This window comes from Rhinatrema bivittatum, chromosome 3 (assembly GCF_901001135.1).
Source record: "Rhinatrema bivittatum chromosome 3, aRhiBiv1.1, whole genome shotgun sequence".
NCBI lineage: Eukaryota > Metazoa > Chordata > Amphibia > Gymnophiona > Rhinatrematidae > Rhinatrema > Rhinatrema bivittatum.
In genome coordinates, this window is record NC_042617.1 from 287,414,941 (window position 1) to 287,559,119 (window position 144,179).

General features: G+C 45.6%; 1 protein-coding gene across 2 annotated transcripts; it reads right to left on the bottom strand.

Annotated features, from left to right (window-relative positions):
- Window positions 1–16,220: 16,220 nt before the first annotated feature.
- On the bottom strand, window positions 16,221–102,541 carry TSPAN31 (tetraspanin 31). 2 transcript variants are annotated; one of them, XM_029594904.1, is made up of 6 exons: window positions 102,361–102,540; window positions 63,640–63,807; window positions 59,486–59,566; window positions 29,530–29,658; window positions 25,838–25,948; window positions 16,221–18,124 (listed from the first exon to the last, which is right to left on the bottom strand). In XM_029594904.1, exons 1-6 carry the CDS (start codon window positions 102,421–102,423, stop codon window positions 18,050–18,052), a joined length of 627 nt encoding a protein of 208 aa, XP_029450764.1. In that variant the 5' UTR covers window positions 102,424–102,540; the 3' UTR covers window positions 16,221–18,049. The 2 variants fall into 2 exon arrangements, with proteins under 2 accessions (XP_029450764.1, XP_029450765.1); XM_029594905.1 differs by lacking the exons at window positions 59,486–59,566; window positions 63,640–63,807 and having other exon boundaries at window positions 102,361–102,541.
- Between the last annotated feature and the right edge of the window lie 41,638 nt (window positions 102,542–144,179).

Here is a 144,179-nt window from a genome sequence, read left to right on the forward strand (position 1 = left end):
CACAAAACAAATGCACCCGATCTGGGAGGTCCGCTTAGGATGTCCGGGTGCCACGGACAACAAGAACTGAATCTATGTCCCCAACAGGAGACCTAGCAAAACAACAGTCTAACTTTGAGTCCAACATAGTCTTTAGGTGTATAACATGTCGGACACTGGCGCACGCGCTCAATCATCACCATCCCAGGTATACCAGATCATGAAAAACGCTGTAGCCCTCTCCGGTAGGGCCAGCGGCTGATAGTTTGAGAGGCATGTGGCAACGGGATCCCACCGAATCCAACGAGACCAGGGCCCGCACATAGTCTAAGTAATACCTGAGTAGACCAAAGGGAAAAAATAGTAATCCATCATGGGTTTGGTCCCTGCCTGTTTTCCAGAGAGCTCACGAACGTCTTCGCCTCCTCAGGGGTCTTAAAAAGGTGGGTTTTTCCTTCCCACCCAACCCTCAGCGTGGCAGGATAAATGAGGGCAAATTTGATACGCTTCTCAAATAGCTGGGAACACATTGGGGAGAACTTTTTCCGTTGCTGTGAGACTTGCGCCGAATAATCCTGCGTAATCCTTACAGTATGGCTTTTATATTTCGCCTCTGGGTTCCGTCTATATGCCATCCATATTTTTTGTTTTATAGCTGAATTAAGAATTTTGGCGATAGCTATACGAGGGCGCTTGTCTGAGTCTCGGCGTACCCCCAGTCTGTGTGCACGTTCTATTTTCATTGTCCCTTGTAAATCTGGGAGGCCTACCGCCGCTGGCAACCATTCCTCCAAAAAGTCCCCCAAGCCGCGCTCGTCCACCGCCTCCGGGAGCCCCAGGAACCTCAGATTATCCCTGCGAAGGCGATTCTCTAAATCATCCATTTTTTGCAAACAGTCCTGGAGAGACTTATCTTGCACGCCACTTTTCTCTGTTTGGGCCTGTAGCCCCTCCTCCAACCCCACGATCCGGTCTTCCAAGCCCTCGTTACATTTCTTAAAGATATCCAGGTAAGTAGCAAGTTATCCAGCCACACAAGGCCAGATGATTTAAAACTGCTGTATTCAAGCATAACTGGTTAGGTTTTTAAGTTACTGGGTTACATGTAGCCTAATACTTAAAGGCAGGTATATTCAGCAGCATGTTTATCCTGCTGCATGTACAGGACAAGATATCTAGCTAACTTGAGCTGGATGATTTATCTACTAACTGACTTACTGAATATTACCCTCATAATGACCAAGATGTACCCACTACAGCTGGCAGCAGTAGAACAATTCTTTAAGGTAGATGCGCTAGTAGCAGTAGTACCAATGAAAACAATCATTCAGGTAGAAGGAGGATAAGTCCTCAAAGATTCTCAAGAGCATAAGTTTGTATCAAAAGAAGCCCTTTTCTTCCTCTATGCAGGGGTTGCTGATCCTGCAACTTTAGTGCACATGAGCTTAGGTTCTTCTGCATCGTGGAATGGTTTCTCTACGTCTATTTCCAGAGCAGCAGCCCAGTGCTTCAGCTTGAGTGACGATTATACTGGCTTTTGAAATCTGGGTTTAGCTAATGTCTTGAGTTCCAGTTTCTCCTTCCTCTCTGCTGGAGTTTTCTAACTTACACTCCTCAAGAAGCATTTCAGTGCTGATAAACCTCACCACGTCCTCTCTCAGTTCTATCTTCCAGTTTCTCAGGGAGTTGACCTCCAGGCATCTTTCACACTGAACTGGCTCCTCTGTGTGGATCAGGATGACCACTGGGTCCTAGGCAGAAGTAATGACTGGGGTGGCAACCATCCTTCTGCTCAACTTAAAACCTTTATATTTGTAGAAGAATGAGACCTACTAAAGTCCTTACCTTTTCCTCAGCTGACCTGCAAGTATAATTAGCTGGCTTCCTTTCTGTGAAATCTAACACCTACACATCAATTCCCTTGGTGGGGCCCTGTTTGCTTGCTCTGTGTAACTGAGGTAGGGAGTAATGTATCTTATCTTTTAGTTTATACAATGGGGTGGGTTTTGGTTTTTTTTTTATCTATCTCACATGTAGTCTAAAGAATCTTGGTACCTTGGCTACAAGAGATCAGACTAACAAAAAATAAATTACCTGAAGATCTATCATACTGTTACCAATTAAGCTCCTTCTGACTTAAGTGCTCTGTTTTCAAAAATGATTAACAAGTAATCTAAATTATTTCCTTTTGTTTCTCTGTCAACTAATGTCATAAGAACATAAGAAGTATCATGCTGAGTCAGACAAAGGTCCCTCCAAGCCCAGCATTCTGTCTCTAACAGCAGCCAGTCCAGATCAAAAGAATCTCATTCCTAGATATAAAATGCTGACTTTCCCCACATCCACCTGGCTAATAACTCTTTATGGACTTTACTTCAGGAACTTATTCAATCCTCTTTTGAACCCCCACTATTGTTAGTGGCTTGACCACATCCTCCAGCAAGATTCCATAGCTTGAGTATGTGCTGAGTGAAAAAATACTTCCTACAATTTGTTTTAAATCTGCTGGTTGTTAGTTTCATGGAGGGCCTCCTAAGCTTGGTGTTGTTGGAAAGGGTAATTAACTGTTCCCTATTTACCTGTCCCACCTTACGCATGATTTTAAAAACTTCAATCATAGCCCATCTGTCATCTCTTTTCCAAGCTAAAGAGCCCTAATCTGTTTAGCCTAGCTCCTTTATTATTTTTGTTGCCTTTCTCTGTACTTTTTTCTACATCCACTATGGGTTTTTTGGGGGTTTTTTTTTAGATGGGGTGACCAGAGCTGCACACAATACAGAAGGTGCAGTCACACCATGGATCTATACAAGGGTATTATGATATTCTTGGTTTTTGTTTTCTGTTCCTTTTGCAAATAATTCCCAAGATTCCATTACCCTTTTTTACACTAGCATTAACAGTGAGCCAAAAGATTTCAAAAATAGTAAAAAAAAAAAAAAAAAAAAAATGAACTAAGGAAAAACATTTTTTAGTCTTAAAAGAAGCAGAAACTAAAGAAAACAAGCTATGAGAAAAATGGAAAAATCCAAAAGCCTGAACAATGACAGCTAGAGTCAAAATCTGACTGTATGCTGCAGTAGATGAAACAGACCTAGGAGATTCATGCAGTAACGGCAGCGCAGGAACACCCCCATGCATGCTCAGAAAGTCTTCGGAGTAGTGTTTCCTGCAAGATAAATTAGCAATGGGTTAAACTTTCTATTTTCCTCGTGAGAGGTCCATAACACCAGAGTCTAGATGGCTAAGTTTGGCACCCTCCTTTATAATTATTGGAGACTGGTAGCAAAACCCCATCCAAGGATGGTGAAATACTGTGAAGTTCATTAAGTGAACCCTGTGCAATCAAATTAAAAAAGAAACTAAAAACACTTCTGTTCAACCTTGCCTACACAGAATAGCTTTCCCTCCTAGTCCGTAGCCTGCCCCCCCCCCCACCTCCAGGTGACCGCCCTCTCCTTATATTAAGGAGATACTCAATGTAAATTGTAAATTGTTTTTCTCTGGTTATGACTTACTTGTTTTTCTATCCTTCATACTGCCTATTGGTTACCCCTTCGCCCAGTTACTCTCCCTGTTGAAATGTACTTTCCAAGCTTGCAGTTATTATGTGAACCGGTATGATGTCCCCACAAATACCGGTATATAAAAGTTTCTAAATAAATAAATAAATAAATAAATAAATAAATAAATAAATGCATGCACAATCGAGATGTGGGGTGGTATAGAGAGTGCAGGCTGAGCTCAGGTATACTGGGGCAGAACTGGAGTGTACATCCAGAAAGAGGGGAGGAGCTCAATTTCCATATGTTGTAGGAGACAGTGGATTGGACAATACCGAGAGAGAAAGGGGCACAAGGTGGGGGGAGCTGGAGAATACAGGGAGAGAGAGGAACAGAGCTCAATTTGTATACCACCTCTGAAGGGGTGGGGCAACTTTCCTTTTTATTATAGATAGAGATGGTTGATTATCCTTTATTTTACTGGTATCTTATATCCTACCCCATTACAGTAGACTTGGCTTCTGCTTGTTTGATGTGGAATGGCTACGATTGTTGATCTAAATAAATATATTACCTGTGTTTCCCCTTTATACTTGAAGCTTACTTGAGTCACAGTCACTTGTGATTTGCTGTGAAAATAGCCTTTTCCATCATGGCACCTTCAGATGATGTCACACACTTGGGTGAGGGTATTTGTACCTGCTTGTCCATGGAGAAGGTGATGAAGACTTTGCTTTCAGAACTTCTACGATAGTCAAGACTTGCACAAATTGTCAAAGATGGAGTATAGGAGGACGTGAATGAAAAGCGGGTGGCTCACGGGAACGACGGCTACTACCTGGAGATAATACCCTTATTCAATAAACATACACACGATTAATGCGACTCCAACATTGCTCCAAGCTTCAATGGCAAGAGGAAATGTGGAAAAAGATTTGACTTCACAAAAAGCGGGGAGTAGCTTGCTTGTTACAGCGGTTACTACCCCAAACCAAATAAGCCTGATACTTCACTTTCAATGCATAACTAGCATAGCTCTCTGCTTCAACGGCAGGGGAGACAGTCTGATACTTCGTGCAAATCCAGCATAGCTCTCTGCTTCAACGGCAGGGGGAATGAAGAAAAGTGGATCTATATACAGACAACAACCAACAGCGACTGAGTCGCATAGTCTGGGTAGACAAATGGGCAAGGGTGTAGCTTGCTTATTGTGGCGGTTACTACCCCTAACTAATTAAGCTAGATATTACACTTAGATGCAGCTCCAACACTGCTCTTTGCATTAATGGTGGGGGTGGAAGGGAAATAGAACCAAAGAGTTACTAAGAGCCAAGAGTAACAGATAAGTATGAGAGGAGGAAGGAAAAAAAAAAAAAAAAAAAAGAGTGCAAAGCTTGCTGGGCAGACTGGATGGGCCATTTGGTCGTCTTCTGCCATCATATCTATGTTTCTATGAGGCGGGTGAATGCACGGGTTCACAAATGTCATGAAAGGGTGCTTCACAAGGGTTTTCTATGAAGCCAGACTAGGTTGTTGGAAGTGAAGAAAGAGAAAGATAATAGCATAATCAAATTGTACTGATTAGACTTGTAGAACTAGTCAAGGCTGTTGCAATGCTAAAGTAGGGTAGAGGGTAACCAGTATGTTTAAGGTCAGCACTGAGTTTTGCTTCTGCCTTCTGGGTTCAATTTACAAGAAAATATGACTTACAAGAATCCAGACTTATTAGCATATATGAGAATTATGCCAACAAGTTGGAAAATGTTATGCAAATAAACAAAGAAACCCATTGAATTATTTGACTGGAACAGCTTGGGAACGCAACATTGGTCTTTATTCTACATTACTGGGTAAGCACTAATTCTTATAAGATGTCTTAAAAAGATTTTTCTCTTATTTGCTGTTGGTATTATTTTATGTACTAGCACATGCTACAGGTTTGGGTGCCTCACCTGAGGTGGCTGTGGAAGAACGGTCCATTTGGTTGGTAAGTAAGGGAACTTCCTCTCTCCTACCTAAGGAACTTACATGACTTAAGGATTTACAGTATACCAACAGCAGAGATGCAAAATTTGACTTGTACAGTTTAGGCATTTTAAGTTTACCTTAGCTACATAGGACATACCTCTGCAATACTGGGCAGACTGCAGTGGTAGTTGTGAGGCAAATATATAACTGTGTGAGCCTAGGCATAGCCCAGGCATATGGAGCAGCTGGATCCCCAAGCAGGACTTGGCCTAGGGAAAAGTTTAGCTCCATGCTGCTTGGAAGCTCATTAGCAATAGTGATGTGAACCTCAGCGTTAAAGCCCTGGGGAAGATTCTCCTGTTTGAAAAAGGAGGGATATAAAGATTTTCAGACTAACAACTGTGTTTGATGATGTTCAGTACAAATGTATGCTTGAGGCTGATGAGTGATGGCATGTTTGTTTTGACAGTGTGCATAATACCTTTAAATCTTGGATAATGCATGAGCGAGCTAATTTTGTGTTTGTCTTTTAGAATCCTGGTTTTTCCTTGCATAAGCTCAAAAGCAGCTTAGTACTGCGTGAGCAGGAACCATGGCTGCTGTGATAAGGAATTATTATAGGTTGATGTCTGTCATTGCTGGCTTGGTCCAATGCTACCTCCTTGTCTCTCACTCCTCCCTTTCTTCTTCTTCATGAAACAGCACCAATAAAATCTGTGTGTGCAGCACCTGCATTGCTTAATAGGAAAAGAGTGGTGTGATTGGAGTCACTGTAAGGATTAATGTGATGATGGACTTTAATAGTGATGCTCTACAACCGTAACTTTCACACAGCCATGGAGGCATACATGGTGGGTCAGATCCAGCAATGGGGCAATTTTATTACATAAGCACCTATAGACATAAGATATAAAATTGGCTGGATGCATAGACATGTGCACCCAATTTTACATGGACGCATATGCGTGCAAATGCTGATTCTATCACATAAGCAGGGGGGATTTTATTAGATACAGGCTCCCATGCACTAGCCCTTTTGCCCAGTTCACCACATTAACAGATCAGATTTTCTAATACCCCCCCATTTATCCTCCCTTTTACCACTGACTCTTAAAACCCCATTGACTCACCTAGTTTTTTTTTTTAATTTAATATTTATATGCCATCCCTAGAAGAAGTAAAGTTAAGCAGTAGGGGACACCAGCATGCCCTTGTGCACAAATTTCAAAGGAACAGGCCGATTCAGTAAAAGTCACGGGCCACTCTCCTGTGCGTGCGATTCAGTATTTAAATGAAGGCCCACAGTAAAAGAGGCACTAGGGTCACTAGCGTGCTTATGGCACATGCTTTTTAAAATCTGCACACCCTGCAACCTGTATAGCTCCTGGCTTTAGTACATGAATGTTTTCAAAATCAAACTTCAAGTATGTATTTAAAAAATACAGTAGTGTATTTTTGCAGGGTGATATGTTTTAACATGCTTAAATTATCATTTGGATTATAAAATATTCTAACATTTTGTCCTTTTCTAGGTTTAGCAAGCCAGAAAACAACCCCTGTCTAGGTTTTGACCTGTTTCTCTTATTGCTATTAATAATTTGTAAACTAGCATTAGAATCATTTGTAATACCTGAAGATTAGAAAGAGGCCAAGGTAACACCAATTTTTAAAAAGGATTCAAGGAGTGATGTAGGAAACAGAGGAGTAAACCTGCCCTCAATGCTAGATATCAGTAAGAACAAAATTACAGAACATGTCCACAAATTGAACATGAATTTAGGCAAGGAAAGTCTTGCTTCACCCCTCTACTATTTTTTTTGAAAGTATAAACAGACATGGATAAAAATAAGTCAGTTGCTATAGCGTACCTGGCTTTCCAGAAAACATCTGACAAAGTACCTCAGGGGAGACTTTGGAGGAAATTAAAAAGTTATAGGACTGTGGCCTGGAAGCTGGTTAAAAAATGGTTAAAAAAAAGTAAGCCTAATTTTATTTATTTAATAAATAATTGATCAATTTTCAGAATGAAGACATGTGAAGGGTACCAGGACCGCTGCTTTAACATTTATACATGACGTGGAAATGAGAACAGATGAGGTGATCAAAGCTGCAGCTAACAAAATTATTCAAAGTTGTTAAAGCCCAAGAAGATAGAAACTATAAGAGGACCTTGCAAGGCTAGGGGACAGGGCTTGCAAATAGCAGATGACATTTAAATGTGGACAAGTGCAAAATGAGGCACTTGAAGAACAATCTAAATTAGGCTTCACCACTCAGTAAAAGGATTAGGCATCATCATGGATAAAATATTGAAATCTTCTGTTCAGTGTACAGTACACAGACAAGAAAAATAGAATGGGAGGAATTATTACAAAAGGAATGGAGAATAAAACAGATCACCACAATGTCTCCATTGCCCTATAGTGAGGACTGTGTGCAATTCTGATCACCCTACCTCAAAAAAGATACAGCAGAATTTGGGAGAGAAGGGCAACCAAAATGATAAAAGGGATGGAACGATTGCCCTATGAGGAAAGGCTAAAGAGGTTAGGGCTTTTCAGCTTAGGGAACAGATGGCTGGACCAATGGTGGTAATGTCTTACTGATGAAGTAACTGCTCAGTGTTAGGAGGGTCCCATCATATAAATGCAACACCTTTGCCTCAGAATTTTAAATTTATTATCCAAATATATTTTAGCCAGCCATAGAAACAAAGATTTAAAACAGCCTTTGATACAGATCAGGCTGCTAAAGATCTATTAAAATGAAATCATATGCTTAGAATAATTCCCATTGAAGTTGTCTCTCTCTCCCGAGAAGAAAAATGGTGAAGAGAGAAAATTTGCCGTTTCTAGTCCATGCAATATTTTACATATCAGTATGTTTTGCTTTGTTTCTCAGGTGCACTAATGATTTTTTTACTTTAGTAATAAAAAAAATGTCTAATTTTGTTCTCTGTAATGCACTGTATAAGAACATTTAATTTATAGAGAAAGCATGTGAGAAAATTAATATTTTGATACAAGCAGCCACTTCTGGGATGCAGTTGCATTTTGGTAGTTGATTTTGGGATTTTTTTTTCTAAATTGTTTTTGTTAGTGCTGCTAGTTAAAATAAGGTATACACATATATATACAGCTCTAGTTTGAGCTTGATAGGCATAATATTAAGTAATGCAGATGACTGCATCAGTGGATGTGTATATATACTTGCTTGTGCATTGGTCTTATAAAATTATCCATTTGTTAATTTTGCTTTTGAGCCACTGGTGATGTACTTTACTTTTTCCTACTGTTTATCTCCTTCTTCACTTACTCTTGAATTAGACATTAAGATTTTTCCTGCTTTATCCAAGATCCCACTCCAAAGTCCAGTTCTTATTTCACTTGTTGAAAGCTGTCTATTCAGTGTACTCTCCCTTCCCCTGTCACTTGTCAGATCTCTCCCTCGTGAATTTACAATATGCTAAAACACTTGTGTTTTCCTTCCCAGTCTGCTTCTATTGAGAACTATACTTGGTGTATCAATTGGAACTGATCTAATAATTAAAGGTTTTAAAGCTTAAATTACAACTGTGCTCTAAAACATTCTTTGAAATATTTTTTAAAAAAATACTTTAAGCATATAGGGATTATGCACTGGAACAGGATTATAATTAAAAAACAGACAATCACATCTGAATGTCTGACCTTAACAATACATTATAACAGCATTATATATAAAACTATGAAAGAAGCTCCATTGTACAATACATGCCCATATGTATTTTATAATGATAAAGCAGAATAAGACAAGAACATGCACCTGTCCAAGGAATTTTGAAGAGACACAGGTAGGAAATCATATTTGGCTATCCCTAGATTGTTATACGTTAACATGCACTGTCCTATTGGTGAAGAGTGCACCTAATCTTTCAACTTGCATTCAATCTGCTAATTTTTGGTACCACATTGTGTGGGGCTCTGAGGATGAATCCAACTGTAAAGTATGCAGGCTTTCGCCAACAAAACCACAATTCGAATATATTTAGTTTGATGCTTAGCAGCATTAAACCACTTTGAGCCCAAATTCTCCACAAAAAGGTGGTTTGTGATTAATAACTTTTTCAATCACTTTTAATACTGCATCCCAAAATGGAAATATGTTGGACAAAGAACAAAATTGTGAATAAATGTACCTCTATGGATGTGACATTTAAACAAATATTCAGATCTAAAATTTTAGATGCTTTAATCATATCTATATAAAACCAATACAATAGTTGGATGCTAAAAAGTTACAGTTCAGACATTTTATATGGTATATGAAAAATAATCCAATTTTTCTTCTCTATAATGTTCCCAAAAGCTACTGTCCAGGTTTTCACCAGTGAAGTGAACATAGATGAAGCCTCTGTATAGAATCACAAATTGTACCAAAAAGATAATACATCATTTAAGTTGTTTGATTATTACAAAAAATGATTCTTGTGCAAACAGTTTAGGCACTTGTGATTGAACATTAGAAAAATGTCAGGCTTATAAGTTTATGTAAAATTGACATGGAGGGAAATCAAACTAGATAATATTGAATATTTTTATTGGAAAACTTAGTAAACCTTTGCCTCCATATTTTAAAGATTGAGTTCCGCAAGCCTCAAAGAAAGTCAAGATTTCCCACTAATTCTATCAATTCTGTGGCAAGAATCTCCACACCAATATCACAGCTCTAATATTGTGTGGAAGTGAGATATCTTGTGTAAATCATTAATCACCAAAGGAAAAGAAATACCATTGATTAAATGAGGAACCCAACAATATCTAAACTGGGATGCCAGGTCATAAAAATGAAAATGGGGAAATCTCAGACCCCAAATTTTATGGATCTCATGAGTATGGAATAATTAAGTTTTACTACTTTTCCATGCCAGATAATGGGAAACATCCTTTGTTAGCCAGATAGAAGCATTTAATTTATACAGCAATTTGGACAAGAGTCATTTTGAATAAAGCACATCCAAACAGTTTAGAAATGTTTAAATCATATAGCTTGGATAAAGTGGGGTTTCAAAGAAATAGAAGCATATCATCCACCAATAAGCAAATCTTTTATTCCTTTGATCCCAAATAAAGAGCTTTGAATCTCCAAAGTCATTCTTATCTTATGAGAGATTCAACAAAGTATATAAGGCAGCAGCAATAAAGGGCAACCTTGATATGTACCTCCAATTAATAAGATCTTGGATAGCACTCCATTCATTAATATGCTGGCTTTGGGTAAAGTCATAACCAATTAATAAAGGAGACAGGGATTCTGTATTTCTGTAATAGCCAGAATACATAGGGCCATTGTACATTGTCAAAGGCTTTTTCTGCATCCAAACTAATGATTAAACCTTGTGGATTACATGATTCTCCAGATTCAAAAGCTTCAAGTAGCTTGCTAATATTAATCACCCCATATCTATCTTTAATGAAACCTGTTTGGTCATCCACTACTACAGCAGGTAAAATGAGATTAAGATGCTTCGCCAATACTGATGCTAAAATTGAGGTCTACAATTAAAGATATTTGCCAGTACAAGCTGGTGCCGTTTGTAGCTTTTCCAAAACCTGGGAAAGATCTATCTGGGCATTGTTCATATCAGATGGAAAACCATAATTTAAAATGATAGTGTACACTTGGAGCAGATAATCTACAACATCCTCTTTCAAAATTCAGCACTAAAGCCATCTAAGCCTGGAGAAAATCTCTGAAGTAGAGATTGGGTTTATCTAAAAGTTTGCTTGTGTAAAGTACAGGGTGGCCCATGGAAAAGCAGCCTTCCTCCAATGCACTGGTATTGGAGATGGGCTACCCTGTAGAAATCTGCAGAAGACTAAAATCAGTGAAGAATTTCTCATTTTTCTTCATCATAGTTCCCCCGAGTACAATGTTTGGTAATAGTTCAGCATAGTCTTGGTGATACCCTCAATGAATTATGCAAGGTACCTGTCCTATCAGTTAAATATGTTATATGTTTGGGTTTTATATATATTTTTACCATGTGTGCTAATTTACCCACTTTATTCCTCGTCAGCATGATACTCATTTTATTACATGCTGTGCCTCCCTTTGATATAATAAGTGATTCAAGGATTTCCTAACCACCTTTATATGTTGTAGGATATCAGAATGTAAGGTTTGGAGATGTTGCTTCTTCAAAAGTTTGAACTGTTCATGGAATTGCAATATCTCCCTATCTATTTTTGTGTATGCTATAATAGGGCCACAAAGCACCACTTTCCCTGCATTCCAGATCTCACCTGAAATAGTCACAGTTATTGAATTCCATACATTCTTTCCATTTTTACTTTAGGAATTCACTAAAATCTTTATCATAGTACAAAGCTGGATGTAAATGTCCTTGATAAGATGAAGGTTTGGAAGAGCAAATAGATAATTCTAACATGATAGGAGCATGGTCAGATAAAGTCAATGGGTTTATTGATGCCGAGTACAACTTGAGAAATAAGGTTGAAGAGATTAGAAAGTAATCAATCAATTCTTGAGTAAGAATTATGGACCTTCGAATAAAAAGTGAAAACTAACCATGGGATGCAAGCAGCACAAAGGGTAAGACCCCCTTAGGCTTCTTTGCTATCTGTGCCATAGATAAATGCCCACAAGCAGCACACTCCCAAAGGCATCCGACAATTGTGCGCCCAACCGTGCATCTGCACAAGAGAGCCTGGATAGGGCGCCCCAAAACAAGTTCTATCCAATAAGCGCACACTACGGACACCAACATTTAGGCTCCCAATACATGGTCCAGGTAGGCACCCACCTGGGCTTGCAAACACAAACCAGACACTGTTTTGCCAGCAGACTTGCATGTAGAACTTAACAAAATTTCAGACGTATTACTAATAATTTGTAACCTAGGATTAAAATCGTCCGTTGTAGCTGGAGACTGGCCAATGTAATACTAATATTTTAAAAGGGCTCTAGGGGTGATCTGGGAAACTATAGGCCAATGAGGCTGACTTTAGTTTCTGTGACTTTTCCTGGCACTGCTCTATAGAACCAAAGTCATAGAACATATAGAAAAACATGGTTTAATGGGCCAGAGCTATAATAGATTTACCCAAGGGAAGTCTTGCCTCACAAATCTGCTACTTTTTTTTTTTTTTTTTTTTTTTTTTTAAGTATTTAACAAACATGTGGATAAAAGGTGAACTGGTAGATGTGTATTTGGATTTTCAGAAGGCCTTTGACAAAGTGCCTCATGAGAGGCTTCTAAAAAAAACCAAAAAAAACCTAAAAAGCTGTGGGATAGGAGGAGATATTCCTTTCATGGATTGCAAACTGGTTAAAAGACAAGAATCAGTAGGATTAAATGGTCAGTTCTCAGTGGAGTGCCTCAGGGACCTGTACTTGTCAATCTACCTTATAAATGGGCTCTGACCGACGGCCCGCAAATGCGCAGTAGAGAGCAGCTCTACCGCGCATGTGTGGGCGAGCACGTTGGTCAGAGCCGTGCGTGCCCGAAAAAAAAAAAAATGGCGGTGGGGCCGCAGGAGCGGCGGCGAAGGTGAAAAGCTGGAGCGGTGGCAGCCGCGAAGCAGGAGGAGCAGGAGCGGGAGGAGAAGCAGCGGCGCCGCGCGCGCGGAAGTGACAGCCCCCCCCCCCCGATATCTGCCGGCAGGAGCGGGAGGAGAAGTAGCGGCGCCGCGCGCGGGAGGGACACCCCCCCCGAGATCTGCCGGTTGTGGATGATCAGAGAGGGGAGGGGATTGAGAGAGGGGGAGTGACTGAGGAGAGGGAGGGAAGGTGAGAGGGGGAGGGGTGAGAAGGGGGAGAGGGAGGGGGGGAGGGAGAGAGAGGGGGAGGGAGGGTGAGAGAGAGGGGGAGGGGGGTGTGAGAGGGGAGGGAGAGGGGGAGAGGGTGAGAGAGGGGGGAGGTGTGGAGAGGGGGTAGGGGGTGAGAGGGAGGGAGGGGGAAGGTGAGAGGGAGGGAGGTGGGAGGGAAGGGGAGAGGGAGGGAGGTGAGAGGGAGGAGGAAGGTGAGAGAGAGGGAGGGGGGAGAGAGTGAAGGAGGAGGGAGAATGAGGGGGAGGGAGTGGGAAGGAAACGGACCGAGCCCGTTGTTACGGGCTTAACGGCTAGTATATTTATAAATGATCTGGAAAGGAATATGATGAGTGAGGTAATTACATTTGCAGATGATACAAAATTATTCAGAGTAGTTAAATCACAAGTGGATTGTGATAAATTGCAGAAGGGCCTTGTGAGATTGGAAGATTGGGTGCCCAAATGGTAGAAGAAATTTAATGTGGACAAGTGCAAAGTGATGCATATAGGGAAAAATAACCCTTGCTGTAGTTACACAATGTTAGGTTCCATATTTGGAGTTACCACCCAGGAAAAAGATCTAGACATCATGATGGTTAATACATTGAAATAGTCAGCTCAATGTGCTGCAGCAGTCAAAAAAGCAATGTTAGGAAATATTAGGAAGGGCACGGTGAATAAAACGGAAAATGTCATAATGTCTCTATTGCCCAATGGCAAAACCACACCTTGAATATTCTGATTGGTGCATAGCAAAAATGATACAGTTGCACTGGAGAAGGTACAAAAAAGGGTGTCCAAAATGATAAAGGGGATGAAATGACTCCATGAGGAAAGGCTAGAGGTTAGGGCTGCTCAGCTTGGAGAAGACGGCTGAGGGGGAATATATAGAGGTCAATAAAAACATAAAAACTTGAAATGGGTAAATGTGAATCTGTTATTTACTCTTTCAGATAATACAAGGACTAGGGGGCATTCCATGAAGTTAGCAAGTAGCACATTTAAAAACAAAATCAGATAATTCTCTCACTCAATGCACAATTAAGCTCTGGAATTTGTTGCCAGAGGATGTGGTTAAGGCAGTTAGTGTAGATGGGTTTAAAAAAGTTTTGGAGAAATTCCTGGAGAAATTCATAAACTATTAATCATGTTGACTCAGGGAAAACCAGCATCAGTAGCATGGGATCTTAACTTGCCAGGTACTTGTAAGCTGGATTGGCCACTGTTGGAAACAGGATGCTGGTCTTGATGGACCCTTGGTTTGACAACATAAATTGCCTTACGTTAAGTAAAAATGGATTAAATTAGCACAGGTTTGAAACTTGTGAACAGCAGCAATCATTAAGGCTTAAACCCTGACCTTTATTGGTACTTCTGCTCAAACGTTTCAGACTTGTGCTAATTCAACCCCTTGGCGGAGGGCATGGCATTTGAGGGCCAGAGACTGGGAATGATATGTTCTAAGAATGTTAGGCATAAGGGGGGGGGGGGGGGGGGGGGAAGCTAGGAATGGAGGACCAGGATCATCAGGGCAGAGAGTAGACAGAAAAGGGCCCCATTCTCTACCCTCTTCCTCATCCTAGTCATGCTCAATCTCCGGTTGTCCTTTGCTGCTTGAGCACAAGGTAAACAAAGGATGTTTGGAAATAGCGCACCAGTGGGGGTTGAGACTACAGCATTTTTAGGAGGAGGAAGTGTGTATTTATGAGAAAAAGTGTGTGTAAGTTTACACCCAACCTTTGCCCTGATCCCCCTTCTCTGCCCAAAACTAAATTTACAATTAAGACACCAGCATGTAACAAAAAATACACCTACAACAATACTTGTCACTGAAAGATTTATTTAAAGACCTATACAATGGAAGGTATGTTGAGACAGTCTACCACATGCCATCGGTAACACACACTACACTGAATACACATTCAAGTTTCATAGCAATGCATGGGCAGATCCCCAGAATTTGCATAGCATAACATACCAAGTTGTATCCAGAGTTCATGCACTCATTGTGATGACAGCTTCCCACGTCAATTAAAAAATACAAAAAAACCCCCAACACACTAAGCACATTATTAAATATTTCTTGAAGCATGTTGACCAGTGTCTGGAAAACCATTTTATAGATGCTGAAGGCAGTTGCTCTTCCTGATCCCCAAACCATACAATGGATTAGATAATCCCTCTTCCCACTCCACTCAATTCCAAGATGCTTCAGCTCTGCCAGAGCAACTCAATCCTGACCTAGAGCACCCCTTGTGGCAGAAACACGTCTGGCTGGGTCATGGTTTTCTGAGATCAGCCAAGGGTCCAGTAGGGACAGAGCTGAAACCTTCCAAACTCACTTGAGAGAACTTGAATCCAGGACTTCCAGAGTTTAAGGCCATAGCCCCACCCTTCACAGGAAGCTCTTACTTCACATCTTGTAAGATTTCTTCCTTTTCTGTTTAGCTTTAAGAGTAACAGTGAGAATTATTAATACTGCTCTGGTTAGCATACTATCCATTTTTAATGAAATGAAAAAGCCCGTAGCCAAATATATGTTTCCACCTCTATCAGTTTTATTTGGTTTCTAAGCCTCTATAAATAAAACCAAAGCAGTCTTCGCCACACTTTAGTGCTGGTAGTCAGAAACACATGCTGCCGCAATGCAAGTAAGCCAGCTACTCTCTTAATGCAGTCTAGGACACAAACGATGGACATAAGCTTTCAACAGAAATAGGAGGACAAAAGGTTTCAACACATCTTTGGATACTTTTCCCCCCCTCAAAATTGGACCAATAAAGAATCAAAACCCAAGAATCCAGCTTAGAGAATGCTGGCATTCTAACCCAAACTGATCAAGCCTTGCTATTGTGCTATTGAGTTTATATCCAAGATTGCACCATAAGGCAGGGATGCAGGGTAGGTGTTCTGACTGTATACCATCCAGCCTCTAAGACAAAAATGTAACATATCTGCATCCAGTCATGCTGTGGCATTTTAAGTCTGGATGGGGGTCAGGGAGCAAAGTGGATTTTTTTTTTTTTAGAGAGATGTTTCCAGGAGATAAAAGTTCAAGATTCAAACTTATTTAAAAGGAAGCTGAAGAAACTGTACAGGATACTGTATTTCATAAAATGGAACAAATTAATTTTAATTTGGTTCACTTCCCTTACCCCAACACCCCATTTTGTCCAGGAGTCTACTCCATCCAACTCAGCTGGAACCCTTTCTGCTAAGCACAGATAAAGTTAAAGGAAACCCAGATTGCAGTAACTTTCATATTTTTAATTAGAGTAGTTTTAAAAATTCAGGATCTCTTTTTGCAGGTCTAGGCAGCTCCATGTTGGGTCTCAGCTGATTACTCAATTCTGACATCACATTATCCCCCAGGATTCCCAACTGCTCACTAACCAAAAAAAAAGTTACACAAGCTAAATTTGATTGACCTTATTTTTACTACTATTAAAAATGACTGTTTCAAAGTTTGTTAAAATTAAAAATAAAAAAGGCATCTTTCACTTAGGTTAAAAATTACCCTTACTGCATTTTGAAAAACAAAACAGTGATTCATTTCTGCTATCAATCTGCTCCCCCTTTCCCGCCAAGTTTCAAATGTCCAAGATCAGTGATGTGGCATTATTACCAGACTCAAATCCTAGAGGAAGGCAACTCATTTTAGAACTAAAAAAAAAAAAGGGGGAAAAAAAAAAAAAAAAAAAGAGCGACAAAAGAAGCTGGGCCTCAACAATTCGAGTCGAGACTGGTGCTATTCTTCATTTACTGACTGTATGGGATACTGAACATTGCTCTAGCCAAGGACAAGGTAGCTGGAGCCCACATTCCCTGGAGTTAGAGCTGATTAAAAGCTGGTGCTTTAAGGATGAATCTCATTCCTAGAGAGACACTTTTTTTTTTTTTTTTTTTTTAATTCCTATCCCACTAAATTGTTAATTTGTAGTCTATGTTCCTGCCAGTTGCAATCAGCCCTGCAAGCACCAGAACCCAAAGGGATGGCAAGAAATCGGGATTGGTCTAAAGTCACCCGGATCACATTAAACTCTTCCACCTGTTTTAGGGAAGTAATCTTGCAAATAGGCTAGCCCATGGTGTTACAACAGGATCACAGCATTTCCTGGCACCATATATTTAAAACAGCAACTTTAAACATGTGCACACATGAAAACAGTGTCCATACCCAATACTTATATATATATATATATATATATATATATATCCATAGTGGGCTTATAATCAAAGACCTATTACACTACACAACTAAAACAAAAACCATGCTTTGCCACCCACCTTTCCAACAGTAGTAACCAAATTCTTGTTAAAACAGGTATGTGTGCCTGGGAGGAAAGCAATGGGACAATCCCTGATGCCACCTCCCCTCTCACCTTCTCCTAATAAGTGTACTATAAACTGAACAGGAATGTGCCATGAGTGCATCCAAGCACCATTTGGGGCCCTGGATCAGTTGCTGTACGTTTTCATTTTTTTTGACAGATGCCAAACGGCATCATATTAAGAAACAGCACTACATAGTCTCACAAGTTATTCCATGACCTCTTTAGGCTCACAGCAAATAGGCCTCCTATCCTCTCCCCAACACACATCATACACTAATGAAATGACATCTCTACCCCTCCCCCCCCCTCCAATGAGCAATCTGATCTGCTTTTCCCACCTCTTTTATAAAGGCCAACAAATGAAAGCCAGACTCCCTAGGGAAAGATATTAACAGCTAAATGGAAGGGGCTGGGGAGGGAGGGTCACTGTGTATGTGGTGGAGGGGATGCTGCAGTTCTATAAGAAGGCACTGGGGTTTGCTCTGGGGTCTTTCTGGTTCCTGTATCGTACAGCCAGCCATACACCAAGAATCTAGGAAAGGAAAAGAAATAATGAAGAGAAGGTTAGTGATGGACTGAAGATTTGTATCATTGCAGACCATACAACGAGCAGCTCGGATGAGTTCTGCGGAGGCAGTGCCACAAGCATCCAGAGGGAGTCCCAGTCACCACTCAATAGAAGGGCACATCCAAAAATATCCAGGTTCTATTCCAAGCACCTTCATTCACAATCCCCAACCTTTAAACAAAAAACCCCACCTTCTACAGCAAAGCCTTTTTTTGTATCGTTACAAGAAAAAAAAATATACTGAATTGCAAAGCCATGGACCAAGCCTGGATCATACATAACTCCCACCAAGATGTCACAGCAGTGAGCATAAAGGACACGGCAAGTTTCGTGAATAAAACATTGAAAAGGCTATTATAACAGTGACACAGTAATGACAGCAGATAAAGTCCAAATGGTCCATCTAGTCTGCCATTCCATGCAGGTTACCCCCATGCAGAAGTGTTACACCAGCCCTTTAAGCCGTTCGGGAACCGCAGTGTTTGTTCCTTGCCCTTTTGAATTAGTTAACTGCTCTTGATTCCACCACCTCTTCTGGGAAGGTATTCCAAGCACCCACCACCCTCTCCATAAAGAAAAGTTCCCTGATATTGAATCTAAGTCATCCCTCCTAGTTCACAATCAAACTCCAGGGGGCATCTGGAGGGAGTTGGGTGAGATGATTACATTTTTGCCCTGAACACTACTGAAGTGACACCTTTCCCTCCCTAGACACCTCAACCAGATCTGGGTTTCTGGGTAACCAAAAATATACAGACTAGCTAGCTGTTAAGACCAAATGTATTCCAACATGGCTCAAATCATTATGGGTAACCTGAAAACCAGATCCAGCTGAGGGTCTTGAAAACAATTCAGGAACCACTGCACCAAGGCGACTGAAGTAAATTAACTGTTCAAATGGATTTAAAATTTGATGGTTTCCATTTTTTTGGCCCAATAGTTTCTTCCTACTCTTTGAGCTCCAGCTTAGTCGGAACCAGCCTCCACTGGGCTATGGCACCATGAGTCTTCATTTGCAGTTACATGGATATATTTTCCCTTAATTTATAGTAGCTTGCAAAAGTATTCGACCCACTACAAAATCAGCAAATTTATGTGGATTACAAAATGACACTCAGATCGTTCCAGACAACATTTATTGCAAACCAGTAGGCTCTTAGAGTAGATTTTCAAAGTCACAATTCATTATTTCGCTGCATTTTTTCTAAAATAAAATTTAAAACTACAAAATGCTGCATGCATAAGTATTCAACCCCTTCAGACTTACTTGGTAGAACTACTTTTTGCTGCAACAGCTTTAAGCCTGTTGGGGTAAGTTTCTGCCAGCTTCGCACACTGTTTGGGAGTAAATTTTGCCCATTCTTCCTGGCAGATTTGCTCCAAATTGTTTAGGTTGATTGGATGGCGCTTATGGACTGCAATTTTCAAATAATGCCACAGATTCCTGATTGGATTGAGATCTGGACCTTTTTGTAGATTTGTGCTTGGGATTATCCTCCAAGTTTTAGTTTTTCAGCAGACTGAAGCAGGTTGTCTTGCAGTATCTCCCTGGATGTTGCACCATCTGTACTTCAATTTTAACAAGATGCCCAGTCCCCACTGAGGAAAAGCATGTTTGCTGAGGAATGGGCAGTGTTAGGTTTGCACCACACATAGCACTTTGGATTTTGGCCAAAAAGCTCCATTTTTGTCTCATCTGACCACAATACTTATCCCTCTTTGATGCTTTCTGGCAAACTCCGGACATGCTTTGATGTGTTTATTCTTCAGTAATGGCTTCTTTCTAGCCACCCTCCCATGCAGGCCAGTTGTATGCAGAGTTCTTGATATGGTTGACTGGAGGTGCACCTCAGATCCAGTCCCAGCCATTGAACTCTGTAGCTTCTTCAAAGTAATTGTTGGCCTCCGTGGCTTCCTTCAAGTCCCCTTCTTGCTCCAATGCTGAGTTTTGAGGGATGACCTTGTCTAGGCAGTGTCTGGGTGGTAAGATGCAGCTTCCATTTCCTCACAATTGATCCAACAGTGCTCACTGGGATATCCAAGCACTTGTACAAGATAGGAAGAGGCTACAAAATAATATCCATGTCTATATCTTTAATTCCCTTAGAATGCTCTCTGGTCTTCATTTTCACAGCTTTCCTTCAGATTCAGTCTGACCAATGGTACTGGAATTAGGGAGTCTTATCCAGAAAAGCCAACTTTTATGATTTGCAGGAGGCAGCCAGTTGTAAGCCAATTGTTAGTGCAATATTTTTCATCTGTGCAAACTTGAAACTTCTACAGGACAGGGGCTGAACAGTTATGCAAGCAGCATTTTTCAGTGTATTAGTGTTAGTATTTTTTTCTAAGACAAAAATCATCATATATTTAAGATTTGCTGCATATAGTTGTGTCACTGTGAGGCAGTTCTTGCTTTGTGCTTAGGAGTCTCCTCTAGTCTTCATTCGACTCCATTACTATGCACCAAGCAGGCCCATAACTAGTAGGGAGTACTGCATAGGAAAAGATCACAAGCTTGTGGGCTTTTAGTAACCCCCTGCTCTCTCCCCTGCTAGAAGCTGCTTGGTACATTTTACTGCCTACACATTGCCTTCCCTTTCTCCAAGGGTCACAGATAGATGCTGGGCACAGAATGGAAACCATTAAAAGTACAAGAATGCCATTTGTTTAGAGCTAGCCAAATGACAGGAGTTAAAAGGTTGTGTGTCCAAGCTTCATTAGTGCTGTGCTTATACCTGGCATATACCCAGATTAGTTTCAGTAAAACATTTTACTGAAAAAATATATATTATAGATTGTCATACAAGATTTACAGGTTCATTTATAGCAATTTACTAGTAATGTTTCTATCTGAATTATACAATTGCTTTCATTTATACTAATACAGATATTCTAGATATGTTGATTGAAGAATATTTTAGATAGCAATCACAAACCTACGAGAAAAAGGGAACCTGCGCAAAACAAAAGAATTTTACCATTTATGAGTGGTCCTGAGACATATGCAGTAAAGTTTCCTTATCTGTAATTTAGCAGTATATAAAAAAAATTAAAGACCACACAAAGAATTGTTCTGCGCATGTGCAAGGTAAGGATATAGTATATAGATGCAAGGTGGTATGGTAGAGAGACTGCTGACTCACCAGAACTGAACAGAGATTCAGTGTCTCCGGTATTGTACATTTGTTTGTTTTATTTGTCATGGGTATTCTAAGCACCTGTTGTGTACATTTGTTATACAAATGATCTAGCTTGTCATTGTTTCAAAGACATAGTGCGAGCTATAGGCCACAGGGCAAATACAAATACCTCGCCCTGAAAAATCCCACAACATTCCGTTTAAGTTTTACAAAAGATGCTGAGAAATAATGAATTGTGACTAAAGATTTACTTTAAAAGCATACTAGTTTGCAATAAATATGTTGTCTGGAGCAATCTGTTTAAGTGTTTTGTAGTCCACACAAATCTGACTTTTTAGGGGATCGAAAACCTTTGCAAGCCACTATATCTCCATCCAGTTCTACCCAGCCACTGCAATGGAGAAATTACTTACCTGATAATTTTGTTTTCCTTAGTGTAGACAGATGGACTCAGGACCAATGGGTATAGTGTGAGCCTGATAGCAGTTGGGAGACTGAGTCAGATTTCAATCTGACGTCGGCCTACATACACCTATGCAGGAAGCTTAGCTCTTCAGTATTCTCTTCGAAAAGCAATTGTGGATGTGTTTTAATAACTTGATTAACTTGGCTAACTTGATTAACTAGGACCGGTTAAACTGATTTCCAAATGGAGACTGCCAGTGCACTCAACCGAAAAACACCGACACCTGGTAACTAGGGTGTCGAACTAGGGGTAACACCTGGCTTACCCGTGCTTGTCTTGTTATTGGGGATTGTCACCTGAGGTTTCCAGATTCCAGGGCAGCTGTGGGCAGGATGCTGAGTCCATCTGTCTACACTAAGGAAAACAAAATTATCAGGTAAGTAATTTCTCCATTTCCTAGCATGTAGCAGATGGACTCAGGACCAATGGGATGTACAAAAGCTACTCCCGAACCGGGTGGGAGGCTGCCCATGGCCCACTTAGTACTGCCCTGGCAAATGCTGTGTCCTCCCGGGCCGGGATATCCAGGTAGTAGAACCTTGGGAAGGTATGTATGGAGGACCACGTCTCCACCTGACAGATCTCTGCTGGTGACAGCATCTTGGTTTCTGCCCAGGACACTGCCTGGGCCCTTGTAGAATGGGCCTTGACCTGTAGAGGTGGAGGCTTCCCTGCCTCTATGTAGGCCACCTTTATAACTTCTTTGATCCAGTGGGCTATGGTTGCCCGTGAGGCCGATTCCCCCTGTTTCTTCCCGCTGTGAAGGACGAACAGGTGGTCAGTCTTTTGTACAGATTCCGATCTTTCTAGGTATCGGACTAGAAGTCTGCAGACATTCAGATGACAAAGAAGGCATGAGTCTTCAGAGTCCTTATGTTAGTCTGGGGATGGCAGCGAGATGGTTTGGTTTAGATGGAAATGAGATACCACCTTCAGAAGGAAGGAGGAGACAGTGCAAAGATGGATGGAGCCTGGTGCGAACCTGAGGAATGGTTCCCAAAAGGATAACGCTTGAAGCTAGGAGATGTGACGGGCTGAACATATTGCCACTAGGAATGCAGTTTTCAAGGTCAGGAGCCACAGTGACAGACCGTGTGTAGGTCTGAAGAAGCGCCCGCTTGGAAGTCTAGTACTAGATTGAGATTCATAGGGGCACCGGCCACTTTAGTGGTGGTCTGATTTGCTTGACCCCTCTCAGGAAGCGGGAGACATCTGGATGGGACGATAGACTGATGCCGTCCACTTTGGCTCTGAAGCAGGCCAGAGTGGCCACCTGAACTTTGAGGTAGTTGAGAGACAACCCCTTCAAGCAGTCCTGAAGAAATTCCAGGATTATGGGAATTTTGACTGTCCACGGAAGGATGTCACGGTCTTCACACCAGGCTTCGAATATTCTCCATATTCGTATGCAAGTCAGAGACGTGGAAAATGTGTATGCTCGGAGCAAGGTGTCGATCACTGCCTTAAAATATCTGCTCTTCGTCAGGCAAGTCCTTTCAATGGCCAGACCGTAAGCGAGAACAGAGTTGGATCTTCGTGGAGGATTGGTCCCTGCCGAAGAAGATCCATGTGTGGAGGAAGGCACAGAGGATTCCCGCAAGAAGTCTTCGCATGTCTGTGTACCATGGCCTTCTTGGCCAGTCTGGGGCCACTAGAAGTACTAGCCCCCTGTGATGTTCTATCTTGTGGATGATCCCACCCATTAGTGGCCATGGAGGAAAAGTGTACAGCAGGTCTTCCTATGGCCAGGTCTGGATGAGGGAGTCTAATCCCTAGGATTACAGTTCTAGTCTGTGGCTGAAGAACTTCGGCGTTGGACCGGGGTACCAGAAGATCCATGGCTGGGGTTCCCCTGTGGTTTACTATAAACTGGAAGGCTGTGGTCGACAGCGTCCACTCGTGAGTCCAGACTCTCTGCTGAGGTAGTCCGCAGTGATGTCGTCTTTTCCCGTGATGTGAGCAGCTGAGCTCCCTTGCAGGTTTGTTTCTGCCCACGCCATTAGGGGGTCTATTTCCAGGGAGACCTGTTGGCTTCTGGTTCCTCCCTGGCGGTTGATGTAGGCAACTGTTGTGGCATTGTCAGACATGACTGACAGTCTCCTCAGAGTCTGTGGCTGAACTGTAGGCAGGCTAGTCTGACCGCTCGGGCTTCCAGCCGGTTTATGTTCCAACCTGATTATTCCTTGTCCCATTGCCCCTGGGCTGTCAGTTCCTGGTAGTGGGCTCCCCACCCTCGCAGGCTCGCATCCTTGGTGAGCAGGATCCAGATCAGAGGTGGTAGTCTTACTCCCTTGCTCAGATGTTCTTCCTGTTGCCACCATTGGAGCTGGGTCCAGACCTCAACCGGAAGCTGTAGGCGGAGTAGTTCTGGGACATCTGGTTCCATCATGACAGTAAGGAACGTTGTAGTGGGCGCATGTGGGCCCTTGCCCATGGGATGACTTCTAGGGTCAATGTCATGAGACAGAGGACTTGGAGGTAGTCCCATACCTTGGGGCGAGCATAGCTCAACAGTTTTCGCAACTGGTCCATCAATTTCCTTCACTTTGTAGAGGGAAGGACAACCTTGTCCTGTTTGGTGTCAAACCGGACTCCCCGGTACTCTAGTGATTGGGAGGGCTGCAGACAACTCTTGGTTGTGTTGACGACCCACCTGAGATTTTGTAGTAGATTCTTGACCTCTGGACTGACTGATCAGAGCAAAGTCTCCAGAGGAAAGTTACCAGGCAACCACCAGATACGGATGTACAAGGATTCCTTCTTTCTTCAGTGTCGCCGCCACTACCACCATGATCTTTGTGAACGTCCGAGGGGGCCATTCCTAGACGATAAAATAGATGAAATAGTGACCAGTATTTTGATGTCTCGGCACTTCCCGGTCTCGTGCCGGGCAGTCTCCGGCTGCGGGGGGGGGGGGGGGGGGGGAAAGAATACCTTCACTGCTGCGCTCTGTATTGCACCCGCTGCCTCTAAGCCACACTGGGGGCTAAGTCCACGCCGGGAACTGGCTACCGGACAGAGGCTCACCTCTGAGGGATCTCTGAAATCACCTCAGGAATTCGACTGGGGGAGGAACCCTTAAGTATTCACTGCAGGAGAAACAGGGCTAGTCTCGTAGAGGTAAGATTTTCTCTTTGATTTGGATTTTCCAACGTTGTGCAAGCGTGTGTAGTGAACCTATCTGCTTAGGAGACTGAGAAATAGTGAAGAGCTAAGCTTCCTGCATGGGTAAATGTAGGCTGACTTCAGATTGAAATCTGACTCGGTCTCCTAATTGTTATCAGGAGAAACATTGGTCCTGAGTCCATCTGCTACACACAAGGAAATGAGTTCTTGGTCAAGGACTACAATTACTGGCTTTATCTGGAACCCAGATAACATATACCCTAAATGTGTTCACTATGGCTGGAACTCCCTCTACCAGCTATGACCACCATGTAAACAAGATTTTCAGTAAGTGCATGACACTTACAACCAAGACCTCAGGCCAATCCTTCATTGTTTATTTCTGATAAAGCATCATAAAAGACATCTTAACCCTTTGAACCCTAGGTTCCTATGGCGAAAAACCTGTCAACCCTAATTTCCTCAGGAAAACCAATCATTTTTGTCAATGTGCTATTTTTAATATTAGTATTGGTTATTCAGTATGTGATTATATCGGTTTACCGGGATGAGTGTTGATATTAGGCCGTCCCTGAATTCAGGGACAATGGGTTCAAAGGGTTAAGGGATAAAGTTTCTTCATGCTGGATGGGGCAAACCGAGCTTGGCTTTACTTCACAGCTTCCAAATCTTGTCTAAAGTCAATTCAAGGTGGTCTACAGACATAAAAGCTCCAAAAGGACTTCCTAACTTAGAAATCGGGTCTGTTTTTCAAAGCAACCAAAATATGCACATTAACTTGTCCTTGGAAAAACTGTATGCAAATCTACCTTCTGCCTAATCATTGTGAACATCCTAAAAATCAGAGCTATTTGCAGCTCTCAAGGACCAGAGCCATAAGGTCCTGCTTAAGAGCATAGATACAGTTTAAAGACAATTACAGCAATATATAACAGCTGTAGTTACCTCTGTGAAACTAAAGAAGAGTCCTACTCCACCCAAGATCTTCAGGGCTTCACCTGCATGTTTTAGCATCAAGTCCCCGCAAATTTGACACTTCTTTTCACCTATACAAGGCTGCCGGACAACAAAAAAGGCATTTTATAATAAGCAGGCGAAAAAAAGAGTCAATACCACTGTACTGCTAGACGCCTCTTTTCAACTCTGAAGGGGGAAGAAGCACAACCAAGCCCAGAGCTCATGATTCTGCCCATGGACAAATGGTATTAAGACACAGATTTCCTCAACATTCTCCTCTCCAAAAAAAAAAAAAAAAAAAAAAAAAGTAGAAATAATTCATAATTTATATTATCTGGGTGGCAGACATAGCATTTAGAAAATAAAGTCACCATCCTTTTAAGGTGGCTCTTAGGGCACAAAATATTATGCCAATAAGATTTGAGTATTAGTATGAAATGTGCATTTGCATAGCATCTCTGCAAAGCTCAGTGATAGCATGGTTTAATATGCATGCGTCAAAGGGGCAGAGGTTTTCCTCATCTTAAGTAGGGTTAGGAAGCAGTTTCAGAAGGTGCAAACTCACTGCTGGGATTATACCATGGCAGGGATTATTTGTGCCTAGGGTCCTTCGTTTTCAGTTTAAACTGATTTTCATCCTAATTTTAGGATGATTAAAAAGTTGCTTCAGAGCTGCAGATAGTGTTTCAAGGTCTCCGGTCATTACTGGAAGACAGTGTGGGCCACAGTGCATGCTGGGTTTCAAGTCCTACCCCCCACCAGTGAAAACGCTTGCTCTCCAGTGCAGCCCCCCATGCCATGTTTCATGGCTCGTCTCCTCCCCCCCCCCCCCCGTATCCAAAGCGCCTGCTATCTGGTGCCATGAATGCATTTGAAGCAGGTTCTGTCCATCAGAAGCAATTCCCAGCAGGCTCCCTGGCTCCCTGCACAAAAGCAGAAGTGCAATGCTGCAGAGCGTGGGATCCTCCGTAATCATGCTGCTAAAGGAGACAGGAGAAGACAGTAAGGATGAATGCTGTTGCAGTGCGGGGCAGGGGGAAGAGGGACATGCTAGGCAGGGGATGAAAGAAGAAAGCACTTCCCTTAGAATGGCTGTAGGCTCTGTCTGTCCTGCAGAGCGAGTGATCTGGGCCCCCCGGGTTTCAGTCCTGACCGGCAAGAAAAGGGAGCAAGCTGTATAAGGGTCCCCGACCCCCTGTTCGTCCGCCTCAAGCACCGGGGGGGGGGGGGGGGGGGGTGGCCCCTCCAGGACCTAGCAACCCCCGGGAGGCCAGCACTGCTGAAAGTTACTGTTCTGTATCTTCTCTTTTTTTGTAAGAGAGACTGCAGACTTTGCACCTCCATCTGCTGGAGACAGAAATACTGAACCTCATGTTAAGTGTCAGTAAAACTGTCTCCATCTGCTAGAGGGGAGGCAAAACCCATGAGTCTGAACTGATCTGGGTATGTACAGGGAAAGTCATTTTTTTCCAAGTTTTTTCTCTTGTTTTTTTTTGTCATAAGCCCTGAAAAATTCCCAGGAAAACAAAAATTGAAAATGAAGGTCCCTATTCATGCCCACAGAATAGACCAGACATAGGTTATTTCACATGAAAACAGCACTTATGCAATGGCAATTCAATAGGAGCTCTCATGAAGACAGTCCTCCTAGCACAATCCTCAGATATTGCTCAGTACTTGCTTAGAGCAGAGTGTTCTCTTGCTTCCTGATTCATCCTGCGTTCCTTAGAGATACCAGCCATGTCAATTCCCTATTAGCACCCAACATCTCAAAGGACCACCGTAGTCTGCAAAAACTAGCCACATTTCTGGGGCTAGTGTTAGTCTACAGTGTTATGCCAGCTTGGCCCCAGACCTGGGGCTCTCAGGCACAGTGGACCATCCTAGATCCAAGAAACCCAATCCACACTTGGGAACCCCCAAGTCTAGGATCACACTGGCACAGTGCCATAGGCTAAAAATAGCAGTTCCCAACCTTTTTGGTTGTGTGGATCCTAAAAGCCCCAAAATATTCAGGTATCTCAGTCCAGCCCACTCTCCTACCCTCCTCCAGCCTGTCCCAAATTTTCCTGTCTCCCCCCCCCCCCCCCCAAGCCCATTCCCACCAGCCCCCTCTCACCCTTCCTCAGCCTGTCAATTAGTCCTCCCCACTAGTTTTCTCCTCTTGCTCTCTCCAGTCTTATGAATCCCTCTTCCCCAATCCATTCCCACCCAGCATCAGGGAAGTATTTTGTCTGCTGCCACCTCTAGGTGCTGCTTCAATGCCATGGTATACAATACTCTCACCCCAGCAAGCATCTGAGCTGTGTGCCCATCCCCCAGTTATCTTCATAGGTCAGTGAGCACACCGACTAAGCCTGTACTCACAAAACAAAAGGGAACCTGTAAGTGTAAGCTTAGACCAGCACTCACTGATCTATGAGGACTGCCACTTTATTTAATTTATTTATTTATTTGTTTTTATATACTGACATTCGATCGAGATATCACATCGGTTTACATATAACAAACAAATAAGACATGAACTGCTTATTTTACATTATAACATGGTAACTATTTGTTACATGATAACAGGACGAAAGAACAGATGACTATAATTGATTTTTGATAAAAACGGACAATTTACTGACCATATGGCTAACAAAGTAGCAGGATCAACCTATTTACAAGATAAAAGGTAGTAGTTAATGAGGGGGAAGGGATATTTAGAGGGGAATATTTATTCACTTTATAAATACCATTATATTATAAAGTGAATACTTTATTCACGCCCTCTAGACTTGATGGATCCACAGTGTTTATCCCATGCCCCTTTGAAGTCGTTCACAGTTTTAGACTTTACCACTTCCGGAGGAAGTGGTAAAGTCTAAAACTCCACTTCAGCTGGAGGTGCCTTCAGAATTCTGGAACTGATTACTGGGCAGTGGAGGAAAGGGGGGAGAGAAAGTGATAGAAACAGGAAATTAGCTGCCCCCCTCCAAATTTTGCTACCTTAGTAGGCTTGTGTGTAAATCCAGACCTGACCACCATAAGTCTCTTAACCCCTGGCCCGTTCCCACCAGTACTCATCTATCCCCCACTTTGCCTTTCCCAGCCCCACTACACTCCTAATCCTCCACCGCTCCATAGTCTCTCAGCCCTCATCTATTATAGAAACATAGAAATGACATAGAAACATAGAAACATATTACTGCTGCAATTGCTGTTCCCACTCCCACGGGTTGCCACTAGTGTTTCTAGAGCTGCCCCTGATTCCCACTCCCAATGGCTCCAGCTGCATTTGGCCTGTGCAGTCATGCTGATCCAATCCCCAGCGCTGCAGCAGCTTCTGACCCAATTGTCCACATTGATCTCACCCTCGGGGCTTCAGCTGTTTCCAACCACAGTCATCCCACCACCACCATGGCTACCGCTAATCCATGCTGCTACTGCTAACCCCATCTTCATGCTGCTTCCAACTGGCAAGGATCAGCCTTATAAAGAACTGCAGGTTTCCCCCCTCTTCTACATCCTGCAAACCCCCCCTGTGATGGGAACCACTAGCCATGTTATGAAACAATCACAGCCTGGTCAAGAGAAGCAAGGACAAGTTCACAAGCAGGAATCTGTGCAGAGGCCTTGGAGCCTAGAGAAATAAGGTGATTTACAAAATTGTACGTTTGGTGAAGTTTTCCACTCACCGCTTTACACTCAGCATAATCCTTCTGTATGTTTGTGTCATTCAACAGCCCACAACAGTTCAGCTGGTATTCCAGCTCCTTCCTTGTCTTGTTTGTCATACTTGCCCAAGTGGCATTGAGTAACTGTTCCTATCAACAAAAAAGGCAATTAGGAGGTACCCCACAATACAAAAACTATATATTAAGACAAGCCTAGCAGATACATGATGGTAAACTGGAAAGTATCTAAATTATTTTCTTCAAAGCAGAATGACCCAGACCTGGTTTTATCCCCAGTTAGGTCTTGAACTACCAATTTTTCACTGTGTGACTGATTATGCAATCATGTGTCCACTTGCCAACAGTAACTATAAAAGGCAAGTTGCAATATCCACTAAATGTAGACTGAAGCCTACCTGATGCAGCTTCAGCTAGGAATGAAGCAGTCTTGGATGCCCTGCAAGAGTCAATCCTTAGCAACTAGCTGAAGAGCCCACTCAAGAGGAGGTTATGTTGGATCTGGTACTAATACCAGAAAGCCAGTGATACTGTCTCCATGTAAGGAAAAGCTTAGGGTCTAAGGATCATTATCACAGTGTGGATCAATATTTAACTCCAACCTGAACAGAACCCATACCAAGACAAGGATCTAAGACTTCAAAAAGTAGAGGTTAACAGTAATTTGCGCATTTGGCTCTAGCTCAAATCCAAGTGCCTTCTGATTATAGGCCTTTAAAGTATAGCTCTCAGTACAGTGAACATAACTAACTTTCAGATAAATAGGTCAATTTACATTACAAATCAGTCCACCAAGAGAAAAATGAAGCATAACCAACCACCAGATTTATAGGCATTCTGGGGGAAAGCTGACAATTGCTGAGTATATGGTCTGTAACAAGGTACCTCCAAAGGATACAGTTAAAGCAGGGGAAAAAAAAAAAAAGCACATCCTGATAGAATGTGGATTAAGCTTAGATGAATATACACAGAGCAGAAAAACTATTCCAAATTACCTGATCAACTGCCTAACATTAAAATTTAAACAAAAAGAACAGTTAAGAGTCTTATACAAAAGTGCCAGAAGTCCAGAAAACAAGTTTAAAGAATCACACTAAATGAAGAGGTATCTTTAAGAGCCATAGAGACCTGATGAAAAAGGAAACAAATGGGATACTAATACCAGGGTAGAAAATATCAAAAATAAAACGGAGCTGGTGTGAGGGTTGCACTACATGTTAATGATGGAGAGTCGAGTAGAATAGAAGTATTGTAGGAAACAGACTGCACTCTGGAATTTCTATGGATATACTTTCCTGTCACACATGAAATTTCTAGCAGTGGGGGTATTCTACCGTCCACCTGACCAGCAGGCCGATACAGTAAAGCGTGGCCGCAGTTACCCCGTTTCTAACCCGCTGTGTACTCACAATTTCGCCGCGTAAGTCTAACCCACGATTCACTATCTGTTTTTACCGATACTTACCGCTTCTTTAACTCGACGCGTATCCCTTTCCGCCCGCAGCATGTATATGTATAAACGATCCAATTAGTTATTCCCTCCCATACAGTTAAGTGCGCCCCCGACTATCGCCTTTTTAACCTGCTATCTTGCCACGTCTTTAACCTACTAATTTACCGCCTACCATGACTCTTGCATTAGTGTGGTTCACTGGTTGCTCAGCACATTCAATTTAAAGCTTTAACCTTGGTATTTAAGGTTCAGCATGATCCCATACATTCCATTGCACTGTCTGTATTCACAAGAACGTAATTATCTGATTCTACCACCAAAAGCTGCCCAGTCCCAAACCAAACCAACCCAACCCAATCTAATCCAAGCCCAAGCAGAGAGAGACAAAATTTCACAGTCCCAAACTTTCCCCCAGTCCCCGCTCACCTGCCCTGGCCGCGGCCATGCAAGCCCCCAGCAGCAGCAGTAGAAGTAGAAGGGTGGCGAGAGAGAGCGGCTTCAGCAGCCCCACCGGCGAAGATGAATACGTGCACGCCTGTAGGTCCAATATGGGCGCTCAAGGCGCCGATGCTCCTCCTCCTTCCTGCCTGTGCAGCCCCGGAAGTAAACGTTGCCGGAGCCGCGTGGGCAGGAAGGAGGAGCATCAGCGCGTGCAGAAGAGGAGCAGCGGCCCGACAACAGGAAGAGGCCCGGTAGCAGGGCCGCTGCAGAGCCCATCCTGCGGCGACCCGAGAAGAGGAGGCACAGAGGTGAGAGAGAGGCTGAGGGTCTGTAGAGGGTGTGTGCGTGTATGAGATGAGTTGAGAAATTGTGTGTGGGAGTGAGGATCTGAATGTTTGCAGAGACAGCATGTGAGCGTGAGAGCCTGTGTGTATGAATGATTGTATAAGAGAGAGCATGTGACAATGAATGATTATATAAGAGAGCATGTGACGGTGAGAGCCTGTGCTTGAGCAAGACAGCATGTGGGTGTGAGAGAGAGCCTGGGTGTGTGAGAGTCAGACAGCATGTGAGTGTGAGAGCCTGTGTGTATGAATGATTGTATGAGAGAGAGCATGTGAGAGAGAGCCTGTGTGTGAGAGTCAGACAGCATGTGAGTGTGAGAGCCTGTGTGTATGAATGATTGTATGAGAGACAGCATGTGACAGTGAGAGGCTGTGTGTGTGAGAGAGAGTGAGTGTGTGTGAGAGAGAGAGAAAGCATGTGAGAATGAGAACCTGAGTGTGTGTTTGAGGGAAGATGGAGAGAAAAGAAAAAAAGACAATATAAAAGGAATTGGCAAAAAAATAAGAAAGGGAAGGTGGAAAAAAAAAAGCCTATGACCAACCAATTAGAAAACTAAGATCAACCAGCAAAGGTAAAAAAAAAAAAAAATTACTTTTTAGTGATTGGTACATGTAATCTTTGGGAATGTGCAAGAATAGCACTTTCTCTCTATGCGGATCTCACAATGTACGAGATCAGCATGAAGAAAAGTGGAAGCCCGCGGGCCTGCACAGAGGAGGCAGCAGAATGGGCTTCAGTGTCAGCAGCAGCAATCGGCACCTCCCCAATAGCCATGCAGCAGCAGAGGAATGAGAGAAGTTCTGAGGTTGTTGGCAAAAGAAAGAGGGGGTCTGCCTTTAGTGTGTGCATGTGTATGAATGGGACTCTGCCTGGGTGTGTGTGTGTAAATGCATAGGTGCCTGCCTGGGGGACTGTGTGTGAGAATGAATGTGTGCATGCCTGGGGGATGGGGAGGGAGTGGTATGAAAATGAATGGGAGTCTGCCTGGGGGTCAGTGTGTGTGTGTATGTATATGTGAGTGTGAGAGCATGAGTGTATATGAGAAAATCCAAGGGAGTAAGAGTTTGTGTATGTGTGTGTGGGGGGGGGGGGGGGGGGGGGAGTGTCTTAGAGCCTGAGAGTGTGTCAGCGTCTGTGAGAGCGAGATGTTATGGTGGGTATAAGAGCATGAATGTGTATGTATGGGACAGTGTATGTGTGAGAGAGCATGGATAAGTGAGTTTGTGAGAGAGAGGATAACCTCCTAATCCTGGACAATATCAGGGTGACTGGAAATAAAGAGCTCCCACAGAAGGGGACAGCAGGGGCTTTTTAAAATCCTTATTAGTTTTAATTATTGAATGTTATTTGATATATGTGCTGTTTTGAAATATTTTATTAGTGTTTGGGACATTGTAAAAAATGTATATGATTTTAATTAATAGAAATTCTATTTATCAGTAGTTTTAAAATATTCTTTTATTATGGTTTTACTATTATAACTGATGCTATATGTTTCTTGATTTTATTTGTTTTATGAGGAATGGTGATTCTGTTTTTCTATTGTTAATACACAGAGTCTGCCTTCTTGGAGTTTCCATTTCAGTTTTTGTCATTTGTGCTCCTTCATTTTGTATTCTGTATTTGGTGAGAGTTTGTGTTCTACATGCAAAGACTGAGATGAAGCACTCTTTTAGCTTGTGGTTTTTCTCTGTAGGGATCTGTAGTAGCTTGGCCTGTTCTGTTTTCCTGACAGGAGGTGTATTGATATTTTAGATTCTGGTGTAATATTTGTGGTATTCTTTTTCATAGGTGGAGTTGTTATTCTTTGAGTGTTGGCGATTAGTACTGTGTTGATATGGGAGGACCATACCAAAATAGAGGGGTGTGTACATATATATGTAAATTATATTGTATATGTAATTGGGTACCCACGGGCCAGTATAGAGAAAAATCCCCCGGGCCACTATTTTCCCACAATCCGCCCCTGATTCCATTTGATGGCGGTAGGCCACAATGGTGCCAAGATGAACCTTGACTGAAGAGGTGCTAAGGCCAGAGAATGATAGGTAAAAGATACTAAAGCAAGTCCCTCAGGCTGCAGGAGAAGGGATCCACCCTGTTGAAAACCTCTTCTACAGTTTCAAGTGGAATCTTCTGACAAAGTCTAGCTGAAGTTAGCACATCCTCAACCTCACAAGAAAGGAGCAAGGAGGAGAGACTACTTTACACATCATCCATGTAGTGAGTGCTAGCAAAGGCAGGTTTGTATGGAGAGCCTGCCTTCCTTCAAGCATGGCAAAGGTCTGGGAAGTTCCCAAATGGAACTGGAGACTGAACTGGCAGACCGACAAGATAGAGATACCACACTTGGCTTGGACAGGCTGGTGCTATGGATTATCCTCACTTTGTCCCAAAGGACCTTCTGAGCAGTCCCTAGCAATTAAGAGGAATAAGTGGGTATATGAATAGACATATTCCAGTCTAGCACAAACGCATCTAACAGCACTGACTTTTCTCTTGTCTGAGATAAACAGATCAATCATCGGCCTTCCAAATCTAGTTTTCAGTCTTCCGCGATACCTTGATCCAAACACCATTCAGGCTGAGGCAGTGCGTCCATGTATTCTGGATTCCTGAATGTAACTCACAGGGAGATGGGCATTGTGATGTCCTGCCCATGACCAGATTTGAATGGCCTCCTGGCAGAGGGTGTAACATGGTACCCCCTTGTTTGTTTATGCAGAGCATGGCTTCTTGATTGCTCTTCAAACACAGCAGATTCAGTGTGTTGTGGTCTGCAAGAGAACACTAAATACCAACAGCTAGAAGAAAAAACCTTTTTATTCAGAACAGCAAATAAGATATCTTATTGACAAATAGCTATGTTACTATGCAGTGAAACAGCAACAGTAATCAATTACTGATACAATGGGTTAAATACATCACCACTTCCAATCTATGCACCAATGATCTAGCTACTTAGCAAAAAAAACATTTAAGTGGTTGCTACATTAAATGCAAATTCCCTTAATATGAAAATCCTTTCAAAATGTAAAATGAGCCTGAAGCTAAGCTGGAATGCAAGTACTGAACTCACACTTTGAATATCCAAGTACTTTTTTCCCCAGTGAAGTCGCAATACTAGTCTTCCAGAATATTCTTTTCTATACTGCTGTTTCACAGATACATTTTTGCTTAGTATTGAATGCAGCAATATAATACTTAAGAATAAAATACTCTCACAAAATCCCTGGAGCCCAAGATGATGCTGAAAGGATGTGTAGGGAGGTTGCTCTTGCACAGTCTTTTCCTTCTTCTGTTTTGCCTATGGTGAAACAGAATGGTAGGCTGTGGGACGTTCCCCCTACTCCCCACAGAGCTCCTCCATGAGGCAATCAATGCTGCTGGAGCACTTCATCTCCCTCTTCGCTGGTATCAGTTTTCAATGCCGCAGCTGATAGGAGCATTACCGTGCCTTGAAACCAGCATGAACATCTTGCTGAGTCCAGATAATAGAACCCTTCCCTCCCCCACGTGCCTGAGGCTGGCATCACCATCTGATGCATGCAGGGCCTGGTTGCTGACAGGAAGGGACCAGCGGTGACCACAAATGGAGCACTGAGTGCCATCAGGGGCAGTCATGCAGGACTTTTGCTGTCAACCATAGGAGACCAGGAGGTCCTGGGTGAGACAGGATCATTGCTTGGTGGCACAGATAATTCAACAGTGGCTGCTCTTCCTGGAGTCTCTTCGGGTAAGTCTGCAATGGTCCCTGCCACAGTAGGTCACTGCGATCTCAGCCTAGGCACCAGGCAAAGTCCTGACTTAGGACTCATCTGATGATCCTCCTGGACTGGGTAAGTGGGGGCTGGGGAGGATCTTGGCCCTGGCATTTTCTCAGGTGGGAGGCTTTTTTTTCCCCCCTTCATTTTTTAAACTAAAGAAATGAAACATTAAACAAATGTTTGTGGGGAAAAGGCCCCCAAAAATGGAAAAAACAAAAAATCCCACACCTTTCCCCCTTCCCACCTCTATGACCCCCCATGGGAGAAGAACGTGCCTCTCTGAGAGCTGACCATTTCTAGCTAGTCACCCAGGCATGGGGAGTACTGGATATGCCATCACCACAGAGGTAGACCAATGGGCTGTGTCAGTGAAAGGAATCTAGCAGGAATACCAGTGGGAAGAGCAGATGAGAATATGTGCATAAGCATCCCCTATATGCATATCAGTTTTCCTTTCTGGATGAGAATGGTATATTGTATTTATTTATTTTTTTTAAGTATCTACTCCGAGATAGCTTGTTAAACTAGTTAAAACCTATGGGGCAGATTTTAAAAGCCCTATATTCAAAAGTCCAGAGGCCTCCATACCAGCAGTCAGCCAGCAGGTATAACTTGTAAGATAAAGGCATGGTTTGTTTGGTTTTTTTCCAGGCGGGGGGGGGGGGGGGGGGCAGGAAAGTTCTCTCCGAGGCTGCTCTGATTTCAGAGCAGCCTCGGAGGGAACAGGGAAAGCCAGCTGGTCCCTTGCGTGCTCCAATCCCCGATTTTATAACATGCGCGCACTGCTGCGCGCGCATGTTATAAAATCGGACATACCTTTTAAAATCTACCCCTATGAGGGCAAGGCCTCTGACATTCTTTGGGATCAGAAAGCATTGGCTATAGACCCCTTGCCCAACCGTGTGGAAGGGCAGATCCAGAAAGAGTAGTGGAGAAATCTTCTCTCTAGGTGGAGGTGTACTAAGTGAGATGGATTTGGATTGAAGGCTGAACAACTAGGGAATAGTTGTAGTTATGAGTAATGCAAATAGTATACAGATACCAGCTTGAGAGGACAGCAATCTTGATTATATTGCCACTTTCTACAGGCAGAACAGAATTCTCCTCTGAATGGAACTGTATATCCAGCACCCATGTGGATGTTGGAGTTGTCTGGAAGACAGCGTGCTAGCTACTGAACAAGCAGGAAAGTTGCTGTCAGATGGTTTTGCGAAAGTATAGTAGGGAGTGTTGTGCTGGTTTGGTTTTTTTTTTTCAGAATAGTATTTTTATTGGTAACATCAAGCATGTAGCAACCAAATCGCTCATTAAACAACCTGAGCGAGATTGACATTAAACAAATAAACTCAAGGAAAAAGGTTGAACAATAGTTACATCAGGTTTGCCACCTCCTGACCCTTTCAGCTTAATTTCCAACATGTACCCCTTATCCCATCCTCCCCTCCCACCCCCATGCCAAACATCCACTCCACACACCACTTTAAATGCCCCCCCCCCCCCCCCTTAAACAGCCCAATCAGACGTGTACCCATTCGCCTGGAGATCGTCCTGCAATTTTTTAGACATTGTCAACACATAGGCATCCCAACAAGCACAATAAACCTTATCCGGACTCCGGCGGCCCAAGATAAAGTCCATTCGTTCTAGTTGTACCACTTCAGCCATACGCCGAGCCCAGGCTTTAAACATAGGTGTGATAGCCGGAGCCAGCCAGTCACTCAGTATAGTGCGGCACACCTGCATGATTACCACCCTCTCAAATTTAACCTTGGAATGTCTGTCCAACAAGGAGGGTGGCAAAGAACTGCGCAGAAGCACCAGCCCTGTGAAGCGAACGGTCACTCCCAGACAAGTACTCAGTACGTTCTCTATGGCAGCCCAGAAAACTCTGAGCGTTTGACAATCAAATAATCTATGGGCCAAGGTCCCAGGCCACAAGCCACATTTAATGCACAGCGACGTGGGGGCCAGTCGCATCTGAGATCTCCGAATATCACAGTAAAGCCAGTGCAAAATTTTGAACTGTATTTCCTGCAGGCCAATGTCCGGGAGGGTTTTCTGCAAGCGTGCGAATGCAGTAAGGATATGTGCAGTTGTAACCTGAAAGTTGAGGACCTCAGTCCAGCGGCCCGCCAAATACGATGCCCTGTCCAGACTGCGAAGTTTCTGTCCCAGAGTCTTCCATCCACTAATGGTATTGGTAAGATAAGCAGTATCAAAGGTTTCATTAGCGAATTTAAGTTCCGCCGCTATGTCTGTTGCAGTCCATGCGCAGGAACGAATGTAGTGACGGGCCTGAAGAAAAGCATAAAACTGCTTGGCTGGAATATGGTATGTACTTTGTATAGCTACAAAATCCAATATGTGGCCTGTCACCTCATCCAACATGTGGTACAGGAACAACCACCCCTGAGTGGCCCAAAACTGAAATATTGCCCCGCTTTCCCGCCCCGGCAGAAATTCCATGTTATGAACCAGGGGAAGCAGGAGAGACCGAACCCCCGATCGTACATTCAACCATCTCCACCATTTCCAGGCTTGAATACAGGGAGAGCGCAAAACAGCAGGATACGGGACTGTGCAACGTGCCGTGGCCCGGGACTGAATAATGCTCACTGGAGAGTTAGGTGCAGACATACGCATAAGCATTCCAGCCGCACACAATTTGTAGGTGCCCGTGAGCCATTCCCCCACAAACCTCAACTGACAGGCCATGTTGTACAAGCGAAAATCAGGCATATTAAGCCCTCCACGTTCTCCTGGCAACTCCAAAGCGGAGTAAGGGAGTCTTGCCTTCTTCCCCTGCCACAAAAACCGCTGTATACTAGAGCGCAAGCGCCTGATATCCACCCCTCGTAACCAACAGGGTAGCATGTGTAGTAGGTAGAGGAGTTTGGGCACCAGAACCATCTTAACTGGAGCACACCTTCCAAAGCAGGAAAGCAGGAGAGAGGTCCATGTTACTAAGTGGGCTTGTAGTTTGTCAATGCAGGGAGTAATATTTAAAGCATATAATTTCTTTAGATCTCTGGGTACCCAGATACCCAAGTATTTAAGCCGAGACGGGGCCCAATGAAAGGGAAAAGTCGTTCCCCACCTGTCCGGCAGGTGCTCGCTGAGAGCTAGAGCCTCTGATTTTGCATAATTAATGCGTAGACCTGCCACTATGGTAAATTGGTTAAACAGCTGCACAATTACCGGCACACTAGTGCGCGGCCGCCCCACAAATAACAAAATATCATCGGCAAAGAGTGCAAGTTTCATAGGGTGGCCACTTACGCTAAGGCCATAAAAGGCTCTGTCCCCGCACAGGTGACTAGCCAGGGGCTCCAGTGCCAGGACAAATAATAAGGGGGACAATGGGCAACCCTGTCGAACTCCGCATCTTATGGGAAAATGGGAGGTGGGTCTCCCATTTAGTAAAATGGTAGCGCTAGGATTACTATACAGGGCAGACAACCATCCTAAACACGAACCCGAGAAGCCATACTTTTCCAAAACCCAAAACAAGTACTCCCACGAGATAGAGTCGAAGGCTTTTTCAGTATCCAGACTCAGTATAAGGGCCTCCTCTGGTGACTGGTAACTAAGTGCAGCTATGAGATGGCGGATATTTCTCACTCCCTGATGCCCCCGCACAAACCCCGTTTGGTCCTCATGTATCAAAGCGGGGAGTATTTCCTGCAGTCTGGCAGCCAGGACAGATGATAGTATCTTAAGATCCACATTAATCAGTGAGATGGGCCTATAGGAGCCTACCTCTAGGGGGTCCTTCCCAGGTTTAGGAAGGACCACTATGACTGACCTATTCACAGCATCCGAGAGCAGCGGACCCTCCAATTAGCTAGTGTAATAACCCTGTAAGGGGGCTAAAATGGGGTATCCCAAAAGTTTGTAATACTCTGACCCAAACCCATCTTGTCCCGCTGCTTTACCAAGTTTGAGGCCTTGAATTACAGAGTAGATTTCTTGAGTAGAGATGGGACAATTTAACGCTAAGAGATCCTCCGGTTTTACACTGGGCCAGCATTGCCCCTGAAAGAAGGCCCCCGCCCCGGACATAGGTTTAGCGCCATAGAGCTGTGTAAAGTACTCCAGAAATCTAGTCTCAATCTCAGTAGGTCTCGTACGATGTATCCCCTGGCCATCTCGGATCCCCGGGATAGACAATCTGTCCCCTTTTGGTCGTGTCAAGTGAGACATGAGTCGACTAGGATGGTTACCATATTTATATAATTGGTAACTATAGTACCTAAGGGATTTAGATGCACGAATATGCAACAGATTATTTAGGGCAACTCGGGCCAGGTCCAGGGAAACCTTATCCTCAGGCCGCATAGTATCCTTATGTAAGAGCTGCACAGCCTGAAGTCGTGCTGTTAGCCGGAGAATTTCAGCATTTCTTTGTTTATTTTGTTTGGCCACATAAGCAATGATTGCCCCCCGCATCACCGCTTTCCCTGCCTCCCACAGAATCCCGGGGCCAACATGATACAGATAGTCTGCCCAGCAATCCTGTAAGTATTTTTTAAATGCACCATCAAAATATAAGTCCGGTCGCATGCGCCAGGAGAACGGCGGATGGGAACTACATCCCCAACTCAAAGTAAGGCTGATCGGAGCATGGTCCGTCAATACAATCGGGTCAATAGTAGCCTCCACTAACTGGGGGAAACATCGCTCAGAGAGCAGCAAGTAGTCCAATCGGGAGTACGTCTTATAGGGGTGAGAATAAAAAGTAAAATCACTTTCCTGGGGATGAAGCACCCTCCATGCATCTAAAAGCTGCAGTTCTTGACATAAAAGGTTAACATCCTTATCCGCATCCGCTTTTGAAGACAGTTTGGGAGGTTTAGTATCCACACTTTTATTTGCCACCATGTTAAAATCCCCCCCCCCCATCAAACTATGATCAGAGTAGTCCACGAGCAGTCGTAGCAAAGTGGCAAAGTACCCAGGCGCATATACATTGGGGGCGTAAATGTTACAAAAAACTACTTTCTGTTGATATAGCGTTCCCGCCACCAAAACATAACGCCCTTCAGCGTCCTGACTTAAGCAGGTGAGTTGAAATGGCAAGTTCTTATGCACTAGGATGGCCACCCCCCTCTGGTGTCTGTTATAAGAAGAGTAATAACATTGGCCTACCCAGTCACGCTTCAACTTAGCGTGTTCCACATGCCCCAGATGGGTTTCCTGCAGAAACGCTACTTGCGCCTTCATGCATTTAAACTGCGCATTAAGCTTAGTACGTTTAATTGGGGAGTGGATTCCGTCCACATTGAGGGACACTATTTTAACCTGCGCCATAATGAGGCAGAAAAATCTTAACAAAAGTCAGGGGCCCCGTAGGGCTCCAAACGACCTTTCCCAAAGGTGTCCCATGGCCTCCCAGCCTGGACCACAGGGACAATAACCATCGTAAGCTGACATAAGACCATATCCGGTAAACCGCACACACCACCCTGGGCCATTCAGTATCCCCCCCAAAACCCCCTTTCCCCACTAACACAGTCACACCCATTCATACTTCCCGATTCACCCTCCCCCTTATAACACCTCTCCACGACTCCCAGGAGTAGGGGTCCTGACCTTCTGTCGCCTACATCCGGGGCCCCCTGCTCCCAGCCCCACCCTCCCCCTCGACAACCGCTAGTTCCATACCCACGGAGTCAGCCATGGCTAAGGAAATATCTAATTAGGCATACGTTCTCTGTAAGTCCTCGATGCTGGGGCCAAAAGAAACACTTTGCTGGGCTTAAAGTCAAGCATTCCTCACAGGATCAATCAGTCCAGCAAACCAGTGTTAGTAAGTGAACAGAGGTAATAAAAAGTGCTGTGGCATGAGGTGCTGGGCAGCATTGCTCAAAAGCATCAACCAGGGTTTCTAGGATAAGAAACATAACTCGAACTGCAGAAGGCACACTCAGTAGCTCCAAAGCTACCCTTTCAATCCGCTGGAGGCAGGGAGGCAATGAATCCATCAGCTTCAGCCTTGGAGATGAAGAGATGAGTCTGATTGTTATAATGCACTCTTAATTTCGTCGGATAGAGTAAGGCAAATCTTAGTCCTCGTTGGTGCAGTATCGTGCAGGCAGGGGCCAGGAGCTCTCTTTGTGCCACTGTGCTTGTAGAGAAGTCATTAAACAGCAGCAGTCTGCTGCCTGAGTGCTCCAGCTTCTCCTTCTCCCAATAAGCCCGCAACAGTTGCGTTTTATGGCTCCAATTAAGGATCCGGGCCAGAACGGGTCTTGGCCGGCCTTGCCCCTCTCGCACCGGGCCTACACGGTGTACCCTTTCGCATTGAAGACTGCCCTCTGGCTCCCCAGGCAGGTGGGCCTGGAGCTGACTGTGTTCCACCAGTGAGCGAAGCTCATCTTCCCTCACAGCTTCCGGCAGCCCAATAATTTTTAAATTTCGCCGTCCGTGGTCTTCCTGCTCCTCCAGTTTGGCTAACAACTCTCTGCCTGTTTTGCAATTCCGCCATGTGGCGTTCAGAAGTAGCCAATCTATCCCCCACATCCGAAAGTGTTTTCCGCCACTTCCAGCCGCTTCGAGTGCCCTTCCACAGCGGTTTTAATATCTTCTATGGAGGTTTGTAATTTAATCAACCTACTGTCCAATGCCGCCGTAACACTGTGTGATATTTTTTCCAGGGCAGCGTACGAGATCGCGGTCACAATGGGTTCAAGTAGGGCCTGCTGCCTCCGCCATTTTTGCTCCACGCGGTTTATGGGGCCGACGCTCCGTTTTGCCTCTAGTGCCCGTCCTGCGCATCCCACGCCCGTCGGGCTGAGCGTAATCAGCGGCGGCACTGCTCACAGCTGCCGGGAGGGATTCGGGCGAAAAAACGAGCAGCTAATTTATGGTAAGTTCTATTTAATGAAGAGCGGGGCCGCGGAGCTCTATCCCCCTGCTTCCGTCATCGCCGTAAGTCGATCGTGTTGTGCTGTTTTATTTTGTTTTTAAATTTGAAAAAACTGTCAGAATGTTTCTCAACGGAGATGCTCTTCAAGACTAGGCACATCTGGTAATCTATCATGAACATAATAAAAATCATCAGCTGATGAGATTGCAAGCTTCAGTGGAAGTAATTAAGATACATACTATAGTGACAAGAGAGTTGTAGGTAGATCAAAGATGGCAGAAGCACCGCTCTGCAACTAGAAGTGGTTGCACATGCATCATCCTCTGGGACTGAATAAAAACTTCAGCACTATGTAAAGATTGAACTATGCTGCGTTGATAGGTAGATATGCATGTATTAAACATGCTTGAAAACTATATTACTGCCATATGGGACAGAATTTATACCTCAATGCCCCCTAACCTCTTTTTTTTTTTTTTTTTTTTTTAAACTAAGCCAACATTCTGGGACGTTCTGAACTTCAAATACAAGATTGAACTCCTCTGCAACTGAGATCTAGCATTTAGCCTAAAGATCCATGCAATAGGATCATCCTATAGTCCAGTTCATAATCCATGCAGGACGTATGAACTAGAATAACTGACTCATCCTAGAAATTGGAGGCATATGAAACATGTTTACTCTAGGAACTTTGTCTTCCAGAAGTCCTAATGTCATCCCCTCATGTCCAAAAATTGACACTGGAATGGTTTTTGCTAGAGGTGCAAGATAGACAGAACACCATCAGTGGGTCATGCACCCCTACCAGCAGATGGAGATAGAGCAGAGCTGACATGTTATATATGCCCCTGCACTGACATCAACCCACCATATTAACCCAAAAGCCAACTGTAGCCAAACTATCAAAACTTGATTAACAGACAACCACTCCAAGCTCAGCTAACAGGAAAGCACTGAGCACAGACAAGGAGTGTAACAGCACTAGTCTAGGGACTAGATTGACACCAATAACCCCCAATACATGCAGTGATGCAGGAGGACAATATCACAACCCTCTGGCAGCCAAGGACGAGAAGGTGGATCCACTTAATTTCCTTTTATTTTTAATGAAGACATCAGGTAAGTAGTAATTTCACTTAGCATTCAGATAGGTGGACCTACACCAGTAGGATGTACCAAACCTACTCCTGAAGAGGGCAGGAGGCTGCCTGTAGTCCGATCAATACTGCGCATGTGAAGGTTGCATCCTCAAGCCTGCACATCCAGGTGGTAATGACGAAGAGATTCATAAGGATGTCTCAGCTCAGCCAATAGACTGGAGGGCTTGCACCCATGGCACAACTTCCAGTGTGGATGCCATCAGCCCGAGGACTTGCAGGTAATCCCATGCTGTGGGACGAGGATCATTCAGCAAGGTTTGCAGCCGGTTCCACAATTTTGATTACCTTGTGGGGGTCAGGCTGACCTTGTCCTCTTTGCTGTTGAATCGGACTCTTAGCTATTCCAGCGACTGTGAGGGCTGTAGGGAGCTTTTGTGTGTTGACCACCCATCCTAGGCTCTCCAGTAGAGTTATGACTCTGCTGGTTGCTTGGTGGCTTTCCTCTGGTGACTTTGCCCTGATCAGCCAATCGTCCAGGTAAGGGTTAACTAGGATTCCTTCCTCAGTGTTGCCGCCGCCACCACCACTATTACCTTGGTGAACATCCTGGGTGCTGTGGCTAACTCAAAGGGTAGTGCCCAGAACTGGTAGTGACTGTTCAGGACTTTGAAGTGTAGGTAGCGCTGGTGTTCCTGATGAATTGGGATGTGCAGGTAAGCCTCTGAAAGATCCAGGGATGTGAGAAACTCTGCTGGTTGTATCGCCCTTATAACGGATTGTAGGGTTTCCATGCAGAAGCGGGGAACCCCGAGGTGGCTGTTGACTGACTTGAGGTCCAGGATGGGCCTGAATGTTCCCTCTTTCTTGGACGATAAAATAAATGGAATAACGTCCAGTATTTATTTCCTGTGGAGGCACTGGAGTTATGGCCTCGAGGGCCAGTAGTCTGGATCGTGTAGCTTCCACTGCCACCTTCTTGACGGGGTCGTGGCAGGGGGACTCCACGAACTTGTCCAGAGGGGTTCATAGGAAATCTAGGTAGTACCCCTCCTGAATGATGGCTAGAACCCACTTGTCAGAGGTTCTCAACCCATCTGTGGTAGAATAGGGCTAGTCTGCCCCCTATGGCTTCTTCCCTTGGATGGGTCGGCTGAATCTCACTGTGGGGTGTGGCTGGGGCCTGCACCCGAGCTGGTTCCCCTCTTGTTGTGCTTGGTCCGAAAGGACTGGTTCCTGCTCGTAGGGTGGGGGTTTGATAGTTGCTTCTGTAAGGATTGAAGCGTTGTGAACCTCTGCCCCTAGAGGACCTGGGAAGGGCCGCTGGTTTCTCTTCATCTTATCATCCGGCAGGCGCAGCAATGGGGATTTGCCCCATTTGTCACCCAGTTTCTCTAGTTCGCTGCTGAACAGGAGGGATCCTTTGAAGGGCATCTTGTGAGGTGCGTTTTGGAAGATGCTTAGGCCGACCAGCTTCGGAGCCAGAGTTGCCTCCTGGCCGCCACCGCAGATGACACTCCTCTGGCCGCTATGCGCACTAGGTCGGAAGCAGCGTCTGCAAGGAATGATACTGCTGGTTCCATCTCCCGGGGTGTTCCTTGTTTGTGATAAGCAGGTACGTGTCACCACGGTGCAGCAGGCTGCAATTTGTAGAGACATAGCGGCTACGTCAAAAGACTGATGGACTCCAGACGCCATCATGTGCATCCTTGAGCGCAGCTCCTCCCTCCACTGGGATAGTGGTGCGTTTAGAGACCGCGCAGACCATGGCATCCACTCTTGGGCATGCAAGAAGATCTTTGGTTGCCGGGTCCAGGGGGTACAGGGCTGCCAAGGCTCATCCCCCTTTGAATGTGGACTCTGGTGCACTCCATTCCAGGTCAATCAGCTGTTGTGCTGCTTGTAACAGAGAGAAATGGCGAGAAGTCTGTCAGAGACCCTCCAGCAGGGGGTTCAGTTTAGGTTCCCCTAAAGTCCCTGGCCCAGGGATAGCGAGCTCCATCAGGCATTGGTTGACCAGGTCCGGGAGCTCGTCCTTTGTGAAGCAGCGTCTCATGGTTTGGTGAGGCTGTCCCCGGTGGGGGAGCTCCCCCTCTTCTAGGGGTTCGGCTTCCTCTTCAGAGATGTCAGAGTCCCCATAGGTGGGGCTTCTGGGTAGTGGAAGCCTTTGCCTAGGTCTTGAAGGGCCTGGGGCATGAGAGTCCTCCGGTGGAGCATGGGGCTGGACAGCCAGAGGTTCAGTTTGCATTTGAACAAAGGTGTGAATCCCCTTGAACTCCACCCATGAGATCAACGCTGGGTCAAAGCTGAGGGGTGCTGGTTCCTTGGGGATCCCTGTCTGTGGGGAGGTCCCCTGGCTAGGTCTGGGGTACCCCCTGAGGAGCTAGAATTCAGCCCTGGGTGGGACTGGCCCTGAGCTGGTTCTCCCAGGGCCTCTTCGCTTTGTGTGGCTCTGATGTGGCATGCTGGGCAGAGGCCTTAAGCTTTTACCTGTTTCTGGAGGTGCCATGGCTGTCTGCGCGTAAAACGTATGTGCACCAGTGCGCTTAAGGTAAGCGTGTAGTTCTGCGCGTAGCTGTGCACCCAGCCATAGATATGCACCCGCTTCGTGTGTAACTTATGCACGCAAGACCTGATATGCGTGTAAGACTATGCGCACAAGTGCTTTGTGCGCCTAGGTCGGAGTTGTGCGCTCTGGGCGAACGGCATGTCAAATAAAGCCAAGATAGAGACGGCGAGCAATATGGCGACCCCCTCTGAGTCTCCCCATGTGGGTAGACCCTTGGAAATAACCGGGGCCTGGCCCTGTTAGGGCAGATCAACCTGGTGGCACTGGACCCGGCCAGCGACCAATCCTCAGAGACCAGATTCAAGCAGAAGATTTCTACCTTATCTTGTCTTCAGCACTTCCTGGTTTCATCCCAGGCAGTCTCCGGCTGTGGGGGGAGAGGGCAAATACCTTCACCGCTGTGCCCGAGGGTGCACCCGCTGCCTCTCAGCCGTGACCGAAGGATCGGGGGCTAGGTCCTCGCCGCGATTCGCCTGCCGGACCGAGGCTCACCTCTGAGGGACCACGGAAATCACCTCTGGAATCTCAACTGGGGGAGGGACCAGAGGGTATCACCGCAGGAGAGCGGGGCTCATCTTCAGGTAGGTTTTCTTTAAATTTGATGTAATGCTTGAGAGTGTGCAGATAGCAGTTAGGGACTATGGAGACTGAAAATACTGAAGAGCTGCACTTCCTGCAGGGGTATATGTACTAGGGGCTGACGTCAGATTGAAATCTGATCAGTCTCCAACTGCTAGCAGGAGTACACTATACCCATTGGTCCTGAATCCCATCTGCTACATGTTAGGAAATGACATTTTCCATTTTAACAACCATTCCTTCCTAATAATGCCTAACATGATTTGCTTTTTTTGACTGCTGCAGTACACTGAGCTGATGATTTCAAAGTATTATCCACTATGATGCCAAGATCTTTTTCCTGGGTGGTAGTTCCTAATATGGAACCTAAGATTGTAACAGCAAGGGTTATTTTTCCCTATATGCAACACCTTGCACTTGTCCACATTTAATTTAATCTACCATTTGGATGCCCAATCTTCCAGTCTCACAAGGTCCTTGTGTAATGTGCTCCCCTGCCAGCAGACAGAGCCAGATACCAACCTGGGTACATATACCCCCACACTGACCTCACCTCCCCAGTATCCTCCTTGAATACACACCACACACACACAGGTACCACACCCATTCCCCATTTAGAGTATATTATTGAACTATGTATCCGTATAATAATGGCATCCTATGGATAATTGAGAAACCACATTTGTGCCTAACTAAACAGTTGTGATGGTGCACTACTAAACGACGGTATAGAAAAGTTTTAAATAAATATATCATAACTTGGTTATACTTATTAAACTTTGTTAACTGATTCAAAAAACTGGAGACCACCAGTACACTCAAGTCAACACAGACACCAGATTAACTATGGGTGTCTAAACAAATATGGGTAAGCCGTTGGCTACCCTTAATTCAAGTCTCTAGGTTTGCTTTCCCAGGTCCTCCTTCTCTGGGGGCAGCCATGGGCAGGATGAGTCCATTTGTCTACACTAAGGAAAACAAAATTATCAGGTAAGTAATTTCTCCATTTCCTAGCATGTAGCCAGATGGACTCAAAGCAGTGGGTTTATGTGCTCCCCTGCCAGCAGAATATGTACATGGCTAACTTATGCACACAACTCTATGGAATACGCATAAGTTATGCGCATCAGCCGGATTACCCTGTGCGTACCGCCGAGGGGAAGGGAAGATAACAGACGATCCCCGTGTGTAAGATGGCACCCCCCTAAGGGTCTCCACGTCTGTGGACCCTTGCACCAGAGTGGGGCCTAGCCTAATCAAGGCTGCTCAACCCGATCGGTGTTCCTTTTTTTTCTTTTGCTTGCCGGGAGCAGAGTCAATACAGAGATCTGAATTAAGTTTCCTTCTTACCTGGTCTTGGCACTTTCCACAGCTGGAGACCATCCGATGCACAAGCGGTGAGAGAGGGTTTTACCTTCACCACCACACTGATGTGCACCCACTGCCTTTCAGCCACTCTGGGGGCCAAGTCCACACCAGGACCAAGGCATGCCTCAGGGATATCAGAGTTCACCTCAGGAATTCTCAGCTCGGGGAGGGACCCTTAGGTATCACTGCAGAAGAGCGGGGATCGATCTTAAGGTAAATTTATCTTCTTGTTGCAATTTTCCTAACACTGCGCTAGTGTCCACATCTGCTAGGAGACAGAGTGATACTGAGGAAGTGAGGACAGTGCAGGGGTATATGTATCCAGGATGAAGTCAGCTTGAAACCTGACTCCATCTCCCATCTGCTAGCAGAGGTGCGCATAACCCACTGGTCTGAATCCATCTGGCTACATGCTAGGAAATCTGCCATTTGGATGCCCATTCTTCCAGTCTTGCAAGGTCCTCATGTAATGTTATCACAATCTGCTTGTGATTTAACTACTCTGAACAATTTTGTATCTGCAAATTTGATAACTTCACTCATATTCCTTTCCAGATCATTTATATATATATTGAAAAGCACCGGTCCAAGTACAGATCCCTGAGGTACTCCACTATTTACCCTTTTCCACTGAGAAAACTGAACATTTAATCTTTCTCCGTTTCCTGTCTTAACCAGTTTGTAATCCATGAAACGACATCGCATCCTATCCCATGATGTTTTAGTTTTCTTAGAAGCCTCTCGAGGGACTTTGTCAAATGCCTTATGAAAATCAAAATACACTACATCTACCAGTTCACCTTTATCCACATGTTTATTAACCCCTTCAAAAAAATGAAGCAGATTTGTTAGGCAAGACTTCCCTTGGGTAAATCCATGTTGACTGTTCCATTAAACCATGTCTTTCTATATGCTCTTGGATTTTGATCTTTAGAATAGTTTCCACTATTTTTCCCAGCACTGAAGTCAGGCTCACTGGTCTATAGTTTCCCGGATCGCCCTGGAGCCTTTAAATATTGGGGTTTCATTGGCCACCCTCCAGTCTTTAGGTACAATGGCTGATTTTAATGATAGGTTACAAATTTTTAATTAATAGTTCAGATATTTCATTTTTGACTTCCTTCGTTTGACAAAGTCCTTCATGAGAGGCTTCTAGGAAAAAGTAAAACGTCATGGGATAGGTGGCAGTGTCATTTCATGGATTACAAACTGGTTAAGACAGGAAACAGTAGAATTAAATGGACAATTTTCTCAGTGGAAGACTGGGCAGTGGAGTGCCTCAGGGATCTGTATTGGACCCATACTTTAATATATTTATAAATGATCTGGAAAGAAATAAGACAACTGAGGTAATCAAATTTGCAGATACAAATTTGTTCAGAGTAGTTAAATCACAAGCAGACTGATAAATTGCAGGAAGACCTGAGTCTGGAAAATTGGGCATACAAATGACAGATGAAATTTAATGTGAATAAGTGCAAGGTGATGCATATAGGGAAAAATAACCCATGCTATAGTTACACAATGTTAGGTTCCATATTAAGTGCTACTACCCAAGAAAGATCTAGGCGTCATAGTGGTTAACACATTGAAATCAGTTCAGTGTGCTGCAGCAGTCAAAAAAGTAAACAATGTTGGGAATTATTAGAAAGGGAATGGTGATCACTCCATGGTGAGACCACACCTTGAATGCTGTGTACAATTCTGGTCGCTGCATCTCAAAAAAGCTATAGTTGCTATGGAGAAGGGCAACCAAAATGATAAAGGGAATGGAACAGCTCCCCTATTAGGGAAGACTAAAGAGGTTAGGACATTTCAGCTGGAGAAGAGACTGATGAGGGGGATATGATAAGGTGTTTAAAATCATGAGAGGTCTAGAACGGGTTTTTTGTTTTTTTTACAAAGTTATAATTAGTCTTATATTCATACAGTTATGTTATATTGTAAAGCTCTTTGCTGAATTAATGTTTGAATGTAAACCGAGGTGATGTTTCTTACGGACCCCGGTATATAAAAATCCTTAAATAAATAAATAAATACGAATTTACTCTCAGATAATAGAAAGACTAGGGGCACTCCATGAAGTTAGCATGGGGCACATTTAAAACTAATCTGAGAAAGTTCTTTCACTCAACGCACAATTAACCTCTGGAATTTATTGCCAGAGGATGTGGTTAGTGCAGTTAGTGTAGCTGTGTTTAAAAAAAGGATTGGATAAGTTCTTAGAGGAGAAGTCCATTACCTACTATTGATTAAGATGACTTAGAGAATAGCCACTGGTATTACTAGCAACAGTAGCATGGAATAGACTTCGTTTTTGGGTACTTACCAGGTTCTTATGGCCTGGATTGGCCACTGTTGGAAACAGGATGCTGGGCTCGATGGACCCTTGGTCTGACCCAGTATGTTATATTCTTTTGGATTAGAAACTGCCACAACCACCACTATAACCTTGGGAAAAGGTTCTAGGTACGGTGGCTAGCCCAAAAGGCAGTACTCAAAACTGTTGTCGCCCAAAACAGTGAAATGCAAAAACAGTTTATGATCCAGCTGCAAATATGCCTGAAACCCAGAGACATCAGAAACTCCAATTGCTTCTTTGCCACAACGAAATAGAATATCAGCCCATATTTTCTTGCGACATGGGCATTGGAACTACAGCCCACAGCCTGAGGAGCCTTGATAACATATACTTAACTGCTTGTCTCTTCTGCAGAGAGTTGCAAGGAGACACCATTAAAATGTCCCAAGGGTCTGAGAAACTCCAGAGCATAGCCATCTATCACCTCTAGAACCCACTAGTCTGTTGTGATCTTGACCTACCTTTGATAAACCCCACCCCCCCCAGGTGGGTTGGCACACCTTCACTGAGGGGCTTGGGGGAGAGGGGGGCAGTGCACCACTACACAAGCCTGCACCCCTTCTGAGCTGCCTGGGACGAAGAGACTGAGACCTATCCAAAGGCCAAGTCCTCTGAGAAGCTGCTTCTCTGTAGGGTTGAAAGCACCTGAAACCCCTAGCATGACTTCTCGTGCTGAAGGTGCACAACAGCTGCTTCTTATCCTCTGTCAGAGGAACCTGGGACTCACCCCACTTGTCTGCCATTTCTTACAGGTCACTTCCAAACAAGAGTAATCCTTTAAAGGGCAATTTAGTAAGATTAGACTTCGAAATCATATCAGCCGACCAATTCCTGAGCCATAGCTTGACGCCTGGCCACTATTACCAAAGCCATCCCCTTTAGCCGAAAGAAACGGAACATAGTTCTATATGGCTCCAGCCCAGGAGGAATTCCCCCATCCTCCAGGGAGTAAGGATAGGCTTCATCATCCGAGGCCCTATCAGTGTGGCCCGCATGTCTAGACGAACTCTGATGCTGACCCACAGCACCAGGCTGTGGATTCCTACGTACCTATGATCCTGATCTGTTAAGATTGGCTGGCGCTGTCAACTGGACCTGACGAAAGGACTATAGCCCTTGAAAAAATTCCACCCAAGAAAAGGCAGAGGGTCCATGCCAAAACTAGGGGGTGTCTGCCCAGTGCCCACTGAACTACCTTCCCCCACTGATGAAACAGTTAGGAGAGCCCCAACTTCAGGTACAACCTCTGGCAGCTCTTTTCATTCCCACATGCTGGGAAGGACTGGGCTTAGCAAAATCAGAGGGAGACTATTCTCCCTGAGCCTCCAAATAGTGGTGACTCAAGTTAGAGGGACACCAGGCTGAGATGTCCAAATATGGCAAGCAGCAAAAAAAAAAAAAAAAGTAAGGCACAAAAGTCTTTTTTGCTATTGGCATGACAGTTGTCAGTACATTTCAACAGGTGTCTGAGAACTGTGTACCCAACTGTGACACACACACAAGTGCAGAGGAAGTGAATTTTAATGAAGTCCATGAAAAAAGGCTTTGAGAAGGAGAACAAAAACCCACTACTATAGTTTTTTTGGGAGAAGGAAAATCTTTCCTCTTAGCACAGCACCAATGAACATTTCCAATGAATAAATAGGAAAGAGAATGGCTGAAGAGACTAGAGGTACACACCCATACTGGTGGGCAAACAAAAAAAAACTGAGGAGACACTAGGCAACACTCAGGTGGGTAACTCCCACACATGCTCAGTAGAGCAAAAACTGTACTAGCCAAGAGGTCCTTTCATCACCATATGGAATAGCCAATTCAGTTTATCAACAGAAAAAAATCTGGTCCTGTGGCAGAAGGAAAAAGGGAGGTATAGATCACTAGCAAGACCCCACCTTTAGCTGAACAGTGCTTCTTTAACCTTTATAGATAAAAAGGTTTGCCCCTCTTGTATACTGTGGACTGAGGAAATTGATTTAAAATCATGCTCTGCTCTGTTCTACAGGCATTGAACCTCAGAGAAGCAATTTGCTCAGCCTTTACATTCTTTCCTTTGCTCTATTTGCTGTAATCATTTAACAGGAAAAGCTACCCTCCTCCATTATTGTAACCAGCATTTAAAACTTGCCTTTCACATTTTACTTTGAAGTGGCAATCTAGCCAAGTTGAAAAATATAAAACTAAATGTAAAAATGTGTATTGATTCTTCCCTTATCATGAAGCCATTTTGATTAGTTTGAAAAGGAAAATTGGTTTTTACCTGTTAGTTTTTGTTCCTGTAGTACCACAGATAAGTCCAGACTCCTGGGTTTTGCCTTCCTTCCAGCAGATGAAGACAAATTCTCAGGTACTGCCTCAATCCTGTGTGCCACCTGCATCTCTTCAGTATTTATCAATACCCAAGCAGAAAGACTAAAAACCTTAACACTAAATACTTCCCCCAGAATGAGCAGAGGACAAGGAAAGTTTGTAATTAAATTCAAAGAACTCCCAAAAAGGATTAGTGAGTAGTCAGAGTCATTCTTCAGAAGAAATCGGAAAACAGATAGAGCAGACTCTCCAGAAACAAAATTCCTACTTACCAGAGGGAGGATTCTGGACTGATCCTGTGGTACGTATCCATATCAGTCTAGACTCCTGGGATGTACCCAAGCTTCCCTAACCTGGGTAGGTCTTGAGTCCCAAAGAACACTTCCACCAAAATTGTCGATGTCCACAGCGTGGACAGTCCAAGGGGTAGTGTCTAGCAAAGTTATGCAACAGCTTCCAAGTAGCTGCCCTGCAAATCTCTTGCGGCGAAACCAGTTAGCACCCAGCCCAGGAGGCCACCTGGGAATAAGGATGAACCTTTAAACCCATCTGGGACAGGACGGCCGTTACAGATATGCAGAACCAATAGCCTTTTTCAACTAATGTGCTATCGTAGCCTTTGATACCTTCTGACCCTTTTTTGCACCACTCCAAAGGACAAAAAGATGATCCAACAATCAGAAACTGTTAGTGACCTCCAAATACTGTAACAAGGCCCTTCTAACATCCAGGTGCCTCAACTAATTTGCATGAGGCACATCTTTAAATCTGTAAAGGCCAGAAGCTCCACTGACTAACATAAGTGGAATGCCAAAACTACCTTTGGCAGAAAGGGACGGAACAGTCCTCCGATTCCTGAATCGGAAATGCACAAAAATGGCTCCCTGCATGACAGTTCAGACACCCTCCTGGCTGAACAAGTTGCAACCAAAAAAAGCCACCTGCAAGTCAGATCTTTTATGGTGGCCCTCTTAAAAGGCTCAAAATGGAGCTTTACACATGCTCTTGAAGATCAAGTTAAGACTCCAATAAGGACACACTTGATGCACAGGGGGATGCAAGTGCTTTGCCCCTCTGAGGAAGCTGCTCGAGCATCCAGATGTGTGGCCAAAGAAACCATGAGTCTTGCCCTGCAAGCAACTCAAGGCTGACACCTGCACCCTCAGGGAACTAAAGGTCAAACCTTTTGTGAGACCTCTGCAAAAAAGGCCAAAACCTGTGCCACAGATGCTTGGAGAGGATCAAGCCCCTGCTCCATACACCAAGACTCAAACGCTCCAAACCCAAATATACACCAAGCAGAGGTTTACAGGCCCACAGAAGAGTAGAAATGACATCCTCCGATAGCCTCTCTTCCTTAATTGCCTTTCAAAAGCCAAGCCACTAAACGAAAGCAATCCATAGAAAATATAGGGCCCTAATGTAGATTTGGTAGATGACTGAACCTCAGAGGCTAGATTACTGCTAGATTGGCCTTGGTTTGCGGATCTGGTCAGTGTGGCCACTCCAAAGCCATGAGAATCACTTCTCCCAGATGAACCTCTATCCTGACAACCTTGCCCACTAGAGACAATATAGAGCAGAATGTTGTGGCCAAGGCAGTATCAGACATCAACCCCTTCTGCTCCATGCTCACTTCTGCAACTGAAAAAAAACATGCTTTGGCATTCTTCCGAGTTACCATCAGATCCATGAGGTGTGCCCCATCTGCGAGAGATAAGGCTCATGGCAGTGTCTGACAGTTCCCATTCCCCAGGATCCAAATGCTACTGGCTGAGAAAGTCTGCTTGCACAGTGTTGGAGTCAGCCATGTGTGACATTGCTAATGCCGCCAAATGCTGCTCTTCCCAGGCCAACAACTTGTGTTTCCAAAGCTATGGGTAGACTCTTGGTTCCTCTGACAGAGGATGTATGCAACCAATGTGGCACTGTCTGGTAAGACTGACCACCAGATTGCACAGAAGGGGGAAGAAACCTTCAGAGCCAACCAACCACCCTCATCTCTAGGTGACTTATCGACCAAGTTTCTTCCTCCGCCGACCACAGGCCCTGCATAGACTGGGTCTGGCACACAGCCACCCCAGCTGGAGAGACTGGCAAAAGTAATCACTACTCATTGAGGCACTTTGAGGTCCATGCCATGCTCCAGATGGTCCTGCCAAGCTATCAAAAACTGGACCTGGAGGCTTCTATAAGGGGCAGCAAAAGATGAAACTATTCCAAACAGCAGGTTCCAGCAGGATAGCAATGCCTTATGTAGAGGTCACATATGCGCAAACGCCCTCGGGACGAGCTCTATGGTCGACGCCATGTAACCAAGTACATGCAAGTAATCCCAGACCCTGGACACTCAGGTGTCCAGATTTTGAGCTTGTTTGTAGCTTGACAATCTGCTCTTCCATGAGGGGGGGAACCTCACTTTGCCCACCTGGGTATCAAAGCACGCACCTATGAATTCTAGAACCTAAGAGGGAGAAAGGTGGCTCTTGGCCAGGTTCACAATCCAGCCCAGTGATCTCAGACTAACACCACCTGCACTGCTTGCCTACAAATGTCTTCTGACTTTGCTCAAATGAGCCAGTCATCCAGGTATGGGTGAACCAACACTCCCCCCTCCTTCGAGGGGTGCTGCTACCACCACCATATCTTGGTGAACGTTCTTGGGGCGGTGGCTAGACTAAACTGAAGAGTACAAAAATGAAAAATGTTGACAGATGATCATGATTCCCTACATGGAGATAAGCTTCTGTTAAGTCCAGTGAAGCCAAGAACTCCTCCCTTCACACTGCCACTATAACAGACCTGAGAGTCTCCATCTGAAAAATGGGGGACCTGAGCACCACATTCACTTTTTAAATCCAGTATCTGACAAAAGGTTCCTTCCTTTTTTGGAACCACAAAATAAATGGAATAATGGCCCGTCCCCTGCTCTTCCCAGGGGATGGGAACAATAGCTCCCAGCATCCTCAGCTCCTAGATGGTCTGCTGAACGATGAGCTTCTTTGCTGGGGAAACGCAAGGAGATACCAGAAACAGGTTTCTTAGCAGCCAAGCAAATTCTAACACGTAGCCTTGTTCTATCATGCTTAGAACCCACTGGTCCAACGTGATCTTGACCCATTCCTCGTAAAAGTCAACCAACTCCCGATGACAGGAACAGAGGAGTGGGCCGGCTGTTCCTCACTGTGTGGATTTGACTCCACTAGGCCCTTGGCTGGAGCCATCCCTGCTTGCTGTGTGACCATGAAAGGATTGGGGCCAAGACTGAGACCTCCCCCAAGGCCTACCTCTGGCCTGCACCCAGAGCTCTGCTCTGACAAATGCCTTTGGCACGAAACCAAGCATGCACTGGTAGAAATCCAGTAGGCCCTTTCGGCTTGCCTTTGGGAAGCGCTGGATTTCGCATTGCTATTACCTGTTGAAGGTGAGAGGGGTGAGGGGGTCTCCTGGCCCCCAAAGCCACAGCGACCAAATGCCTAAAACACAGACATCATCCAGGGGCGACAGGCTGGATCTTTAAAAGCCAGCCCCCTGCAGTGCTTTGACGCTGCCGGCACGTTGCCGAAGCCATGTGCGGCTTTGTTGGAGATATCCCTAAAAGTTACCTTGGATTAAGACTAGACCTCTCAATGTGAGTAAAATTTGTTTTATTTCTTTGCTTCCTCGATTTGAAACCTCCACCCCTAGTCTCTATTACAGATTGCTGTGAGAAGAGTGCTTTGGACCTGAAGATTCTTTTTTCAATCGGAAAACGATGCCCTACACTAAAAGGAAGGCAAAAGTTAGGGAGGTGATTACATCATCTCCTTTATCAGAGCCTTCCCAGCTTCAGACAGCTGCCTTTTTTACACCTACACCTGGTAATAAACCAGAGGAAAGGGCCATTGAAGAATCTGGCATAGAGCGGATGCCAGTTCTTCCAGCTGAAATATCTTTAAGCCCTGGAGCCCAGCGCACTCCTCCACCTCAGTTAATTCCCTCAGATTTTCTTAAATTACAAGTTGATAAAGAGGAGGAGACCAGGTTAAAGAGAGAAAATGGGAACCAAGATTTGAAAGCAATATTTCTCTACAATCTGGAAGACCAGAGACTGTTAGATTCCCTCTGGTCTGCTGTTAAATCCCTAGACACACTGATAATCTAACAAAAGTTACAATGGGCTCAAATCAGCACTTCATTGATATTGAGACCTCTATTTCAAAATCTGACAGAAAGGGAATGGATGGAAATGAGAATGGTCAACTTGGAAAGTTGCCAAAGACTTACAAAAACTTACTGTGTGATAAAAGGCTTGAAGCTATTGAAAATCCATTAAACTACTTAAATCTTAGGGTATTGAATTTTCCTAAACACTTGATAAATATGCCTTAAACATATCGTGTTGTGTTAAGTCAAATCTTAAAGATGCCACAACAAGCAATGCCAGCTATCTCTAAGATTTATTATACATCAAAAGGACCTATACTATCAGAGGACAAACCTGGGGAAACCTCACTGAATCTGACAGCAATTGTTGAAGCTATTTCAGAAACTATTGCTTCTAGATCTACATTATATGTCTTTCGCTTCTGATAGAGATGCAGTGTTTCACCTCTACATGTGAAATCAAATGGAATCTTTCCATGGAGATAAAATATGGATCTACCCCAATTTCTCAAGAATAATGCAGGAGAGAAGGAAATTTCTAGCATTAAAATCAGAATTAGAAAGTAAGGGGGTAAAATACTAAAATGGTGTCAAAATCAGAAATATGCATTTTATGAAATATCACAATTGTGAACCTCTCTTGATTCCCATACCCGAGACTTTAGCTTTAGAAGAGGCAAAGTAAAGATAAACCAGGTGTAATCTCTTGTTTCAGTCTTTAGTGGGGGGGGGGGGGGGGGTTGCCCTCCTTAGTTTACCTTTAACCACTTTTAGATGTATCTTCCTTCCTGGGGATTACTTGTTATATACAGATAAGAATGATATGTATTTAACATTACACTGATAGGATTACAAAATAGGTTTTCCTTAATTTACCTTTGTATTTTAAAATGCATAAATAAAAGAACAAACAAAAACCTGCTGCACACTGCTGCCCAGATGCCAAGGGCAGAAACTTCAAAAGTCTTAAGGTGCACTTCAAGCTTCCTATCCTGGCCGCTGCTACTGAAATGGTGGTCCTTTTGGTAATCGATTCAAACACATCCACCTTAGGTAGTCTTAAAAGCTCCAGAGTTTCTTCAGGCAAGGGATAAAGCTAGTCAATGGCTCTGACTGAGCCCTGTTTTAGGAGTATCCCACTCCCTGACCATCAGCTACTTAACCATGCTATGGAAGGGGAAACTCCTGGCAGGGCCCCACAAACCTGCCATGACCGGGTCCACCATATCCTGGTTCAGCTCTTCTTGCAGATCTGTTATCCTAATTCTGCTAGGACATGAGGGATCAAAGGAACCAGCTCTTCCTACTGGAATAAGCGCACCACCTTCAGATCATCTCCTTCCATGGAAGAAATCTTTCTAGACTCTTCCTCCAGATCTGGGCTACCTCTAGGAGGGGGGGGAGGGGGACAGCTTACAGATCATCAATCGCCGATATTCCCTGGTCAGAGTCAGAGATATGCCATATCACTGGACCTTGAACTTTTCAGACCCTCATAGCCCCCCGGCATCTCCGAGCACCTAGGCACTTTTAGGTGGCCCATCAAAAAGCATTATTTGGAAGGGGCCCCTCTGTGCTAACTGGCCAGGGGATCTGGCTCCTCCCCAACCGATCTCCCAGGCTTCCTCTGGGCTCAAATCAGCCTGTGACAGTGGCAGGGGGATCCCCTCCCCCTGTCTCTGCAGCCACCTTAAATGTCTTCAAAATGGCCACTGTTCCCATGCTTAACAGGAATGGATTGGCCTCCTACGGAGCAGTCTGCACCTGACTGAGGCCACTGCTTCACAGATGCTGCCACAGCCTCCCACAACTAGCTCTCTCCACCAGGGAGACGGGGGGGGGGGGGGGGGGGGGGGGGGAGGGGGAGAACAGCAATCAGTCTTTGATAGTCAAGGAAATCTCTCTCCACAGGCATGGCATGTCCTGATGCAGACCGCATGGCAGGCGCCACAAGCAGCAGGGCACCGAAGAAAAAGCTAAAATTAGCCTCAAATCACTGCCTTCTGCCTTACCTAGAGATCCAACGAGCAGCCCCAACAATAGTGTGCCTCAGCTGCCAACCACCTTTTTTTTTAATTTATTCCACGGAAATAAGATGAAACCAATATTTTCCTGAAGGGGTGGCAGAGGCTGCTCAGAAATCCTCACTGGAGGGGAGGGAGCTGGACCACCAGCTATCATCCTCTGTGCCCAGGAGCAAATCTGGAGTTCCCAACCCCTGCTAGTCCCTCTACCTACTACCAGGGGGATGGTCCCACCAGAACCTGACGATCCCCTAGGAGGATAAACAAATCTCTCCCTCCCCCGCCTTGGGTTCAGAACTGCAGGTTTTGCACCTCCATCTGCTGGAGACAAATACTGAAGAGATGCAGGTGGTACACCAGGTTATGAGGCAGTGCCTGTGAACATTTCTGACTCCACCTACTGGAAGGGAGGCAAAAAGCCAGGAGTATGGACTGATCTGGGTATATACAGGCAACTGAGTTATAAAATGTGTAAAAAGAAAAAATTAAAGAGATTCCATTCTTCAGACAGCTAAACAAAAAATAAAAGGCAGCAATGTGGCCTCTGATAGTGAGACATTAAGGCGGCCAGGACTAACAAGTCAAGTCACTACCAGAATGTGACCCTGAACTACTTTACCTTGCCAGACTCACCTGCTGACTTGCATTCAGTGCCAAGCATGAACAGGAGACTCCAAATTGGAAAAGAAATATAAGAAATAAAATGACCATATACTGATAAATGGGTTAAGGAAACAGAAGATTTTCCATAGACATTTCTTGGCAAACTCTGGCTCAGCTGTTGCTTATCAGATGCAGAGAATCTCTCCTGCCAACATTATGAAAAAGACTGAAATAGTTCATAAAGCGTAGCCCAATTTTTCTGTCTGCATAGAGAACATGCAGTTTTTTTCTCCTAATCTGATTGTAAATGGATACCCTCTAACCCAGGGGTGGGCAATTCCGGTCCTCGAGGACTGCAAACCAGTCGGGTTTTCAGGATATCCTTAATGAATATGCATAAGAGAGACCTGCATACACACTGCCTCAGTTGTATGCAAATCTATTTCATGCATATTCATTAGGGGTATCCTGAAAACCCGACTGGTTTGCAGCCCTCGAGGACCGGACTTGCCCACCCCTGCTCTAACCCCATCATGAAACAGATCAGGCAGACAGCCAAGTTTTGATTTGAATTGTTCACCATTTTAAGATATGCTTTCACTATTTAATAGCCTGGGCTTTATGTTTTTTTTGGCTCGTTAGTCACCATGACCATGTCAGCCCAATGAGATCCAAAAGAGGCAGACAAAAGCCATGTTTTTGGTTTAAAAAAAAATTGGGGGAGGGGAAGCAAAACAAGATGTTGATAAAAATCTTAGTTTCATAATCTGCTAAATATATTCCTCACCTTCTGAGAATGGAAATCCAGGTCCATATGCAGTCACTGAGCAGCCTGGCTAGTGACCGGAAACACTTACCTGGCTAACTTAGCCTATATAGTCAGTGGTGTGGCTGCACTGCTGAATGTATCAGAATCTCTTTATGTTAGCTGGATAAGTTTATTGGGCTAACTTTAATGCCGTAAGCCTACAGACCTGTCCTAGTGGATAACTTATCCAGTGAAATTCTAACCAGATAACTTATCCTACTAGAAATTAGTCCAAGAGCCCAAATCTTCATTTAGCCTGATAATTCTAAAGGTAAATGCTTTTGAATATGACTTCCCAGAAAAGATGGGCACTTTCAGGGAAACATCTTGATGCCTGTAATTTTCTCACTCTGCTACAGGGCTGAGGATCTTTGTATCAAAAAAATGCCCTCCTGAAAGACAAGAAAATGCAAAATAGTTGTCATTAAAGCCATCCCCCCATGCAATAGTATGTTTCAATATAGTTGGCCATTTTACTGAATTAAGTTAAAAGTGAAACCGCATTCTTGCTGTTCCATCGTTCCATTATAGATTACAGGAACCCATTCCAGAGCTCTTTAATTGGTTGGACTGTGGTCTTGGAATTCCTTACCTAATGCCATTAGAGATGGATTATTAAAATAAAAAATGCAGAGGACTTTTCTTGCACAGACATAAGGGTATGCATTTGATTTTAATACTAGTTACTGTAATTTTTTTTTTTTAAACTGTGCTTGAAGCAGTGTTTTACATTTCTTGTATTCCAGTTTCCAAGTCAGTTGATCAATAACAAACTGACATGTCACGCCAAAAAGTGAAGACAGAGCTATGTGTCCTTTCCACGCACATGTTCTATGCAGTAAACAATTTAAAATCATAAAAAAAGTTGAACTGACAAAAGGTAAACCATAAAAAAAATGGAATTCTGTCCATTCAGAAGTTTTGGATAAAACTAGATAGATGGTAAATATTTTGGTGATGGGGTTACCTACAAAAGATGCACAGCATATACTGCATATGATGAAGGAACTGCATCAAAACATCAAGGGAAATCTATCAACATGATCTTTATTACCGTGAAGAAACTAAAATGCATACTATAAAGCAAATGATTTAAAAAAGTATAACAGTGTTTGAATTTCAGCTCCAGTCATTGCTAACACAAGATCATATGTGCAGATTTCACATATATAATAATCACAATAGAAACTAGCTATGTTAGATAACATGCTGCTTCCCTTTCCATAATATTTCTAAAGTTCTCCTCCCTTTACTGTTCAGTCCTGCCCTCCCTAATGGCCTTAAGATTTTGACTATTTGTATAGAATGGCAGACAGAATAAGGTCCTCATTTATCTGTTTTGCTTTGAGAGAATGGGGGAAAGGTGGAAATAAATTTTCTAAAGCAAACTGAAGCAAATCAAGTTTAAAAAAGCAAGAAAACTGCAGAGAACTGAGAATGCCGAAGTCTTTAGGGGAACTGCTGGATTTGTAGGTGCATTCTGTAGTGTACTGAAGCAGCAAGTGCAGTGGCAATTTCATCAGCGTGCACAATTTGTTGACACAGCACTTGCTAATTTGACACTATGCCACTTCTTCCTTCCTCCTTTCACTCAGGCAGCCGAGATGTCACCCTTTTCACAAAATCTCTCCTCCTCCCAAGTCTCCAGCAAATCCCTGCTATCCATCAGCAGCAGCCCTTAGCAACAAGGCGGCTATATTTAGCTGCAGCATGACACATTCACATTAGCCCAAATGTATTCACAGCCTGCTGCATTTGCATGTGTCATCACTTGAGGGACGGTAAAAATGGAAGGGGCAGGGAGTCAAAAAGGGGATCAATGGGAGGAACCAGGATACCCCTGCAAAGGGAGACCCGACTCACTCTTCAATTGGGCATAGCCAGTATCTCCACATGGTTAGGAGTAGATACGGGAATTGGCAGGTTGCATTATGAGCATGTTATACTTTTGTTTTTGAGAAACAAAGCCAGTGCTAGAAGGCCATTTCAAAAATGGCCTTAAGTAGGACCAATGGATATATTAAACACAAATAAGTTGGCTTATTTTATTTTTAAAGAATACATGCTAGGTTTGTCCATTTTGTATTAAAGTCCTACAGTATAACACAGCCAGCAGAGCAGCTTATAAAGGTTTGCTGTCCTTGACTTTGCCCTCATCTCAACTTTCAGATTGATGAGATACTTCCAGTAGAACACAAGCCCAGCCCTGGAGGAGGTATGGTCAATCTCATGCTCCCTCACCTCCTGTGCCACTGCAATAGTCAATTCCGCCATGGGCAGAACTGCTACTACACCCAAGGATGGGTAGGGAAGATTTGTTCAGCTCTGTAAGTGTTTCCTCACTACACTTAGTCATTAGTCTTGAGTGTCTAAAATTATACACACTATGGCATATGCTTTTTTTTTTTTTTTTTTGCAAAGAGTACCCACACCATCTAGCAGAGCTATCTTAGCTCAATTTCTTGCCTTAGAGTGAGCTACTTAAGCAGAGGATTTCCAAGTCCACAGTGGCAGGGAACACTTACTGAGAAGTATAACCTTCTTTGGAGAAAAGGGATCCCTCCCATTCTACACAACAGCATGCATCTTGTCTAAAAGGATCTCAGCATAGCCAATATTCAGGCTTATGATTCACTAGGACAAAAATATCTCGTTAAATAAAAAGGTTTAGCTTTCTAGACACAAAGTACATTACCATGCAGGAAATCTGAATTCTGCATTCAGTCAAGGATCAGCTACAGGATCTTCTAAGAAAAGATATCCAACACAAACTTAAGGTTTCAAAAATATACAAATTAAAATAGTTGTGGTGATGGTAAGTATCATGCCCGTTTTTCAGATTTTGGCACACGCTCTACCATGCGATAAGATTCTGCAGTGGTTTGCCACAGCACTTTTGGTTTTCCCCAGTGGTCTCCCATCCAGGTACTAGCTAGGCCTAACCCTGCTTTGTATTCAAGATAACACCATATTGGGCTCATTCAGAGTTGCTGGGAATTAATATACACAAAACAAATAGCATCACCTTATGTTATTAGAAATGTATTGATGTATTTTAAATACTACTACATTAGAGCAATGTAATATTTTATTTGAAAAATATTTATATATTGTCAAGTGTATGCACATTTCACTTATGACATTTAGAATGAGGTTTATATGTTCATCACGTCATGATTACTATGGAGCAGCAAGCCATAAGTTTAAGTAAATAAATATGACTTGAAGTCACTGCATTAAGACAAAATTATGACAACAGGGGCCCAATCAAGGGCTTTGTGTCACCACAAAGTTTTTAAAAAATATCCCTTGAGAAATCCAGTGATCTATTCAAGCACAAGAATTCCAGAGCCACAGCATTAATAGGAAAGGATACCAAGAAAAGCATCACTTGGTGATGGTTGGCTGCACCAATAAGGCCCACAATTGAGATAAGAAGCAAGAAGACACCAATGGCGATCACTCCTCCAATGATGGTGATGCTGGAGACAATTCCAAATTCTTTACCCCATGCTGCCACACCAATAAGCAGCAAACCCACCAGCTGAAAAAAAAAAAAAAAAGAATTTGAATGTTTCCACTTTGCTATATCTTATTTTTATCTTCTAGGAAGGACCATGAAGGATGTATAAGACTGATGAGTGGCTTCCTCATAGCTCTAAGTTACTCTTTACCCTCCTTCATGCATTTTCACACTTGTTTTGAAAGATGGGGGCTTTTTACTATGAATACACTTTTTTGAACCAGCAGCTTCTCCCTGCTCTTTTGGATTTTCAGTTTAACTGGAATCTGCCTTAACTTGAACTCTAGATCCATAAATTTTTGTTCTTAGCTATGCAATGGTGGGGTTATGGAGGAAGATGAGGGATCAAACATGAACCCTCATCCTTGGTAAGAGACCAAAGACTATCTTCCTTTGGAACCCATGTACATGCACACAGAATACCACTTGCAGGTTTTGCTGTTGTAAGATGGTAGAAATTCCCTCCCACTCCCCTGGGGACTGCTTACACAGCTTCTGCTTGCCCAGTGAGATGGGCAGGTCTCCCACACACCAGTATGCAGAATTGTCACTAAGCCTTTTCTAAAATCTAAAGTACACTGTCTCTATGAAGTATGCATGATTTGTATCAGCATGACATCTCTACATGGGGATCAGAAGAGTACCCCGCTTTGCTTAGATTATAGTGGGAGCAGCTAAATGAGCAAGTTTGCTCATTGTAAATGGGGTTTTTTCTGTATATTGCAGGATGAATTAGACATGATCTGTGGGTGACATCAGGAAGGATGGGACAAAAATTTCCAAGTTAGAGCTTTAAACCCTACTGAGCATGTGTGGGAGATCCTGCTCTGACATTGCTTCTAGAATCTCCTCAGTTTGTATCCAAACTCAGTAGGATTGTCTGATGTCCAGGGAGGAGGGCAGGCATGGTCTAATTCAACCTTACAGTAAATGATGTTTTCTGGCTAGCATATTTCTGAATGAGATGCGCAGTACTGCTTTCCCCACTGCACTGCCTGCAGAGGCCAGACAGTAATGTGAAGTTGTGCACCAGTGACCAGGTAGCTGCTTTATATATGTCCTCAACTGGAACATCTGAGTTGTGCCATGGCAGAAGCAGCTGCTTGTACCTGGTAAGCCTTCACTGACAGGCCGATACATTGCAATGTGCTCCAGCAGAGTGCACTGTTAACCCGCGATTGGACGTGCTAGTGTTACCCCTTATTCAGTAAGGGGTCGAAAATGCACGTCCAACCCCCCCCCCCCCCCCCCCGAACCTAATAGCGCCCACAACATGCAAATGCATGTTGATGACCCTATTAGGTATTCCCGCACGATTCAGAAAAGGAAAAATGTGCAGCCAAGCTGCACATTTTACTTTCAGAAATTAGCACCTACCCAAAGGTAGGTGCTAATTTCTCAGGGCACCGGGAAAGTGCACAGAAAAGCAATAAAAACTGCTTTTCTGTGCACCCTTCGACTTAATATCATGGCGATATTAAGTTTGAGGTCTTGAAAGTTACAAAAAGTTTTAAAAAATTTGAAGTCTGCCCATGGCTCGAAAACTGGATGCTCAATTTTGCCGGCGTCCGGTTTCCGAACCCGTGGCTGTCAGTGGGTTTGAGAACCGACGCTGGCAAAATTGAGCGTCTGCTGTCAAACCCGCTGACAGCCGCCGCTCCTGTCCAAAAAGAGGCACTAGCACCTCTTTTTATCAACGACCCTAATTTGAATACTTAATCACGTGCACAGGAGTGGCCTGTGCGCGCGCCGGGAGAGCAGGCGTTCGCCTGCTCTCCCGCGGACTTTACTGTATCGGCCCGTGAGTTAGTAAGATCAAAGACTAGTGGTAGAATAGCAATGCTGAATATAGCTTGTAATCCAGGTGGAAAGAGCTGTTATTGCTCACTCCCAGATTGCTGGGATTGTATAAAATCAAGAGTTGGGCTGTCTTGCTGAGAGGTTGGGTACAACATTTATAATATGCCAATGCTCTTATAGTCCAATGTGTGAAGTGTCATTTCTCCCTCATGTGCATGAAGTTCTGGGTAAGTAATAGGGAGCAGATTGACTAGTTTAAATGGAACGGACAAATCACTTTCGGTAGGAATTTTGGATGCTTTTATATCCGATCTTCTTGCATTGGATACAAATCAAACCAGTTTACAGTGAACAGAAAAACTTGCCTGTGGGCTTTACATAGAACAAGAAACAACTAAGCTTTCCCCCTTGAGAATGTGACAAAAAGCCTGTAACATGTAGAATTACACTGAGCTCCAATTGAGTTAACCTTTCTTGTCCAAAAGACCTTATCCTGAAAAGTCCCAACCCAGCATGGAGGCATTGATAAGGACTATCAGGTGCAATGTCAGATGGAGGAAAGCATATTCCTGCATTCTGGAAAGGTGGAGCCAGTGTATTTCTCTTGTGGTGATGGAGATTTCTGATAGTGGTTGCAGGAACTGGTTCCACTGTGATCTGAGACCCCACTGGAGGTGTCTCATGCAGGGGAGGGGGGTAGAGGAACTACATGAATGGCTGCAGCTAGTTGGCCCAGAAGGACTAGTACTTGTCAGTCTGTAGAAGTGTACATTCTTAGTAAAGTCACAGTCTATAATCTCTCTGATGAACTGAAGCCTTTGAGTGGGCTGTGACAGGCTTTATTACATTCAGTATGAGCCCCAAGGACTGCAGTGTTTGGATAGAAAGAGAAAAGAGTATATTCGTGGTAGGGGCTACAAGTAACCAGTTGTCCAGGTAGGGAAATATTCACATGTTCTGACTGCACGTCATGAAAACTCGTTGGGCTGAAGAGAGTCCAAATAGAACTTTTACTGGTAGTGATGAGTTCCCACTTTGAAACATCAGTAATACCAGAAAGAAGGAAGGAAGGATGAATGGGAATGTGAGTTTATGCAACTTTTAGGTCTAAGAAGCACATCCAATCTATTACAATTTACCTAAGAATAAAAACTAGGAGATATACAAAAACTGCATTCATAATAAATCAAAGCTATAAAAGTATCAGTAATTAAAATAAAGAAAATACAAAAAAAACAAAACTATAAAACAGACCATAAAAAACCACAATAAACCTGCTAGAGTCTTCTGGATTAAAAAAGTGTTAAATTTAAAATCTTAAAAGCAGCAGTAAGAACTTCTCTAAGCAAACTGAGTATAGATTTAAAGGATTTTAAACACTCCAATTGCCTTAGAGTGTTACAAAGCAAAGCATCGGCACATCAATAAAGGTTAATGTTGTCCATGTTATTAGTTCTTGTTTACCTCCACCATGGAGCAGAAACAATTGATCAGATTTCCTGACATGTTTAGTAGCCTCCAAACATCTCATATGCCTCTCAGCCAACGTACACAAACACTCATTTCTATTCCTGCCCAGCATGGGCAGGAGAAATAGACCAATTCAAATGAAAATTTAAAATTTTCAGTAACAGAAGGAACAGTCTAGAAGTGCATCACCCCTGGAGTCGCACAGAAAAGTCTGCCCTTAAGTAGCTTGAAAGAAAGGCTACATAGTGGTCAAAAGGCAGGAGCTGCGAAGAACCCTTGACCAGATTAAGGTTCAACAAGGGCACTGGTAGCCACCAAGGAGGACAAAATTACTTAAGCCCTTCAAAAAAGAGGAAGACCAAGGCCTTCTATAGACTTGACCCCCTAGACAAAGCTACAGCTGCCATGTGAAACTTCCAAAAATTAATAGAATTTCCACTTTGAGAGGCTGAGAACCTTGCACTTCACACGAGGCTTTGAACACACTCCAAATGCAAACATAAGCCAGAGACATAGAAACAAGTGTCCCTGTCCAGCACAAGGTGGAATCATTACAGAATATCCATGCTTCAATAACTGAAAGACAATCAACCTGGATAGTCATGCAGAATGGGTCCTTGTGCAATAGATCCAGCCAGCACAGCCACTTGAAGCCTGCCAACCAGTAGCCTCCACAGATCAGCCTATCACATCCTCTGGGCCAAGCCAGAGCCATCAGAAACATGAGATTAGATCTGACTTGCAATCTCTCACTTGACCCTGCCTAATAGTGGCCATGGCACGAAGGGATTTAGCTCCACACCCCCTCTGGAACAAGAGCATTGATATGCACAGTTTCAGATCCTGCATGTGACAGGTACCTTTGAACCTTGTGCTGCCTGAAGTTGCAAGCAAAGGCAGAAGGGTGACCTCTGTCCACCACCAAGAGCAGAAAAGCCTCAGCCAGTGCCCATATCATAAGCACATCCATTTGCTCTGACACTTGAGGGCTCTTGGCGGTTTGAGGAAAGTACACCACCATAGGCACACTGCCAGACATTTTCCCAACCATCCGAGCCTCTAGAAGCTTGTCAAATCACAAGCACACCAGCTGGATTGCACCCATTTCCAATCAAATGAAGCTCCTCTGTGCCTCCAAGTAAACGCCCTTTTTGAGAAGATCTGCTGGCAACCTGCACTGCAAGTGGATGCTCCCCTCCAAGAGAAGCATCACCATATAGTCCTGAGACCTCACTGGGAATTTGTGCTGAAGAGGTTGCGTGTATGCCTTCGCCCAGGGGATACCAACATGCTGCCATCAACACCAGGACCTGTAGATAAAGTGACACTTTCAGATGAATAGACCTTCCCAGGGCCTGAACTGGAGCAATCAACATTTGAAATTGACTGCCAGGCTGAAAACACTCAACCCTGCTAGGAAATGACAAGTATGCCAAGATACTCCAGCACCTCAGGCAGCTATACGGAGCTCCTGGCCAAGTTCACTCAGCCTAGCTCTGGTCATGTGAGAAGCCAGGTGACTCTTCCAATGCAGATACAGGGAACCAAAGACACCACCCCATGGAAGGAAGCTATCACCACATGAAAAGAAGGTCAAGGCCCGAAAGTGATTAGGACATCCCAGAACAGTACACTGCAGGAACCCTTGATGTTCACGATGACTGGGAATATGTAGAAAGTTTCCATCCAATCTAGAGATGGGAGAATTCCTCTGATTTCACTGCCATTGTTACAGTGCATAGAGTTTCCATACGGAAATGAGTCACCTGCAAATGTCACTTTGGAACAGCGTCCCTTATTTTCTTGTGATCCACAAACACGAGTTACAGCTTTCAAGTCCAACAGCATCCTTAAGGAAGTCTATGCTGCCTCCCTCTTCTGTAGGGAATCAAGGCAAGACCTACAGGCAACTGCAGGGATGCAAAGAAAACTCCAGAGCATAGCCTTCTCTTAACACTTCCAGCTCTAAAAGCAGCAAGTCAGATGAAGTGCTCCGCTCCTGGAGCCTGCCTTCTTCAGAGGCTTACCAAGAGGACAAGAACTCCGAATAGTTGCTCCTCTATAGGGCCAAGAGCTGCAGCCTCTAGCACAGCCTCTTGCCCCCAAAGGTCATGATACTTATTTCTTATCCTCTGGCAATCGAGGGGCCTGTTCAACTCACATCCAAAGAATGAACCCTTAAAGGGTAACATTGTGAGACTGGACTTAGAAATTGTATCTGCCAACCAATTTTGCAACCACTGCCAACATCTAGCAGCTCTCAAGTCACAGCCTGCATCAACTAAAATGGCACTGGTTGCAACACTCCACTATCGACCCTGCTCCCTCAGACTCTTAAGAGGCACAGACTCACCCAAGCCATCAGGGAGCAACAAGAGACCATTTGAAAATTCACTGCCAAGGTCTCAAAGCCTGCTTAAGGATAGCTTCAGTTCTCCTATCCTCAGCATCTTTTAGAGCTGCCCCTTCTACTAGAAGGGAAGTTTGCTTAGACACACCACACCAGCACGACCAGCTCCAGAAATCATAACTGCTCCAAGGGGTACCATCTGACCAAGTATGCCCCCCCTTAAGGTTTACTTCTGGAGGGTCCCATATAAAGGGGCATCAGCTCTTGAATTGCATCCAGGAGAGGAAAGAACCAAGATGCTTGTGTAGGGAGAACAAAAAGGTATCAGTCTTTTGCACACCAGAGTCACCCCCAGTCACACCAAGCAGTTTCAGAGTCTGAAAGATGCGGTAACTCATCAGCATAAAATAAACTGAGCAGAGTTTTGTGGTTCCAAATCTAGAGGGACTCCCCCCTTCAAGCAGAGGGGAGAAACCCACATCTTCACCTGAAATCTCTATCCACATCCTCCTGCAAACCAGGGACTCGTGTACTGCGGTACCTGCATGCAGTTACAACCACTGGGTATGCAACTCAGGAAAGGGATGGTGGTCTATACTAGGTCCTATAGGCCTCTGACACCCTTGGATAGACCATCTCCTGAAGATGTTTCCATCCTAGGGTTAATTGAAGGGGATGCTTGCAATGGGTTGCTTTTAGCTCCAGTCCAATGACTGAGGGGATGGCCCAACAGTCAGGCAGTGCTGGCATAAACTCAGAAATCCTTGGCTGTATTGTCCCTATATGGTAAGTAGGGCAGATGGATAGGCACTTACTCATTTGTCACCAGCACCCTATTGCCTAGCTTCACTTATACACCCAAATAAATATTCAAGTACAGTCACAGCACATTCACGCTCAAGTAGGCACCCAGTATGTGAAGTCTGCTCTGTATGCACTCATGTAGGCATTCAGTACACAGTCACTTGCTGTAGGAAATGTTACTGAGGTGATCGGAGGTTTGGGTTGAGAGCTCCTCCGTCAAGCAGGCTGATCTCAGATATTGTGTGCATCCAGTAGCGAATTTGAATGGTTTTGCTCCCGAAGTGTTACCCTGTGTGACTGCTTTTTCGGTCAAGCAAAAATCTGTTGATTTTTGCAAATTTTCCTATGTTAAACTGAGCAAGGACTCTAAGGCTGACTCAGAACATGGCGGATACGGTCTGTGTAGAAACAGAAGCAGGCCCCGATGCGGAACTGCACGCTAAAGGTGTTGATCTCCCGATGAGAGAGGAGTTTCGGGGATAGTTTAGAGACTTACGACAAGATATAAATACCTACAAACAAGAAATTACTTCTTTAATATCAGAGATGCGAGAGGAAACCTCAGAGTTGGGATGCAGGGCCAATGAGACTGACCTCCGTGTAGACATATAGAAGACCTCAAACGCCTACAGACGAATTATGCACCTAGCAGATCTGAGTGGGGTCTTCGAGCTGAGAAGATGGAAGATCTAGAAAATCAGACTGAGATGCAATTTAAGGTTTAGAGGCATCCCAGAAACACCTAAGTACTCAGACTGCTTTGAGGTGGTATCTAAACTCTGCCAAAGCTTATAGCTTCTGGAAGGTAATTCTGCCCTTGCTCAGGCTTCTCATGTTGAAGCAAGCCCACTGTTAACTGGAGCCCAAGCTGGCTAATAAGTCACAAGACACAGCCTGCTTTCATTCTTATGCTCTTAAGGAGAAAATCCATAATAGTTCTTGGAAGCAACAATATTGGCTCTGTGAAGGTCATGAGATCTGTTTTTGCCGATATATTGCCTGTTACACTGAAGCAGTACCAGGAGCTTCATGAGGCTACCAGCATCTTGCATAAAGAGAATGTGCAATATCTATGGCTTCACCCTTTGGGATTATGGTTCGCTATCAGTGGTGTGTCTCAAAGTGAAAACCCTGGACGAAGCAATGACTATTCCGCAGGATGCTGGCTATTCTATTCCTGCAAGCCGGTCTGTGCTGAAAGCACAGAGTCAGCCTTGGGATGACCCTCCACACTGGCAGCAGGTAGAGTAAGGGGGTAGGCGCTTGCAGCACAACTCCGATAGACTTCCTCTAAAGAGGCTACCTGAAGCTTGAAGATAGAAAAAAAAGCTTTCTGAATTCGCATTCAGACTCCTAGCCAGCATAAGACCTAAGTATTTTGGAGTAAGTGGGATGCATATTTTGAGACCCCTTAGTGCTCATAATCATTTTTATTTCCTTTCCTTAGAGGCCCTGGGGGTTTCTTTGTAATGACATTTATCCTCAGCCATCACTTGCTAATTTAGCTTGCTGAGTTTGATAAAGAGCTGTTTTGTTTTCTGGCCTGCTCGGTGGGGAAGCTAGTGATGCCACATGACAGTTCCTCCCATGGTAACTAGATTTGCAGCTAAACAGCAGCAAATCGGCAGGTGGGGTTTTTCCCTGGGTTTTGGCTGATCTGGATAGTTGCAAAGGCTAACACCAATGCGGTGGTATAGAGAAACTAATAAACTATATAAACTATTTTTTTTATTTAGTTTTTGGCACTACTCTGGCACTGCTTTTTGGAAGGAAAAGGGAAGATGGCTATGGGAGGGGGCCTGGGGTGAAGTTATGTTGAAGTCATGGGGAGTATTAATATATACTTGCTGTTTTGATGGGTTATATGATTGAGGGGAGGCGATACTCGTTTCCATTTTAGCAAAATAGCTTCTTTTAAGGCAGTATCACTGAATGTTAAAGGCCTTAATATTTATAGAAAGTGTCACCTCCTTTATAAAGAATAAATAGGATCCTATGGAGAAATTACTTACCTGATAATTTTGTTTTCCTTAGTGTAGACAGATGGACTCAGGACCAGTGGGTATAGTGTGCTCCTGATAGCAGCTGGAGATGGATCAGATTTCAGATGTCAACCCTAGTACATATACCCCTGCAGGAAGTGCAGCTCTTCAATATTCTCCTCGAAAAGCATTGTGGATATATGTATGACTGAATAATTTGAATAACTTGATTAACTTTATAAAAAAACTTAGTTAACTTGATTAATTTGAACTGGTTGAATTGGTTATAGCTGGAGACCACCAGTGCCCTCAACTGAGAAACATTGACACCCGGTAGGATGGGTGTTCTAGTTAGAGGAAAGCGTGGCTTACCCGTGAATCACTCGCTGTTGATGTCCCCCGAGAACTCCATGAGTAACAGCAGCCGTGGGTGGGATGCTGAGTCCGTCTACACTAAGGAAAATGAAATTATAAGGCAAGTAATTTCTCCATTTCCTAGCGTGTAGCAGATGGACTCAGGACCAATGGGATGTATAAAAGCTGCTGCCCGTGACCCACTTAGTACTGCCCTTGCAAATGCTGTGTCCTCCCGAGCCTGAACATCCAGGCAGTAAAACCTGGAGAAGGTGTGGATGGAGGACCATGTCACCGCCCTGCAGATCTTGGCGGGCAACAGCATCTTGGTTTCCGCCCAGGACACTGCCTGGGCTCTAGTAGAATGGGCCTAGACTTGTAAAGGCAGTGGCTTGCCTGCTTCCATGTAGGCAGCCTTGATGACTTGATCCAGTGGGTATGGTTGTTCACGAGGCCGCTTCCCCCGCTTCTTCCGGCTGTGAAGGACAAATAGATGGCTGTCTTTCGTACGGATTCCGACCTTTGCAGGTATCTGTCTAGGTGTCTGCTGACGTTGAGGTGGCATAGACTTCGAGCCTCTTCCGAATTCTTATGCTCATCTGGCGATGGTAGCGAGATGGTTTGGTTGAGAGAAGTGAGACACCACTTTGGGGAGGAACAACAGAACTGTGCATAACTGGATGGTTCCTGGGGTGAATCTGAGGAATGGCTCTCGGCAGGACAGTGTTTGTAGCTCGGATATGACAGGCTGAACAGACTGCCAGCAGGAAGGCTGTCTTCAATGTTAATAGTTGGAGAGACAGGCCACGGAGAGGTCTGAATGAGGTCCCTGCTAGGAAATCTAGGACCAGGTTAAGGTTCCAAAGAGGCACTGGCCACTTTAGGGGTGGCTGGATGTGCTTGACTCCTTTCAACAAGCGGGATTGATCCGGGTGAGAGGCTATACTGCCGCTCTCGCTCTTGGTTCTGTAGCATGACAAGGCAGCCCCCTGGTACTTTGATGGAGTTGAAAGACAATCCCTTCTGTAGCCCATTCTGTAGGAATTCCAAAATTGCAGGAATTTTGACAGAGCGTGGTATGATGTCGTGGTCCTTCCACCAGGATTCGAATACTCTCCAAATCCTTGTTAGGGATGTGGAGAACTTGTGTGCTCGGAGTAGGGTGTCAATTACTGCCCCCCCCCCCCCGAGTATCCTCTCTTTAGGTGAGCCCTCTCAATGGCCAGACCATAAGAGAATCTAGCTGGATCCTCGTGGAGGATCAGGTCTGTGTGGAGGTAGCAGCAGGGGATTCCCTGCCAGTCTTCACATGTCTGCGTACCATGGTCTTCTTGGCCAGTCTGGGGCCATTAGAAGTACTGGCCCCCTGTGGTGTTCTCTTGTGGATGATCGCACCCAATAGGGAGCATGGCTGAAGAAACTGGGTACCTGGGTGTTTTGATCGGTTTGCCAGGAGGTCCATGGTTGGTGTTCCCCAATGGTTTACTATCAATTGGAATGCTGTGGTTGACAGTTTCCATTCTCCTGGATCTAGACTTTCTCTGCTGAGGTAGTCCACTGCAACACTGTCTTTGCCGGCACTGTGGAAGGCCGAGATCTCTTGAAGATTCACTTCCGCCCATGACATTAGGAGGTCTATTTTCAGAGACACCTGTTGGCTTCTGGTTCCTCCCTGACAGTTTATGTAGGCCACTGTTGTGGTGTTGTCAGACATTACTCTGACCGCTTTGCCTCAGTCTCTGACCAAACCTTAGGTAGGCTAGTCTGACCGCCTGGGCTTCTAGGCGATTGATGTTCCATCCCGACTTCTTCGTTCCAATGCCCTTGGGCTGTTACTCCTGGCAGTGTGCTCCCCACCCTCGTAGGCTGGCATCTGTAGTGAGTAGGATTGTCTTGTTCCCTGGCTCAGGTGGGCTTCTTGTAGCCACCATTATAGTTGGGCCTGAACTCTGTCCAGGAGCTGAAGCCGTAGTTCTGAGACAGTGGATTCCATTGTGATAGTAGTGAGTGTTGTAGGGGTCTCATGTGAGCTTGTGCACATGGGACTACTTCCAGTATGGATGCCATGAGGCCAAGAACTTGTAGGTAATCCCATGCTGTGGGGTGAAGTTTGCTCAACAGGGTCATCAGTTTTGATCTCTTTGTGTCAGGATGACCTTGTCTTGTTTGGTGTCGAACCGGAATCCCAATTATTCTAGAGATTGCGAAGGCTGCAGGCAGCTCTCGTTTGTGTTGACCACCCACCCGAGGCTCTCCAGTAGAGTTTTGACTGTTTGTTGCCTGGTGGCTTTCCTCTGGGGATTTCACTCTGATCAGCCAATTGTCTAGATAAGGGTGCATGCGGATTCCTTCCTTCGTGTTGCTGCCACCACCACTATGATCTTGGTGAATGTCCTGGGTGCAGTGGCTAACCCAAAAGGTAGTGCCCGGAACTGGTAGTGATGGTCCAGGATCGAGAAGCATAGAAAATGCTGATGCTCTTGGATTTGTCTTCTGGCTGCCACAGCGGATGAGACTCCTCTAGCTGCTGTGCGTACCAGATATGAAGTGGCGTCCATGAGGAATGATACAGCTGGTTCCAGGGCTTCCCCAGGAGTGTTCCTGATCTGTGCTAAGCAGATGCGTGTCACCACGGCAAAGCAGGATGCAATCTGTAAAGACAGTGGAGTCAAAGGACTGTTTGAGGATATATTCCTGACGTCTGTCTTGAGCATCCATGAGTGCTGCTCCTCCCTCCACTGGGATAGTAGTGCGCTTTGAGACCACGGCATCCACTTTCGGACATGCCAGGAGACCTTTGGCGGCTAAGTCCAGAGGGTACATGGCTGCCAGAGCCCGGCCCCCTTTCAACATGGTTTTGGGGCATCCCATTCCAGGTCAATTAGTTGCTGAACGGCTTGTAATAGTGGGAAATGGCGGGAGGTCTGATGAAGTCCCTCCAAAAGTGGGTTAGTCTTAGGTTCCCCCAAGGCACTTGTGCCCAGGATGGCAAGCTCTTTTAAGCTGTGTGTGACCAGGTCTGGAAGCTAGACCTTGAAGAAGCATCTCATGGTTTGGTGGTGTTCTGTCCCTGGGAGTTCCCCTTCCTGCAGGGGTTCTGACTCCTCATCTGAGATGTCCTTGTCCCTCAAGGTGGGGCTTCCGGGCAGTGGGATCACTTCCCTGGGCATAGAGGGGGTCCTGGCATGTTGAGGTCCTCTGGTGGGGCTGTGACTGCATTGTAGGAGGCCCCGGTTGCATGTGGATGAAGGTATGCAGACCTTTGAAGAATTCCACCCAGGAGATAGAAGCTGGGTCTAGACTAGGGGGTGCCGTGTCCCTGGGGAGCCCTGCTGTGTGATGCTAGGTCCAGTGTACTGCCTGAGAGGCTGGGGTGGGCCATGAGTTGGGTCCCCTAGGGCCTCTCTGCACTATAAACAGGCCTGTGGCCTCCTCATGCTGTGCAGCTCTAATGTGGCATGCTGGGCAAAGGCCCTGGGCTTTGAGCTTATTTTCAGGTGGTTCCATGGCTTGTGCGCATACAATGCAGTTGTGCGCTCCAGTGTATGTGTAGGTTGGTGCGCGTGCGCAGAGAGATGTGTGCGCTGTTGTGCACAGGGGTCGAAATTATGTGCCCGGCACTGAGCGCGGAGCTTTGCGCTTCACTTGTGCGCGTGAGACAGCGGACAGGGTGGTGTTCGAACAGGACCAAAATGGTGACGGCGACCACCTCTGAGGGTTTCCACGTGGGAGGACCCTCAGATCTGACCGGGGTCTAGCCCTGCTTGGGCAGATCAACCCGGTGGCACTGGTCCCGGCTGGCAACCTGTGCGTCTCCGAGCTTCGGAGACCTGAGACTTAAATAGATTTCTACCTTACCTTGTCCCAGCGCTTCCCAGTTTCGTTCCGGGCGGTCTCCGGCTGCAGGGGGAGAGGGAAAATACCTTCACCGCCGCGCTCGAGGTTACACCTGCTGCCTCAGCCTCACCCGACATTGGGGGCTAGGTCCCTGCCGAGGGTCGGCTGCCAGAGGCTTCTCAGAGGGATTGCAGAAATCACCTCGGGAAGCTCGACGGGGGGAGGGACCCAATGGGTATCACCACAGGAGAGTGGGGCTTGTCTGTAGAAGTAAGATTTCTTTGGTAAAATTTACTCTAATGCTGTGCTAGTGTGCATAGAGTCCCTAACTGCTATGGAGACTGAAATACTGAAGAGCTGCACTTCCTGCAGGGGTATATGTACTAGGGGCTGACGTCAGATTGAAATCTGATCTGTCTCCAACTGCTAGCAGGAACACACTATACCCATTGGTCTGAGTCCATCTGCTACACGCTAGGAAAGCTGCCTTTTTTTTTTTAACATACAGGAGACTCATCTTAAAATGAATCCCTGATGCAGTCTGATCACTTTCCTAGTCAGTATTGAGTGGCTAGTTATTGCCTAAGTATGGAGGGGTTAATATTTTGATTAGTAAAAATATTTGAGTTTAAATCATGTATTCCTAATTCTGGGGGGGGAGATTTATTGTTCTTATATTGAAAAAAGAGGCAGCTGTATGCATTAGTGAATGTATATGCTCCTAATTCCCATCAAGGAGATTTTTTATTCTCTCAGTATTACATGAATAAGTAGAAGGCATGGTTATAGGAGGAGATTTTAATACCACTCTGAATCCAATTTGATAATTCATTGAACATTGAGAATCTCTGGTAGAAATGTTCTAAAATTACTGTCTCAGGGGAATTCATGTGAGGCCCTCATGAGAGGCTTCTACGAAAACTAAAAAAAGTCATGAGATAGGAGGCAATGGCCTATCGTGGATTTCAAACTGGTTAAACGACAGGAAACAGTAGGATTAAATGGTCAGTTCTCAGTGGAAAAGGGTAAACAGTGGAGTGCCTCAGGGATCTGTACTTGGACCGGTGCTTTTCAATATATTTATAAATGATCTGGAAAGGAATACAAGTGAAGTTATCAAATTTGCGGAAGATACAAAATTATTCAGAGTAGTTAATCACAAGCAGATTGTGATACATTACAGGAGGACCTTGGGCATCCAAATGGCAGATGAAATTTAATGTGGACAAGTGCCAGGTGTTGCATATAGGGAAAAATAACCCTTGCTGTAGTTACACGATGTTAGGTTCCATATTAGGAGCTACCACCCAGGAAAAAGATCTAGGCATCATAGTGGATAATACTTTAAAATAGTTGGCTCAGTGTGCTGCAGCAGTCAAAAAACCAAACAGAATGTTAGGAATTAGGAAGGGAATGGTTAAACAGAAAAATGTCATAATGCCTCTATAATCACTCCATGGTGAGACTGCACCTTGAATACTGTGTACAATTCTGGTCACTGCATCTCAAAAAGATATAGTTGTGACAGGGAAGGTACAGAGAAGGGCAAGCAAAATGATAAAGGGGATGGAACAGCTCCCCTATGAGGAAAGGCTGAAGAGGTTAGGGCTGTTCAGCTTGGAGAAGAGATGGCTGAGAGGGGATATGATAAGAGGTCTTGAATGAGTAGATGAGACTTATTTACACTGTCGAATAATAGAAGGACTAGGGGGCATTCCATGAAGTTAGCAAGTTGCACATTTAAGACTAATCGGAGAAAATTCTTACTCAATGCATAAAGCCAGAGGATGTGGTTAGAACAGTTAGTGTAGCTGGTTTCAAAAAAGGTTTGGATAAGTTCTTGGAAAAGTCCATTAACAGCTATAAATCAAGTTTACTTAGGGAATAGCCACTGTTATTAATTGCATCAGTAGCATGGGATTTTAGTGTTTGGGTAATTGCCAGGTTCTTGTGGCCTGGTTTGGCCTCTGTTGGAAACAGGATGCTGGGCTTGATGGACCCTTTGTCTGACCCAGCATGGCAATTTCTTTTGTTCTTAATTTACTAGATGTGTAGTGCTCTAGGTACCCTAAATCTAGAAATTTCTCATGGCCACATCAGTCCTACTCTCCTGTTTAGACTTTTTTTGGTCGATAAGGGGATGGTAAACAGGGTGCTAGATGCAGGCATAGAATCTATAATTTGGTCTGATCATGCCCCTGTTTGGTTGACAATTTCATTTTTCAACTATGATAGAGGCCAGAGATACTGGTGGCTGATGAATCACTGGAGGATTCTGATTTTGTGAATCAGCTAGAAAAGGATATACAGGATTATATATCTTTAATTAAGGGAGGCATCACCCCAATAGTTTTGGCATTGCTTAAAAGCAGTGGTAAGAGGCAAATTTCACAAGCTGCTTATGTAAAGAAATCATGAGAAGCTAAGCAACAGGCACTTCTGGCTCAGATTCAGCACTTGGAGTCTGTACATAAAAGGTCCTTCTCCTCCCAGGATTACAAGCACTTGGCCTCTTGAAGGTCCCAATTAATGAGTTTAGATGCTGCAATTCATTCATTCGATATCACTCAATTTTCTTTGAAGGTGGCAGTAAGGCAGGGAAATTGCTTGCCAATAAATTGAAAAGATGCTTAATACAAAATAATGTGGTGAAACAGATATGGAGGGGAATATTTTAATGGAGAACAGATATTCGCAAGCGATTTCTTCAGTTTTATACTGAGTTATATAGCCCCAACAATACTGTTTCACCAGAGGAAATTTATCATTTCTTGGAGGGTGAATTGTTTCCCCGTGTTGTCTGATCCGCAAAGGGGGATATTAGATAAAGAAATATCTGAGCTTAACTTGTAAACCCCTTTTTTTATTCTTCAGACACTAAGGAGAGAAGAGCTCCACGTGCATTCTTGCTCATGAAGACAGACTGAGAAGGCGTGCTGAGCGGGAACATGTGCAGCTGCACAGAGCCCAAGCTCTAACAGCTTGGACAAGCTCCTCCTCACAATATCAGAGGACAGTCCCATGACAGCACGGCTAGTTTAGCCCTGCTATAGACAAAAAAAAAAAAAAGCTAATGAAAGGCTGCTATGGCCTATCAGTTAAAAGAAAAAAAGTCAAGCCTGGAAGCAGAGCTAGCCAGAGGCTGCTCAACCCACTGTGCCTGCAGTGGGTTGCAGAGAAGTAAGGAGGAAGACCCAGAAAGAAATAGGGAAATATGTCCTCCCTCCTTTCTGCTTACGTACTTTTACCTTTTTTGACCCTAGCTCAGCCGTCCTGGCTAAGAGTACAACCAGGACTTCAGCTACAGAGGAAGAGGGTGAAAGCCTTCAAGCCTCCCTGATCCAACAACTGCTTTGCTTATGCATGTCCACCATCTGCTGGAGACAGAATACTGGCAGGCTGATTTTGGAGCAGAGCTGTATATCCATGACATCAACTTTTACTCTGTCGCCATCTGCTGGTAGAGATGCATAACCCATTTGTGGGGATTGGACTGAGTGCAAAGGAACCTGGAATTTAAAAAACCAGAGTGAATTAGCGATTTAATATGAGGATGAAAGGATAGCTGGAAGTCCATCCAATCTCCTAAGTTCTTTATACATGAATGCAGGGGAAAAACCATCCCATCGAAAGTTATAGAATGGTTGGAAGTTTTAGTAGGAATTTGTTTTATTGCCTGAGGGGGGGGAGAGGACAGTTGCCAGAGATGTCATCTTTAACTTCTTTATGGAGATGGTAGTTGATATTTTAAAGGTTCAAGTTCAAATCCCCTGTTTTCTTTGGAATTAAGAGTATGGGAAATAGAATCCCTGCTTTTGAAGGGCAGGTGTTTTTTCCTGAATCATGCTGAGAGTTCGGTCACCTTTTATATTTGTGGTGGGGGGAGCCTTGAAGTACAAGCAGTAGCCCCTTTGAATTACTTGCAATACCAAGGGTCTCAGATTATCTGTATCCATTGTGGAAAAGATTGTTGGATTTTTGCTCCTACCTGAGTCATGGAGCAAGTATTGGATTGTAATGAAAACTTTGACCTGGTTTGTTTGACAATTTTCTCTGAGGTGTCCTGTAGAGGATGCTTCTGGAGTTGGTTATGTCTGTGGTTAAAGGGAAGGGAGACTATTGATGGTAGGGCCTGTAAGATCTTCTTTGATAAAAAGGCCTTTTGGGTGGTAGGTGCGGATCTGCTGAGGTGGATAAAGACTGCACCGCAAGATTGTGTCTTTACCTGGGTAACCATCTCAACTTTTCACCAAGTTCTCCCCCAAACAGGGAAGATCGGACAGTCTTCCACACACATCTCTTGTTGAGCTCGCTTTAAGCCAGGCTATACATCTAGCCCCACTGGAAGCAGCTGAAGTTCTTGCCATTGTGCCAAAAGATTTGTATATTTGTTCTGAGCAGATAACGAACTGCTTCTTCTAGATTGTAGAGTGGGGCAGAGAATATTGTTAGTCATCTACTCTTAAAGGGTTTTAGTTTTTATATACATTCATAAATGCATTGAATATAGAATTGGTGCTAGGAGATCCTTGCAGTGAGCATAGTACCATGAAAGACCTTTTTCCAAAATAGTCTAAGTTGTTGGTCTTGCCCTGGTTTAGCATTCAAATGGAGTCTTGTTTTTTTTTTTTTGCCTTCTTCAAAAGAATTTCTACCACAACCAAACTGAGGCAGCTGAACTGTGCCATATCCAGGCAACTTCTCAATTCTGAACTTAATGGGCTATCATAGGATATGGAGGAGGGAGACCCCCCCACATCTTTCAGTAAAGCATCTAATATTTGATGTGGTAGTGCTGATGGTTCCACCAGAATTTCTAATTTTCAAAATGCCCTTTTGCTCTAGGGTTTTGTTTGGGGTTTTTTGTTTGTTTTTTTTAACTTGTATGTTTTAGAACTGCTCCCACCCCATAAGAGTGTCAAATCTTTAGGTGGCAAGATATAGTCCAGTGACCCCGGAAGCAGACTGGTTAGGATGTCCATGGAGCAACTGGTGGACACCCCTTGTTAGCTGAGACTAATAACACTAAGCCGTATAGAGTTACATTGGTAGTGCTGCTTTTAATATTTGTCTTGTCAGAAAGACGACAATGTGTGATGATAAATGGAACTTACTCTGAAGAGAGAGCGCTGGTAAGCGGAGTGCTGCAAGGATCGGTGTTGGGACTGGTCCTGTTCAATATCTATGTGAGCGACATAGCAGATGAGATAGAAGGTAAGGTTTGTCTGTTTGCAGATGACACTAAGATCTGCAACAGAGTGGACATGCCGGAAGGTGTGGAGAGAATGAGATGGGATTTAAGAAAGCTGGAAGAGTGGTTGAAGATATGGCAGCTGAGATTCAATGCCAAGAAGTGCAGAGTTATGCATATGGAGTGTGGAAATCTGAAAGAACAGTATTCGATGAGGGGTGAAGGGCTGATGTGCACGGAGCAGGAGAGAGACCTTGGGGTGATTGTGTAACGATCTGAAGTCTGCGAAATAATGTGACAAGGTGATAGCTAACGCCAGAAGAATGCTGGGCTGCATAGAGGAATATTGAGTAAGAAAAGGGAAGTGTTTATCCCCTTGTACAGTCCAGGTGAGGCCTTGGTAAGGCCTCACCTGGAGTACTGTGCTCAGTTCTGGAGACTATGCAGATTGCAAACGTCACTGCACCCAATGCAATGCATACATCTGATACATGGGACCTTGACGCAATGCAAGGGATGCCTGATGCAGACTGCTTGCATCGATGCATCATAGGCTTGTTTCCAGATGGTGCTTTTTGGAGGCATCAGGCAGTGTGTTTTTTCAGTGCAAGTTTGTCCATATGCTTTACACGTTGATTGATGAATCCGTGTCCTTTTTCCGAGGCTGCAACAAGCTTTTTTTTTTTTTTTTTTTTTTTTTTTAAAAGAGGGTACTGCCTCTGTGTACATCTATGGATCTAGAGGTTTCGACTTGGATGGTACTTCTGGGTTTTGTTTTTTGTTTGTTTTGTTTTTTTTTGAGTCAGACGATTAAGGTTGCTGTAGACTATCAAGCTTTACGATTCAAACACTATGGGTTTCTGTACCCGAGGATCCTGGTCCTGAGTTAAAGCTTTGGCATGAGGAGGAGTGGTGAAACTGACTAGAGACCTACTTTTCTAAGATTTCAAGATGTTATCTTTGTTGCTCTTGCTCTCTGGTAATGAGACATCCGGCCACAGGATGCACAGTTTTGTTGGTCATGATCTGGACCTAGACAATGATAGAGGTTGTGACCATCTGTTTTAGACATGAGGTGCCTGCAAGGGCAGGTCTTCAAACCCACTGGTTATTTTATTTTTATTTTCCATAGTACTGAAAATTACTGCTTGGGGCTTGCTATAAGTAGCAAGGAGAGGTTTACCTTTTTTTTTTCCAAACACACTAACAGATTGTTCAGCCCTCTATACAAGAGCACAGACAAAAACGAACTGAGGAGATTCTAGAAGCAACTCCTGCACATGCTCAGTAGAGCTCAAAGCTCTACTAGCTTTGATACAGTTCCATCCAGTGCCACCTGATGTCACCCACAGATCATGCCTAATTCAGACCTACTTATCAAATGGTAAAAGGAGCTTTCAAGGGCTTTAACACTGAAATTGGTAAGATTTTAACAAAGTGTTTGCTTTCCTTTGTCATTAGTAAGTTACAATTGATTAGTATATCACACTGGAAAACCTTGAATTTCATCCCCAGCTTGGCCCAGGATGCTACTGGAGCAGTTACAGGAGAGTTCTTACAGTAACATCTAGAAGACACTAATAGCAGTACTGAACTGTAACTCCAGAGAGTGCCACCCTGCTCACTTAAGAGTACATGGAGAAAGTGATGTGGATAAACCAGGGAGTCCAAGAGCCAGAAGGGAAGGCGCTTAAGAAGGCTAACTTTGCTTAAGCAAAGCCAAAGCTATTTTATTCCAGAGTGTTCCCCAAAATAAAATAGTATTTTTATTCTCTAATTTTGATAAGACAGTCTGGGGCTTAAGCAGTTTGTTTCTACTTCTGTTTTTCAATCTTGACTGTGCTTAAAAAAAGCAAAGTAAATTGCAAGCTACTAAAATCACAGCTCAAGCACAAACAATCAGCTAAAGAAATCAAGAGGGGGGAGTCAGGAGGGTGGGGTGGTTTGTTAGATGTTTAGTTTTTTTTTATATTCGCTCCATAAGACGCACACACATTTTCCCCCCACTTTTGGGGGAAAAAGTGCATCTTATGGAGCAAAAAATATGGTACTACTTATCTGATAATTTCCTTTTCTTTAGGACAGTCAGATGAATCCAGAACAAGTGGTCATGCACCTCTACCTGCAGATGGAGACAGAGCAAGTTGACATCACAGTATATATACCCCTGCAGTGACATCAGCCTGCCAGTATTCTCTTCAAAAGCAACTGTGGATAGACTAGCAAAACTTGATTAAAAACAGATAACCATTTCAACACTCAGCTCAGACAAGAATATATTACACTAGTCTAGGGACTCTACTAACACCAGTAATCCCTGTAACATGGCCATGCAGGAGGACCACAATACAATCATTCAGCAGCCAAGGGAGGGAAGCTGGATTCTTCTGACTGTCCTAAAGAAAAGGATCAGGAAAGTAGTAATTTCTCATTTCTTAGCACCCAGTCAGATGAATCCAGAACAAGTGGGATTGTAACCAAGCTGCTCCTGAATAGGGTGGGAGGCTGCCCACGGTCCAGTCAGAACTGCATGTGCAAAGGTTGCATCCTCCTGGCTTGCACATCCAGATATCTGGAAAGAGTATGTAAAGAGGACCATATTGCAGCAGGCCACAATTTCACTTTCGCCCATGACCCTGCCTGAGCCCTAGTGGAATGAGCCCTGACCAGGCAATGGCTTCCCAGCATCAACATTTGCAGCTGTGGCTACTTCCTTAATCCAGTGAGTTATTGTAGCCCAGGAGGCTGGCTCTCCCTGCCTAGTACCGCTGTGAAGGACAAACTATCTTCCATAAAGGTTTAGTAACCTCCAGATACCTGACAATATGTCTCTTCACATCCAAGGGTCGCAACAGACTATATTCCTCTACATCTTTCTCTTCCCAGAGACAACAGATTGACTTTCGCTTGAATCAGTCCATGACCACCTTCAGTAAAAAGAAGGAACAGTACACAGCTGTAACACCCCCCGGAGTCACCTGGAGGAATGGCTCCTGGCAAGACAAGGCCTGCAGCTCAAACTATGTGCAGAACAGATTGCCACAAGAAACTTTAAGGTCAGTAACCACAAGGACAGGTTACACTGTCCTAAACGGAAGGGCCACTAAAAATTCCAACACCAAATTAAGATTCCATAAGGGTACCGGAAACCACAAAGGACAATGAAAATGTTTACTCCTTTTGAGAAACGGCCCACATCAAGATGAGCTGACAAGGAACCACCATTCACTTGACCCCTGAAACAGGCAAGAGCTGCTGCCTCTACCTTTAAGGAAAGGAGGGCCAAGCCTTTTTTCAAGCCATCCTGCAAAAATTCCCAACTGAATGAAATATTGACTAAACAAGGAAGAGTACCTCGATCTTCACACCAGGCCTCCACCACTCAAACCCACACATGGGCCAAGGAAGTGGAGCTCTTTCTAGATCTTAGTAAGGTGTTTGGGTGTTCTAGATCTTCTTAGTGTTTGGGTAATTGCCAGGTTCTTGTGGCCTGGTTTTGGCCTCTGTTGGAAACAGGATGCTGGGCTTGATGGACCCTTGGTCTGACCCAGCATGGCAATTTCTTATGTTCTTAGGTGGAAATCACTGCTGCCGAGTATCCATGCTTTATGAAGTGAGCCCTTTCAAGGGCCATATTGTAAGACAAAGAGTCAGATCTTCAAGAAGATGACTGCCACAACAGATACCTGTGCACCAGAAGTTGAAGAGGCAATTCCACCAGGAGCCACTGCAGATCTGCATACCATGGGCTCATCTGGAGCAACCAAGAGCACCATTCTTCTGTGGCATTCAATCCTTCGGATTAATCTGCCCAACATGGGCCATGGAGGGAAAGCATATAGCAACTTGTGTTCCAGTCACTCCTGCACCAAGGCATCGATCCAATGACTTAAGATCTCTCCTGCAACTGAAGAATAGCAGAACTTTCACATTGCAAAAAGTTGACAGCAGGTATAGGAACGGGAGACCCCAATGATCCAGAATCAGCTGAAATGCCTTGGACAACACCCTTCTCCTGGGTCCAGACTCTCCGTGCTGAGAAAATCTCTTAAATTGTCTTTTCCTGCTATGTGCGGCTGAGATCATCTGGAGATGCACTTTTGCCCATTCCATAAGTTGATTTCCTGACACTTGTTAGCTCTTGGTTCCTCCCTGCCAATTGATGTAAGCCACAGTTGTTGCATTGTCTGACACTATCTGGACCATCAACCCTGCAGCCTGTTGCTGAACTGCAAACATGCCAGACTGCCCTGGCTTCCAATCGATTGATGTTTCAGAGAGGCTTCTAAATTCCAGCACCCTTGTGCTGTCAGCTCCTGACAGTGAACTCCCCAACCAATGTAAAGAAAAAAAGCCACTTAATGAACATTTTTCCAGAAATATTACTTCTTAGCACAGCAAATATTTGACTAAAACCTATTCCAAACTGAAACAGTAAACAGATTAACTTTGAATGTTTTGATTCAAAGGGATTAAAATAGATACAGTCACTTTAAATAAGAACCGGCTAATATATTATAAAATGTAATTGAATGCAATTTATGTGAACAGTTGTGATCTTCTGTTGGAGCTGTATATAAAAAGCATAAATAAAATCTGTTGTCAATACTAGCCAGTCCAGTGGTGCTAGGGAAACTCCCTTCCTTAGATGATCCGTCTGTAGCCACCAATGCATTTAAGGAGGAGACTTCCATTGGTAGGTGAAGCCAAATCAAATAGTCCTGAGACTGTGGGTTCCACTGAGACAGCTGGGAGCATTGAAGAGTCCAAATGTGCCCTCACCCATGGTACCACTTCCAGAGTCTCCGCCATTAAGCCGAGTACTTGCAGGTAGGACCACAGAGTCAGACACAAAGTGTTCAACAGGTGGAGCTGTGCCAGCAGCTTCTGAATTTGAACTTCTGGCAGGAAAACCTTGCCCTGCTTCATGTTGACCTGAACCCTGAGGTATTCCAATGACTGAACAGGCTGAAGGCCACTCTTGGCCAGGTTCACCACCCAGTCAAGCTTGGAAATCTCTCAGCAAGTCAGACAGCTCTTCCAGTGACTTGGCTTGAATCAGCCAGTCATCCAAATATGGGTGTACTACGATCCCATCCTCAACTCTGCCGCAATTACTACCATTAATTTGGAAGAGGTCCTGGGAGCAGTGGCCAGAGGGGAGTGCCCGAAACTGAACATGGTGACAGAACTGCAAACCGCAGAAAGCGTTCGTGTTCTAGTCTGATGGCATTGTGAAGATAGGCCTTGGACAGATCCAGAGAGGTCAGAAATTCCCCCGACTTCATGGCCATTATCACAGAGTGCAATGTTTCCATGCGAAAATGCTTCATTTGCAGATGGGCGACACCCCTGAAATCCAGTATGGGACGAAAGGAGCTGTTTTTTTCTTGATGTGGGTACTGGAACCACAGCCCTCAGACTGAGGAGCCTGCCAATGTACTTTCCACTGCAAAACCCCATCACATATCCTATCTCCAGGATCCATTGATCCGATGTGATTTCAACCCACTTCAGAGGCATCCCCCTATCTCCTGTTCCCAAGGGGTGGATCAACAAACCTTCATTGGTAGGATCGGGAGGTTCCACTACACGATCCTGTGCCTCTTCTAGGTTGTCTTACTGAAGGGGTCAAGTCCTCTGAAAGGTCAAAAACACTTGCATCCTCTAGCATGACTTCCTCATGTTAGAGTGCAGCATCTGCTTATCCTCTGGAAACAAGGAACTGGTGACTCGCCCAATTTCTCCAACTCACTCCCAAATAAGAGTGAACCTTTAAAGGGCAATTTGGTGATGTTAGCCTTGGAGGTCACATTGGCCAACTAATTTCTCAGCCATAACTGACACCTGGTTGCTACTATCAAAGCCACCCCTCTGACTGAAGTGAAGACCAAATTACAGCCTGCATCTGCCAAGAAGGCAGCAGCTAGTTCTATAACTGCCTGGAGTTCACCCCAGAGTAAGACCTCCTAGGAGAGAAGCAAATGAGGAGCCACCAAGGAACAAGAAGCGATCTGCAAGGTTATTGACATGGCTTCAAATGCTTAAGGATAGTCTCAATCCTATCATGACCATCCTTCAAGGCTGCTCTTCCTTTTACAGAAATAGTGACCCAATTGGAGACTGCACACAAGGGCATCTACTTTTGGAAAATGTAAATTCTTACCACTGGATCCAGAAGGTAAAGGCCTTCCAAAACCTGACCCCCTTTAAAACTAACATAACATGCCATACGGGTCAGACCAAGGGTCCATCAAGCCCAGCATCCTGTTTCCAACAGTGGCCAATCCAGGCCATAAGAACCTGGCAAGTACCCAAAAACTAAGTCTATTCCATGTTACCATTGCTAGTAATAGCAGTGGCTATTTTCTAAGTCAACTTAATTAATAGCAGGTAATAGACTTCTCCTCCAAGAACTTATCCAATCCTTTTTTAAAGCCATCTATACTAACTGCACTAACCACATCCTCTGGCAACAAATTCCAGAGTTTAACTGTGCGCTGAGTGAAAAAGAATTCTCTGATTAGTTTTAAATGTGCCACATGCTAACTTCATGGAGTGCCCCCTAGTCTATTATCCAAAAGAGTAAATAACTGATTCACATCTACCCGTTCTAGACCTCTCATGATTTTAAACACCTCTATCATATCCCCCCTCAGCCGTCTCTTCTCCAAGCTGAAAAGTCCTAACCTCTTTAGTCTTTCCTCATAGGGGGAGCTGTTCCACTCCCCTTATTTTGGTAGCCCTTCTCTGTACCTTCATCGCAATTATGTTTGAGATGCAGCGACCTGAATTGTACACAGTATTCAAGGTGCAGTCTCACCATGGAGACAGAGGCATTATGACATTTTCCATTTTATTCACCATTCCCTTTCTAATAATTCCCAACATTCAGGCTGATACAGTAAGGACGCGGTAGAAAGTACGGTAGTGCCAGGTGCACCCTCGTTTCCTGCGCGCACAGTTCAGATCACATACTGCTTGATACAGTATTTAAATGGCATGCAAATGCAAGCCACGTCCAAAGCGCGTCCAAGAAGCACAATCCATTTTACTGTATAGAGCGCTATACAGCTCCTATACAGTAAAATGGGTGCGCTGGTACCTGTCATTTCAAATGACATTTGAAATGACAGGTACCAGGAAGTGGATGGTTCTCCTATGCTCGGGCATTGCCAGTCCTCTCCCCCCCCCTCCCGAAGCAAGGCGCAGGGCGAAAAGAGACTAGACATGTTAAGAAAATAGAAATTGTAACTAAAGTAAACTTACTGCATGCTTCCAGCAGCCCCAGTCCTCTCCCCTCCTCCCGAGGCACCCACCGCGGCTCCCCTGCCTCCCGGGGCAGCCGGCGGCGAAAGCGGCTTCCAGACTCGCCGGCGAAGGTGCATGAATGGATGTCCAATTTGGGCACTCAAGGCACCTTCACTGGCTTGAGTGCCAAAAAAATTTCACTGGCAGGCAACTGGAAGAATGCCAGAGTGGTGGAGCCAGGGCCGGGGGGTGTGCACGGGGTGGCGGCTCCCCTACCTTTCCTGCATGCAGGGCAGCTCCGGCTCGCCTGCCTGCCTCCCTCCGTTCTGCCGCTCACTGCCTCCCCAGCGCCATCTTGCAGCTTGTGACGTCACCCCTGACCCTTGAGCGCCCAAACGCCGGCGAAGGTGCATGAACGCACGTCCAATTTGGGCGCTCAAGCAGCGAAGGCGCATAAGCGAACGCCGTGACCTTGGAGGTCCATCCAGGCGCTTCTGCATTCTCCTCAGATAGGGATGATATATTGAGGTCTTTTTTCCGTAGTAAGCTAAATACTTCCTATGTTCAAAACGTATGGATCTTTCCTGATCTCACTAAATCTACTCAAATTCGTAGGAAAAACTTTTTGCAATATAGGAAGGCAGTATTAGATAAGGGGGGATGTTTCAACTTAAAATACCCATGTAAGTGTATTAAGTTGGAAGGTAAGAACTATTCATTTTTAGACCCAGCTGGTTTGAAAGATCTACTCGCAGAAAATGACTGGCTAATAAAGATAGGTCTTAGATAATGTATATTCTTCAGGTTTAAATGTTTTACCCTTGTATGCCATTCAGTTTAGAGAAGATTTCACTAATATTTTCCTTTTGAATTATGATTGACAAAGGGTTGATAAAGGAAATGTATATGACTAAATTGTAATATGGTTAGATGTTTATTCAACTCAGTCATTATGTTTCAATGTTATATTTTGTTTATTGTAATGAAATGAAAAGCAATAATTAAAAAAGCGGTAAGGATGGTTTAAAAAGGGATGGGTTAAAAGAGATAGTGAATCGCGGGTTGGACATACGCGGCCAAATTGCGGGTACAAAGTGGGTTAGAAACAGGGTAATCGCGGCTGCGCTTTACTGTATCGGCCTGTTAGTTTGCTTTTTTGACTGCCGCAGCACACTGAACCAACGATTTCAATGTGTTATCCACTATGACGCCTAGATCTTTCTTGGGTGGTAGCACCTAATATGGAACCCAACATTGTGTAACTATAGCATGGGTTATTATTCCCTATATGCATCACCTTGCACTTATCCACATTAAATTTCATTTGCCATTTTGATGCCCAATTTTCCAGTCTCCCAAGGTCTTCCTGCAATTTATCACAATCTGCTTGTGATTTGACTACTCAGAACAATTTTGTATCTGCAAATTTGATTCTCACTCGTATTTCTTTCCAGATCATTTATAAATATATTGAAAAGTAAGGATCCCAATACAGATCCCTGAGGCACTCCAGTGTCCACTCCCTTCCACTGAGAAAATTGCCCATTTAATCCTACTCTATTTCCTGTCTTTTAGCCAGATTGCAATTCACAAAAGGACATCACCACCTATCCCATGACTTTTTACTTTTCCTAGAAGTCTCTGGGGTGCCCCACTCAAGATCAATCAATTCTTGAATGGCCTCCCATCACAGGGAAAAAAGCTTTATGCAAGGAAACCAAAATTGGATTTCTTTGGCTCAGACAGAATCTGCCCCAGGAACCACAAGCATTTTCAAGGTCTGGGAAGTGAGCTGGCAGTTCATCTCTATGAAGGAACTGTAACATAGTCCTATACGGTTCTAGTCAAGAAGGAATTTCACCATCCTCAAAAGAGTCAATATCAGCATCCGTGCCATCTGGATCTCTATCAGGCAGTCCCACTGCCACTCTAGGAGTTCTCTAGTGCTTAACAGCAGGTCCAGGCAAGGTTCCTACTTGCAACTCTGCCCTGGGAGCATTGGACAGGGCTGGCAGAATACTGTGCCTGAAGAAGAGATTGCAATCCCAGGAAAGCTTCTACCCATGAAAATGTAGAAGTATCCATTCCAGGAGGTATCTGAGGCATGCTCACTGAGCCACTGTCCTCTGACAAACCAGTTAGGGGAGTTCCAAAATCAGGCACCCCCCTGAATAGTATGTACCCAGACCTACATCCAAGCTGGGAATAAACAGGCTTAGCGAAATCAGAGGAAGAATTCTCCCTGAGCCTCCAAACAGTGCTGGCACAAGTTAGCAAGCATTCCTTGTTGAGATGTCTAAATGACAGGCAGTGCAAAGAGAAAGGTGCTTAGATTTCTTAGGTATAGGTGCCACTAGGCAACAGTGCACTGAGCAGCAACTGTGTGCTTCTAGCTTTTTTTTTTTTCTTTAAACATCCCAAAAAAAAAATCTAGGCATCCCAACACCTAGGCAATCCAAGGATAGAAGACATAAAAAGCTTAAGCACACAGTAATGCTCAACTTGTGCGCACAGGTAAGTGTGCGCCCACTAAAGATGCCACTTAACTTGGATGCACAGACCACTAGCCCCAACTAAGCACCTAAAAATTGGGCACACAACCTGGATGCACAGCTAGGTGCACAAACCGAACAGACAAGCCAATAAAGGGCAGCTTATAGAAAGCACACAAAATGCTCTTGAGGTCTACTACTCCATGGATAGTGTCAAAGTCCCAGAGCGGGACCTAGCCTACAAAGGCTGCCCAGGTCCCTTGACCTCACACGAAGCAGGACAAACATCAGAATGGCACACCAATCAGGAGACTGGGAGAAGGAGGAAGCCTTACACCAAAAACCCCTTTTTTTTTTATTTTTTTTTTAAATCTTACCTGAGCTCAGCCTTACCTGGCTGAGTACAGAGACTGTCCTCCTGCTACGGGGGGGGGGGGGGGGGGGTGGAGAAGATGACATGTGCCATCACTGCCATGCTTGGCTTCCTGCACCCGCTGCCTTTCAGCTGTTTAAACAGTTAAGTGCATGCCAGCTGAAAACCATCTACCGGACCAAAGTACACCTCTGAGGACCACAGAAATCACCTCAGGAATTCTCAACTGGGGAGGGACAATTTGACATCACCACAGGAGAATGGGGCAAATTAAAATTTTCCTTATTTCTCCTTTTCAAGGAAAAGCAAATCCCAGTGGGGAGAGGCACATCCTTCCTGCTGGAGATGGAGAATACTGGCAGGCTGTCACTGCAGGGGTATATATACTGTGATGTCAGTTTGCTCCACCTCCATATAGAGGTGCATAACCACTTGTTCTGGATTCATCTGACTGGACACCAAGAAACAGTTTTTCTCCAATGGAGTAAGAATGCTAGAGATGCACTGGATTTAAGTACGCAGTTTTAAACAGACTAAAAATTGTTTTAACTCCCGATGCAGCAAGCTAATGATATGCTACTGTATCATAATTAAAAAGCAAGTAGACTTTGTTAAAATGTGCATTTTAATCCTGAGTGGGAAGGGAAACCTGGGAAGAAAGACTGCTGAAAATTTAAAAAAAAGCTAGATAAATCATACTTATCTGGCTACGGCTAACTGCCATTCAGCCAGATAAGTCAGTACTTATTAGCAGGCAGATACAGTAAAACCTGCAGGAGAGCCGGTGCTCAGAGGCAAGAGCCCGCTCTCCCAGGCGTGCGATCAAGTATTTAAATGAGGGCCCGCGGTAAAAGGAGGCAGTAGGGACACTAGCGCTCCTTTTTGACAGAAGCGGCGGCTATCAGCAGGTTTGACAGCTGATGCTCAATTTTTTCCAGCGTTGGTTCGAGCCCACTGACAGCCACTGGTTCGGAAAACGGACGTCGGCATAATTGAGCATCCGTCTTCCGACCTGCAGGCACAGTTTTTTTTTCCTTCCACTTTTGGGGCCTCCGACTTAATATCGATATGATATTAAGTCGGAGGGTGTACTGAAAAGCAGAAAACTACTTTTCTGTACACTTCCCTGGTGCCGGCCGAAATTAATGCCTACCTTTGGCAGGAGTTAATTTTTGAGTGTAAAATGTGCGGCTTGGCTGCACATTTTGCTTTCTGTATCGCGCGGCAATGTCTAATAGGCTCATCAACATGCATTTGCATGTTGCGGGCGCTATTAGTTTCGGGGGGGGGGTTTGCCACACGTTTGACGCGCTATTACCCCTTGCTGAATAAAGGGTAAAGCTAGCACGTCAAACGCGCGTCCAAACCCAGGCTACAGTGCGTGCCACCGGAGTGCACTTTACTGTTTTGGCCCGTAGGTTATCTGGCCACAGTTAGCTGCCACTACTTAGCCAAATATTGACTCATCCAATTAAGTAACAGCAGCTCACTGTGGCCAGATAGCCAGGTAAGTCCATACTTCTACAGTTAAGTGACAGCGCAATGGTAAAGACTTTCAAGGTTTTTTGTGTTTGCATAGCAGCACTGAAAACTTAACTCCACTTCTGACCTAGGAGTTAGTTTACCCAGGTTGGGCCAGAGCACTTCTCTGCAACAGGGAATACTGCTTAATGCCCCCATTTGAATGAGACTTCCATGCAAGAGAGCTAAGTAGTACTCATTTTAGAATGCACATTTTGTGACTATAAAACTCCTTGCTACATTGGTAGTAAGGTTTGTACTCATGAGTTTCAAATGCAGATAAAGCTGTGCATTGGGCTGAACACATCTTTCTGTATCGGCCTGCCAGTTTGCACAAGACAAGTTGCAAAGCAGTTTATTTAAACATACTAATAGGGGTGGGAGAGAAAAAGCTTTGAAACAAAAATCTACCCAGGCTAAATATCACTCTCTGCCTGCAAGGTGACATCAGAAAAAGTCCCAGCAGGATGTGGGGAGGGACAGACATCCTCTGACCAAAATTTGCAATAACTGTCATTTCAGTATCACCTCAGGTCCTAAATCAGTGTTACCTCAAGGGTCTGGAATTTTCCATTACTACTGCAATGAACCCTGGAACCTCATATCATGTGAGAAATCTAACTTGTTTATTAGGGTACTGCAATATTGTCTCACATCTAAGGAAGCTTATGCCAGCAATACTATCAAGACATTTCTGTTATTGCAATAGCAAGTAAAAATTATTTTAAACAGTAATATGTTTATATTAAAGCATTTATGAGATGCCCATACTGAGGCCCTGGGTGACAAGTGTACAATGATAATAAAATACATATAAAACATGACTGCAAACATCTAAAAACCAAAAACAGATAAAATAGTAAAATAAAATACAACTACAATGTAAAAACTCTAGAAACTGCAGCATCCCAATGCTAGGCATTGCTTTTCAAACAAGCTTTTGAATAAGGCAAAGTCTTCAGCATGGTTTTAAATGACTTGGTACAAGTCATCACATGAAGACTCTCGGGCAGAGAGCTCCATAACCTAGGGTTGCAACAAAGGTGGCTCTCTTGCATTTCAGCAAGACACGCTTGCCTCACTGTTGGCATATCCAGCACAACCACATTGAGAGGAGCACAGCAACCTTGTGGTTTTATAGTCTTTCAGCATCGCATTTGCCCATGGGCAGGACTGAAGAGAACAGTTTGTGTACAAGGGTAATTTTAAATTTCACACACCACTGCACAGGTAGCCAATACAAATCATCTAAAAGAGGGCTAATGTGGTCTCATCTTTCTTGCAGTAATCAACTGCACTGCAGCATTTTGCAGTAACTGAAAAGCTCCAAGTGCATAGGCTGGTAGGCCCATAAAAAAATCAAACTACAATAATCTATAATGGGAAGGATCAGGGCTTGTACAACCGATCTGAAATCAGAGGATTCCAGAAGAGCTTTTAACCCACAAAACTCAAAGTCAGTTTGGACTAATGATTTAATATATGAGATTGAAAAGCAAGACCTGAGGCCACTAGAACCCCTAGACTATGAGCTTCATTAGAAAATGAAATGATTGTATCATTAGCCTTACAAAAAATTGGAGCTGGGGTTTGATCAATACTAGGCTGGCTTAGAATGACTGTTTTGGAAAGACTGAGTAGATGTTTGTGGGTTAACCATTTTCCGATGGCAGACAAACACATAGGTATCATTTCAGAATTTTCAGGCTATGAAGAACATGTGGGCATGAGAAACTGAATATCATCTGCATATATCCAGTATTCAGCACAGTGGCCAGCAAGCAGTTTACATATGGTGCCATATAGATTCTGAACAGCACTGCAGGAAATGCTGACACCTGGGGGATACCAGCTACAATTGGAGACCAGGCTGAACATGTTACCAGTCTGAACACCTTTAAACTGATTAGAAAGGAATGATGCAAACTATAGGAATGCCAGCCCGGAGATGCTACATTCCTTCAGGCAGTAGGGAATAATTTGGTTGTCAAGAGTGTCAAACATGGCAGATATATCAAGAACAAGATTTTGCAGGCTGCTGGAACCCCTTTTAACCCCGTCAAATGTTGAAAGAAGCATCATCTCAATGCTCAGGCCCTTACTAAAGCCAAACTGGTATTGATTGAGAATTTGGTTATCTTCAACAAAATCTGGCACCAAACTAAGACTAATTAGAAATGGTAATGATGAAAATGGACAAAAATCTGATGAAGCCTGAACTCTGATTTAACAGTGTTCTGATGGTTGCTCTCTTCAGCAGAGAAGGCAGGCTAGCACTGAAGGAAAGATTTACAAGATGCCTTAAGAATGAATGTGCACTCATCTTTTATAGCTTTCAGAAGAGCAACACACAAGGATTCAAAAGACAAAGTAGGGTTCAGTGAGATGGGTCTGCACCACCTCAATTGCGAAGACCTCATTAAATGAGACCACAATGTAACACTTTCAAGGATAATAGAGGACCACAATGGGACAGCAGAGAATAGGCCTGTAATTTTAGATAAGTTGGTGGAAAAATAAGAACTAAAGTCCTTACAGTTAGGCAAGTAGCATTAGACTTTGCACTGTAACGACTATCTGGGGGTTTTATCAAGCTTTTCATTATTCTGAAGAGTTTGAGAGAGTTCCTACCACTGGCCTGTATCTAAGCACCATAAAAAAAACCGTTTTGCTGCATCTAAAGATGACTTATAAAAAGACAATGGGTTTTTGTACTCTTGCAGACGAGGTGATATTCTGGTGCCAACAATGTTCAGATTTCCAGAGCAACTCATGCAATGATTGCACAAAGAGACCCAACAGTCCATTCAGTCTGGTCAGCAAGCCTTTTTTTTTTATGGATAGTAACTGCCGCTCCATGATGGTTAAACACAGTTCCCCTGTGACTTCTGAAAAGTTAGTAGCTGCTGCTCCCTGCAAGTTACCCCAGTAAGCCCCCTTTCTTCATTTTCAGTAGTGCAAAAAATAAAAAGCATGAGCGTGTCTCCTGAACTAATGCGGAGTAGAATGGAGTACACAGGCACTTCCCCCGAGGACAACTGCTCACAGAACATGTTATGGCAAACTTGTATGTCCCACACACTTACAGCTTGGGTGATACTTTTACAGTTATACCTGGGAATGCTGCAGATTAGACTCAGGATCGTCAGGTCATGGTAGGTTAGTGTCCACTATCAGTGCTACTCTCCGGGACTCTTTCTGGTCTGCTGCCACCAGAGCAGAGAGCAGACAGGTAGACAGTACTTCTGTTCTGCTTCCCCATACAGGAATGCTCTGACAGGTCATGGAAAGACATAGGAGCAGCAGTAGTATAGCAGACCTGCTCTTTTCCACTTACATCCCATGCACTCATGTTCTTCCACCACTACTATACTACACCAACTTTGACTTGCAGAAGAAAAAAGGAAAGGGGCAAGACAACCAAAGAAAGGCTGAACAGGGAACAGAGAGCAAAAAAGGGGGGGGGAAGGGCACAAAGTGGGAAGAGGTATCTGATAACACCACTGAGCACAGGAACCACAGTGCCATATCAGTACAGGGATATAAAACAGCATTACTGCAAGACAGAGAATCCACATACAGAGAGGAAGAACCATTAAAGTACACAAATAGATCTAAGGCAGGACAGAGAAGCAAGACAGGGGATGGAGAAGGGCTTGGTAAAAATCTAGTAACAAGAGAAATGGAATGTTCCCAGTTTCTGGTTCATGATAGTATTATGTAACAGTGTATACTATTACATCTTCCTGCAAGGATGTGCCATTAGAGTGGCTCTCTTACAGGCCAATGCCATAACCTGTGCATTAAAATTGGGAGCCAAGTTCAGCACAGTTTAACACAAGTTAAAAAAAACTCAACTCCCAATGCAGCAATCTAATAAAGCTAATACTATGCTAATGTGCCAGGAGTTTAAAAAGGGCACAGACTGGAAAATATACATCCAGCTCAGGCCAAATACATTTTAAACGAGTATCACATCAGAGGATTGGTTTTAGCCACAGAGGGCATGTGCAGCCTCTAGAAGCCAGCTGAATTCATCGGAGCACTCAATCACCCCTTTGGACTACCATCCTGCATCTGATCAGCCCTGATCCTGCCCGGCTTTGGTGAATTTTTAAAACTGTTTCCCTCCCTTGTAAAATTTCACAAGCCCCCTTCCTCCCCACCCAAGATCATGAAGGACTGAAGAAGCAGAAAGTGGTAGTTTTGTTGTGCGCTGAAAACTGAGCTCAGACTAGGAGTTTTCAGCACTAAGAAAACTTGGGTTAGGGTCAGCACACCCCTGCATTAGTACTATTTAATGTCCTCATTTGCATGGGATTTCAATGCTAGGGCACTAAAAAGGCCAGTTTTTACATGCATGTTTTGTGCACATAAAACTGTTGCATCAGCAGTAAAATTCAGGTACACAAAAGGCACGCACAAATGAGTAACTGTGCATTCGACTGAACACACCTTATTACATCTGCCTAATGTTTTTCTACTTCCTTCCAGGCCGAGGCAACAATTTGTGCATTAATCTGAGTGGTGAATTTCCATGCACAATTTTAATGCACATTTTAATATATGTTTTAAACTCCTGATGTAGCAAGCTAAAGCTATGCCAACGCAATGGAAGCCTGAGGTGGCAGCAGCCCATCAAATCACTATAATTAAGCTGGCTATGAAGCTCATGCTCCCAGCTCAGTTTGGGGAGCAAGGAAACCAAATGTGCATGTGCCCCTATACCGTCTCATGTTTACAGATGAAAGATGCACAGCAAAGAGACTTACTCTGGCTGCAAATTGTGCCTCCTGGCTGGCTGCACACTAGCTCTTCACAGTTCCCTCCCTCCACCACACTGCCACAAGTAGAGCAACAGCAGAAGACTTGCCCTCTTCTTCTCCCTCCCCGCTCTGTGCTGCTTTGCTCAAGACCACACAGGTAGTGGCTGGAGCCAAACAATCTGGCAGGTAAGTGCAGGGCCAGAGGTATCTGCATTTATACTCCTGTACTAGTTCCTGGAACCAGCCCAGCCACTAATGGAAACTTTATTCCATCTCTGACCAGCATTAAAGTTGGGTTAGGCCACTGTACCTCTCTGCAACAGGGAGTAATGGTTAATACCCTTCTTAGCATTGAATTACCATGCAAGGGTGCTAGCTGACTGCAAATTTTTTAGTGCATATTTTGTAGGGTAAAACTTTCCTGCATAGGAAGTAGGGCTTATGCTCACTTACAAGCTGATGCAATAATCTCTGCATTAAGGAACTGTGCGCTGAATTTCAGCACAGTAAAATTTAACTCAATGCAGCAGGCTAATGCAATGCAAATGCACGGAGAGTTTAAAAAAGGTCATTGACTGAAAAATGTGTACACAGCTCAGGTCAAACAACTCATGAAGGGGGAAGTCCTTATTGAACAGACAAACCCCTGATATGCAGGACAATTCTAACTAGGAGGAACCACAGAAAAGCAGTACTTTGGGCTTTTTTGTGGGGGCATTTTCAGAAGGCTTGGAGTGCATAAAGACTTAACACCAGCCCTGGAGCTGGCATTAAGTTTTGTGTTAAAACGTGCACACTGGGCACAATGAGATTTTTTGCATTGGGGTAATAGCTAATAGCCTAATCTACATGCATTTTTACATGTGATGAGCACTATTAGCTACACACTGGTTTAACACACTAATCCCCTTATTGCACTGGATGTTAACCTAGCGCATCTAAAATGCACATCCAAGAGCCGGTTAGCCTGTATGCTAGGCTCAGTGCACGATATAGCATTGGCCTGAAAATGTGCATTAAAAAATGTGAATAGTACTTAGCGCCTTCAAATTGAAATTTCATGCAAATGAGGGCATTAAGTAATACTCTACGATGGCGAGAGGTGCTAGCCTAACGTGCATTTCCATAGCAGTGGAAACGTAACTTCACTCGCACTAAAAACCATTAAAAACAGCAAAAAAGGGACCAAGATGGCCACCGAGCTGTATGGTGTGAAGGCTGTCTCTGGCTGTCATTGAAATTTTTCTGAGCTTCCTTATTTTGATATTATCTTTTGGAAATAGGATCATGCCACACACTAAAAGGAAAGCGCAAATACGAGATATTACCTCAACCCCGGAACAGTCGACAGCCGAGGATTGATGTAGCTTTCACCAAAACGCTGACAGTTAACCCGGATGCTGAAGTTGCTGGAGCCGGTAAGGAGCAGCTTCCGAGCTCCTTTACCTTGGAAATATCGCTCAGTCCGGGTGCACCAATACCGGATCCACCCCGAGGGCAACCCGGGGAATCACCTTGCTTGGAGCAGCCGTGTGAACTGCGGGAAAACCTTACAGATAACTCTTCAATGGCAGTTGGCGTCCAGAGAAGGGAGGAGAGATACTCCAACTAGTCTGTGAACCACGGGAGACTGGGTTCCAGGAGCCATGAGGATCAGGATAAAACAGCAAAGCCCAGAACAGGGAAAAGTGGTGAAGGCCGGAACTATGAGTAATAATATCACCCTACACAGCGTTACTCCAGCTCTCAGGCCTTCCTTTGAAGAAATAAGGAATATTTTGATTTCTATGCAGAAGTCTATTAACACATTAACTGTTCCAGTCCAAGAAGCTATTACCAAAGTGCATGTAGGAAAAGAAAAAGTGGTAACTGGAGAAACAACTAGAAGTAATGGGAGAGAAAGATCAAAAAAGTCCAATTTAATCTGATAAAATGTTTGAAAATAAGATGGAAAATTTTGAAAATCTGTCTAAGAGAGCACATTTGAGGATTCTAAGTTTTCCCAAGACAAAATCATCATCCCCAATGGAATTTAAAAGTTTTCTTTTAAATATATTGAAATATTCAGATGCATTACCTGCAATATCAACTATGTATTATCTGCCAATGAGAACCATTGTGTGAAAGTGTACTACAACAGGAAAGTCAAGAAGAATTAAATTTGAGTTTAACTGATTTCCTTGAAAAATCTTTTGAGGCGGACAAAGTCAAGAGCAACATTACTTGTGCAGTTCTCCTTTCTAACTGAAAGGGATAATGTATTGAGACTATTTCAGGTTTCAAAAGTTAAAATTCTATGGGCAAACAATCAAAATCTTCCCAGACATTTCGAAGACAACACAGTTAAAGAAGAGAAAATTAATTGCAATGAGGGGAGAGGAGATCGATAGAGGAGTAAAATTTGTTATGTTTTTCATGCCGATGTATATTGCTTTGTGGCGATACTAAATATATTTTTAACGATCCAGAACAGCTCAGTTCCTATTTGGATACTAGTCCATGTTCCAGAGATCATCCCTAAGGTGTCAGTAAGAGGAAAGTTTGGTGAGGCCTTACAGTTGTGAGCATGTTAGGAAAATACTCATTTCTTTAGCAATCTGCTATAATTTCTTTTTCTTGGTCTCCATTGTTTTAGTAGATTCAATGTGTGTCATATTTAGATTATGATAATTGGAATTGTTAAGATTTTATATATTGCTGGAAAGTTATTTTCTGAACCTGTTTTGTGTATAACACATTGTTAAGATTCCTGTATAAACGCAAAAAATGCAATAAAGTATAAATTTAAAAAACCCACAGGATTTGTCAAGCTAACCACTTAGCTGGAAAAGTACTGACTTATGACCACAGTTTTGCTGCCTCCACCTGACCAGGTAAGTCAGTATTTACCTGGCTTACTCCTGATGCAGTAAGCTAATGCTATGCAAATGCATTGGGAGTTTAAAAAAAAAACCACATTCAGGCCGATGCAGTATCAGCTCACATACGAGTGCTCATGATTGAACACCCGCTCTCCTAATGCACACCCAGCCACCTCTCCTGAGCACCTGATGCATTTAAAAAGGAAGCACTAGGGATAAAACTGTGCATCCCTAGCACATCCATGGCATCGGGCACCCAGAAGAAGTGACTGTGCACCCATTAGGAAAACAGATGCTCAATTAATGAGCATTTTTCCTAACTGATCACAGTCACGGGTGAGGAAAACAGACTGAATTAATGGGCCTTCGTTTCCCTAATCTGACCATCGTGCATTTTTTTTCTTTCATGCTGCTTCCTCCTTAGTATCAGGATGAACCACAGAAAAGCAGTATTTTGGGCTTTTTTTAGGCTTGGGGGGGTTCAGATGGCTCTTGAGCAGGTTAAGTTTTTCATGTTAAAACATGCACATCAGGCACACTTTTTTTGCAGAGTAATAGCTAATAGCCTCCTCTACATGCATTTACATGTGATGAGTGCTGGTAGCTACATGCTGGTTTGGACTAACCCCCTTATTGCATTAGGTGCTAGCCTAGTATGTCCAAAACGTGCATCCAAGAGCATGTTAGCCTGTGCACTAGGCTCAGCATATGATATGGCAACAGCCTGAATATGCTGAATAATATTTCCTACCCAAAGAGCTCAACACTGAAGATTTATACCCCTACCTGATCACCAAGATCCTCCAAAGTCTCGACATGCAAAGCTTGCCCATCTTGATAAAGTTAGAGGCAGCTTTCTCAACTACTGCCCCCACCCTCTGGAACTCCCTCCCTTCAGAACTGAAGCCTGAAAGATACCAAGTCCTCTAGAAGACGTTATTGTCAGACTGGCGTATGACTTCATTTAGCCAGAATGTTTTTCCCCTATATTGTCTATGGTTTGTAACTACCATATGTTAAAATAGATGTTTGATTTTATAATTTTTTCTGTTACGTTATATTGCTCCCCACCCTGAACCATGAAAGGGTAGGTAAAAATATTTCAAATAAATAATCAGGTACTGTTTGTACAAAGACAAACAATTATGGCATTCACCGTAGAACTCCCGAAGTAGCACCCGCGTAGATACCAGAATTACTCCTCCTCCCTTATAATGCCTGAAAAACCACAAACACCTCATTTATGGGAACCGTGCAGGCTACATGAGAGCAAAATAAAAATAAACTCTAAATTTAAAATAAAAGTGTAACCTTTCCAGAGTTTGGGATGAGTCACTGGGCCAGCCCTTTCCAGAGCCTCTACAAACACCAAACTGCAGAACCAGCTCCCGTGCCAGGCCCAGCGCATCCCGTGGAGGGATCGGCATTGAGGAAGCCAGGCCAAGGCCCGGGACCAGACTTCAGGGGGGGGTGACGGGAGAAGAGGTGGCCTGGCTCTGGGCCCGCGGCGCCAGTAACTCACCATGTACACCACGTTCAGGGCACAGAGAGCGTTTTTCAAGCAAGTGAAGCCGCCGCAACCCATGCTGGAAGCACTGCCCAGCCCCCCACCCCTAGCGAAAACCCCTCCAGCCGCTTTCGCTTACAAAACCGGTGCAAACATAAAAACCACCGGCTGCACCCCCAGCTACCGCTTTAAATTCTACCAGACTGCTTCCGGCCCGCCCGTGCTTTAACGTCATCGCGCTTCCTCCGTTCTGGACGCTCATTGGACAAACAAGTCTGTTAGGACCGCCTTTCTCTTAAATCGCATACGCATTGGCCCTTCACGGTCTCCTCTATTACTGCTCTCGTCTCCCAATTGCCCAGCGTCCGGTCCTTGATTGTGTGCTGGTTGGTGATGTCATTAAGGAGACTGTCTAGCCGCTCTTCTTCCGAGGAAGAGAATTCTGGGATAGTGTAGAATCTTTTCTTTTTTTTTTTTTTTTTTAAGTCCCCACAGTCTGGCTCACCCAAGTTGTTTTTTTTTACGCCATGGGAAAGTAAGACTTCTCCATATGTAGCTCAGTAGTTCTCTTTCTTAGGGGAGAATATTAAAAAAAATACCCAGGACTAGGGAGATGTGGGGCCCAGGATCCTGGCAGCATGAGCCTTCATTATGCTGCCAGGATCCAAACTTTTGTTAGAAACATAGAAACATAGAAACATAGAAATGACGGCAGAAGAAGACCAACCGGTCCATCCAGTCTGCCCAGCAAGCTTCACACATTTGTTCTCATACTTAACTGTTTCTCTTGGCTCTTAGTAACCTTATGTTCTAATTCCCTTTTCACCCCCACCATTAATGTAGAGAGCAGTGCTGGAGCTGCTTCCAAGTGAAATATTAAGTTTGATTAGTTGGGTAAGCGGCAGCATAGCTCTCTGCCATGAAGCAGAGGGCAATGCTGGAAATGTGTGAAGTATCAGTTTTTCTTTTCCCCTGTCATTGAAGCAAGGAGTCATGCCGGACATGCACCGAAAGTGAAGAATGCCTTGAAAGTCACATTAACTATCATCAAATATTGAAAAGCCTAATAATTGGTAATACCTATAAGCCCATGAACCCATCCCTGTTTTTTTTTCTTTTTTTTCTTTTCTTTTTTTAATTGGGAGATGGATGCCCTTCATCCTTCTACTCTGTGAAGGTGGACACCTACCACCGGCCACTGGCATCCCGCTCCGTGAATGCCTCTGTGGCTACTGCCGCTCCGTGCAGTATTTTACTACCTGCTCTTTATATGCGTCCTCTAGAACTGATGGATCCCATCCCTGGGTTTTTTTATTATTTATTTAATTGGGAGATGACAGCCCTCCATCCTTCCGCTCCGTGAAGGTGGACACCTACCACTGGCCACTGGCATCCCGCTCCGTGAATGCCTCTGTGGCTACTGCCGCTCTGTGCAGTATTTTACTACCTGCTCTTTATATGGACACCTGATCTGGAAGAGAAAGGAGGAACTACTGAGCCAAATAAAAGAAAATATATTTTAGGTTTGAAAGCATGCCTGAACTTCCTCAAAGCTGCAGTCACTAAAGTTGAAGAAAGTCATATTTATGTCATCAGGTTGATTGTTTATTACAAACCCTGATAATGTGTGAAAACTTCCTCATTTACACAATGTAAGATATCTCTATTTTATGATGTTTAAACAAACAACCTATGAGCCTTACATTCTTCTTCTTTTTTTTTTTTTTTTTTAAATAAGGGGGTAACTACAGATGAAAATCAGCTCCTTTGTATTTCTAGTAACATAGTAAATGGCAGCAGAAAAAACCACAAATGTTCCTTTCAGTGTGCCATGCAAGGTGATCAGGGTTGTAACTACCACTCTGTGCAGGTTACCCCAGTGTTCCATTACCATCCTAGGGATACTGTGTTTATTCCTCACCTTTCTGAATTCCAGTACCATTTTTGTCTCCACCACCTTCTTTTAGAGTGCATTCCATTCATCCACCACTCTCTCCATGAAAAAATATTTCCTAACTGACAGGCCGATACAGTAAAGCGCGGCCGCGGTTACCCTGTTTCTAACCCGCTTTGTACGCACAATTTGGATGCGTATGTCTAACCCGCGATTCAGTATCCGGTTTTACGCGTCCTTACCACTTCTTGAAATCGACGTGTATATGATATGTTAATGTTCAGATTAGCTATTCCCTCCGATACAGTAATGTGCGCCCAGATTATCGCCTTTTTAACCTGCAAATTTACCGCCTACCCTGACCCTGGCGTTAGTGTGGTGAACTTAGCTGCTCAGTCCCAAACCAACCCAATCCACAGAAAAAAATGCTTCTCGCACAAGGGGGAAAAATTATTACAAAAAATAAAGCGAGGCGCAGGGCGAAAATCATTTCTGTATTACGCTCGGGCATTGCCAGCTTGACAAGCGTCAGGCAAGCCCCAGCAGCCGGCGATCGGCGGCAGGGAGGGCAACAAAGCACCTGTGCGCGCAACTCCGATTTGCCACCTCCTTCGGACGGGCAAGAGAGAGACGAAATTTCACGGGCAAACTTTCCCCCAGCCCCCAATCATCTGCCCTGGTGCCGGAGGATTCGGGACCGCTCCCAGAGCACCCCCGAACCGCCGCCACGCCCCCGGCCACACCCCCGGCCCAACCATTTTTTAAAGCCCCGGGACATACGCGCGTCCTGGGACTTGTGCGCGCCGCCGAACCTATGCAAAATAGGCTTGGCGCGCGCAGGGGCAAATTTTCTTGGGTTACGCGCATAGCCTTTGAAAATCTGCCCCTATATCTACTGGTACACCTTTATCCACATGTTTATTAACCCCTTCAAAAAAATGAAGATTTGTGAGGCAAGACTTCCCTTGGATAAATCCATGCTGACTGGCTTCCATTAAACCATGTCTTTCTATATGCTCTGTGATTTTGATCTTTAGAATAGTTTCCACTATTTTTCCCGGCACTGAATTCAGGCTCACTAGTCTATCGTTTCCTGGATCGCCACTTGAGCCCTTTTTAAATATTGGGGTTACATTGGCCACCCTCCAGTCTTTAGGTACAATGGATGATTTTAATGATAGATTACACATTTTAATTAATAGAGCTGAAATTTCATTTTTTAGTTCCTTCAGAATCCTGGCATGCATACCATCCAGTCCAGGTGATTTGCTACTTTTTAGTTTGTCAATCTGGCCTACTATATCTTCCAGGTTCACAGTGATTTGGTTCAGTTCATCTGACTCATCATCCTTGAAAACCATCTCCGGAACTGGTATCTCCCCAACATCCTCATTAGTAAACACAGAAGCAAATAATTCATTTAGTCTTTCTGCAATGGCCTTATCTTCCCTAAGAGTCCCTTTAACCCCTCAGTCATCTAACGGTCCAACTGACTCCCTCACAGGTTTCGTGCTTCTGATATATTTAAAAAATGTTTTTTGCCTCTACGGCCAACTTCTTAGACTTCTGGCATTGGCATATAGACATTTCAAAGTGCATTTTTTTGTTTGTATTAACAACCTGTTTTTCAGTTGATTAGGATAATTTGGAATTCTTTAACTCAGGTTATTCTTTACTTATAGGCACATGGACTCCTTTTGCTTATATTGGAACCTCTCTGTTGGGATGCCCTAACTCTTCTGTTTCATTAGTATCCTTCAAAGATACATTCCTCCGAAACATGCACTGCAGAGTTTCTGTCAGCTTTCCCCCTTGTTCTAGTTTAAAAGCTTCTCTATCTCTTTTTTTAAAGTTAGCACCAGCAGCCTGGTTCCACTCTGGTTAAGATGGAGCCTGTCCTTTCAGAAAGTTCTCCCCCTTCCCTCCTTACAAAGCTGAATCCCTCTTCCCTGCACCGTTTCATCCATGCATTGAATCTCTGGAGCTCTGCCTGCCTCTGGGGACCTGCGTATGGAACAGGGAGCATTTCAGAGAATGCCACCCTGAAGGTTCTTGATTTCAGTTTTCTACCTAAAATCCTAAATTTGGCTTCCAGAACCTCCCTCCCACATTTTCCTATATCGTTGGTGCCCACATGTACCACGATAGCCAGCTCTTCCCCAGCACTGTCTATAAACCTATCTAGGTGAGGTCTGCCACCTTCACACCAGGCAGTTCTCATGTCCACCAGCCATCCAGCTATCTACATTTCTAATAATTGGATCACCAAGTATGATGGCCACCTTAACCCTTCCCTCCTGGGCAGTAGCCCTGGGAGACTTATCCTCAGTGCGAGGACAACACATCACCTGTAGAGCAGGCCCTTGCTACAGGATCATTTCCTGCTACACCAGGGTGATGCTCTCTAACCAGGGCTGTCAGACTGGATTTGGGACTTGGCTACTATGTCCCTGAAGGTCTCATCAATGTACCTTTCTGTTTGCCTCAGCTCCTTCAGGTCTGCCACTCTAGCCTCCAGAGATCGGACTCGTTCTCTGAGATCCAGGAGCTCTTTGCACTGAGTGCACACATATGATCTCTCACCGGCAGGTAAAAAAATCATATGTGATACTCGATGCAAAAGTGTGGAAAGCCCACCTCTTTTTGCTGGACTGCTACTTTCATCTTAATTTTGTTGAGTTTCTGAGTAAGCATAGGTTGCTAAGGGAGTTGGACTTAGAGTACTTTAAATTTATAGGTGTATTCACTACTTAATCTGCTAGTGACCTACAAGGGGATGATTAAACTCTCAATAAGGGCTGGTGCAATAGTATGATTTAGTTAAGACGCTGATTGATTTTTTAATGTGAGTGTCTCCTGCCTAAAAATCAAGGGTTGAACTAGGGGTGGGTGGGAGGGTAAGACAGACACTAGAATTAACTCCCTCTGGCTTGCTTATTATCTCAGACACACACAAACCCTAAAGAATATATCCCACTATTTCATCTCTCTCCAAACTTTTTCTAAGTCCTAAGATTTCCCAAAGTTATACTTACCAATCATCTTTAACCACCATTAAGTTGATCTTCACTTAAAGGATTGAGAGGTTTGAGATTCGCATGCCTAACAGCACACACTTCTGGTCCTTTTTTACTGCAAAGGACCGGAAGCTGGGGCTGTGGGATTCGAAGCCTAGATCGCTTGCTGTGACCTCTGGAGTCCTCTCCTGGAAGATGCTGGGAACAGTATTTATTTATTTATTTATTTATTTATTTATTTATTTATTTTAACATTTTTATATACCGATAGCTGTTTGCACATCGTACTGGTTTACAAAAAACAGGCGGAAGGCCAGAGGAGAAAGGCACAACCGTTACATGGAACGCATAAGAGTAACATTTGAACGCCATTAAGGAACGTCGGAAAAATATTTGATAAAATATGAGAACATTACAAATGATAAAATATGAGAACATAACAAATGAGAGTATTTAACTTAGACCTGTATTACAAGCAGGTGGCGCCACCCTCAGGCAGGCGTAACTTCAGAAACAAAAGGTAGGGGGGGATTTAGTTAGGGCTGAGGGGTGGGCTAGATAGGGGAAGGGAGGGGAAGGTGGGGGGATCGCAAAAAACATTCCCTCCAAGGCCGCTCCGATTTTGGAGCGGCCTTGGAGGGAACGGGGAAAGCCATCAGGGTTCCCCTTGGGCTCGGCGCGCGCAAGGTGCACAAGTGTGCACCCTCTTGAGCGCACTGACCCCGGATTTTAAAACATGTTATAAAATTGGGCGTAGATTTGTTCGCGTCGGGTTGCGCGGACAAATCTACGCCCGCGCTTATTTTTTTAAGATCTGGCCCATAGTGTATTTGGATTTTCAGAAGGCGTTTGACAAGGTCCCTCATGAGAGGCTTCTAAGAAAAGTGAAGTTATGGGATAGGAGTCAATGTCTTTTCATGGATTACAAACTAGTTAAAAGACAGGAAACAGAGAGTAGGATTAAATGGTCAATTTTCTCAGTGGAAAACGGTAAACAGTGTGTTATGCTCGGGCTTGTGAACCCTTGGACCGATGGGAGGATGGTATACCTGAGGAGGTGAATCCGAAGGTTCTCCCATCAGGTGGCGAGGCAGAGCAGAAGATGCGACCTGCTGACCCTTGGCACTGGAGACTGAGGCGACAATGGAAGCAGACGAAGAGTCGTGATGTCAAGGAGAGGAACGGAGTCTTCGCCACTGGAAGCCCGCAGTCCCCCCGGGAGAAGCCCGTAGAGACCCGGGCCGCTGGGACTTAGGTGGACCTTTAAGAGGTCAAGGAGTCGAGGTCGGTGCAAGGGCTAACTGGAGCTTCACCCCTGGAAGCCCGCGGTCGCCCCGGGAGGAGCCCGTAGGGACCCGGGCTGCTAGGGCTTAGGTGGGCCCTTGGAGACGATGGTCCAGAGGAAGTCTGAGGTCAAGTGCCAGAGGGTCATCGCTTACCAGTCCGAGGTCTTACACCAAGGGATCGCCGTTTGCCAGTCCGAAGTCACACACTAGGAATCACCGCTTGCCAGTCTGAAGTCAAACACCAGGAATCACCGCTAGCCAATCCGAAGTCAGGAACCAGGAACACCAGGACGAGACAGGAACTAGGAACAAGGATCCAAAGCGCAAGAAGACTCATCGAAGCAAGCAGACTTAAACAGCGCTACAAGAGACGTTGCCAAGACGAGGAATGAGCAGAGGAAGCTTCCCTTTATTCTTCCTCCATTCCGGCTCATTAGAAACAGTTGTGAGTAGTTAAGGGACCAGGCCCCTTTAAATCTAGAGAGGAGGCGCGGCCTCGTGCCTTAAGAAGGCAGCGGCCATCTTGGATTTTGCCGGACGCCGCGAAGGAGGAGCAGGGATGGCTCCCCACCCGGCGGCCATCCCAGGGACCCACGCCGGAGCGACAGGCACAGGCTCAGGGGTTTCCTTAGAAGCTGCCGCGGCGGGTTGCCGCCGCGGGCAAGGTAGGGGGCCACAGTCGTGGCCGTCCACAACACAGTGGAGTGCCTTAGGGATCTGTACTTGGACCAGTGCTTTTCAATATATTTATAAATGTTCTAGAAAGGAATACGATGAGTGAGGTAATCAAATTTGCAGATGATACAAAATTATTCAGAGTAGTTAAATCACAAGCAGATTGTGATAAATTGCAGGAGGACCTTGCGAGACTGGAAGATTGGGCATCCAAATGGCAGATGCAATTTAATGTGGGCAAGTGCAAGGTGATGCATATAGGGAAAAATAACCCATGCTGTATTTATACGATGTTAGGTTCCATATTGGGATCTATCATCCAGGAAAAAGATCTAAGCATCATAGTGAATAATATATTGAAATCGTCAGCTCAGTGTGCATCATTGCCAGTAGCCAGTAGCCAGTAAAGTACTTGAGCCCTGTGTGATACAAGGTGTATTAGTATGGCTGAGACACAACAGGCAAATCTTTGTCAAGCTATGATATATCTGCTAGGGATTTGCCTGAGTTGAATATTAGTGAGATAATCTGCATGAAACCATTACCAGGAGATCAACTAAGCTGTTGGAGACTGGTTATCGGAATGCAAAAAGTTGCACCCCACTCATATCTGGTGGAGAATAAAGGAACTCTCTATCACCATGACTGTGTGGATTTGAGAGTGGCTGAGCAGCCAGCTTCACAAGGATGCTGTGAACAGCCACATACATTCAACTGAAGAACAAAGTAATCCTTCCTACACAAGTACATACCCAAGCATGGAGAACAGACGATCTGGGAAGAACAGTATTGATTGGAATTTTGGGGCCAAACATGATAGCCAGGAAATATAATAGCCCACTGACGCCAGACAGAGATCAGCAGCTGTATACAGAGAAAAGTCCCATTTACACTCACAGTGGTCAACACTCAAAACCTCCTAAGAGACGTAATTGATAGGAAATTTTACAGTAGAAAGGTGTGTAAATACAGACCAAAGAAAATGGAGATATTACATATGTATCACATGTCATTGCCTAGGTGCTCCACAACCTGCTGACAGTTTCTGGAACACATTGTTCAGAGCTAGCCACTTGCTGTAAAAACAACTTTATTCCAGGCATTAATGTTCACTAAATACTTTAAATTTTCCACTTCCTTCTGAGACACCAATATCAACCCAGTATGACACATTGTTTTTTTTACCAAAATAATAAACCACAGCTCGGTGGATTGCTAATAATGCCAATATACAAAATATAATCACCTTCCAAACTACTACAAAAGCTTATTCATACCTTCAAAGTTACTAAAAAAGCGGCACATCACTCTCCCTCTTAAATGACAAACTTCAAGCATCAATCTTATTAGAGCAATTCAATAAACTGTATATAAATATTAAGGAACGAGGCGTTGGTTTCATATGATTACATTACCCCATGGCAATGTTTATGCAGTATATGTAATCATTAACCGCCGTCCTCCTTCCACATATGTTTTTTTTGTTATTAAAGTGCTCTAAGTGCTCTATAAAGTTTTTAATGTGTCTCAGTTATAGCAGCTGCAATTAGAAGGCACTGGCATGTGCTGTCGCTTCACGGGATATTTAAAGAACTGCCACTGATTGCGACTTCTAGAGGAAGGAATATTCGGGACAAAGTGGTACATGCACAATTGTCAAAACTTACTATGGCCATGGAAGATCCAGGCCATTCAGCATGTGGACAGTGTGAGTGGTGCGAGTATGCGATAACTGGGAAAGTATGGCAGGCACCAGGAACTCTATATAAAATCGATAGAAAATGGGCCACGAATTGCCTTCCAGCAAATGTGATCTATGCAGTTATTTGCAGACTCTCCTCTACTCTAGAAGCCATTTCATATACAGCTATTGTGAGTTCTTATTACAGACTGTTAGAGGAACCAGTGCTCGCCTACGGCTTCTGTTCCTGAATATACTGAAGACTCTCTGTGGCACAGAGACCATTGCAGACATCTAACTATTGTGAGTGTTGTTATGGAGTCTCAATTTAGTGGACCCTTGGGCCAACCTGCAGGAGACTGGGAAAGGTGGACAATGTCTCTAATGAATAGCAGGCCGGGAGGCAGATGTTCAGGCAGGACTTAGAGGTGCTCTTCACCCTGGAAGCTGGTGCTCCCCCGGGAAGAGCCCGTAGGAGCCCAACCGCTGGGACTTAGGCGGCTTCACCCTTGGAAGCTGAAGCCCCCCCGGGAGGAGCCCATAGGGGCCCGGCCGCTGGGACTTAGGTGGGTTGTTGATCAGGACTGAGAACTGGAACCAGACTAGAACAGTAGACAAGTACTGTAACAGGTCTCGGGTTCTGGAACCAGGCAGGAACTGTAGCAGGACTCGGGTACTGGAACCAGGCAGAAACTGTAGCAGGATTTGGGTACTGGAACCAGGCAGGAACTGTAGCAAGACTCGGGTACTGGAACCAGGCAGAAACTGTAGCAGGTAAACAGGAACCAAGCAGGTACTGTAGCAGGCAAGCAGGAACCAAGCAGGTACTGTAGCAGGCAAGCAGGAACGGAGCGAGTAGAAAGGCAGCTCACTCCGGGGCATGACGCAATAGGGAACCAGGAGGTAAACCTGTTGCAAGGCAAAGACTGAGTGTTTACGGCCGGCTTATCACGGCCGTGGCGTCTGACGTCAGGAACTGGGCGGAGTCACCACTGGCGGGAAACGGCCTAGAAAAGCGTCCAAGTGGCATGCGCGCGCGCCTAGAAGCAGGGCGTCCATGGGAAGCTTCCAGGTGGCGCGGCCCCCGCGGGGATGCCAACAAACAGGGCACAAACCAGGCCTCCAGAAGCGGGAATAGGTCCAGTAGCATGAAGGTAAGGGTCTGGTCACAGCGCTCGCGGCCAGAACCGCAATACTACCTCCCTCTTACACCCGGCTGGACGTCCGAGGTCACGGCGTGCGACATCCGAGGTCACGGCGTGCGCTCATTACCTTTTAGAGAATAGGGAGCCGTGGGGAGCACCCGATCCGCCCCGGGCTACTGAAGCCGCTCTCGCTGCCAGCTGTCCCCGGGAGGAGGGGAGAGAGGACTGGGGTTGCTCCAGAGACCAGCACCCATGGACGCGGCCAGGGCAGGTGAGCAGGGGCTGGTGGAAAGTTTGCCCGATTTACTTCGGTCTTGTCCCGGGCAGTTAGGGGGTCAGGCAGTGAAGTGGGGCTGGCTAGGGCTGCTCCATGGCCCGTGAAATTTCGTCTCGGCTTGCCTGACGCTCCACACTAACGCAGGGGTAGGGGTAGGTGGTAAATTAGCAGGTTAAACGCACGGCAAAACTGCAGGTTTAAAAAGCGATAATCGGGGCACGCGTTACTGTATGGGAGGGAATAGCTAATCCGATCGTTTACATCTCATATACATGCCGCGGACGGAAAGGGTTACCCGTTGATTTAAAGAGGCGGTAAGGATGGGTTAAAAGGGATAGTGAATTGCAGGTTGGACTAACGCGGCCAAATTGTGAGTAGAAAGCGGGTTAGAAGCAGGGTAACCACGGCCGCACTTTACTGTATTGGCCTGGAAGTTAGCAATGTTTGCTGATGATATTTTGTTGTTTGTAGGGCAACCTCGGGCTAGCATCCCCTGCCAACTTCGATTTGTGGGGGAATGGATCCTTGATGAATATGCATATTGTGAGGATGGGTTGGTTATCAGTATGGTTGCACCTTGGTCCCCTTTGTACTTGATTCAGACTAGTTCTGGGGCTTATAGGACATTAAATATCCCTCGTACTCTGGTACAACCATGTCGTCAGGCCTGGCGATGGATACGGTCCAGAGGAGGACTGTCGGGTCTTTCTTCTCTTTTCATGCCATTAATGGGCAACTTGGACTTTCTTCCAGGCCGTGACAACTACTTTCTTTTTGATACATGGCTGCAGAAAGGTTTAGCGTTCATTTTTTGCTTCTATGTTATGGACTCGCCCATGGTACATGATTTTGCATTTTTGGCCCGAGAATATGACTTACCAGCTAAATAGTTCTATGCATATTTACAGACCTGTCATTATCTCCAATCCTTTCATTGGACTGAGGAGTCATATCGTCGGGAGTCAGCCTTTACACAGCGTTTTTTTGATAGGGCATTAAAGTGTAACTCCATCAAAGATTGGTGCGAGTTTGGTAAATCATATTGCTCTGCGACGCATATGGCTTCTTTGGTGCGCTATTGGACAGAGGCGTGGAACATGGATATATCTACTTCTTATCTGCTTTCATGTTTTAAGCTTATGCCCAAAAGCCTACCAGATTTCGCTCTTCAGGAATTACAATTTAAGATTTTGCACCATATTTTTTGCGATGATGTTCATCGTTGCCGGATGGGATGGCTACCCAACCCAAATGTGTTAAATATCATCAGATGACAGGTACTTTGGCACACAGATTGTTTCTATGCCCTGTTCTGAGACCTTTTTGGTAAAGGTCCTTGAAGTAGTAGCTCAATGCACTGGCTCGTCTATTGGTTGGACGGACAAGTTACTTCTTTCTGGTTTACGAAGAACTCTTCCGTCTTACAAATTATCTTTGGATAAATTTGGCCATACGGCCATACTACTGGCATGCCGTATGATCTTAGCTGACTGGATAACACCAGATAAGACGGCCAACCTGCAGGCGTGGTTTGGGCGGCTGGCCTTTTCAATGCAAATGGAGCAACTGGTTGCCATGGACAGTGAGAGAGAAAGGGATATGCTATACCAGTCTTGTTGGTCAGTTTGTTATGGCCTACTGCCGTCAGACATTCAATGTACTTTAACCGCCACTGGTTATCATCCCTCTTGGAAATGACTTGCTTTGAGATCATTGTACATTACAAGGAAGACTGAACTCTGCAAGGGCATGTAACTTTGTTTCTTTTTACCAATGTTGGACAGTGTTAGTTATGGGAGGGGTGTCTCCCAGGGCAAAAGGGGGGGGGGGGCGGGATGGTATGTGTAGTGTATGGAATGTTAGTGGACATGTGTGGTGTGACTGGGTGGTGGGTTCTGCTTGGAGTTTAATCTGTTTCTCTTGGTCAGGAGGACCACAAAAGGAGAGTCCACGGGGTGTTGTTATAATTGACCTTGCTATCCTTGGAAATTGTTCTTGAAATGTGTTGTCTTGATAATATTGGATTTCAATTGTGCATTATTCTCTTAAGTTTGGGTTCTGGATTGTACCTGTGTTGCTCTCTAATAAAAAAAGGATTTTGACAAAAAAACCCCAAAACAGCAACCACCGGGCTTGCCTTGAGTTCAGGCATTGGGCTTGCTTCAAGAATGCTAAGTTTTTGTGGTCGGTGTAAATCGTAACCGGATGGTTGGCTCCCTCCAACCACTGTCTCCATTCCTCCAGGGCAAGTTTCACAGCTAGCAACTCTTTATCACCAACACAGTAGTTGCTCTCTGCCGGGGAGAATTTCTTCGAGAAATATGAACAGGGTAACAATTGTCCAGAATCAGAGTACTGGCTCAGCACGGCCCCCACGGCCACATTGGAGGCATCGACTTCCACCACAAAGGGCCGGCTGGGATCCGGATGACGAAGGCAGGTGTCTAACAAGAACGCTTCCTTGAGGGTCTCGAAGGCTTGGCAGGAGGGAACAGGCCAATCCACCGCGTTGGCCCCCTTTCGGGTGAGGGCAGTCAACTGGGCCACAATACGGGAATAGTTAGGAATAAAGTGACGGTAGAAATTGGAAAGCCGAGGAAGAGTTGCAATGCTTTAAGGCCCCTCGGCCGGGGCCAATTCTTAATTTCCGCCACTTTCTCAGGATCCATTTGAAAGCCTGTTGCAGAGATTATATAGCCCAGGAATGGCAGGGACGTCTTCTCGAAACTACATTTTTCAGGTTTCGCGTACAGACCATGCTCCCTAAGTATTTGGAGCACTTGACGGACATGCTGACGGTGTGAAGGCAGGTCCTGGGAGTAGACTAGCACATCGTCGAGGTAGACAATTACGCAGGTGTTCAGAAGGTCTCGTAACACCTCATTCATAAGGTGCTGGAACACCACCGGAGCATTACATAAGCCGAAAGGCATAACAAGATACTCGTAATGCCCGTCTCTGGTATTAAAAGCGGTTTTCCACCCTTCTCCGGGATGAATTCTGACTAACTTGTAAGCACCTCGTAAGTCCAACTTTGTGAAAATCTTCGCTCCCTGGAGCCTATCGAGGAGCTCCAGGATTAGCGGGAGCGGGTAATGGTCCCGCTTAGTAATGGAATTTAGGCCTTGATAGTCTACATACGGTCTCAGCGAGCCGTCCTTCTTGCTGACAAAGAAGAAGCCTGCCCCTGCAGGCGACTTGGACGGGCGAATGAACCCCTTGGCAAGATTCTCTGAAATATACCCAGACATGGCCCGGGTTTCAGGTAATGATAAGGGATGCACCCTTCCTCGGGGGGGGCATAGTTCTAGGTAACAGGTCTATAGCGCAGTCATAAGGACGATGCTGGGGAAGGATCTCCGCCTTGGTCTTGGAAAAAACGTCCGTAAAGTCCTCATAAGGTGCAGGAGGACCTAGGGCAGAGTGCATCAACAGAAGTGCAGGAACCCTAGGCACTTTCATACAGTTAGCTAGGCAGAAAGGGCTCCACTTGACAATCTGTAGAGTATCCCACTGAATCGTGGGCGAGTGCTTCTGTAACCACGGCAACCCTAGCCTTATCCAACACTAGGAAGGCTATCTCCTCTGAATGGATCGCCCCGGTGCGGACAGTAATGGGTGCCGTGGACATCAGGACTGTCCTGGAAGGAGCCTCCCCTGGATAGAGGTAATTCGTAACGGGACCTCCCGTCTATGCGTAGGGATGCGCAACTGGGAGACTAAGTCCTGCAGGATGAAATTACCTCTGGCTCCAGAATCCAGGAACGCCATCGTCTCAATGGACCCTCCAGGGTATTCCAGGGTAACAGGCACAGTACATTGAGGAGCTGTAGCACAGCCTAGGAGGAGCTCCTCCCAACTTCCTAGGATTTGGCGTTTTCCGCACGCTCCTGGCAGCGTGCCAAGAAGTGGCCCTTCTGACCACAATACAAACACAACTTCAACGAACGGCGACGTTGCCTCTCTTCAGCAGAGAGCAGGGCCCGACCCAGCTGCATGGTGGGAACATCTGGACGAGAAGTCTTAGGAGAAGACACAGGTCTCGCCGACACAGCAGCAGGACTGTGGCGAGAGGAGCGCTGCTTCTTGGCCCGTTGTTGTATGCGGCGGTCAATGCGGGCAGCCATCTCTATCAAGGCTAGTATGCCTTGATAGAGATGGCTGCCCGCAGCAATCTCATCCTTTATGCGTCCGGAGAGGCCCTCCAAGAAGATGACCTTAAGACTACTGTCCTGCCAACCTACTTCCTGGGCTAAAGTCCAGAATTCCATAGCATAATCTGCCAAGGAGCGAGCCCCCTGATGGAGTTGCAGCAGATCAGATGTAGCCTTGGCTACTCGGGCGGGCTCATCAAAGGCCTGTTGAAAGTTTGAGATGAACTGTTGTAAGTTCGTTAGCGAGGGATCATTATTTTCCCAAAGGGGAAAAGCCCATATTAAGGCTTTCCCATCAAGCAGGGACAGGATATACGCCACTTTCACCGCATCTGAGGGGAACTGCCGAGGCAACAGAGAGAACCGTACGAAACATTGGTTCAGAAAGCCACGGCAGGTCCTTAAATCTCCAGCGTAGCGGGAGGGTGCCGGTAGCTGAGTCACAGAAGAACTGTGTCCCTCGGGTACCCTGCCAGCAGGAGGCAAGGACTCCAGCCGGGAGGACAGCCGTTCCACCGTGGCTGCCAGAGTATCTATGCAGCTCTGGTGCTGTAGTATCTGCCGGGCCATCCCGGGCAGATCCGAGGGAGCGGGCACATCCGCTGAGTTCATGGCCTTGCAATCTGTTATGGAGTCTCAGTTTAGTGGACCCTTGGGCCGACCTGCAGGAGACTGGGAAAGGTGGTCAATGTCTCTAGTATGTGGCAGGCCGGGAGGCAGATGTTCAGGCAGGATGTAGAGGTGCTCTTCACCCTGGAAGCTGGTACTCCCCCGGGAGGAGCCCGTAGGAGCCCAACCGCTGGGACTTAGGCGGCTTCACCCTTGGAAGCCGAAGCCCCCGTGGGAGGAGCCCGTAGGGGCCCGGCCGCTGGGACTTAGGTGGGTTGTTGATCAGGACTGAGAACTGGAACCAGACTAGAACAGTAGACAAGTACTGTAATAGGGCTCGGGTACTGGAACCAGGCAGGAACTGTAGCAGAACTCGGGTACTGGAACCAGGCAGAAACTGTAGCAGGACTCGAGTACTGGAACCAGGCAGGATCTGTAGCAGGCAAGCAGGAACCAAGCAGGTACTGTAGCAGGCAAGCAGGAACGGAGCGAGTAGCAAGGCAGCTCACTCCGGGGCACGACGCAACAGGGAACCAGGAGGTAAACCCGTTGCAAGGCAAAGACTGAATGTTCTCGGCCGGCTTATCATGGCCGCAGCGTCTGACAGCAGGAACTGGGCGGAGTCACCACTGGTGGGAAACGGCCTAGAAAAGCATCCTAGTGGCGCGCGCGCGCGCCTAGAAGCAGGACATCCATGGGAAGCTTCCCGGTGGTGCGGCCCCCGCGGGGACGCCACCATACAGGGCACAAACCAGGCCTCCAGAAGCGGGAATAGGTCCAGGAGCACGGAGGTAAGGGTCTGATCACGGCGCTCGCGGCCTGATCCGCAACAAGTGTACCATCCTGTATCCAGTATACCCTGTCTACTCACTACTTCTAGTCTCTCATAAGAACATAAGAACATAAGAAAATGCCATACTGGGTCAGACCAAGGGTCCATCAAGCCCAGCATCCTGTTTCCAACAGTGGCCAATCCAGGCCATAAGAACCTGGCAAGTACCCAAAAACTAAGTCTATTCCATGTAACCATTGCTAATGGCAGTGGCTATTCTCTAAGTGAACTTAATAGCAGGTAATGGACTTCTCCTCCAAGAACTTATCCAATCCTTTTTTAAACACAGCTATATTAACTGCACTAACCACATCCTCTGGCAACAAATTCCAGAGTTTAATTGTGCGTTGATTAAAAAAGAACTTTCTCCGATTAGTTTTAAATGTGCCCCATGCTAACTTCATGGAGTGCCCCCTAGTCTTTCTACTATCCGAAAGAGTAAATAACCGATTTACATCTACCTGTTCTAGACCTCTCATGATTTTAAATACCTCTATCATATCCCCCCTCAGTCGTCTTTTCTCCAAGCTGAAAAGTCCTAAACTCTTTAGTCTTTCCTCATAGGGGAGTTGTTCCGTTCCCCTTATCATTTTGGTAGCCCTTCTCTGTACCTTCTCTACAGCTCAGCGACCCAGAGATTATATTCCAGTATCAGAAGGTCTTCAGCCCTACCGGACACCTCGACTCACTACTGCCACCACTGGTGGTCCAGCTTCCAGCTTAATAAAGAACTATTTGTGTTTACTTCATATTCTAGCCTAGCCGGTGGTCCCTCTCAGGATCTCCTCCTGAGGGTGCTGTCATCTGCCATCGGCCCAGGGAGTCACCATTTCCTCCAAGTGGTCATTCCTTACACTACTGTCACTCTGTGGGAGCTAACCACTACAGACCACTAACACCACTTACGGAAGTATTGTATATAGAGCTAACTCCTCTTTCTATGGGACTTGCCAGCAGCCTATATATAACAGATTGCTACTCCGTAACAGAGGCATGATAGATTGCTCAGCCTCCGTCCATCCTTCAGTTCCGATCGGTCCAAGGGTCCACGAAGTTAACAGATTGCAAGGCCATGGACCCGGCGGACCTTGCTGGACTCAAAGCCATTCCGGGTATAGCCCAGAAGCTACAGCAGCAACAGATCTGCCTCGACACCTTGATGTCGACTGTTCAACGCCTGGCGGATCACGTGGAGGGGGCTTCCGCAGCCGCCCCTGTGGCATCTTCTTCCCAGGCCAGTATGAGTTTCACCGCTCCTGTACAGATGCCTGCACCAGCCCGGTACTCAGGAGATCCAAAATCATGCCGAGGATTCCTCAATCAATGCTATATCCGGTTTGACCTGCTGCCCGCACAATTTCCTACGGATCGAGTCAAGATGACGTATATCATTTCCCTCCTTGATGGAAAACCTTTGGCCTGGGCTTCATCCCTCTGGGAAAGTCAGGACTTCCGACTGAACAACCTAGTGCAGTTTGTCAAGTCTTTTCGGAGAGTCTTTGATGAACCATCTCGCGCCTCCACAGCCGCCTCGGAACTGCTCCAGCTGAGACAGGGGAACCGGCCTCTGGAAGAATACGCGATGGAGTTCCAGACCCTCGCCTCTGAGCTGGCCTGGGGTGAAGACAGTCTGCATGGAATTTTCCTGGAAGGACTGTCACCACGGCTCCAGGACGAACTTGCGGCTCGGGATCTTCCTGACGATCTTCAAGATTTGATTGAGCTGGCCGGGCGAGTCGATCGACGCATTCAGCGTCGCTTCCGTGAACGAAAACCCACGCAGGGACAGACCAGTCGCAGGACCACTCCGCCTCGTACCCGATCTTCTCCGCCTGCTGCCGCGACCGCCTCGGCAGAAGAGCCTATGCAATTGGGAAGAGGTCCCCTGTCTTCTGAAGAGCGGAGACGCCGTCGCTCCCAAGGACTGTGTCTCTACTGCGGGGGCAAGGGACACTTCTTGGCCCGCTGTACCGAGCGTCCGGGAAACGCCCGAACCTAGAGTCTAATGGGGAGTTGATTCTAGGCAGTACGTCACCCCACTCCCCATGTACCGTACCGGTAAGGCTGTGTCTCCCGGAGGGAGGATTTGACGCCTTAGCCCTGCTTGACTCTGGGTCCGGGGGGAATTTCATCCTTCGGGACTTGGTGCAGCAACTTCAGCTCGAGGTCCAGCCTCAAGTACCGCCTGTGCGAGTCTCTTCCATCCATGGGACTCCGCTTCCGGGGACCATCTCTACGCGCACCTGTCCTCTGAAGCTTCAGGTCGGCATCCTGCATACAGAGGAGATTTCGTTCCTAATCCTGGAGAGGTCTATCCATCCAGTCATCCTGGGTCTACCCTGGCTCCGGGAACACTCGCCAGTGATAGATTGGAGTACGCTTCAGATCACGTCCTGGGGTCCCGCATGTGTCCAACATTGTCTTCCCGCTCGTCCTCTGCAAACGCTTCCCCTTCTCGCAACTCCGTTGACGGTACCACCGCAGTACCACGCCTTCCAGGACGTCTTCTCTAAAGAAAAAGCAGAACTACTCCCGGAGCACAGACCCTTCGATTGCGCAATCAACCTGCTGCCAGGAACTACACCCCCCCGTGGGAGGGTCTACCCTTTATCGCTGCCTGAGACCCAGGCTATGTCCGCGTACATCAAGGAAAACCTGGACCGAGGGTTCATTAGACCCTCGAAGTCCCCGGCCGGGGCCGGATTCTTCTTCGTGGGGAAGAAGGACGGGTCTCTTCGGCCCTGTATCGACTACCGGGGCTTGAACCGCATTACCAGGCGTGATCGCTACCCGTTGCCCCTGATTCCCGAACTCCTGGATCGCCTGCAAGGGGCCAAAGTATTCACCAAGCTGGACCTCCGGGGGGCCTATAACCTTATGAGAATCCGTCCGGGGGACGAGTGGAAGACCGCCCTTAACACCAGAGATGGCCATTACGAGTACCTCGTCATGCCGTTCGGCCTCTGCAATGCCCCTGCTGTGTTCCAGAATCTGATGAATGAGGTTCTTCGTGACATGCTTCATACCTGCGTGATAGTGTACCTCGACGACGTATTAATATATTCCCAGGACCTGAAGGTTCATCGTCAACATGTCTGCCAAGTACTCCAGAGACTGAGGGAGAATCAGCTGTACGCCAAATTGGAGAAATGCCAATTCGAGCAAGAGTCCCTGCCCTTTTTAGGGTACATCGTATCGTCCACAGGCTTCCATATGGATCCCGACAAGGTTGCCGCTATTAAGAACTGGCCGCAGCCACTTGGAGTGAAGGCGCTTCAGCGATTCTTGGGCTTCGGCAACTTCTATCGTCAATTCATCCCACACTACTCCAGCCTGGTAGCCCCTTTGACAGCCCTTACTCGGAAAGGTGCTGACGCCAGGAACTGGCCTCCCGCAGCCGTACAAGCCTTCCAGCGTCTCAAGGAGGCCTTCCTGCAAGATACCTGTCTCCGCCATCCCAACCCGCAGGAACAATTCATCGTGGAGGTAGATGCTTCCGATGTGGCCGTAGGGGCTGTGCTAGCCCAAATTTGTAAGACAGGTCAGTCCCGGCCCTGCTCGTATTTTTCCTGGAAATTCACGCCCGCTGAAAGGAATTATGGTATTGGGGACAAAGAGTTGCTCGCCATCAAACTAGCTTTCGAAGAATGGCGCCAATGGCTGGAGGGAGCCCTGCATCCTATAATAGTCTACACGGATCACAAGAATCTGGAGTACCTGTGCCATGCCCAACGTCTCAATCCCCGGCAGGCACGCTGGTCCCTATTCTTTAGTCGCTTTAATTTCACGCTCCACTACAGACCAGCAGCTAAGAACATTAGGGCAGATGCCCTTTCCCGGAACTCCGAGACGGACAACACCATTGAAACACCTCGGTATATCCTAGATCCAGCCAAGGTTCTCGTGGCCGCATCCGAAGTGGCACCAGCTGGGAAGACGGTGGTTCCACTCCGTTCAAGGAAAAGGGTACTTGCTTGGGCCCATGACTCACTAACCGCCGGACATCCAGGAGTGGCTCGGACTTTTGAGCTCCTAACCGAATTCTACTGGTGGCCACGGGTCAAGGAGGATGTCCGACTCTACGTCCAGTCCTGCGCTACTTGCGCTCGACAAAAACCCCTGCCAGGCCGCCCCTGGGGGTTACTCCAACCACTCCCTATTCCCGAGGAACCTTGGACCCACATATCCACGGATTTTGTAGTGGAATTGCCTCCGTCGGAGGGGAAGACCGTAGTCTGGGTCACCGTCGACCGCTTCTCGAAGATGGCCCACTTCGTGCCCCTTGCGAAACTTCCCACAGCTCCCGAGCTGGCAGAATTGTTTACCCGACATATATTTCGACTCCATGGTCTGCCTCTACACATTACATCGGACAGGGGTCCTCAATTTACGGCAAAATACTGGAGGGCTCTCTGCAGGAAATTCGGGGTCCAATTGAATCTGACCACTGCCTTTCATCCCCAGAGTAACGGCCAAGTTGAACGCACCAACCGGACTCTAAAGATCTTCCTTAGGTCCTTCGTCGGTGAGCTACAGGATGATTAGGCCGCCCTCTTACCCTGGGCTGAATTCTCATACAACCGCCACAAACACTCTGCTACCCTACAGTCTCCGTTCCAGATGGTGTATGGAAGGACCCCCAAGCCTCCTTTACCACTGCCTCTGTCGGTCTCCTCCCCGGCGGCGCAACTGACCGCTGACCAGCTACATCACCTCTGGCACTCCACCCAGGAGAAGCTCCAGCAGACGGCCGCACGATCCAAGAAGTATGCAGATAAGGCCCGGCGACCTGCTCCAGTGTTCCTCCCTGGGACCAAGGTATGGTTAAGCACACGAAATATCCGATTGCGCGTCCCCTCCATGAGACTTGCACCCCGCTATATTGGCCCCTTCCTCGTGGCTGAACGTATTGGAGCAGTGGCCTACAGATTACGGTTGCCCTCCACGTTGAAGATACATGACGTCTTTCACGTCTCCTTACTCAAACCGGTGGTCCTTTCCCGGTTCCACCCTCGGCCTCCGGAACCCAATGCATCCGCTGTTGATCCAGAAGACACGTATACAGTGAAAGAAGTCCTGGACGTTCGGGTTCACCGCCGGCGCTGGGAGTATTTGCTCTCCTGGGAGGGGTACGGGCCCGAGGAAAACTCCTGGGAGCCTGCCTCTCATATCTTGGATAAGGACCTTCTCCACCAGTTCCATCTGGACCACCCGGCCAAGCCACGACCCCCGGGGAGGGGGCGCAGGGGAGGGGGTACTGTTGCGACCCCGGGCCGCCCCCGGGATCGCCACCCACCCGGACGCAGTCCCTTACCTGCCCCGACCCGGATTTGGGCTTCCTCGAGCCGCGTTCGGGCCGTGCAGGCCCCGAGAACGGCGTCCCCACGCCGAGCTAGCAGCCGGCGTCCTCCCGCGGCTGGCCCCGCCCCCTAGCCACGCGCGCGGCAGGGCTCTGCTCTTAAAGGGGCCAGCGCGGGAGATTGCAGCTCTGCCCTCGGATGACGTCAGACGCCTCAGGGTATTTAAACCCTGCTACTAGAGCGTCTCTTTGCCTTGCAACGAGGTTCCCAGGTCCTGCCTGCTCCCAGTTGCCCACTTCCTGCTTCTCCTCTTCGTCGTCTGGTTCCTGACTCGGCTTTGGCTTTCAACGACTCTCTGGTTCCTGACTCGGCTTTGGCTTTCAACGACTCTCTGGCTCCTGACTCGGATTGGCTTCGGTGACTCTCTGGCTCCTGACTCGGCTTTGGCTTTCGACGATTCCCTGGCTCCTGACTCGGATTGGCTTCGGTGGTTCCCTGGTTCCTGACTCGGTTCGGCTAGCGGTGATTCTCTGGTTTCGACTTGGCCTGGCGAGCGACGTTCCTCTGGCTTTCGACCTTTGGACTTCTCCTGGACTCCGTCTTCAAGGTATCTCCTAAGTCCCAGCGGCCGGGTCCCTACGGGCTCCTCCTGGGGGGACACCGGCTTCCAGGGTGAATCTCCTAAGTCCCAGCGGCCGGACTCTTACGAGCTCCTCTCGGGGGAGTACCGGCTTCCAGGGTGAAGACCTTCCACCACCAGGCCAGTCTCATCTTCTCCTCATCTCCCTGACAGGCCCTTGGTCGCATAGGGCCTTCCGCGGTTCCATCCGCCAGCCGTCCCCGAGTCCGCTTCTGCCGCCTTCCGATCGGCACCAGTGCTGAGTACCGGTCAGCCTCCTTCCATCCTTCAGTTCCGATCGGTCCAAGGGTCCACGAAGTTAACACAAAAACTCACAGTAAAAACTTTTTTAAATATATCTGAAGCAGAAAGCCTGTGAGGGAGTCAGTTGGACCGTTAGATGATCGAGGGGTTAAAGGGGCACTTAGAGAAGATAAGGCCATCGCGGAAAGATTAAATGATTTCTTTGCTTCAGTGTTTACTGAAGAGGATGTTGGGGAGGTACCCGTAATGGAGAAGGTTTTCATGGGTAATGATTCAGATGGACTGAATCAAATCACGGTGATCCTGGAAGATGTGGTAGGCCTGATTGACAAACTGAAGAGTAGTAAATCACCTGGACCGGATGGTATACACCCCAGAGTTCTGAAGGAACTAAAAAATGAAATTTCAGACCTATTAGTAAAAATTTGTAACCTATCATTAAAATCATCCATTGTACCTGAAGATTGGAGGATAGCAAATGTAACCCCAATATTTAAAAAGGGCTCCAGGGGCGATCCGGGAAACTACAGACCGGTTAGCCTGACTTCAGTGCCAGCAAAAATAGTGGAAAGTGTTCTAAACATCAAAATCACAGAACATATAGAAAGACATGGTTTAATGGAACAAAGTCAGCATGACTTTATCCAGGGCAAGTCTTGCCTCACAAATCTGCTTCACTTTTTTGAAGGAGTTAATAAACATGTGGATAAAGGTGAACTGGTAGATATAGTATACTTGGATTTTCAGAAGGCGTTTGACAAAGTTCCTCATGAGAGGCTTCTAGGAAAAGTAAAAAGTCATGGGATAGGTGGCGATGTCCTTTCGTGGATTGCAAACTGGCTAAAAGACAGGAAACAGAGAGTAGGATTAAATGGACAATTTTCTCAGTGGAAGAGAGTGGACAGTGGAGTGCCTCAGGGATCTGTATTGGGACCCTTACTTTTCAATATATTTATAAATGATCTGGAAAGAAATACGACGAGTGAGATAATCAAGTTTGCAGATGCCACAAAATTGTTCAGAGTAGTTAAATCACAAGCAGATTGTGATAAATTGCAGGAAGACCTTGTGAGACTGGAAAATTGGGCATCCAAATGGCAGATGAAATTTAATGTGGATAAGTGCAAGGTGATGCATATAGGGAAAAATAACCCATGCTATAATTACACAATGTTGGGTTCCATATTAGGTGCTACAACCCAAGAAAGAGATCTAGGCGTCATAGTGGATAACACATTGAAATCGTCGGTTCAGTGTGCTGCGGCAGTCAAAAAAGCAAACAGAATTTGTCTTTACTTCATATTCTAGCCTAGCCGGTGGTCCCTCTCAGGATCTCCTCCTGAGGGTGCTGTCATCTGCCATCGGCCCAGGGAGTCACCATTTCCTCCAAGTGGTCATTCCTTACACTACTGTCACTCTGTGGGAGCTAACCACTACAGACCACTGACACCGCTTACGGAAGTATTGTATATAGAGCTAACTCCTCTTTCTATGGGACTTGCCAGCAGCCTATATATAACAGATTGCTACTCCGTAGTGGAGGCATGATAGATTGCTATCTCAGTAGCAAAGTACAATATATCTATTGCTAGCTCCTCTCCTCAGAGGAATATCATTGAACAGATTGCCAACTCCTTTTCCTTGGGGAGTTGAACCATATCAGCTTGCTACCTCCTTTTCTTACAGGAGCATCCAACAGCAGTTCATTAACAGATTACTAACTCCGCCCTCCTGGTGGGTAAGCACTACAGATAGCTAACTCCTCCCCTCTGGAAGAGCAGATCATGACAGATTGCTAACTCCCTGGCGGACTTATAACAGATCGCCTCTCCTAGCAGCAGGGATTGATAACAGATTGTTAACTCCTCCCTCTCCATGAGGAGATCCATAAGAGACTGCTAACTCCTCCCCCTACAGGAGGAGCTCGATAACAGACTGCTAACTCCGAGCAGCAGATTTATAACCGATCCAGACCTCGTGCTTCACTCCCTGTTCTTGAACTTGGCCTGCACCCCAGCATCTCCTCTTCCTCCTGGACTTCCATCTCTGCAGAGGCCCCACGTAAGCCAAGCTGGCCCCGGCAACTGAAGGCTCAACCTAAAGGGAGTGCGGGCTGGTAGTGGTGAAGCTCCAGTGGGTTCTCTGCTCTCCATCAACTTCACCTACCAATGGCTCCTCCCCACAGGTAGCATCAACTCCCCCTCAGTCCAAGGGTCCACCAGCATAACATTCTCTTAGCATTTCATCGTCCATTTCATCATTTTGGCCAGGTAGACGGTAGTATACTCCTATCAATATATTCTTACCCAACACACACAAAATTTCTACCCACAAAGATTCTACTGTGCCTTTGGTATCTTGCATAATCTTTATCCTGTTACTCTATGCCCTCCTGGACATAAAGCGCCACCCCTCTACTAAGTTGATTATCCCTAGCATTACAATATAATTTGTACCCTGGAACAGCACTGTCCCTTTGGTTATCCTCCTTCCACCAGGACTCTGAGATACCACCCCTTCTTCCCCTTTCTTGCCTTCTCCCCTCTCTCCGCTCCTCGTTCAATGTAACTTTCCTTTCTTTGAGTTAATTGTAAACTGGTGTGATGTGTTCTACGAATGTCGGTATATTAAAAGTTCATAAATAATAAATAAATAAATAAATACCAATTATGTCTATATCAACATTCACTGCTATACACTCTAACTCTCCCATCTTACTTCTTAGACTTCTGGCATTGTCATACAGACATTTCAAAGTGTGGTTTTCATTTGATTTAACAACCTGCTTTTCAGTTGATAGGAATAATTTGGAATCCTTTAACTCAGGTGATTCTTTACTTATAGGAACATGGACTACTTTTGCTTTTATTGGAACCTCTCTGTTGAGATGCCCTAACTCTGCTTTTTCATTAGCATTCTTCGATGATACCTCCCTCCAAACCATGCACTGTTAAGCAACTGTTGGCTTTCACCCTTGTTCTGGTTTAAAAGATGCTCTATATCCTTTTAAAAGTTATTGCCAGCGGCCTAGTTCCACTCTGGTTAAGGTGGAGCCCATCCTTTCAGAAAAGACTCCTCCTACCCAGTGGCGTAGCTAGACAATTTGGCGCCCGTGGCAAGAGACTTCTTCGGCGCCCCCTCCCTCCATCAAGATTCCAGTCTTAGTCATTTAAAAATATACATTTTCTAAAGGCTTAAAAAAAATAGCAAAACCATTTCAGATTGGAACTATTCTAGTCTTCATGCTTAAATTTTGCTAAAAAAACCAAAACCTGGCATCAGTATCTTAAATTTGTGATTTTGCTGAGATGAACATTTTAAATAGTTTAATTTTTTTTGCTTTAGTATTTGTCTCTACCGACTTTGCTAAATTTTATTTTCTAGAAGAGGGATGCTTAACATTCAGTAATTTAATCTTTCATCCAACTTTTCAAAAGTTGCACTACCAGCACAAATTTTTTTTTTAAACTGGCAGATTCCTCTCTCACATACATACCATATATACACATACAGAAGCACCATTCCTTGCTCATACACACACCGCTCCTTTCTCACATACACACAGAAGCACCCTTCCGATCCAAGGTTGAACAGCTGGTCTCCGGCGGCGGTTAGCAGACCGGTGTTCACTTCTTCGGCCCCCGCCGGCCTCGATTTTAATGTCTTCGGCCCTCTTGGTCTCCGGCGGAGGCCGAAGACATTAAAATCGAGGCTGGCGGGGGCCGAAGAAAAGAAGATGGGCGCCGCCTAGTCGGCCCCCGCTTGAGGCTGGCTGGGAGGCGTCCATCTTCTTTGCTTCGGCCTCCGCCGCCGCCGGCCTCGATTTTGATTTATTCGGCCCCCGCCGGCCTTCGGGGGCCGGCTGTCTCCGACGGAGGCTGAAGAAATTAAAATCAAAGCCGGCGGAGGCCGAAGAAAGAAGATGGGCGCCTCCCAGCCAGCCCCCGCTTGAGGCTGGCTGGGAGGCGCCCATCTTCTTTTCTTCGGCCGCCGCCGGCCTCAATTTTAATTTCTCCAGCGGGGGCTGGCTCGGAGGTTCCCATCTTCATTTCTTCGGCCCACGCGCCGCTGGCTCACCTGGCTGATCTTCTTTTCTTCAGCCCCCGCCGGCCTCGATTTGTATTTCTTCGGCCCCTGCCGGCTTGGCAAAGGCGTTGAGGCTGGGCTGAAGAAGAACCACGCGGTCAAGGCCACGTGACCAGGTAGACTGGCCCACCAGGGGATGACCGATCCCCCGATAGGTCAATCCGCCCCTGACCATTACTATAAATCTCTCATAACAAAACAAAACAAAAAAAAAAGACGATCTGCCAGTATTCAACAACACTTACATCTGGGCTTAAAATACTAATTTCTTTTTTTATTTAAATAGCTTTTTGGCGCCCCCTTAGACCCAGCGCCCGGGGCGGCCGCCCACCCCGCCCTCCCCTCGCTACGCCACTGCCCCTACCCCAAAAGGTTGCCCAGTTTCTTACAAAACTGAATCCCTCTTCCCTAATGCATTTAACCAACTCATTTTCAGAGAATGAAACGTGTTTAATAACTGGGCTGTATTCATCACTGACATCATAGCCAGGGCATTTCTGATGGTATTACATATGAAGGAAATAACTGTAGTGCAAGAGTGCTTTGAGAAGATTTTCTGTGAAGCCAGACTATTTTGATAGCAGAAAAGAAATAAAGATAAATACAGCACAATGAGATTGCACTAATCAGACCTGTAGGAATAGTCAAGGCTGCTGAAAAACTAAAAAGTATGTCAAAAGTCAAAAAGTATGTTAAAGATCAGCATTGACTTTCATTTTTGCTTCTAGGCTCAGTTTACAAGAAATCATATGACTTACAAGAATCCAGTCTTATTAGCATATATGAGATATAATGCCAAACAATTAGGAAAATGTTATGCAAATTAACAAACTCATTGGTGTGTAAGTTAAAGGCAGTGACATACTTGAGTATAATGACTCAGAAAAGCTGAGCTGAAAGTATACTTTGCATTGTTTGGTAAGCACTGCTCCTAATATAAGATATCTTATAATTAAGGTTTTTCTCTTATTGGCTGTTGGTATTCAGTGTTTACTATCACCCAAAACAGTAGAGTTTTTGTTGGATTAAAAATGATTTATATGTTGTGGACTAGCTAGACAGTGGACCCTTAGTCTGGCCTGCGGGAGACCTGGGGTAGTTGGACTATGGTCTCAGGGCAGCAAGCCGGTAGGCAGACCAGGCTGATGCAGACAGTAGATTTCACCCGAAAGCTGGTACTCCCCCGGGAGGAGCCCTTGGGAGTCCAGCCGCTTGGGACTCAGGAGATTCACCCTGGAAGCCGGCGTCCCCCCGGGAGGAGCCCGTGGGGACCCGGCCGCTGGGACTTAGGCGATCTCTGGTCCGGTTCTTGAAGCGGATGAAGGAGACCTGGCAGGAGCTGTGGCGGGCCGAAGTCAGGCAGCGAGAAACCAGGCAAGGACTGCAGCAGGCTGTAGGCAGGCAGAGCGGAACCAGGCAGGACCTGTAGCAGGCTGAAGACAGGCAGAGCGAAACCAGGCAGGACCTGTAGCAGGCTGAAGACAGGCAGGGCGAAACCAGGCAGGACCTGTAGCAGGCTGAAGACAGGCAGAGCGAAACCAGGCAGGAACCTGGACAGGTACTAAAGCAGGCAAGAACCAAAGGTTAGTAGTGCGAGCAAGTCACGAAATAGACCAAGCAGGCAGGCAGGCAGGAACGGCGTGCAAGGGAGTCACACGCCGGGGCTCTGGGCAACAGGGGACCGCAAGGGACTCGGTTGCAAGGCCTCGTAGTGGGGTCCGCGGAGAGTTTAAGTAGGACTAGGCGTCTGACGTCAGGAACGGGCTATATCAGCACAGTGACTGCACGCCCGCGCGCCTAAGGAGCCCAGGGTAATGGCGTCTCCCCCGCGGAGACGTTCATGGAGCTGGTTCAGGCATCGAGTGGCCCAGCTGGAACCTTGAGGTAAGGGCCGGGACGCGAGGGTTGCGGAGCGGACCGCAACACAATGTGGACAGTTGAAATGCTTCGACCCTTACACCCTCCCTCCCCCCCCTCCCCACCAACCCCCCTCCCTTACCTGATTACAAAGGATCACTCAGCTTAACATTCGATAAGTTTATTGGTTGGAATGAATAATGGCCGCAGCCCTTTAAATACAATAACAGCATATAATATATATAATATATCAACAAGCTAACATAGCCTAAATAATACAACTTGTATAACTTTCCATAACTTAAATACTGAATTGGCTCTTGGTGACCAGCGCTACCCCTTGCAAGGAAGTGTTAAGCTTGGAACCGGGCAGCTACCTCAGACACCTGGCCGTCGAAGCCACAGTGTCATGTGCCTGAGACCCGACCGTAAAAGTCAGAGCCGCTCGTTCTAGATGCCTCGGTTCCCTCCTCCTCTAGGCCGTCAAAGCGTCGAGGATCTGTGCGAGACCTGTTGGGGCGCTGGCCCCAGCCAGGGCCGCCTGCTTCAGCCCTCCAGGTGCCGCAGGCCCCCGGGCTGTGCCCTACTGAACCTTATGCGGGGGTGTGACTAGGCTGGTCACCGCGCCATGGATCCCGGTAGCGGTAACGCTTACCGGGAGACCCCCAAGCCACGCACTAGGCTGCTGCGGCCAAAAAGTGGTAGGATAGCCTCAATCGCATCTTGGATATCAGAATTGAAAATATCCCACCCAATATCAGAGAGGTGTGTGCCATCCGGCCTGAATAAACCCGGGCTCTCGTCTAAGAGCTCAGAAAGCGTTGATAGTAGGTAAGAATTTAGTGATCCATTTATTAATTTTTCGTCTAGCTCTATCAACAGCCAGATGCGAGCGCTCACCCCTCCAAAACCTTCGGGGGGTAATAAGGGACCACAGAAGGACAGAGTGTGGGAGGAAAGAGCGAAGAGTTACTAAATCACTTTGCATTTTTCGCGTTAGCTCAACACTCTTAGAGATGGTAATGTCATTACCCCCGAGATGTATGATGAGAGCATCTGGGGGGGATAAACCTTTAGCAGCTCCGCAACCGTCGGCAACAACTGGACCCACCGCATCCCTGGTATACTTTTCCATAGCAGCGATACCCGCCGAGTAGCAAAGCCCAGGTGTTCTCCTTGTGGGCGCTGGAGGGCCCTCTTATGCGCCCAACGCACAAAAGAGTGGCCTACAATCCAGGTGACACACATGCGCGAACTGTGATCTGTCGCCAGAGGAAAGGAGTGTGTTATGAAATACAGTTAAAATACGTGAGCGGCCGAACATAGCGAGAAAACCGTCCTGATCGCCATCTGCCTATGGCCATGATCTCCCTGTCAGACAAACCCAAGCTAGCTGCCATGGTTGCGGCCCCTATCCGAAAGGAGTGGGAAGAATAGCCCCGTACAGAGACTCCTGCAGACTGCAGAGCCTTGTGAAGGATGCGAGTGAATTGGTAATGGGTTAGTGGCTCCCGCCCAGCGTGTATCAGCAGTTGGCCGGCACCCAAAGGGCGCAGACGCAAGTATAAGCTGGTACAGAGCACTGGACAAGTAGCTTCGCCCGGCCATTCATTGAGTGTAATGTCAGAACCGGTACCAAGTTGATCTGTCTTCGACCAACGGATACAGATGTGAAGTTGTTTTCCGTCGAGTGTGGTGTGTTCTCTCAGCAAGCAAGCGGGGGAAGGCCTATGCGCCGAATGGGCCGTAAGCTCATTCACGCGTAAAGCCGCATAAAAGAAGAGGGAAAAGGCACATCTAAATAAATTGGCTTCAAAGGTATCAGCACAAACGACATCTAATGATTTGAATATCTGCCTCAGGATGTCTAATGGAGACGTTCATGGAGCTGGTTCAGGCATCGAGTGGCCCAGCTGGAACCTTGAGGTAAGGGCCGGGACGCGAGGGTTGCAGAGTGGACCGCAACATTATATGCATTTACTGTAGAAACATCCCCCAAACTGTTATGGTGCTCACCATGGAAACAAAATGCAAAAAATATTTTTTATCTTACCTGCCTTGGGAATCTGTGGGAAATGTTTGTGAGAGAGCATTTGGTTAATTAAATATTAAGCAAAATCTTTTAGATAAGAATTTTACTTTACCTTATCCTTGAAAAAAAAGTATATACTCTGGGCATGCCTCAGATGTTTGAATACTGAAACAGTAGCACCAGTCCTGTATGAATTCCACATGGTATTTTTAAAGCTGTAGTACTAGCTCGATTCCCAATATCTCCTGCCTTTCTTTTTGGTTCTCTTTGGGAGCTTATGCCTAGCTCCCTTTTCTGTATTCTTTTTGTGTATCTCAATGCTGCAGAATGAGTCTGCAGTGGCAAAGCTTGGGATCACTGTCACCGAGGGCTGCTAACATATTTTTACCCTAGTCACACTAAGGACTTATGTTAGCTAATGTACGAGGGAAAAATACAAGTTTTTCATCATAAAAATGAGTTTAGTTACATTGGAGGGAGATATATTAATTTGTATGCAAATGAGCAGATTAATTATCCATTCAGTTTAAATTATCCATTCAGTTGGTATTCACTAAACTGTGATAGATATATTCCATGCATTCAAAAAAGACTGAAAGAAGACCAAACTACTGCCAGCATGGTTAAACAATGAGGTGAAAGAAGCAGTTAAAGCCAAAAGGACATCTTTCATAAAATGGAAAGCTGATCCAACTGAGAAAAATAAGAAAGAGCATAAGCAAGCTGGCAAGTCAGATATAAAACATTAATATGACAGGCTAAGAAAGAATTTGAAAAGAAGCTTGCCATAAAGACAAAATTTAATAATACAAAATGTTTCAAGAACATTCAAAGCAAGAAGACTGTGAGAGAGTCGATTGGATTGCTAGACCAAAGAGTAAAATATCAAATGGTATTCACCCCATAGTTCTGAAAGAACTCAAATATGAAATTGCAGACCTGCTACTAGTAATCTATAATTGAAAACAGCCACAGTACCTGAAGACTGGAGAGAGGACAATATAACACCAGTTTCTGAAAAGGGCTCTAGTATGTCAGTGTCAGACAAAATGGCAGAAGCCATTCTTAAAAATAAAATTATTGGCCATATGAATAGACATTACCTATTGGGGAGGAGCCAAGAAAGGGAAGTCTTGCTATACCAATCTACTGGATTTTTATGAAGGTGTTAATAAACATGTGGATGGCGCATCTGAATTTTCAGAAGGCATTTGACAAAGTCCCACATAGGGACTCCTGGGGAAAAGTAAAAGTCATTGGGTAGGAAGTAATGTACTATTGTGACGTGGTAAATAGACAGGAAACAGAGCGCAGGAATGACTAGATGATCAATTTTGTCAATGACAAAAGATAAAACAGTAGACTGCTCCATGGTACTGGAATTAGTGCTGTTATATTCAGAAATGATCTGGAAAAGGGAAAAACATGAGGTGATCAAATTTGCAGATGATACAAAATTATTCAAAAGTTGTTAAAATGCAAGCAGACTGTGAGGAACTTCAGAAGAGCCCTGCAAGGCTAGGCAACTGAGCAGCTAAATGGCAGATTAAAGTTAACGTGGACAGGTTCAAAGTAATGCACATAGGGGCAAAATAATCCAAACTATAATATACGGTACAATGCTGGATTCCATATTAGGAGTTACTGCCCAGGAAAAGGATCTTAGAGTCACTGTGGATGATACATTGAAACCCTCAGCTCATTGTTTGGTGGTGGTCAAAAAGCAAATAGAATGTTAGGAATGATGTGGAAAGGAATGGAAAATTAAACAGTGAATATCATAATGCCTCTATGCTATATGCTGTTCTATATGCCTCTATCTAGAAGATAAAGCAGAGCTAGAAAAGGTAAAAAGAAGGGCGACAACAATGATAAGGGGGCTGGAACACCTCCCTTACAACAAGAGGTTAATCAGATTAGGGCTCTTCAGACTGAAGAAGAGGCGACTGAGAGGGGACATGATAGAGATTTATAAAATCATGAATAGAGAGTGTCATAGAAACGGGTGGGACTGAGTGGGTCATGGCCCATTCACTTTAGGTTCAGGCTCAAGTGGCATAGAAATGGGTAGAACAGAGTGGGCCACTGCCCACCTACTTTGGGCTCAGGCCCACCTAACCAGGACTGTTTGACACTGGAAGAGGCCTATTGGAGTAATGCTGTTGTGACTCACATCTCCGCCACGGCAAAGAAGGGTTGGTGCTGCAATGCCTTTGTAGGATCCCATCACGTTAGCCGCGAGGAAGAGGGCTGTAGAAGCAAGGTTGTCATGGGCTCCCATCCCCAAGACAGCGAAGAAGAGGACCAGAGCTGCAATGCCATCACAGGATCCCATCCTCGCGACGGCAAAGAAGAGGGCTGGAGCTGCAATGCCGTCGCGGGATCCCATCCCCAGGGTGGGGAAGAAGAGGGTCATAGAAGCAAGGCCGTCGTGGAATCCCATCCCTGCAACAGCAAAGAAGTGAGTCTCAGAAGCAAGGCTGTCACAGGATCCCATCCCCACAATGGCGAAGAGGAGGACTGGAGCACAATGCCATCGCAGGATCCTATCCCCGCAGTGGCAGAAGTAGGGGTTTGGCCGAGCCTAACGAAAAGATCCTCTGTGTGTGTGTGTGGGGGGGGGGGGTGTGAGAATAGGAGTCTGAATATGTGTATGTGGATGAGAATGGGAGCCTGAGTGTGTGTGTGGGAGTGAGAATGGGAGCTTGGGTATGTGGGGGGGGGGGTGAGAATAGGAGCCTGTGTCTGTGTGGGTGAGAATGGAATCTTGGGTATGAGTGTATGGGGTGAGAATGGGAACCTGGGTGTGTGTGTAAGAATGGGAGCTTGGGTGTTTGTGTTGGGGTGAAAATGGGAGCCTGGGTGTGTGTAAGAGAGAATGGAAGCCTGGGTATGTGTGTGTGTGAGTGAGCATGAGAGCCTGTGTGTGTGTGTGTGTGGGTGGGTGAGCATGGGAACCTGGATGTGTGAGTATGAGAATGGGAGCTTGAGATGATGTGTGTGGGTAAGAATGGGAGCTTGAGTGGGTGTTTGTGGGAGATTGTGCATCTGAGTGGGTGTATATGGATGAGAATAGGGGTATGTGTGTGTAAAACAATGGCAGCCTGGGTGTGCATCTGTGAATGTATAAGAATGAGAGCCTGAGTGTGCATCTTTCTGTGATAAAAATAGGAGTCTGAGTGTGCGTCTGTGTGTATGAGAGAGTGAGAGTTTGTGTTTGTGGGAGAGCAAGTGAGAGTGAGAGCTTGAGAATGTGTGTAACTCCTGAGGGAATTCTGCGCAAAGAAAATTTAAAATTCTGCGCATAAAAACTTAAAATTCTGCAAACTTTATATTGGTCAAAATAATACAATTTACATGACAGTCTTTAATTACATTACATTTAATTACATTTTAAATTAATACAGAAAAAGGTTATTATTTAAAGATGCAGAATTTTAAATATTTTGAGCAGAATTTCCCTAGAAATTCACTGTAAGAGTGACCCTTCCACTCACTCTCCTTACTCTCCTGGCCACTTTGCCCTCTCAGACCCCAACTCCACCTGCCAGTATCTCTCCCCTCCACCTCTAGGCTCAACCCCTTCCGCTCTATCTCCACTCCCAGATTTTGATCCTGCTCTCAGTACTGCTGTTCACAGAGGCTCCCTCTGTCCCTCCCTCTCTCACACACACGCTTCCTCTCTCTAATACACATACACACACCCTCATACAGGTTCCCTCACTCGCACACACACACATCCCCTCATACAGGGTCCCTCTCTCTTGCATGCACACTCTCACAAGCTCCCTTTCTCTTTCATGCATACACCCTCACACAGGCTACCTATGTCTCTCTCTCTCATGCACTCCTTCACACAGGCTCTGTCTCACACATACACAATCCCTTCAGACAGGTCAGCACCCTCACATGCACACGATCTCTTTTTCATACACACCAGCTCCCAATCTCTCACACACATACACACTCCTTCACAATCTCCTCATATAGGCTCCCTCTCTCTGGCACCCACACTCAAGTACCCCCCTGCTCTCTCTCACACCCCCCTACTTATCCTTCCTGGACTCTCTCACCCCCCCCCTGCTCTCACCCCCCCTGCTCTCTTTCATACCCCCTCCCCCTCTCTCTCTCATACCCCCTCCCCTCTCTCACATGCTCCTGCTCATCCCCTTGCTCTCTCACCCCCCTGCTCTTTCTCTCTTTCTCTCTATCTCTATCTCTCTCACCCCTAACCCTCACACACACCTCTCTACACACATTCAATCTCACCAGGGCCTTCCTCCACCGCAAGTGGAGCACGGCATGCAGGAACCTTCCCCTTCGCCGTGAACGACGCATGCTCTGTTCACGGCACACCAGGGCCTTTCTCTTTGCTGCGAGGGGAGTGCATCTCATGGTGGCCTTCCTCTTTGCCGTGAACGATGCATGCACCGTTCACGGTGCGGCAGGGCCTTCCTCTTCACAGCAAATAGCACGCCGGGACCTTCCTCTTTGCTGCGAATGGTGCATGCTCTGTTCGGGGCACGCCAGGGCCTTCCTCTTCACCGCGAACGGCGCGCATCCCATGGCGGCCTTCCTCTTTGCTGCAAACGATGCATGCACCGTTCACGGTGCGGCAGGGCCTTCCTCTTCACCACAAATGGCATGCCGGGACCTTCCTCTTCGCTGCGAACAGTGCATCCTCCGCAGCTGGCTAGGGTCTCCTCTGCCATTTTCTGCACAGGAGGGAATTCTGCGCAAATTCTGTGCTCCATAGTAGCACAGAATTCCCCCAGGTCTAGTGTGTGTGTACGATAGAGCATGTGACAGTGAGAGTTTGTGTGTTTTTGTGTATGGTAGAGCAGTGCTTTTCAACCCTGTCCTTGGGGCACACCACACCAGTCTGGTTTTCAGGATATCCACAATGAATATGCAAATCTATCTCATGTATATTCATTGTTGATATCTTGAAAACCTGACTGGCTAAATGTGTCCCAGGTACTGGGTTGAAAAGCACTGTGGTAGAGAATGTGAGAATGAGAGCTTGTGAGGGAGTCTGTGAGAGAAAGCATGAGCGTGTGTGTGTGTGTGTGTGTGTGTGTGTGTGAGAGGGAGGGAGGAAGGGAAAAAGACAGTAGGAGAGGAAACAGAACGAGACGAAAGACCCTGAAAAGGAATTAGAAAATAACCAACAACAGACAAATGAAAAAAAAGAGATCAAGATCAACTGATTAGAAAAATACAAAGATCAGACAACAAAGGTAAAAAAAAAAGATTTTGAGATTTTAGCAATTGGAATATGCCATCTTTGGGAATGTGCATTTCTTATATTTTTTTATTTTGTTCTTTCTTCAGTATTCCACTATTCAGAGTCTAGTTTCTCAGGCTTTCTATTTCGGTTTTGTCTGCATGTTTGTGTTTCTGATTTGTAGCCCCTTATTTCTATATTAAGTAAGGGTTGGTCTCTGTTTACCTGTGTGTGACTGAGGTGCAGTATTTCTGCTAGCGTATATTTTCTCTGTAGGAATTTGTAGCAATCCGGCTTGTTCTGTTACCCTAGTAGGTGGCGTATTAATGTTCTAGGGCCTGGTGCAGAATTTGCATTGCTGCTTTTTCATAAGGTTGCTGTTGTTTGAGTCCTGAGAGTCAGTGCTGTGACTGTATGATATGACAAGGTTCTAGACATCTCGTTTTTTTGCAGTGGTTTGTATCACTTCACAAAATGTTAAGCAGTGGAGGGATATTTTTTGCTGAGATGACATCAGAATTTGATATATTTTTTTTTTATGTTGGTTGTAATATGAATTGTCCTAGCTCTGTTCTGCACCTGTTTATTGCAGTTATGATGAATTCTGGCTTTCTCTAAAGAGAATTCATCATAACTACATGAAAGAATTCATGAAAGAATACATTGATTTTTGTTTTATTACATGACTGGATCTGTTTGTTTTCTTTGCTTTTTACATGATATACTTGTGAATTTATAAACTGCAATAAATATAAAATACATTAATACAGATTAATAAGGAATTTTTAATGCTGGTAAGTGCTTGAAATAATTGAAGTAAAATATTTCAAAGTTTCACACATGATACATAATGGCTGTTGCAAACTACTTAGAAAGCCATTCTAGGGTGCAGTATATGGCATTATTTATATCAATAAGAATACAATTAGTAGGTCTCAGACATGCATGCCTACAGCCCACCCATGTTAACCTTGTGCTCACCCAAAAAATCAATTCTGGCTATGCCAGTGGAATAGAATTCAACAGGTAAGTAGGGGGACAATTTCACATAATACTAAGACTAGGGGATTCTCCATGAAACTAGCAGGTAGCAGATCTAAATCAAAGCGAAAAAAATATTTTTCACTCAGCACACAATCAAGTTGTGGAATTTGTTGCTGGAGGATGTGGTCAAGGCAAGCATTTCTGGGATTAAAAGAGGTTTGGCTAATTTCCTGGAGGAAAAGTCCAGGTAGATTTGGGAATGGCCCAGCTTGTCCCTGGGAGTCAGCAGCAAGAAATGGTTCCTACTCTTTGGATTCTACGGGGTACTTGTGACCTGGATTGGCCACTGTCAGAGACAGAAGGCTGCCCTTGATGGACCTTTGACCTGACGCAGCATGGCATATCTTATGACCTTTTGATAGCTTTGGATGCCATAAATTAGCACAGCTCTTGGTCAAATGTTTTTCCACCTTCAAGGTGGGGAGATAGGGCCTCACCTGAGATAGACTTTTTCTCAGTGGAATAAGAAAGGGTATATGGTCTTTTCCCAGGCTACAGTCTTTCACTTTCTCAGTAATGATTTTGTTTTAAATATTATTACCCACTCTTTTTTCAGTACATCCTGACTTATGATACTTATTTGGCTCAAAATGAATGAAAAATTGCAATCTGGTAAAATGGCATGAAAAAGATTTTTATTTTATTTTATATTTTTAGGGAGGGTAAATTTCAACAGCGTACAAGTATGAGGGCCGCATCTGAGCAACGCAGGTTTTAAGAAGCCGCAAAGTATGCAAGTACATACCTGTGGGCACGTCAAGAAGAAGAGGGTGAAAATTGGCAGGGATTGGGCGAGGCATGGGAGTTCCTGGGGAAGAGCTCCGAATTTTAAATCAGCTGACCAGGGTGCGCGTCAGTGTGTTTTCCAAATATCTTTACTGCTGGTCCTGATTATTAGCAAGTCTGGAGATCTCATGTTTTAGGGCTTTCAACACAGCGTGAGAGTTCGTGGACAGGTTGGGGGCTTGCAGGATGAAGAACTAGAGGGGTCTTGAAGACCTCAATGTTAACTGGGCAAACTGGTGTTCTAATTGGAATAGCTGGTTTCTCCCACAAGCGAGCATGTTTTAAAATCCGTCTCTATATGTGTGTAAAAGCCGCTAAAATCCTAGTGGAATTATGCGTGGGACATTTATGTGAGCTACCTCTTAAGATTACATGCATACATAGGTGTGTGGGGGTATATTTTAAATGATATGCACATACTTGCGAACACAAAATAAAATTGCAGTGGATCTCCACGTGCACAGCGATACGCACATTTATGGGCTCACTCACACTCCTTTTAAAATTACCTTGTGAATCTGGATCCTTAGCAACCAATACAAGACCCTACGGGTCCCCACCATCAGGAGGCGGAGCTGGCTGGGAGATGGAGGCCAACTGGAGCTTCGCCAAAACCAGCCCACATTCCCCACAGGTTGAGCCCTTGGGTGCCGGGGCCAGCTGGTCTTAGGCGGGCCTCTGTTAGATGACTCCCAGTTAAAGAATTGGTAGGTAGCCAGGGACCAGCAGAGGTATCAGGAAGACCGCAGCAGGTCTGGACGAGGCAGGGATCCAGAGACCCAAGTGCCAAGGAGGGCCAGGAACAAGAACGGGTGATGCCCGGGTAGTAGTAGGCCGGAGCCTGAGAGGGCCAAGTCCAGGAAGATATCAAAAGGCATAATGAAGAACAGGCTGGCGTCAGGACAGGCAGCTGAATTAGGCGAGGTACGGAGTTCAACAAAGCCGGAGGTCAGTCCAAAGCGTAGTCCAAAACCGGAGGTCAGTCCAAAGCGGAGTTCAACAAAGCCAGAGGTCAGTCCAAAGCGTAGTCCAAAACGTAGCAAAGGTCAAAGCCAGAGATCACTCCTGAGCGTGGTCCAGATGTAGCAAGGGTCAAAGCCAGAGGTCAGTCCTGAGTGTGGTCCAAAACGTAGCAAGGGTCAACACCAGAGGTCAGTCCTAAGCGTGGTCTAAAACATAGCAAGGGTCAAGCCAGAGATCAGTCCTGAGCGTGGTCCAAAATGTAGGAAGGGTCAAGCCAGAGATCAGTCCAAGCAAGGCTAGGAAGGGACCAGGAACAAGTCAGGAACAGGAACCAGGAACAGAGTCAGGAACAGAAACAAGGAACGAAGTCAGGAACAAGCAACAAGCACACGACAAGCATGGAGACCTGTTGCCAAGACGAGGAACTAGTGGCGGGCCCGCCTTAAGTAGCAGGGTCCAATGATGTCATCATCCAGGGCCACGGGTTAGTTTCCTACCACGGCCCCTTTAAAAGATGGCAAGGCGTGCGCGCTTGTGCCTAGAGGGCAGCAGGACGCTGGATGGAAGCGTCTCTCCGGGGGACACATGGGGAGACCTGCCGGGAGCTGGGGAGGTCCGCCGTGGAGCCAGGAACGGCAGAGGAGGCAATGGAGGCTTGGGAACATAGGCGGCTGTCCATGACCGGGAGCTGGGCGCTGAAGGTGAGTAGGCCCGGTCACAGGCTTGCTGCGGATGGGACACTCAACACTGGCACTGTCAGATGAGGCAGAGATTCACCTGGAGCATCGCCTATACCAGTCCACATTCCCCTAAGGTTGAGCCCTAGGGTGCCGGGACTAGCAAGTCTTAGGTGGGGGGCCTCTGCTGAAGATCAGTAAGATGAGGCAATGGCAAGCAGGTGAGGTAGAAGGCAAACCAGGTTCAGGGCAGGTGGCAATTAAAATAAAGTCTGGTGATCAGGCAGAGGTCAGTGGTAGGTGGCAATCAAGAAAAGGTCTGATGGTCAGACAGTAGTCAGTGGCAGGTGGCAATCAAGAGAGTCCAGGAAGCAAGCCAGGATCCAAGCCGAAGATTCATCTGAGGAAAAGCAGGACAGATGGGCAGGGCAGGAAGATGAGGAGCACCACAGGAGACAAGGCACACAGAAGGACCACAGAACTGAAGACTGGGCACAAGGTCTGATGGACAAGACATAGACCACAAGGACTGAAGACCAGGATGAAGACCAGAACTGAAGACATAGAGAAGACCAGGAACTGAAGACATGAAGACCAGGAACTGAAAACGCAGAGAAGACCAGGAACTGAAGTCAGAAACATAGGAGGAAATGCTGAGGCAACTTGCAATATGCAATGGTAGGTGACTTGTTGTCAAGGCGAGGACTGCAAAGAAAAGGGGATTTTTATAGGCCAAAGCTTCTGATATCATCTGTAAGAACCGCCCCTACCCCAATGGCGGAAGCATCATCTTCGATAACGAAGGGTCGGTTAGGATCTGGATGACGTAGACATGGACCGGAGCAGAAGGCCTCTTTTAAGGTGTGAAAAGCAGCTTGAGCCTTGGGACTCCAAACTCGTAGGTTGGTTCCTTTCCTAGCCATGGCCGTGAGTAGAGCAGCTAGCGTGGAGTAGTTTGCGATGAAGCTTCTATAATAATTCATAAATCCGAGGAATCTTTGTAAGGCGCGGCGGCATACTGGCTGGCGCCAATCGCAAATCCCTTGGAGTTTCTCAGGATCCATAGTAAAGCCACGGTTGGAGATGATGTAGCCCAAGAATGGAAGATGGGTCTGCTCAAAAATACACTTTTCTAGCTTCACATAGAGATGATTGTCTCTAAGACATTGGAGAACTGTCTGGACATGTGACCGGTGGTATTTCAGGTCCTTGGAAAAGATCAGTATATCATCCAGATATACCACAACGAACAAGTAAAGTAGGTCTCGAAAGATCTCATTCATCAAGCGTTGAAAGACTGCAGGGGCATTACAAAGGCCAAATGCATTACTATGTACTCGTAGTGACCGTCCTTTGTATTGAAGGCAGTCTTCCAAATATCCTCAGGTTGGATTCACACGAGATTGTAAGCCCCTCAGAGATCTAGCTTCGTGAAGATCTGAGCTCCCTGCAGGGGGTCAAATAGTTCACTAATGAGTGGTAGAGGATAGCGATCCTTGTGAGTTATGGTGTTTAGCCCACGGTAATCGATGCATGGATGTAAACTGCCGTCTTTCTTCTTCACGAAGAAGAATCCGGCTCCTGCCAGAAAATTGGAGGGTCTTATGAAGCCCTTATCCAGATTTTCTTTAATATACTCAGACATTGCTTGGGTCTCTGGGAGCGAGAGAAGGTAAGTTCTGCCCTTGGGGGGCGTGGTACCCGGTAGGAGCTCAATGGGGCAACTGAACTTTTGGAGTGGAGGTAGGATGTCAGCGTTTTGTTTGGAGAAGACATCTTCGAAGTCAGAATACGGAGCAGGTAACCCAGAGAGGGTAGTAGTCTTCAATACGGTAACCACTGGGGGCACCTGTCGCAGACAGCAGTCCTGGCACTGGGGCCTCCACTGAGTCAGCTGTAGGGATTGCCAGTCAAAGTGAGGTGCGTGCACCTGGAGCCAAGGGAGTCCTAGTATTACTGGATGCGTGGAGCGTTTCAAGACGAATAGGGATATCTCTTTCTCATGGAGGGTTCCCATGGTGAGGTGGAAAGCCACTGTGCGGTGAGTAATGCATCCTGGGAGGTGCTCTCCTTGGATGGATGCGATACGTAGAAGCACCTCTAGAGGTTGAAGTGGGATTTTGAGAAGTGTGACGATATCGTCTAGAATAAAACTACCACTCGCCCCAGTGTCTACGAGCGTGGTAGTGGCAAAGGAGTGTGATTCCCTAAAGAGGGATACTAGAAGCAATAATTGGGGGGCAGTAACAGTAGCGCCCAAGCTCAGGACCCCTGCCGGGTTCAGGCTTTGTAGTTTCCCAGACGTACAGGGCAGGATTGCAAGAGGTATCCGGAAGCACCACAGTATAGGCAGAGGCCTTGCTTCTTACGTCGGAGGCGCTCCTCAGGGGACAAGCGCCCGTGATTTATCTGCATGGGTTCCTCAGTTGATGGAGATGGTGCTGGTAAGGCCTTCAACTGGGGGCTAGCTGCACGCCTGGGCGCGATGCAGGTCGGGAGACTCTTACCTCCTGGTGCCGCTGCTGGAGGCGATGATCAATCTTCCCAGCGAGGGAGATCAGGTCCTCTATTGATCCGGGAACCTCCCAGGCAGCTAGTTCGTCCTTGAGAGCAGAAGACAGGCCTTCTAGATAGATTACCCGTAGACAATCTTCTTGCCATCCCAGTTCTGTGGCCAATGTTCTGAACTCCACCGTGAATTCAGTGAGTGATCTTGAGCTTTGACGGAGGTGAAGAAGATGGTGGCACGCCACCACCAGTCGGCCAGGATCTTCAAAGGTCCGCTTGAAAATGGAAATGAACTAGGATAACTTGTGAAGGATGAGATCAGAATGTTCCCAAAGTAGGGAAGTCCATGCCAGGGCTCTCCCCTCAAAGCGAGAGAGGATGAAGGTAACTTTAGTCGAATCACTTGGAAATAGTGAAGGCTGCAATGCAAATTGCATGAAGCATTGATTGATGAAGCCTCGGCAGAGGCATAGATCCTCATTGTAACAGGGTAGAGCTGGAAGAGCCAACGATGCCCTCGGAGGCAGGGTTGGAGCCAGGCCTGCTGGATTGGCCATAACAGCGTCCTGCAATTGAGACTGTAGTCTCTCCACTGATGAAACTAGGGTTTCCAAGGTGCATTGTTGTTCTCGGACATGAGCAGCCAGGCCAGGGATGGCTGCAAGGCGGGAGTCTCTGCTGAGTCCATGGCCTTCGCAACCTGTTCCACTGGGAGTGGAACCTTGGCCTGGTGCAGGATTGGTACGGCTCTCTGGTCGGACCCAGAGAGCGCCTGCCACCAGGAGGCAGAGCACAGGAGGAGACAGAGGCTAGCTGGAGCTTCGCCAATAGCAACCCGGGGTTTCCGCAGGTTGAGCCTTTGGGTACCCGGGCCGCCTGGTGTTAAGTGGGCCTCGCAGGG

Excerpts from the sequence above, each read along its gene's own strand:
- TSPAN31 (XM_029594904.1), bottom strand. The coding sequence starts at position 102,423 with ATGGGTTGCGGCGGCTTCACTTGCTTGAAAAACGCTCTCTGTGCCCTG. Across the intron at positions 29,659-59,485 it reads CACTGAATGCAAGTCAGCAG|GAACAGTTACTCAATGCCAC; the intron begins GTGAGTCTGGCA and ends TTTTGTTGATAG. Across the intron at positions 25,949-29,529 it reads ATTATGCTGAGTGTAAAGCG|CCTTGTATAGGTGAAAAGAA; the intron begins GTGAGTGGAAAA and ends GTTGTCCGGCAG.